The 144179-nt window shown below is 40.0% G+C and overlaps 3 protein-coding genes across 5 annotated transcripts; 1 reads left to right on the top strand and 2 right to left on the bottom strand.

Moving 5' to 3' along the window:
• Positions 1-23388: 23388 nt before the first annotated feature.
• Positions 23389-104801, bottom strand: LOC147179536 (chemokine-like protein TAFA-2). 2 transcript variants are annotated; one of them, XM_086068694.1, is made up of 5 exons: positions 104308-104801; positions 66509-66609; positions 37893-38042; positions 33316-33440; positions 23389-24159 (listed from the first exon to the last, which is right to left on the bottom strand). In XM_086068694.1, exons 2-5 carry the CDS (start codon positions 66606-66608, stop codon positions 24148-24150), a joined length of 387 nt encoding a protein of 128 aa, XP_085924820.1. In that variant the 5' UTR covers position 66609; positions 104308-104801; the 3' UTR covers positions 23389-24147. The 2 variants fall into 2 exon arrangements, with proteins under 2 accessions (XP_085924820.1, XP_085924818.1); XM_086068692.1 differs by lacking the exon at positions 104308-104801 and adding an exon at positions 79357-79482.
• Positions 104802-114109: 9308 nt separating this feature from the next.
• On the top strand, positions 114110-127851 carry LOC147179535 (rho-related GTP-binding protein RhoA-D). The gene is made up of 5 exons (XM_086069482.1): positions 114110-114228; positions 121673-121828; positions 123162-123282; positions 125272-125402; positions 125472-127851. The coding sequence occupies exons 2-5, from the start codon at positions 121673-121675 to the stop codon at positions 125643-125645; spliced, it is 582 nt and encodes a 193-aa protein (XP_085925608.1). The 5' UTR covers positions 114110-114228; the 3' UTR covers positions 125646-127851.
• On the bottom strand, positions 127189-143050 carry LOC147179534 (putative RNA helicase mov-10-B.1). 2 transcript variants are annotated; one of them, XM_086069481.1, is made up of 23 exons: positions 142830-143048; positions 142639-142741; positions 142151-142317; positions 140200-140293; positions 139951-140092; positions 137764-138010; positions 137285-137395; positions 136277-136454; positions 135802-135944; positions 135543-135719; positions 133750-133862; positions 133491-133690; positions 132220-132317; positions 130990-131087; positions 130806-130904; positions 130633-130732; positions 130436-130553; positions 129249-129440; positions 128816-128887; positions 128618-128743; positions 127754-127842; positions 127544-127656; positions 127189-127469 (listed from the first exon to the last, which is right to left on the bottom strand). In XM_086069481.1, exons 1-23 carry the CDS (start codon positions 142967-142969, stop codon positions 127426-127428), a joined length of 2964 nt encoding a protein of 987 aa, XP_085925607.1. In that variant the 5' UTR covers positions 142970-143048; the 3' UTR covers positions 127189-127425. The 2 variants fall into 2 exon arrangements, with proteins under 2 accessions (XP_085925607.1, XP_085925605.1); XM_086069479.1 differs by having other exon boundaries at positions 127189-127656; positions 142830-143050.
• Positions 143051-144179: the final 1129 nt, after the last annotated feature.

The raw sequence follows: 144179 nt of genomic DNA, 5'->3' as shown, positions 1-144179 counted from the left end.
TCTAGCTCTTAGTGTATGTATATTGTATGAAATGTAATGTATGTAATATGGAATGTCCCTTTTTTCCCGGATCTAATGGCATCATGCTGGAATTAACCACGAATGTCCTGATCGACCATCTTGCCCAAAACTTTCCTGGTTACTCTGCAGCTGGGAGTTTCACGGTACTCATAAATCACACACCAAACCTTACACACAAATACTCACGCACACACACTCATGGTTGACATGTGTACAAGCCTTGTCATCATGTTTAAAACACGATGCTGTGATTGATATCCACGCCGTGGACTGAAACACACATTCACAGTGCAGAGTGTCCCACAGGTAGCTAATGCAGAATAACACTGTTTTCAGCAGGCAAGACTATTAATCATGGATGAAGCTCTGCATCACTGACAAATAAACCTAATCTCACCGGGGAGGGTGTATATACTCGCACACACTGGCATGTAAGTGTGTGGACACACTCATACATACATACATGCATTTGATCAGCCTGATCTCATAAGAAAGAGCATGCTCTGACTGGCAAACAGAGCATTAATGCAGAGCAGGGGGCTCTCCTCTGGTCTCAATCTTTACTTATCTGTCTCTCTTATGTCCTTCTCTTCCTCCTTTCTCACCTTCACTCTTTGTATTCCTCCTCATTTCTTTATTTTGTCAACAAACGATAAAACACCTGCAACGCAGACTGAAGGTAGTCTAGAAAAACTGAGTAACAGTCCTTGCATTTTTTATTTAAAAGCACACATCTACCACCAGGGTTTTGCCAATAAACATAGCAGACATGAATTGTGTTCACTGGCCACTAACCTGAATTATGGATTATTATTAGGCCCTCACAAATAGTCATGAGAAAATCTTTTGAGGGATATGATTTGATTTGGACGTGGGGGTGTTTACAAGGTGTAAAGGGAATCTCATTTACTTTCGGTGTTCCATTTGTCAGAATGGTACCATTCAAGTACCGGTAATAAGTTCATATATTGCATGTCTTTGTGGATGGAAATGCATGTATGAATGCATGAAGCAGCCCTTAGACTTCAAAGCCTCTTTTAGCTCCTTGAACATGTGCATATCTCTGAGCCCCGTTGGAACACACAATGCCATTCTGTCACATAAATGCCCACCTCTGTTCATTTCCCTTTTCCCTCGACCCTCTGACTGGCGGCTTTGTGCCCTGACAGATATACACTTCTTGGCTGTCTTGCACACCGGACTCAGGGGAAATGAGATACAAATGCCACACTATCGGAGGTATCACCGTGGAAACCATGCAGCACTCTGACACCACACTTGAAGTTAGGTTGAATACAAACACATCATGCCGTTCCGAAATTGTTTTAATAGTAAAGCAATTTTATGGACACCCTGTACGATATATATATATATATATATATATATATATATATATGCATACATACATACATACATACATACATACATACAGTGCTACCTCAGAGTTTGAACATAATTCGTTCCTGCGAAAGTCCGAATTGTTCAACCTCCGAAAAAAAAATTCCCATAGGATATAATTTAAATGCAATTCATCTGTTCTCAAGCTCCAAAAACAGAAAATTCCCATTTTAATTTCTATTTATGGTTTTTACATTTACAGTACAGTACGGTATTTAAACAATAAAAAATACCTTGCCTTACCTATTGTGGTGTGATGGCTTCAGTGGATGATGAATGCTATGTTAATGCTAGCTTTAGTTCAGTGCTGAGTTTGTGTATTTTACATTGGGCATATTGTTAGACTACTAAGCGGTCCTTGCGTACGTCAGGCACGTTTTTGAACAGCTAAGGGGGTTCCAGTATTTACAATAGTGACAGTAGTTACAAATGCGCGATAATCTCCTTTCCAAATTCCACTGTGGTTCGTAGCACTGTATGATTTTTGTTGTTGCTGCCACTGGCACTGTTGTTTTTCTTTGGGCCCATGGCGAAGAAAATTGTCGTGGAAAAATCCAAATGCACTCACGAGTATGGAGCACCTCCGGCAGTATTCACGATCTGACTGGAAATGAGCAGTGCATCGTCTCAACTACCGCAACGTGAGCCTTCGGCATTACTCGGCTTTGCTCGGCTTCACTCGTTTACCCGTTTTCAAGGTATGTTCAGCTTAGCTTGCTTTGCTTGGGTGTTCAAAAAAATGAGTTCAAACTCCGAGGCAATTTTTCTCAGATTTTGGGTTTAAGTCCGAATTGTATGAGTTCTGAGGTTCCACTGTAATATGTGCCTTTTGAATGGCGAAAAAGCTGGCAGTAAAGCAGCTTATCTAACAATGCGCATGCTCAAAATTGGCTTACTTGACTTGTTCTGTGGTAAACAATCAGTGGTTCAGTATATCGCCAAGTCACAATGAGTGCTGTTTTCTCAGAGAACTTTTGAGGAAAAGATGAATATAATTTCAAGTGGTCGTCCTACTCTTGAAGTAGTCATCACGAAAACGGGGAAGAATTTCGTCCGTCACTTTCAAGCCAGGACGTACGAGAAACATAAATGGCTCGCTGGCTGTCCACAGGTTAGCAAACTGTTGATTGTGTCTCCCTCTGCTGCGATATCATTGTTTCCTCTCCCGGTTTGAGCCCACTTCGTGGGCACGAGCCAGTTTCAAATACTGTCAATTCCAACGTATTGGCAAATTTGTGGGCATGCGATTGTGTCCGCTTTAATTTTATACCGACACAGTGGTATTGTGGTGCTCGTTGACATAATTCCCCCACGTAACCAATGTTTGTTGAGTGTGTTCCAGTTAAGTCGGCGGTAGTCACCACAATATAAAATAATAATTAAATAATATTTCATATTAAAATTAATAATAAAAATGGTCCCTGCTCGTCACAGATTACAAAGGCAGTTGTTCAGATATTTTAACTAGATTCATTTATTTAAAATAATGTTTATAAATTTTTCTTTTAACTTAATTTAATAAACCTCTTTATGGGCACCATTATTTGCACGAAGCACATCAGGACGGTACTCTATTTATTTCTATGTTCGCTGTAAGATCTCAACATCAGTTTCCCATCCATCAACACAGTATCTGAAACTTTTAATGTGAATAAAAACTGATGAAAACAAATCTGGTTAAGATATCTCATCAACTGCCTTTGTAATATATATTTTTTCATTGTAAAGATACTTTATGGACACCCTACACACAAGGGCAACCAGTCCTAGTCTTTATATTTTCACCAGACAAAAGCATTACAGACTGCCTTTATTGCCATCCAGTCTTATAATTTGAAATGACCATACCATAAACATGTGAACAATTGTGGCAATTAATCAAATGAAAATAAGACTTTGTTGTTGTTTTTTCATAAACCTGAAAACTTTTTTTTCTTCAGGGATGTTGTTTTTTGTCTTGCTCATTACAAAGGCTGCATATTTTTCTTTTATATGGAGTAGATGGTATCATATATGGTATTTAATTTTCTCTGCCCTCGGGTTGATTGCTCTGCTTTGCTGTAATAAAGAGGTTAAGCTGCAAAGCATTTTATGATACATGCTGATGATACATCCTATTCACTCCTTTAAGGTTATATAAATTGGCTTTTAATCACTGTTCCAAACATAGAAGAAACATAAATGATATTCTGTGTAGATCACTGTATATTCAACACAGTGGATCCTTGCGCTCTTTAATTTGCTGGTCTAATATGGTACTCTTAACATAGTGATAAGAGAGAGTAATCGTCTTAGGTGTGGCGAAAGCTTAATCAATATTAACATATTCTACAGTTCCCTCCCCATTGAATAATTGATATCCCCACACAGTCTTGCTGAGAATGAAATAAGATGTAGGAGTATTAAAATAACTTCCCAGGGATAAAAGAAAATTGATTAAAAAAAGATGGCTGAAAATTAAAGACAGTGAAAGCGAGCCTAAGGGATTGAGCTTTGCATACAAATGAAGAGGTTGGGGGTGGAGGGGAAAAAAAGAACTTTAATGGAAGTTAGGAGCCCATTTATCCATCTCAAGTCATGGCACACTCGACCCTGTGAGTTTTTTACCAAACCAATCAAAGAACCTAATCTGAGGGATTCACTATAATCTCCAATCTCTCACTCCCTTGTAAAACATGCAGTTATTAATCATTTGCTGCTCATCTGCACTTCACACATAATTACTTTTCATTACAGCATGCAGCGAGTTCACCTCAAAGTCCATCGCTAGGTTCTAAACTCTTAATTATTCTCATGGCATGGCAGACCAGTGATTTCTTGCTCTAAATCATAAATCAAGTTTTTAAAATTTACTTTCGCAAAGTTTGACTGCTGATTAAAGCTATGCCAGCGATACTGAATGACTTTATTTTTCACAATTTGTACTGTATTTAAACCTCTTGGCCTTGGAACTGTCAGTTAAAGCAAAGTTGCAAGGACAAACTGTTTTTTTTTTTTTTTTAAGGTACCGGTAGATGCAATGAGAGGATCAGGATTAAGAGAAATCCTCTATTTGGAGCACCTCAGCGCTAACAAATCACTGCTGACACCTCAACTCACAGACCACAAGTTGAGACGGGAATGCAGACGGATGTTTGTTCCTGCGTGTGAGTGTGTGTTCAACTGATTTCCACATTCATGTTTGTATGATGGGGTGAAACTTCTTTGACCATCTGGAGCGGACACAGCAACATCTCAAGGTTGCTCGTGAGTTCCTGAAAGCTGTTGGAGTTGGTGAGTGGAAAAATGATGAGAAAATGAGATGTCAACATCTTGACGAGTATTGATTGAACATGTAAGACGCCGGCGCTAATATACTCTTGGTGCTTTGACACATGCTGTAAACAGCAATGTTCATAGCTAATTACCTCTTTCATGACTTGAGAGAGACAACTTGATTGATGATTGGGCGTTCATCGTACAGGTAATGAAGAAATATTTGCCTGTATATGCATGCACTGAGCATGTCCTTTGTAATTAGGCACATAACCACACAGTTTACTAATCACTTGCCATACCAACATTCTATTCTTAAGATGAAATTTATTATTTTTTTTGTAATTCCTCCTGAATTCTGATCTTTTTTAAACCTTATTTTAATGTGAGGTTCGTTTAGTGAGGGTACTTGTGCTTAAGACTTCTGACAATTCAATTAAAACAGATTCACATCTTTTATAGCCTGCTTAAGTGTTATGCTCTAAATGGTGTGAATGATTTCGTTAGAATGGTGGGGAGAGAAAATCTCACCTCACCAATTAAACTAAAAACCTGTCAAGTGTTTGCTATAATAATTCACAAGACTCGCTAAAAATACCACTTTGTATAATTGTAAAGTGCTGTTACTCAACTTGTTGGTTCTTATAAAGCAGCGGCTGTGCATGAATCATGATGCGTATTTTATGTTTGATGAAATATCCCTCTGTATTTCTCACTCCTTCGTCATCTTGTTTTCTTTTTTCTTCTTTGGTTCTCTCGGTGCAGCCCTGGGCTCCTGTCACCTGAAACAAATAGACCTTTTCCCAACAGAGCAGCACTGGGCGTCTGTCAGTCAGACTGCAGAGCGTAGATATTGATCATGTTTGGTCTAAAGTCAATACAAACAAAAATAACATTGTTTTTATCTATTTTTATGTCAGCAGACTGTACATACACCCACCTGTTTTGTCTGTGTTGTATATTGACTACATTTGGCCCTCGTCTATCCAATTGTCTTGATGCAGCAATTTCAAATTGACTCAAACTAGCACGACACAATGTAGCACAAGACCCACCAAAACTGTTAGCACCTTCATTTGCTGTTCCACTTTTTTTTTTGTTTGTTGAGAAGGCATAAAATGTTGGAGTAAAATATGTCTGTTATAGTGGAACTTTAGTTTTTGCATCCGCCAGTTTTCATGAGATTGAGTTTGCAACAATTATTTTACCCAAAATTGTGATGCAATTGCTTGGTTTTCTTACAGGTGAAAATCGTCTGTATACCAAACTCCTACCACAAACATTGAAAGTAAAATATCAACATATATGCCAATGATACAAGCTTCCTTCGTTCAAAACCTCACCTTTTATCAAATGTTTTGGATACCTTTAGGGCGCTCGTGCGGTTAAATCTGACTACAGCCAAGATGTTCAAATAGGCACACAGAATAAGCGAAGTGCGCATTACGTTTGCGCATGCGTGGGGAAAAAAAGCGAGGCTACCAACTAACCGTCACTTGAATGGCGGAGATTAGAGTGGTGACAGTCTTTGCGTAACTGTACACCTTAAAGCTTGCAAGTCAACCCCCGAAGTCAGTAAACCACATGCTATGCATGTTTAAAATACATTAAATAAAAAACAGCAACTTTCCAGTGGTTGAAATGTTAGAAATCAGAGCTCATTCCATTAGATCCAATTCATTTTCAATGACCGTATATACCACGCCGCTACCCATAATGCACCATGCAGTCGAGATGCGCACTTCTCTTATAGGTTGAGCTATGGAGCTTCGTGGTGTGAATAATAACAAACAACAGAATCAGTTTTCAAGAATGTAATGCAGATTACATACCATGTGGCATTTACAATAATAATGAATAAATGATTGCAATAATGATAATAACTGACACATAGGTATTTAGAAATATTTGGGATGCATTTTGCTAAAAATAAAAAGATATACAATATGGGGGAAAAAGGGTAGAGAAAAAAAACAGTTCAGAGGTTCGATTCGATCATTGGGTAGCTCACCATCAATTTGGGAAAGAATCCAGGGGGGGAAAACCCCACCTAAAACAAGGCCAAAAATTGCAATCTGTATAAATCATAGATATAAGTAATCAAACCAGTTAGCCATTGGGATTTGATACGTTAAATTAACAACCATGAGTTACACAATAAATGAGGCGAGGGAAAACATCTAACGAAAGCAAACAATTAATGTGAAACACAAGTAAACAATATAAATAGAACAGACATTTCAATGAGCTCATACTAGTTTAGTCTAAGTCTGAAATCTTCAAGAGCAAAGTAAACAATGCATGCCACTTGATTAACTTCCAGTTTTTCTAGAGTAAAGTGCACTTAAAAATCAACCAGTTATCTCAAAGCTACGCTTAGCTCAATGCTAAGCTAAGTGGTAATCAATATTGTTGCGCAACAGGGTTTGAAATCACCCCGGTAAAACAGGCTGGGCCCGACTCACCGATAAGCAGAGCGACGTCAGAAGGACAAAGCAAGAGTCCGGGGAGGGATTATTGGAAGTGAATCTTTGACAGCACACGTATAAATAAGCGACACAAAACAACACTAATCAGTAAACAAATGAGGCTCGAGCAACTCACCCGAGAGCAGAATCAATGTGTAATTGTCTTGACAGTCTCCTCTTGTTAAGTGGTTCAAATTAGGGCTGTGCAGATTGATCCAAGTATCGATAGGATCCATACTAAAGTGAGTATCAGTATCGGATCGATACCAGAGCGCTAGTATCGATATTTTACATTCATTTATTTTGGTTTCTCATGGCTCCCTCCTCCCCTTTGTAGCACACGCGCATGTGCCGACCTGCCAAATATATATATATATATATATATATAGAAACATCCACTTTTAAGACCCTGTAAAGTGAATTCAAAGGTTTGTTTCACACTACATGCAAATTTGAAGATGCTTTCAGAAAACATTTTTAAAAAAAGACCGAGATCTACGCTGGACTGAATTGTGGAGCTGTAGCTTCAAACCATTGTTCGCCATTTCAGTATTAGCTTTTAGCTTGTTGTCGTATACAGTAAACTCGAGCCCATTGATTTTGGAACATCTCCCAGCCGTTGGACAAGGTCTCAACCTGCTTCTCCAGAGGCGAGGCTTCTATCTGGCCAGCCATCTGCTAGCCTGCTAAAGGCTGGGTACGTAGCCTCTGGGCTGACTAGCCAGCAGCCTGTTATCCTTCAGCCTCAGAGCCTGGCTCAGCGCTACCAACCCAACGGTGCACCACACACTCATTGTCTGCGTTTAGAGCCAACCCATTTGGCTTCGAGGTTTAGCTAATGCCAACCCAGATGGTCATTGGATTGCTGGCCAGAAGGTCTCGAGCCAGTGGCCTTTACCTTGCAGATTCATGTTCCGAGCACTTCTTGTCTCTAGAATACAATCTCAAATATCTGGTGTACTCTCCAGAAAATACCTTGACCTACGTACCCCCCCCCCCCCCCCAAACACACACACACACACACACACACACACTTTTTGGGTATTAGACACAAAACTTATGATAGTCGACTTAGACTAATCAATCAGTCCACAGTTCATTTCTCCAATCACATTCAGAATACCTTCATGGCCTCACAGACGGTGAGAACACAACTGCAGTGTTGCGAGAAAATATATATAAACTACCACCGATTGTCACACCCACCTAAGTGGGCGAAATTCGTTCTCCGCATTTGACCCATCCCCTGAAGGAGAGGTGAGCAGCAACCATGTGGTGATCTAACTCCCCAATTCCAACCCTTTTAATGCTGAGTGTCAAGCATTGCGGCAATGGGTCCCATTTTCATAGTCTTTGGTATGACCCGGCCAGGGATTGAACCCCAACCTCCCAGTCTCAGGGCGAACACTCTACCAGTAGGCCATTGAGCTATAATTGGAGGGAATGCTATACAATAATATATTTGAACAGAACTGCAGTTGTGTTACATGGACTGAGTTTTATAAGAGCCTACAGTCTGTGTGGACATGAAGGCGTCACTAATTTGTGATTGGATGATGGAAATGGGTCCAGTGGAAAGGAGCAGAGGATTGCAAGCATGTGTGTGCTAGATGAACGGTTTAGAGAAACGCTCGTTGAATGCCTGCTCTGGTGAGATTACCGTTCATTTTTTTCATTAAAGAGGTCATTGATCAGCAATTGTTTCACCTTCCAAGCAGATGCTGTATTATATTCTGTCTTTTCACAGTTTTTGATCATTTCGATGACAGCTGACCTGAGGTGCCTATTCAGATAAGCGTTTATAGTTCATATTTAGCTTTTGTTATATTTGATATTAGACATGCATATTTTGCAAGTGGCCGTGCTACCGGTCTCATTTTTAGTTAAGTATTGCTGCAATTTTGAGGCACTGCTATTAGTTTACTGCGTAGCTCTACCACCTGCTTTTTTTCCTTTTTTTTTTCTTTTTTTTCTTTTACTTTTTCTTTAAGAGCTCAGTATTGTTCATTTGGTAATGTCATCATCATTGCTCTCTTTTTTAATTAAAAAAAATATATATATATTATTTTGTATGTGGGTGAGTATGTGTATGTGCGTGCGTGTGAGGGTGTGTGTATTCGTTAGTTCACCAAAAACCTATTAAAAAAATCCCATACCGTTCAGCTCTACCACCTGCTGATTTCAGCAATATGTCCATGTTGTTGCCAAAACATGTGATTGGCGGTTAAGCTATTACCGTCTTTGCGGAATGGTAAAGCCAATGCCATGACGAGCCGATTAGTGCAATGATTCCCAACCAGTGTGCAGGGGCACAGTTGTGTACTGGGAGAGATCTTAATGTGTGATTATTGAATTTCACTTAATTGGAATATTTTTTTATGAAATGCCATGAGTAGAGAGAAGAAAAAGAAAAAAAACTCCAAGAGGAATAATTTTATTGTTTTTGCTGTTGTTGATGATCATTTTGTGAATGCTGAAAGCACTTATGTTATTCAGATCTTTAGCATAGTATTCCCGCCGCTTTTATGATGAGCAAAAATTCCCACATTATATATCCGATTTACACTGTTCAAATTTCAACTTGCTCTAAAAATTCACGCCATCTTGGAAATGTATTGTCTGATTCCCCACCATTTACAGTTTTCGCACAATCAAATTTACCCCATTGACTTTCAATGGGACAGATATTCAACTTTTTCTAAGTCCCACTTTCCACGCCCACTTCCATTCATACAACTGATCAGCATTCCCAGCATTCCCATCATTCCGACTATACATTGCAAATATATCAAATGGGAAAATGCATTATGATTTCACTTAAACGATGAAATGCATTTGTATTATATGACAATTTTCAATATAAATTCGGAGTGAACCATGATTTTTAGCAAGTTAGCTAGCTCAGTGCTTAATGCACTTGCCTTCCACCTTCCCGGTTGGCCCAGACTTTAGTCCAAATGCAAATTTTAATAATAATCGCTGCAGATATACTTACCATCCATTATATTTAATGTCATGTCTCATTGTTAATTGATCTATATTTTTACATCCTATATTCAAAATTCAATGCAAGCTTTCCTGTATTAAACTGCATTATTCAATACAATTACATACAATGTCACAGATTTTCCTAAGGCAAGTGGTTATTGGAGAGGATTGGTAAGTGACATATCTGGGTTCAAATCCTGCTTGCACCACATTTTAGTACAACTTCAATTTCAGAAATAGTCACTGTGTAATTAATACCCATTATATTTAATCGATTTAATTTAATTTTCAATGACACGTTCACTATAACATTCAGCAAGACTTCCTTCAATACCATCACACACTATTTTACTTGTTTCCCCAAGTCACGGGAGGGTGTGGTTCGATTGCAGTTGTCTTTTTTTCCATTTATCATTCACCTACAATTGATCATTTGTAATTTTCACACAATTTATCTTTCAATATACTTTGTAAGGATTTCACAAGCATTCCACATGCATTCAAATATTAGCAATCTGCTTTCAGGATTCACACGCAATTTCTCCAGAAATTGCACAGTGTGTAGTGTATAATACTTTACACCTACATTTCGCAATACAAATCAATACATAAATGAATATCGTACAAAATGTAATTTGGACTATTGTTGATGAAGCGCTCTATAAATTTTGTATGGATGTGCTTAACTCATAAATATACATTTACATACATATACGTTTCAGCATTCTACAATGTAATGCAATATTGGTTTGGATGCATTTTATAATACACTGCAATCAGTACACAGCAATAGGCTGCCCATCCCCATGTCGCTTTACATTTTCAAATATATGACCAACTTCTAATAAATTGCCATAGAAATTGTAGTATATTGCCATGTATTTTCATTTCGTAAGGGACATACATCATTGTAAATGCCAAAGCCATGTTTACATCTACTTGTGACCGTTTGTGTTGTATTCCTCTATTGACGTGCATTGGAGCTGACTTCCCGCATTAAGATTGAGAGCAACATGCAACAAGAGCCCTCATCCACGTGCATTCCATCAGAGGAAGAGACGCAGACAGACCTGGCAAGAAATATTTGTACGCACAGGAAACGCAGCTAAAGACTATTTCCATTCCTCGACCCCACACAGCCATCTCAGACGTCACTCCCTGCGCTGCCTGTGCACACTCTAAAACATTCATATGGCCATGCCGGTCTGCCGATGCTTTTTCCTTTGAATTATTTACTGTGGAAATGCAGGAACAATCTAATTGAAATGAAGGGAACGCTGTTGGAGATGAAACTTTTTTTTCCCCCCTATAAGATAAATGCTTTTCCATTGCTGCACTCTTACTTTATTGTCTTGGTCTACATCCATTTTTTATTCATATATTAGTCTGCAGCTGCCCACAAGTACTGCCACGTTAATTAATTCTGTATGGGTTCTGTAATGTATTTTGTGAAGTATGTGTCTGGTGAGGAGTACCACAGCAAAGTGTACACGGCTGCCTATTGAACAACAGTGTGCTTGAAAATATAAAGATTGCGACATGTTGATTTGAATTCCCATCTAAGAGGAAAACATAATTACTGTGAGGAAAAAAGCGGTCCCACTCGTGATTTTATCAGTGTAGAATCTCTGTTGAACCACTCAGTGCCATGCATGGCTTCTTAAGATTAAGATAAAATGAAGATTGCAAAAATAAATCAATAAAAGAACGTCTATATGAAACCTTATTTTATATACGTATCAATTATGTTTAATCATTAAATTTTTGGTTCATAACATTTCTGTGGTGTCTCAAATTTAGACAGTTGTTTTTCAATCAAATCAATATATCACACACATTTGAGCGATTTTAAAGTCCAGATTTTCAAATAGTTGAAGGACATCAAAGATATAAAGAAAACAATTATACATTGTGCAAGCGTACCTGAACACTTTCCTGGTTATGCACACCTGCTGCTCTGCCTCTTTTGGAATACTTTATCTCAGGAATGTCCTGCTGAATAGAAGCTTTAGCGAGGGATAAAAAAGTGGATGACTGGAGGGAAAAATCTGACAGTGAAAAAGATTGGAATTTAAATAACAGTGCCCTTGATTTGCATATGAGAAAGTATGACGGAGCGCCAATGACAATGTATGATGTGTTTGACGTGCAGAGGTACAAAGGTTATTTTTCCATTTTTTAATAAAACCTCAACTTTCTTACCCAACCTATATTCTAAACTATGATCTGTCAAGAACATTTTTGTCTCTCTCACTCCACCGCCCCCAGGTATGCAAATAGACCTAATTATCTGCGGTGACTCCTTGTGTTGTGCACTATAATTAATTAGTTATTATGAAGAACAGTGAGTAGTGTTCATTGTGGGCTGCACAAGTATGTGAAATTTGCCAATGTGTTCCCTTGCTATAGGTGAGCGTGTACAATATGTCCAAAAAGTTGTGTGTGCATACAGTAGCTCTCCTAACATTTTTTGGGCGCTTGAGTGGCCTTTCAAAAACCAGTAAAGTTTGTTAAGAGAGTTGCTTTAAATTAAATTAGGCATGTTTGAAGATAATTGCTGAAAATTCGTGTAGACTGACCTATGCATTAAACAATTTTTCACCATTTCAGTTTTCCTGTTTTTTTGGGGGGTGTGCCAAAGGCCCTGTCTACACGTAGCACGGGTTTTTGCAAACGGGAGGTATTTTTATGTGTTTTGCCCTGTCGGCCACACTTCCCCAGGTTTTTTTTTTCCCTCATCAAAAACTAAGGTTTAAGAAAACTCCGGCCAAAGTGAAGATTTGTGTTTTTCTCCTGATCCGCGTTCACGTGTAACAGTCGCTTTACACACATCATTCACACACACGCTACCTCAAGCAACTCAAGCCATAGTTTACAGCGGGTGTACTGCTCAGCTCACATGGCTCCTCGTAGGACAAGATCGAAGTACTGGGCGAGTGAGCAGAATTGTCCAAGTCGTTTGTTTCTATTCCAGAAGGCATTGTGGTGCGGTCCCGAGAGCAACCGCCGCCGCCCGGGTAAATTCTTGGAAATCCCCCAGTCTCCTGGAGGTCCTCCTGGATGGCGGCAGGAGGCCGAGTGCTGCCTCCTCGTACCAGTGCGGCGAACCAGGGATCCCGGGGAAGCAACTGGCCACTCTCTGTGGTTGTAAGTGCTTCTGCAAGTCATCCATGGAAACGGAAAAGTGCTAGACTTTTACCTGGTGATGAACGCTCCAGCGACAAGCGGGGGGCGTCTACATGCTTGGGGCTCGCTCCGCGGGCCGGAGAATGCTCCAGGGGTCCGTGCCAGCGGGGGAACTGCTTAAGAGCATGCCGGGCACAGAGCACCTCTTCGGGCTGGCTGCAGCGATCCAGCGAAGCCTGGGTGCTGCTTATCCACTGCCAGGTGATTTTAGCTTCTTAAAGCCTTCATTTCTGTATCGTTGGCTCCAGACACCAAATGTTTTGTTGTTGTTGTTGTTGTTTTCTTTTTACGTTTAGTGGAAGGAGAATGTCAGAACAGTAAACCCCAACGACCCCCCCCCCCCTCCCCAGGTCCTAAAAGCTTCCACAATGTGTTTTGTTATTGTAAGTTGCATGAATAAAGTTGTTACAAGACAAGTGAAGCTTTTTAAAAAATATATATATATTTTATTTGTATTTATTTAGTTTTTTATCCTCTGCGCTCCATTATGATGTGCTCACTCTTTGTTTGTTTACATATTTGGTTTAATTAAAAAAAAGAAGAAAAGTAATTTGCGCTAACAGTGTGACGTAATGTGGCAGTGACGTCAAGAGACGCTTAGTATTTATCTAACTACTGCCGCCTAGAGGCTTGGCATGCATGTAAATTTTTCCGTTTGTGTGCATTTTTGTGGCTGTGTTTTATTTTAAACAAATGAGGTAATGTGGACAGACTTTTTTTTCTACTCAGGGACGGGGGAAATATTTGTTTTTAAAATAACCGGCTACGTGTATTTAACTAAATTAACACCTGGTGACTTTGGTGTCTGACATGATGTCGCCCCTCCCCTATGATAAAACAACCTGAGCACCTTCATTCACATCAGCCAGTGCATCCAGTGCAATCGTGACGGTCAGTTAGCAAGCTAGCTATGCCTGCACCCTCAAAATGCATCTTCCTTTGTGCCTCGTTGTCGAGAAGGCAGAAGAGCAAGGCGGGAGAACGAAGTGTGACATGACAGCGAGTATGTTGACAGGGACTTGCGCTTTAGAGCGCCTCATTGTTGTGTGTGGATGATCTGGCGAGACATATTCCAGCCAGGCCATCAGTAGATATATTTTCAGGTCGCTGTAGTGCTGACCATATTATTATTATTATTTCTTACCATTTTCACATCTTTTTTTTTTACATACTTTGTCATTTTTTTAATCATTCAAATTTGGCAGGGTTGTTATCCACACTCTTCTTTGTGGTATGTCAAATTGAGAAGACATCTTTATTTTCATTTGACAGGCGTGTATTTAATGTAGGCCAATTGTTGCTACACTTCCACACAGCTTGCTTTGTGGCAAAAGCAAAACTTGCCAGCAGATGATAACAGCAGAAATAAACACAATAACTGCCACAGCATCTGCAGTCTTATAAAACCCACACCAAAGTTGCATTTTCAGCACAAAATGAAGATAACAGAGTTAAAAGAAAACTCCAGCACGCTATCACAAAGTAGTCACTATGATAAGAATTCCAATCTCAGCTCTGACAATTTTGTCTCAGAGAAGTCTTCAATACACCAAAAAGAACATTTGCTTTTCTTGCATTTCTATAGTTGTGCAACTAAAACATTGCATCCTCATTTGCGATTCCCTCAAAGGCAAATTTGTGTGAATTTGATCTATTTCTGATTTGTCAAGCAGAAAATGAGAATCACGCACCTTGGTGTGAGAGAATGTGGGCATCTTTCTGTGTCCTTGATTAGTCAACTGCACACAACTTTGTTTTTGTGACAAAAACATTCACCGTCTTTCGATGCAACTATGTATAGTGCCGAAAGTCTCCAGAGTGTTGGATTCAGCACAAACTGTATGTGACTGCAATTATGCAAAACAGGTCATTAAACTAATAAAGTTGTCTGTAAACAAGTGCACAAAGGCACAGATTTCCTACACCAAACCCCCCACCCCCCCCCTCCTTTCTTGTCGCCCTCAAAATCTTTCTCCCGCTTATCTGCCACTAACGCTCTCCAAATTTAACACTGGCTTCTTTCACTGCAGCTAAAGTGAGTCTGTATTAGAGAGACTTCTGAAGTTGGGAAAAGAAAACATTCTCGTGGATTCAATAGCGAGATAAACAGCCGCGGATGGCACAGCAATGCGGCTCGATGGGTAGATTTTGGTGGCGTGACCTACATGGAACTTGCTGACTGTCTGTCACTGAGAAGCACAGCAAAATGACAATGGCAATCATCAATGTCTTATTAATTATCGCTTTACCGTCCTTTCACAACATCAACTTAAGACTCGTGTGTAGTTGTAGCCCTAATTTCCTGGAGTTAATGACTCTTGGGAATTGGGTGGTGTGCAAATGAATACACTTGTAGCTTCGGATTATGAGAAAAGGGGTTTAGAGAGCATCTTTTCCTAATCTCTGCCATGTTGTGTAATGCTCTCACTCAAACTTGGCGTCATCCGTCCTCCACCGTCTCCAAGCCGAAATGTCAACAACTGAATATTCATCACAGCATTGACACCCCAGTGCTGTGACGGTCTAAATCTCAGGGCAGACAGATATTTTTTTTCATTTGTTTCACTGCCTCCACAGACCAATTCGGAACACATTCGAAAATTGCCGATGAGAGCAAGAGTTCCCTGCACGAATAAAACAGGAGTACCTGCTGTATTTATTCTTGAAACTGCTAGCATGATTTGAATGTAGACTCACTTAATCCCCCAACCTCTCCTCGTGTCTTTGCCCATTGCCAAAGTCAAGTTTGGGGCATCCATGGCTAAAAACGCGCTCTTATTCTGTTTTTTTAAAAACCCGAATAAGACCACTGGGTTACTCCTTTCATAACCGGCATTCTTGCTCGTATAGTAAGTTAAAAGCGGAAAGGACATTGTTTACGTAATCGCATTGTCCGCACGTCGCGGTCGGAACGGGTTATTCCAATCGAGCACAAATAGCATGTAAACGAGAGTAACTCCGCCACGCATGTAAACGTGTTACCTCGATTGCTTAAGAAACCGGAATTGTGACCTTAACCTGAATATTGACTGCATGTAAACGTAGTCTATGAGTGGCAATGCACTTGCAATTATTGTTGCATCCATCCCTCGGTCACAACTTCTGCCTTTGCAGTCTCTGATTGGTTAGTTTTTTTTAAGGATAACTCAACACTAAATCAACTTTTTTTTTGCTGATAAACTGTACAAACTAGTGTCTACAAATGCTTTCCACATGTCCTGGTCATTACTTTGACATTTTAGTGCATGTTTGTTGAAAGCTTAAATTTGGGGCAAAACCCATGTGTTAGGCGCCATCTTCAGGTAACACACTGGGATTAACTCAATTTGGCTGTCTTTCCTCTCATTACACGAGACGACACATACTACGTCACTTGTTCCGCATGACGTAGTCGCCCTCGCCACCCACCGGCTCATTCTCGTACACGCCTCCTTAAATGGCTTCTTAGCGAGTTGCTGTTGTCAATCACAGCCAGACCACGCCCAACCCTCTCTCCATTCGCAACCCAACGGTCCTCCAGGCAACACCACCTTTGAGCGCCGATTTAAAATTTGAGTGAGGGGTGGAGCAAGAGTCTCACTTCCTGTTGAGTTATCCTTTAATGAATAATAATTCAATTGGAGGCCTAAGATTGGAACAGAAGGGTGATTTCCCTCACAAAATAAATAAATAAATAATAATCAACGCAAACTCCAACCTTATCGCGCGTTTTCTTAACCCATTAAGGCCGGGACCGCATTTCTACCAGTAGAGCCCGGAGCGCTCTAGCGCTATTCTAACTTTAAAGTCGGGAGAACTGATACGCCATTTTGTTTTGTTTTGACCAATTCTTGGTTTCTTAGCCGATGAAATGCATCAGAATCTACACGAGAGCGTTCGTGGCTGACGCAGATTCGCAGGAGTTATGAAATAAATGACGGCGATTGACGACGCCGTGGGAGGACTTTGAATCAGTGTAACCAGCCGAGAGTGACATTTTGTGAACAAATATGTTTGTAGACAATGAGGATGTTGAAAATTTCGATGGCTATGTAACAGAATGGATGACGAATAATTACCACTCGATCCCCGAGGTTCTTACAACTGCGCTCCAGTGTTGAAGGTAAATATACCCGAAGATGCGACAGTTGTTGATTTTAAATATATATATATATATATATTGAAGGTTTATAATATAGTTTTGTGTGAACGCCACAGATGTAAGCTCTGGAATGTTTTTCGAATTATGTTTATATCTGCTTCAAGAGCTTATTTAGTAGGCATTGACAATATTGTTGAATTTCCCAAAAACTTCAGGTTTTCGGGCGCTATTCTAAAGCCACCCATAGGTTTTACAGGCATGTTTTGCAAGGCGCTGTAGGCCTTAATGGATTAAAGGAGTGTATGTTTCTGCTGCCTCAGAATGAAATTAATCAATTGAGTTCTCACAAGACATTTAAAGAAGAAATGCAAGAGTGAGCGAAAGTGGAAAGCGTTCAAAAGTGACAAACAAAGAGTAATGGAGTGGTAATGTTTGTTGTAATAGATTAAAAAAAACATAAACTACTTTTTCGTACATATGGCTCTCAGCATGAGGTGATAAATCACTTCTGCATAGCCCAGCATAGTGAAACATCATCATTTACAACATGAGATGATGGTGCAGGCATGCGCCCACAAAAAAAAAAAAAAAAAACAGTCAACAGCATTTATAGCAATATGAATGCTATTATTTAAAGAGTGCAGTGCCTGATTAAGTTAAATGTTATTATTAGAAAATCAATTGACCACAAGCATAATTTTTGTGTCTTTACATCAAACAGTGCTGATCTTCTAAACATCATTTAGTTGTTTTTTGTGACACTAACAAATCTTGAATCTGAATCTGAAGATGTTTATTAATACACAGGAAATGTTACAAAAATTATAATATACATAACATCCTCACAAAGTCCTTTAGCGTGGACACTATAGAGTGCCTTGTTGTTGGCCATGAGTGTTTGCATTTAACAGGGAAAGTGCCAGAAGGGGATAAAAAGGGATTTAAAAAAAAGAGTGATTTAACAGGCAGCATGTGCACAGGGGATTGCTTTAGAGCGACTTGTGACGACTTAGTGTGTTATATTCTCAATTACTGGAAAATTATATATAGCACAAGGCAATGCACTTGAATCATTTTGTTTGTTACCATAATATCATTTTGACTGATTAATGTCATTTATTTTATGTTGATTATTATGACTATTATTGTTATTTTGTCATTGTTATTTTATTTTATTTTATCAGGGGCAGATACCACAAGTTTTACTTCTTTCTGAAATTGAAAGGTTGAATTTAATTGAATTTTTTTTTGAATAGATTTAATGTTACTTTATTTTCATAAAACTAAAAGAACAAACTTTCTCAGTAAAAGTCATGCTTAACTGAGACCATTGATACTTTACATGGTGTGTCAAGCTCCCCAAAGAACGTCAATCACAGTGGATGAGCAACATTATGACAAAGAAAAAGTGGCCTCCACCTCCTGTGCAGTATGCTTTCAATGACACAAATATCATATTCAACCTCGGGTTGTGTGCCTTTGTGTGAGTGCGAGTGGATAGCAGAAAGTATGTTGTGTAAATGACGTTAAGACTGCCATGTGCAAAACTCCTTGGGCCTATGACGCTTATAACAGTGACACGCACATACACACACACACACTTCTGGCGTGACACACAGTCTCTCTGCTGAATTTTATGTCACTCTGATCAGTTGAGTTCATTTGTAACCTGCTCAGATCAGCTCCCTTCTCCAAGTCTCACGACAGAAGCTGTATTATTTTTAGACCGTCACTTCCCACTAGTGTCACAGGCCTCCCTCCTCCATTATTTCAGCATCTCTGCTTGCCTTTGACTCACCTCTCCACGCTCTCATGTCTTTATGTGTGCGTCAAGAGCAAAAGAATCAGACATGAGAAGGGTTACGGTGCGACGCTAGCACAGCACAAAACCGGACGATGCACTGAATCGTAATGAAGAGTTGGTCAGAAGAGAAAAATAAAAAAAGTTAAAGGAAAGGAAAATTTAGAGCTAGACGAATATTAGTTTTCCTTTATGATTGTCCATGTGTATACGCTGCTAACAAGTCTCCCGGTGTATTAAACATCTTTGTTACCCACCTTCAGTGTCATCTCTCAGACCACCATCTGTTTTCAGATGCAACCACTTTTTATTGCCCCGGCTAACCGCAGAGCGTATTGATTCATCTGAGCAGTACGTGGCGCGTAGTCACGCATGACAAGATTAATACTTTGCTTTCTTGCTGAAGATAAGAGCTGCCAGGCAGATATGAGAAGACTTCGAGTTCCACCTGATGCCTCGCCTCAACAAACGCAAGAAGCATTTTGTGGAACTGTGCAGCAATGAAAAGACAATTTCTCCAAACATCTCAAGGTTGATCCGTTCTTGAATTTAGGCAGAGCTGGAGAAACGGTGAAGAAGAATGTGCTGGAATTAGTCAGATTGTCAGATTGCAGTGTCCTCTGTTATTATAGCAGTTTGTTCTTTGTGAGTTTCTCTTCTTGTGTGATTCATGGTGTGGATTTATTATATGTAATCTTGACATGCACTAAAAGGCATTTCAATTCAATGTGAGCCATGGCCATGTAACTCACAAACAAAATATGAGTGAGGGTCAAGGCAAGGCCACGGCCCCTGAAAGGATCTGCTGGTAGATTAGCCAAATCGGGACAGAAAGCGTTTTAAACAGTTTGGGATTTTGATTTCCCATTCGCACTGCTTAATATGAGTTCTGTATTAATCAAAATCCACATCTAACTCTCATCCTACAAGCCTAGTGACTTTTAATGAGTCTATATTTAACGTGGTCTTACTATGGAAATTCATTCAACAACACTTGGATCACTTAAGTAGAATTTGTTCTTATTCATCGGGTCGGGTCGCGGAGGGAACAGCTTTAGGAGGGCAGCCCAGACTTTCTTCTCCCCAGCCACTTCAACCAGCTCCTCCGGCAGGATCCCAAGGCGTTCCTGGGCCAGCCGAGAGACATAGTCTCTCCAGCGTGTCCTGGGTCGTCCCCGGGGCCTCCCGCCAGTGGGACATGCCCGGAACACCTCTCCAGGGAGGCATCCAGTTGAGGTGGCTCGGGAATCAGATGCTGAGTCCCTCCCCGATGACCGAGCTTCTCACCCTATCTCTAAGGGAGAGCCCGGACACCCTGCGGAGGAAACTCATTTCGGCCGCTTATATCCGGAATCTTGTTTTTCCGGTCACGACCCACAGCTCAAGTCCATAGGTGAGGGTAGGAACGTAAATTAGCCAGTAAATCAAGAGCTTTGCCTTTTGGCTCAGCTCCTTCTTCACCACAACGGACCGATACAGAGTCTGCATCACTACAGGCGCTGCACCTGTCAAGCTCCCACTCCATCCAGCCTTCACTCGTGAACAAGACCACAAGATACTTAAACTCCTCCACTTGGGACATGATCTCATCCCCGAACTGGAGAGGGCATGCCACCCTTTTCCGACTGAAGACCATGGTCTCGGATTTGAAGGTGCTGATCCTCATCCCAACCGCTTCACACTCGGCTGCGAACCGCTCCAGTGAGAGTTAGAGATCACGGCTTGATGAAGCCAACAGCACCACATTATCTGCAAAAAGCAGAGATGCTATACTGAGGCCACCAAACCGGTCCCCCTCAACGCTTTGGCTGCACCTACAAATTCTGTCCATAAAAGTTATGAACAGAATCAGTGATAAAGGGCTGCCTTGGTGTAGTCCAACCATCAGTGGGAACAAATCTGACGTACTGCCGGCAATGCGGAACAAACTCTGCCATCGGTCGTACAGGGATCGAACAGCCCGTATTAGGGGGCTCGATACCTCGTACTCCCGAAGCACCCCCCACAGGACTCCCCGAGGGACACGGTCGAACGCCTTCTCCAAATCCACAAAACACATGTAGACTGATTGGGCGAACTCCCATGCACCCTGGAGAACCCAGCCGAGAGTGTAGAGCTGGTCCACTGTTCCACAGCCGGGACAAAAACCACACTGCTCCTCCTGAATCCGAGATTTGACTTCCCAAAACTCTGGGCGGATCTCATCCACCCCCGGGGCCTTGCCACCAAGGAGCTTTCCAACCACCTCAGTGACTTCGACTCCAGAGATAGGAGAGCCCACCTCAGAGTCCTCAGACTCTGCTTCCTCAAAGAATGACGTGTCGGTGGAATTGAGGAGGTCTTCGAAGTATTCTCCCTACCATCTCACGACGTCCGAGTCCAGGTCAGCAGACAGGCACCGACGACCTTATGGCCACAGCTGCAATCAGCTGCCACAATGGAGACGCGGAACATTGCCCACTTGGACTCAATGTCCCCTACCTCCCCGAGGACAAGAGTGAAGTTCTCCAGCACACCCTCCAAGGATTCCAAAAAGGGTGGGTACTCTGAACTGCTGCTTAAAGCATAGGCACAAACAACAGTCAGGACCCGTCCCCCCACTCGAAGGTGGAGGGAGTCTACCCTCTAGTTTACTGAGGTGAACCCCAACGTACAGGTGCCAAGCCGGGGGGCAATAAGTATACCCACACCTTCTCTGCGCCTTCACCGTGGGCAACTCCAGAGTGGAAGAGAGTCCAGCCCCTCTCGAGAGGATTGGTACCAGAGCCCAAGCCGTGTGGGGAGGAGAGTCCGACTATATCTAGTCGTGAGTCATCACCTTATCGTGGTGGAGGGGTTTGCGTGTCCCAAAGATTCTAGGAGCTATGTTGTCTGAGGCTTTATACCCCTGGCAGGGTCATGCATGGCAAACAGGTCCTAAATGAGGGACTAGACAAAGCATGGCTCACTCAGACCCCTGATGACGAAAAAGAAAAATGGATCTTGGTTTCCCTTGCCCGGACGCTGGTCTGGAGCCAGGCCTGGAGGCGGGGCTTGAAGGCGAGCGTCTGGTAGTCGAGCCTTCACCCATCGGGCCCAGTCGGGCATAGCCCGAAAAGGCAATGTGGGTCCCCCTTCCTATGGGCTCACCACTTGTAGGAGGGGCCAAACGGGTTGGGTGTGTAGCGAGCTGGTTGGCAGCTAAAGGCGGGAACTTTGGCGGTCTGATCCCCGGCTACAGAAGCTAGCTCTTAGGGCGCACTCACACTAGGGCTATTAATTCCGTACTGTACTAAAGCCAGATTGCCCACTCCCCTGTCCTCCTCCAACCCGCACTCACATATTCTAACCAAACCGTGCGCGGGCCCAGTTGCCTCAGAAATATACGTCATCACGTTACACAGTCGTGCTGCCCGAATGGTCGCTTGTTTAATACGTCGCACATGACGTCACAGTTACGTTTCACGCGCTGACAACCGTACCGTTCTATGGCCCACCTCTCCCAATCGTGCTAAACTGGGGATCTAAACCGTACTCAGGCGTGGATCGATTGCGCTCACACTACCTATTGAATCTGGACTTTAGCAGCAAGCCTGCATGGGGCACGGTATAATGGCCGTAGTGTGAGTGCGCCCTTATTCTTATCCACAAATTTGAAGATTTAAACAATCAGTAGCTGTCACATTTAATTGTATAGAACATTTCACACGGCAAGTGTAGAGTACATGGGTGTTTAAATAATAGTATAAAATGACCAAGTAAAATGTGACTGCAGAGGATTAAAAATTGTTTGCGGGATATAATTGAGGCAGAGCTTTATTCATGTTGTAACAATGTGGTGTTTTACTGGAAGCTGCTAACAAGACGCGTGCATGAAGGTAGCAATGGCGTTTTTAAAAACTTTAAATCTTAGTAAAACTAAACATGGAGATTAAACTCGTGGGCAGTAAATGGTGAAATAGCCTTAAATTTGTGAGGTTCATTTTCAATGGTGGACACAAAAAAAAGATCTTAAGAGAAAACTTCATGATTATCATGTCAACATAAGTAGATGGTCTCTGAAGAAACTTCTTTGAAATTAAATAAATGAATAAGTTACAGACTTGTCCTCATTTTTGTTGACTTCTTGTAGAGTTGAATGGACGCCATGTATTTACTTTAGATTGTGAATTCTGCTCTACTGTGAGTTATCAATAAGAAAAATAAAGAGATATATTTTTGAAAGGCTTTATTCATTTCATATAATACTGACACATACTTAATAGCGGCTAACAGGCGTTTAAAAACACAGATATTAAAACCATTTGAGCATCACTTCACATTTAGCCCCACTGAATCCATTGACCTTTTTTTTTTACATGTATACCAATAACACTTACTTGATATCAGTCTAATCTCAACTTTGAACAGAAAAAAAAATGGCCCGTTAAAAAATAAATGTGGAAAACCACAAACTATTCAAGGTAAATTATTTCTACGAAGGTGACATTTTCAGAGCTTTGACGGAGAGGTTCCATTATTGGAAAACATTTTGACAGATTTGAATGTTTCATAATGGGTGTTCAAATTTATGAAAGGTACATAATCCTTTTTTTTGTTTTTTATTAATGTTTTCTTTCTAAAATCCAAAGCCCAATAATTCCCTGTGTATATACGGAACACCACTAAGTCATAGAAGAGGTTTGAATAACATAGCTCGCTGGAGGAAAAATGTCTGTTGCCCAGTAGTTTTCAGTTCATAGTTCACTTTTTGAAACTGCTGTTTCAGAAAGGATGTCGTGTCGCCAAGGCACCGAGACACGAGCTTGGGTCTGTTGGCCGACATAAAAGTCCTGGCTTTTCAGCCGCCATTCCTCTGAGAAATGGAACAAAATCTTCACTCAAGTCCATCAGAGTACATTTGCACTGTGCTTGCAGGTCCATTGTGCTGCAAAAAACATTGTAGCCGCCACAGTTCTTGTCTTCTTGAACTATCGGGTCACCTAACAAACAAAAACAAAAGAAGAGGGTCAAAATCCAGAAATTTCAAGAAAAGCTTTGCGAGTTGCACGATTGGAATTACCGCTGGCACGTATCACTTCACAGCTGTGAATAGTACAGGACCGAGTGGTGCAGCAGTCGTCTCTTTGAAAAGAATGGAAAGTGATGCTTGTTGTATGAGCAACAAGCACGCGGCCAGCATGCTCTCTTCTGGCGCACGACTAAACAAGACGCAGCTGGCGTAATGGCGGCGTCTCGCTCTCAGCACCTGGCGTGCTGCCATGTCATTTAGCGTGTTAGTGGAGACCGCTGCTGCTACAAGTATAATCAGGAGATCTCTTTACAACCTTTACCTCCCCGTCTTCCATTGTGCTTTGTCCGTCCACATGCTTTTAAGCCATTTCCAGCTTTTAGGAGAGTGCCTACCAGCTAATGTCACAAATGATTGTATACGGGGCTGTAACACATCAGGCTTTTCGTGTCATCTTGTCTCAGTTCCCATTCAGGACATTGTTCCCACTGGCTTTCCCTTTTAACACCAACACAGGCTGGCCCTCCTGTACTTCCTCTTGTGGGAGTTAGTCTTTTGTACGCCAGGTGCCAAGCGTCGAAGGCCAGCCATCGCAGAGAGAGCACAGAAAAAGCGTTTTTCTCCCAGCTGCCAGCTGGGATGGGTCTAGTGTATCTGGGCTGGCTCTGTGGCTTCAGGGCTTCCTCACTGCTGGGGCCCGCTCCCATTGACTTCAGACATCTCGTCCCGTGACTGATCAAAGAGTCTACGCGCGCACCACTGTATCTCTCAGCTTGCTATCGTTTTAGGTACCGTGTCCCTTTAGGGGATAATTTATTTGTGTGTAATATGCCTGTAGGTGTTCTGATTATACTGAGCAGCAAGTGTTGGAGGTGTGCAAGTGGACAATTCTGTACTGTTTACAAGCTTTGCATGTTATCTCACAGCGCTTAAAACTAGCCACTTTGCAAGCATAATAAATCATGGATCATTTGCTGTTTTGACTGCAAAATAAATCCAGGTTAACAGAATCAGACATTAAAGCAAAATCTCTATTGTAAATTAGCGACAGACCGATGTTTTTTCGGGGCTGAAACCGATTAGTAGTAGTCAAGGAGGCCAATAATGGATATTTGGAGCTAATATTAACTTTCACTAAAAGGAAAAAATTGGCATCAATATGTTAAAAAATAAAACTTCAACTTCAAGTATATGTTTGTTAACTCTTTGACTGCCAGACGTTTTCAGAAAAGGGATGCCGTCAGTGCCAGCCGATTTAAGCATTTTGACTGATCTTTCAAGGTCCACAGAAAATGTTATGTTTGGACTATGGAAACACACGTACTACCAAATGAAAGATTGGACTTTCATCTTTCATCAGAAAAAAAAAGTTTGTTTCAACCTTATTCCGTTCTTTAGTAATCAACAATAGAAAATGGTTAGTTTGACCCAATTTCGCCTGTTTTGGACCAAAATACGGAGAAATCAAGCTTTTAGTGAAACGATATTATTTCATGCATTCTAGTGAATTTTACACTTCTTTTTGTCCATGAATGATGCCACAAACACCTAAATAGTGCTTTACTTCTATAAAACACTACCACCAAGAATGAAAAAGTGTTTTTTGATAGCAAAATATGTTTATTTACATTCAACAGTGTAACAATTTGGCAAACTATTTACAAATGTGTGCAACTGTGGTGCTATTTACAAATATGTGGATGTTTCAACGACAGTTTTTCTTTTTGTAACACTCTCCTGCGTGCAAGAAGACGCAACAGCATTTGCACAACAGATTGCCTCTTCGCGTGCTCCACTTTCTTGCAGGCCGTTTTTTCCGGGGAATAGCAAGTATATACTGCAGTGTGTCATCAAGTCTAATATCAAGATCATGCTACGGTTTCGTTACGTCTCGCTTCCTCGTGTCCTTCAGTTGCTACACCGGGTTGTAAGAGATGTTTTGATCCATTTTATCCACTCCATTCATGGTGGCATCGTAGTCCAGAAACAGTGTCTTCTCCGTGATCAGACTGTACCCGCTCCTCCGATGAATATGCATTGGACTCGGGGTACTCTTCATTGTCCGATCGAATGTCCGCTTGTGCAGCTCCGGCGTTAGCAGCGGTAGCCGCGCTTAGCCGGTGAGGCTTACTACGTGTCTTAGCAGTCGCGTCAAGGCTTCCAACTTTGGCGTCAAGCTCGGAGTCATCATCATCATCATCATCATCATCAATCTGCATTGGTCGATGCCAACTCTCCATCGCCCGATCGAATGTCCGATTGTGTAGAAGTACCCGGTCGGCTATTGTGCGCGTTTTCCGGCCTTAGCAGCGCTAGCCGCGCTAGCCGCGCTTAGCCGGTGAGGCTTACTACGTGATCATAACAGTCGCGTCAAGGCTTCCAACTTTGGCGTCAAGCTCGGAGTCATCATCATCATCATCATCAATCTGCATTGGTCGATGCCAACTCTCCATCGCCCGATCGAATGTCCGATTGTGTAGAAGTACCCGGTCGGCTATTGTGCGCGTTTTCCGGCCTTAGCAGCGCTAGCCGCGCTTAGCCGGTGAGGCTTACTACGTGATCATAACAGTCGCGTCAAGGCTTCCAACTTTGGCGTCAAGCTCGGAGTCATCATCATCGTCGACATCAATGCGCTTTTTAGTATTGATTGATGCTTTCCGTCTTTGAAAAAAATGCTCAAGCGTGAGCTGCTTGCAACCGGTTGCTTGGTCAGCCATTGTGGCTTTATCAGCCATTGTCTCCTCAACACTCTAGCTCCGCCTCACGTCTTCTACTGACGCCCACGGTGGGCGGCCCATCCAACCTTGTGCAAAGAGAGTCATCGCTGCCCTCTAGGGGCCAAAACGAGTCTTTTACTAATCAGATCTGCCTGATACTTTCAGCACAGCTGCCCAAGGCTTTCCTGCACCCGTTTTCAAAAAAAAAACAAAAAAAACATAGGGGACGTCTTTTAACGTCCTCGGCGCCCTTCCCTAGGTTTATGCTAAACGTTTTATAACGTTTATGGCGGTCAAAGAGTTAAACAACTTTTCAGATTTGCGAATTAGTTTTTTTTTAAATAGTAGAAAATAGACTTTATTTAAAAAATTTAAATAAATGGTATAGGGAGGTCCCAGGGTCATCAACATGTCTTAAAAATTAAATAGTTCCTTAATGTTTCCCAAACTTTGAAAATATCTAAAATGTTAAATTTTTAATTATTATAGTTTTAATTTCAAACAATAAACAGAAGGTGCAGACAGTTCCCTGAGTCAGCAGCATCGCTTATAAAGTTAATTAAAAAGTTTTAAATTGATCTATTATTGGTTGGGGAAAAAAAAGAAAGAAAAAGAAAGCAAATAACGATATTCGTCAAAATTCTGAAAATTCAGCGCTGATAATCGGGCTGTAAATCTGTAATATCAACATAAGGAAACCAATTTGCTCTGACATACCATAAATGTAAAAAAGTATTTACTAGTGTTCTGATACCGGATTCATGAGAAGCCCCAATACTGCATAAAAAAGTGGTATCGGCATCGGCAAGTACTAACAGGTAACATGTCGATACCATTATTTCCTACGCCAATATAGGACTTTGGATGCAACATCTTGTGTCTTGTTTGTGCACGACATTCACTGATGTGTGACATGTCGAGCCAAGATATCCTAATGACCCTTGAATGCTCTGATCCAATGGCACGGCAGCTTTTTCATGTTGAAAAAAAAAACCCACCAACAAAAAACATACAACAACCAGGTATCGGTACGGTATCGACATCGGCCGATACTGCAAAACTGCGTTTCGGAATCAGGAGCTAAAAAAACGGTATCGGAACAACGCTAGTATTTACCACCATAAGACCCTTTTTTTGTCTTCCCAAACTGTTTCCACATATTTGAAAATGGTTCGAATCTTGCTAAGATAAAACATTAGGATTCAAGTAAAACTTCAGGGTCATGACCAGCGAAGGGTTGATGAATTCAGAAGTTGTAGCATCTTGAACTTCTATTTTATTACTCCTAAAAATTCCATATTTATAGGCGTATTTAAAAGCAACAGAGGTTGACCTATGTGGTGCAGAAGAAGAACACCAGAATGTCAGAGAAGAGGAAAAAAAAATGAAACGTCCCGTTTGCTCCACAGCAGCAGAATTGAACAATACAGTCAGGCATGTCCTAATACTTCCGTCCATTTTGTGCATCTTGCGATCTGCATTTTCTCGTTAATGATGCCCACGCAGAATGTGATTTAATTGCATATTGAACAGGCGCCCACACAGTGGTCAATGACAGCTCAGTGGCTTGGCAGCAAAGCAACGTCTGGCTGCTCATCCATATGATATTATTTGGCATTGATCGAGCTGTCTTCTGTCGCCTCCCTTTCTCCTCCCTTTGCCCTCCTCCTCTCCTCCTCGTCCCTGCTCCCAGCCAGGGATGAAGCCAAGGACCGAGAGTGCCAAAACCTCCTTTGTATTCCTGCCTGCGCTGTGATGCAGGGCACAAGCTCAAGCTCCCTGTCAGCTGACCGGGCGCAATGTTCTTGTTTTCAACTGTTTCCTTTACTGCTTTATCTTCCTCCCACCTCTGTCCTCAGTATTCCTCTCGAGTCTCCACTTATTTTTTTCTATTTGGCTCTCTCTTTCCTTTTACAGCTCTCATCATGTCTGCCTCTCATCTCTAGCTCTCTCCAGTCCATCGTCAATTTCAATTTACGAGCAGGTCTTAATGGGAGTATAAGAATGCGTGCGGTGATATCGATCAGGATGCCCGTGTATCGTGACCTCGGCCGAGCGCACAACGAGGAGAAAAAAAACCCAAGGCTTTGCATCATCTGGCAAACGCATCATTTAACACAAAAAGTCCACACAGACATTTAGTGCTTGCACACACAAATCATTGATTAAAGACTTGAATGCAACCAATTGAAAATAATTGTGCTCTTTCCAACGAAGTTAATCAATGATAGAATGTCTGAAACAGACAGTATTGTACAGAACTTTACAAATCAAATCATCTTGTCTGTGACATTTTGTATTGTTCAGAGGTGGGCATTCCGTCAATATTGACGGAAGGTCTGTCGTTTTTGTTGACGATCTGTTGGTCCGTACCAACAGACCATCTCAGTCTGTCAATGAGGGACGCCCACTTCGCTGACGCACCGCAGAGTACTTCCACTTCTTTCCTGGGAATGTGGCCGACCTACTCTTTTTCTCCTGCAGTAAACAAATAAATGTACACTTAGCAAGTATGCTAACTTCCTCGCACACCATTCTCCAAGTCTTCCCTCTTCTGACTCAGCCCGTGTCGTAAAGCTCGGGTGACAACAGACTATGACGATAATGTCTTCCTCCTATTGCTACGTTTATGCAAGCATTAGTTTTGTGCTTGTTGGTTTACTTTGTATCAGGCACATTGTTAGACAGCTATGGGGTCCTTTGGTGCACCATTTTACGTCAGGCAGGTCAATGAACAGCTAAGGGGTCCTGAAAAGGGGAAGTATTGAGTCCGCCGGCCGGGCGCGGTAATATTTGCGGCGACATTAATGAGGGAGACAATAGTTAACAAAAACAATTTCAAGCAGAATATAGTGGTGACAAATTGTAATTTAGCATGACAGAACCGTGGTTAACATGACGTTAAAGGATTGACGATTACAATTTGGTTCGGCTTGAATTATTGACGGATTGACAGGTGTCCTAATTGTTGCCGATTAAAATTAATTGATGTGCCCACCTCTGTGTGCTAAGCTAATGAAACTTCATTAAGGCAAAGCTACGTGGTTGTTTTAATACAAAAGTGTAATTGTCTTTATTTTGTTGAGTTATTAAATGAGAAACAGCTTGAAGCCTCTTTTTTGAAAAATTGTTCATCTGACAAACTGCTGCTTGTCGTGAATTGACTTGACTTGACTTGAGTTCACTGCCACAATCTGCCTAACGATGGCTTTTATTTGCCAGGTCACTTGTGCAGTGCATTGCATTACTGTTTTTGACATCGTCACCAAGAAAAAGCTGCTTTGAAACAACAACTGCAGTTTTATTAAAACAACATAAACATACCCTTAGTTAAATATGAACATGGTTGGTTAAAAAGAGAAGTAGTCTCATCCACTTTGCTACGGGTGACTAGAGTGAAAACACAGGGAGGGAATTTTTAATCAGCCTGATGTCCAAAAGACAGGTCCTCTGAGTGTTTTCGAAAGCGTGAGATGGCTGCAAGTGATGCATCGTGTATTCACTTTTTTTTTTGTTTTTTTTTGTTTTTTATAAACCAAAAAGGAGCACTCTCCCTCCTTCGGCCACGCCTCCAATCAATTATTAAGGTAGAAAACAAAAGTCTGCGCCTCGCCATGAATAATGGAAGATGAATAGGCAGAGAGCAGCATGGAGGTTAGGAACAGAGGTGTGCAGTGACGAGAGGTGAGTTTCACTCAAACGCCTCCGTGTGACGGACGGTTTCAACTCAAGACCAGACGCTGGGCTCAATGCATTATGTACAGGCACTGTTCACGCTCACACAAGGGCCACGCGGGGAAGACGAACACGCACATGCGCAAATTGCACTGAGGGTGTAACATGCAGGTGGGGGCACCCGTGAGGAACACAAGGTGAGCAGTTTATGCATCCAGGTGGAATGCGTGCCAATGAGGTGTGAGGAGAGTCTCGTTCCCGATACCCTTGTTTTTCCTCAATGTTTGATGTTCCAACTAATCGGGATGGAGGGACAAACAGAACTAAACGAGAGAGTAGTCAAGAAATGAGAACATGCGGGGTGCGGGGGAAACGGGGAGGATCGAGACAAATAATGTAGGAAGCTAGAACACAGTCAGTTGTGGAAGAGGGGTGAAGAGTCTTGCTTGTACCAGTTTGGCAGCAAAATGTTAACTGAAGTCCAACATTTGAATGTACGCTTCAGAAATAAACTTGTTCTGGTCATTCATTTTCTATAAGATCTTCCGCATACTTCCATATTGCATAATGGTGAAAAATATAATATAGCATATTACTTTATGAATTATTCTATTTACTGTCTGTTTATGATATTTTAATATTAAGGCCAATAGCCAGAGAAGCGTGTTTGTTTTGCTGATTCAGACACAGGATCTGTTTTTTGAACTGCAACAACCCCTCCACCTTTTTTTATTTTTTTATTTATCTTTTTATTATTTTCTTACATCAGCTCTAAGTACTTTCGTTAGACTGGGTATCATAAGGTGATTTAAAAAAAAAATTGTTTTTTACTCAAATAACTCAAAGCTACTGGACGCAGAAAATGGAATTTCAAATCGCGACTGCCACCTGTGGCCGAAAAATGAAACTGCAGTTTCCCTTCTTCACATACACAATGCACACGACGCCACATCCACAGACAGAGGGCGGGAAATTTGAAGCCCAATTTTGTCTGAAAACTATTGACCAGTGTCTCGCGAGTACCCATTGTGAACTGCTAAGGTGTTAATCTACTAATTAAAAAATGTTTCAGGCTATTGTAAAGATATTTTTGGCCAAATTGTTGCAGAGAGCAGCTTTAATATGCATCATTTAGCCTTAATATTGTACACATAGCTTTAGTACTAAATGCAGCATAGATAGAAAACTGGATGTCATGATCTGTTGTTTATTTTTATTTTTGTTACCACGTTTTGGGTTTTTTGTCTGTTCTGATCTATGTTTTGTTATGTTGTCCTTGTTTGTCTCCCTTTGTCTCGTCAAGCTGTATCATGTCCACCTGTGCTTGTCCGTTCTGTCAGCCACGTGTGCCTTGTCAAGGTGTCTCTCATTGTCTAATTAGTGAGAGTGTATTTAGGCCGCGTCCACACGAAAGCCTGTTTCAGTCCACACAGCGGCGTGCGTTTCGGAGCTTGAAATTGATCTCTTTTGGAACCGGTCTCCAGAATAGAAAGATTTCAAAACGAGCCCTGTCCGTTCCAATGTGGACATTATATGTTCCAGTTTGATGACGTATGCTCCAATTCTTGCGTGATTGCGCACAAACCGCCAGTCTGTCAACAATGGCGCATAGCCGTGTCGTAGTCATTTTGCGCAACCTCCTTAGCTTTTACAGCAATATTTTTGGCGTGATGTTGTTGTACTGGAATCACCCGCCATTGTCACTTCTCCCGTGTTTGTCTCACTGATCTGTATATACTAATGGATAGCCGATAGCCCATACACGCCCGTGCTAGCCGTTGAAGTGAAAGGGCAGCCATCTTACTCCTCCCATCTCGCAAGCAGACTACTGTATAAACGATACGTACAGATTAGACATGTACTGCTCGTAGGCTTATATATTTATATAGATCTATATATTTCGATACTGTAAATGTATAGGATCATATGCCGAGAAACGTTTCTTAGGAGGAGTAATATGGTAATATTTCGTTCAGTCCTACTTCGGCTTGTGTTCTTGGACAAATTTTGTTGTACCTTGTTTACTTTCCCATTTTTGTTGAATTAAACACAATTTTGAGCATTTTTTTTTTTTAACCATTGCCTCCTCGCCCTGCACATGGGTCCACCTTCTCTCAACCCTACCGAACCTGACAAATGTAAAGCTACATAAATTGTCACCTGTGAATTTCATCTGGCAAGGAGATAGTGTTTAGTAGTGATGGCAAAATGAAGCTTCATGAAGCACTTGCGATACTTTTTGACTCCTCAAGATGGCACTCATGATTCAAAGATGCAATGCAAATGTAATCCATTTTTATTGCACTTGCCTTTATCTTTAAACCAAGAGCACCATCTAGAGGAGTCCAAAAGTATCGCAAATGCTTCATGAAGCTTCATTTTGCCATCACTAGTGTTTAACACCTGTTGTAACATTTGTATTTATTTAAAAAAAAAATGTTTTTGCTTTGCAGCACCTATTCTCTGGACCAGCGTGACTGCATCATTTTAGTCCACATACGATATCCCTAGATTTGCATACGAACATATTACAAAGATCATTTTGGGAGGAGAACAAACAATTAGTTATGGTCATGAATGCCAGTCAGCAAACCAAAAGTAGGAGAGAGAGAGAGAGAGAGAGAGAGAGAGAGAGAGAGAGAGAGAGAGAGAGAGAGAGAGAGAGAGAGAGAGAGAGAGAGAGAGAGAGAGAGAGAGAGAGAAAATAATAAATAAATACTGTGTGATATGCTCACCTTGGTAGTCTTGACTTTGTTGCCGGTGCTGCAGCTCCATCCTGTGAGGTCCGGAAGAACCTTACACTCCTCACCTTCCATACATGGCTCCATCTGACACCACCACTTCTGGGCAACAATGGAGGCTGGTGGAAAAGTTATGAAATAGATATATTTTTTACTCTACTTAATATGAATGCAAACGGATTCATTGATGATTTTGCAAGAAATAACGTTTTATAATGGAGAATTACTGTAATACAGTCTGCATATATACAGTGGTGCTTTCACATCTGATTACTCATGCAACGCCCTTAAGCTTTACATGTCTCATTTAAAATTTAAATATGTTCCTCTATGGCAAAAACTAGAGCAGTGTTTTTTTTAATCCTATTTTACTTGGTAGTAAAAGCATTGGTGCATTGTATTATATTGAATTTATATTCAAACAACACGTATAGATTTTTAGCCGCAATTTTGTTATGCTCTGTGTGTGTTTTTTGTTTATGATCCTTGTCTGTGTAGCTTTTATGGGAACTATAGTGCCATGCGAATTTAATCACTACACATGGGATCATTTGCATATTCAATTCAAGTCGAAACGAATCCAAAAGGACAAAACTGGAGGCAAGATACGCATCAGACATCTGAGATGTGTCGTGATCTTTCGAGGTTGCAAGCAGATTTGTGTGCCACACATCACATCAGATAAAAATTAATCTATGCCTTTAGCGAACATCACAAAGAAAATCTCTCAAAAAGACACATCAAGAGCAATGGGTTTTTAAGCTCACGGTCAGTGTGTATAAATATGTCGTCAATAAATGAATAATGGATCCAATTTCAATGAGCGCGTCGCTGGAAATCACAGGTAATTGCGGGATTAGCATTTCACTTGCAAAACAGCTGTTGCTCTCAGTATGTTTCACTAAAAGCAGTGAATCCGCTGGCAACATTCCCAGGAGAGTAGTGACACTTCTGAGAGTTGCTGATTCTTACAGAGCAGCTTTGCATTTGAGAATTCTTGATAATCAGATGTTTCTTTCACGCTACAGCCCATCTCTATCGCCTGGGAAGAGACCGAAGCATTCCAAAACGAGACAGACAGACTTTTATCGGATCTTCATAATTTCGCCTCATTGAGGATGTTACACGCGAGTTCAGTGGTAAATAAAATTGATGGATCCATTACTTTTACATCGCAGTCTTGACAGTTTTGGGCTTTCAGTTTTTTTTTTCCTGATTGGAATTGATTTAACATTGTTATATTTTTACTACCTTTTTATGTATGCTATATATTACTCATTCTTTCTGTATTCATTCTCACTTAATGGCCTCAAGTCATAACATCAGGTCATAAAGTAAGGTATGCTTTTGTATATATACTGTATGTGTAGCAGTGACGTGCGGTCAGGATTGGCAAGGTAGGCACTGCCGACCTCAGGCTGAAATGAAAGTTGAAACCGTTTGCCTTTTTCTCTTTATTTTAATTATTATTAAGAATTATTCGTACTTTTCACAAAGAATGGTGCAAAAGGAAAAATTGGCTTTGTGGATGTGCTTCGATTAACTGGCTGTTTCACTTTACATGGTGTTTGGCATTGCTATTGCTATTGCTATTGCTAGCTTGATTTTGTGAGGAATTAGGCTGTTTTACAGGAAGATATTCACTTTGTTACATTCTTTCCGAGCGGAAGTTGTCCGGTTTTTCGTTGTGCGGCAAATGGGAGGCAGAGTGCACTGCAATGTTTACTATGGCTGGCAGACGGTGGCTCTGAACTTTAGCTGAGTGGCAAGGGTTGAGCTGCCGCACCGGAGGCGATGGGTATGAATCCCACTCTAAGGAAAAAATATATATATATATAAGATTGCGCAGCAAAAAATATAAGACTTCAAAAGAGAGTAATATTTTTTGTTTTATTTTCTACCCATACAGAGGAGGCATATGTTAAAATAAAATTATCTCGAGGTCAGGCTGAGTGTCCTCTTTTTTGGGAAATGAAAATATGGTCACCCTAGGATACGTTGTACACTTGCCTGCCGACACACACATTTGTAATTGGTGTGTGCGTCTCAATTTGCAACTTCCTGCCTACCCAAACCTCGAGCTCACTGCACGTCACCGATGGAGAGGTATTTTCATTCAGGGTTTCAACTTTCATTTAACGGGGAAGTCAACCCAAAATTCCCAAATATTTTCTCCCTGCTGTGGGGGTGTAATAAAAAAATTATTGAAAAGCACTGATTTAATGTTTAACACCTAGTAATGTAAATTCAGATATTTGTTTCGATATAAATTACAAATGCTTCAAGATAATTGCTGAAATGTGCACCGATACGGAACTATGTATCAGTCAATTAAAAAACACCATTGAACTGTTTTTCACCAATTCTGATTTTTTTTTGGTGGGGGGAGGGGGGGGGCTGAAGCAGTGCTCCATGATGCAGTTTGGAGAAAGGCATGAGTAGTTTCATCTGTTTGCATTATTGGTTCTCCAGATTAATTGCGAGTTGAGACAATGTCTTGATTCATTGATTTATTGATTTACATATATATGCTTGGCAATTATTTTAATTATTCAAATTGGGCAAGGCTGTTAACAGTTTTTTCTTTGTGGTGTGTCAATATTTTTTTCCACTTTACAGGTGCATTAAGGCTTTGGGCAGTTGACAGTTGATTTTTTTTCATGAAGAGGTGTTGTGGGTAACTTTGTGGAAATCCTCCGAGCAAGTGAATTCATTTTATATGTATCATAAAGCTTATACTGCTCCATGTCTGCTTCATTTAGAAGTTATATTATTATACTCTAAGCTCTCTTGCCATATTTATGATGCATCATAATAAAATGTAAATGTCTAAAACGGAGCTCAAACCTAAAGTCGGATTGTTTGGATATGTTTATCTGATTCACTCATAAACTTTATTTGCTGCATTCTGAAAGGAGCAACAAACACGCAAGCTCCGAGACTGTGATCTGGAATTTTATCAAGCGCCATCCATAGCTGCGCACGGCGAGAAATATTGATTTTGCAGACACAGGAAAAGGAGAAAGGCAGATTTTTAATGCACTTTACGCAGCATCCCTTGGGATTAGAATTATTAGCACTGCTCTAAAATGCGGAATAAAACAAAAATGATTAAAGTGCACCACTTTCTTTGGCTACCTGTAAGACTGTAAAATAAGGACGAGTAACACTTTTGACCAACCCCAAACAGGCGAGTGGAAAAATTCAACATCATAATGAAGCCTGTGGGGCATTAAGTGTGTCTCTTTTATGAGAACAAAGTTGACTGGTTTGCACAATACAGATTTATTTTGTCCTCACACTAAACCTACTTCTTCATCACATAAATGAACTCCAATTTCAACCAGTATTGGCTTCATGTTTACATAGACTCATTAAGTATCTTCTTCTGTTGTTCATCTATATACGTATTCTAAGTAGTAAGTACTACCAAGTGAATATGCCTAATACTGTAAATGTGCATTCACCCTCAGAATATGTTCAGTCTTTTGTAATCTTTATTCAAGAGATTTAGTAGAAAACACACAATCTAATGCATAATTTAATACGCTGCAAACAGCAACAAGCAAACCTCATTTTTCATGGTGAATGTCACTGATTTATTATTATTACTATTATTATTATTATTATTATTATAGTACAGTCATTTTTGCCACTTTAGAATGTGTACAAAAATAATATCAGTGATGGGGTATCGAATCAGATTCAACATTTTGAAATCTGGAATAGTTTTCATTCAACATAACTCATGTGATTGGCGACTGGTTGAAATGAAAGATTCAGACTTAGACTTTTTCCGAGCCAAAATTGAATTACAGATATCTGCAATGGCATTTTGCTTTGGGAAAATTACATCACTTTTGTTTATTCATGTCGATGGGGTTTCTCTTGCCCGATGCCTGCAATTCAGTTGCAGATAGCCGCTGGAAAATCATGGATATGTAAAATTGAATCATACATATCTGTAACTCCATCTTGAAATATATCTACAACATCATTTTGACTAGTCATAATTTCAATTCCTTCATTTCTCATATTTAAAACTCGATTTAACATATCTGAAAATGCAAATGTATCATGATCTCCGCTTTGTTCTGGTCGTATTTAGTCCATGCCCTCACAGAAACGAAGCTTCTGCTTTGATAATTTAAAAAAAAATCTCGTACACACGGAATCAGTTCAAGAAATGTGCGTGTCCACAAGAAGAGGCTGTAATGTAACCACAGGAAGTCGCCTGAGTATGAAAGAAGAAAATAAATTGTGGATAAAATATTCTTGCTGTTGAATGTGAAAATGCCTCATCACACTGAATGGGCCTGTGACTGTCGGTGTCGGTGAGCCGATCATTTAAATCTAAAGAGTTCCAGTTAGCTAGTAAGCGCCATTGTGTCCTGAGCAGAAACTCTTAATCAATCAGTGTAGCAAAAATGTTTTTACCCATCTCAGATCAGTTACGTTTCAACGCGGAAGATCAACCAATGTTTTGGACCTTCGTGCTTTTTTTGGTAACCTATAGTCTAAACCCTCCAACGCGTACGAAACAGAATATAACTGAACCAATGGGTACGTACCGTCAACACAAGAGGGCATGGCCCGAGTGGTGCCAGCAACCTGTCCGGGGAAGCAGGAACATTTGACGGTTTGAGATCGCTCCTCAATCTTGTTCTTGTTGCAGCAGCGATGGGCGGCGATCACCTCGCACGTCCCTGCCTTCACATGCACTGCAGAACACAGAAAACACTCGGTCGGTCTCACCGCATCTTTAGAGTCGTCGGCGCTACGCATGTAAGCAAAAACTCATATTGCAAACAATGACACAATGTGGCTCGTGGATTGAAAGAAAAGGGGAAAAAAGTCATTGGAAACATTTGTATGGCATTCTTTTGTATTTGGTGGAAGCTTATTAGTTCTTACAAACCCGTTCAATGTATGCGCCCGATGTTGAGTCAGGAACACAAAGTATTACCGTACATTTCAGTACACGACCTTTTCATAGCAGCCTTTTATATACCATGCAGTATGAGAGACGCTACAGCCCCGTCAGCATACAGGTGGAATGTTTTCATCGACACTGTTTTCATATTTAGGATCGCAATGAAGCAATATGAATGAGACAAGGAATCACACTTAGTGTAATTAAATGCAAGGTCGTATGAAGTGAAAGGCTCAATATTAAAATGTCACAGAGTTGAACAGAGATGTGAAAAGTCGCATAATGAGAAATGTGTGTCAAAAGTATTTTGTTCTTCTCGTTTATTCCCTCTTTGAATTTTGCCAGCAGTGCGCTAAAACTTTTGGTTGATTGCGGTGCTGTCCGATAAAAGCAAGTCGAGCATCTGCACTTTATCTACTGTAACCATTTTTTTTTTACCACATTGCTTGCACCTTACAAGCTACAAACAACAAACTATTAACGGTCTGGAATGTTGTTCAAATCAGATGGTGACATTAAATATCCATTGAGGAAGAACCTTCGTGATCGCGGTGACCTTCTCTCTGGATCCACACACTAATGACCCCCACAGGATCACTTTTGTTTACAATGTGACCTTTTATATATTTAATTTAGAGCCAATTAGCATCAATTAATTATGCAAGTCATTAATGCCTTGTTTTTACTGTTCCCAATGCTGCCCTGTGTCTTCTAAAAAATTATGTCCCCATACAAATGAGCTGTTAAAAAAAAAAAAACGATTTTGTAGAGAGATCAATCTAATCCACAAAACTCATCTAAAATGTTCCTGATTACTTCAGACAGCAAAGGAATGATCAAATACAGGATACATTTAACTTAACAGTAAAAAGTGTTACCGTTAAAAACTGAATAAAACATACAGAGAAAAATGTAGTCAAATATACCCGACTGCCGTAGTGACGTCATCAGCCAGCGAAAGTCTCCTGCCCAGAAGAGGAATGATTTGCATTTTCTAGCTAAACAGCCAATCAGAGTGATCTCCATTTTGTACACAGCAATTGATGGCACAAACCAGTGTCAGAAAAGTACAATGACTCTTACTTATTTAAAATGATAAACGCTGCTTTTTACTTTGATTTGTTTCTGCTTGTATTTTTTTATATTTTTAACATTTTATTTCATGACACCGCGACAGTAATTGGTCTCACAAACGAAGACTTGTCAGCCATGCACGACACTTAGCGATAATAGGAAGGGAGCTTCTTCCTTTAACGTAAGGTCAGAGAAGTGAACGCGTTGTGATTTTACGTAAGCGTTTTTCAAAATACATGCGTACGTAAATACGTGAAATACTTTAGTATGTAAGTATTTTAATATGTATGACTAATTTTATTGCATATTTAAATTTACGTTGGGTACGCAGGGTTTCCCCACTCATGAAGACTCTTTGAACTCATTTGTTTATGATTAAATAATTTCATTCTCCTTTATTAATGTGATATTTTTTTTGTCGTCCATCACATCAAATAACTGAACACTAACAAAAGTGATTTGTGTATTTACAAGGTAATGTTGTGCCCCAATGATTGAATTTAGGAGCTTGAATTTAAAACTACACTCGTCACTTTAAACCAATTACAGACTGCCAAATATTTACCAGACCTTAACAAAGTCGTGCTATTGCTATTTTGGGGTTACTCAATATGACTGGGTGTATGTGAGCAATGTTGACAGTAAATAAAACATAATAATAATAATAATATTAAAAAACTGCTGTTCATTGTGAAGTGACCCACCATACAGTGCTCGTATCTCAAATTTTTACTCCCAAGTCAAAGCAAAAAAAATCTGCCGAACCGAACGATGGCTCATCTTGAAAAACTCGAGTTGGCTCACTCGTATCTCAAGACACCGCTGCATATAATTTGATAATTTAAAGAGTATCGAGCCATTAAATTCATCGTCTTTTACCGAACAGTAGGCTGTGCATAATTCACGATATCCTGGATCTTCATTCCCTTCATTGAAACAAGTTAGTGTTGTTTGATACTCGCTCATCCCTGCTACCTTTCTCTTTGTGTTATTCAAATTGGCATCTCATTTGCATTGCATTTTCCTTGCAGGCTTGACAATGCTGTTGGTGCACATGTGGCTCTCCTAAAAATCAAAACAAAGTAAATACCTTGGCCTTGAGCAAGCGTACACTCACAGAGGACCATATTTGGGATCAGTACACGCAGAGATGATTAACGCTATATAATTCACTGGAGGGTGCGCGGGCCCCATTTTGCTGGATAAACGTTAAAGTGAATTGCAGTGGAAATACATTTGCTAATGTGGTGACAGTAAATGTCTTCAATGTGGGACGTATTGTAAAATGATTGCAGTCACATACTCTATAGTCAGATGGCGGAATCAGTTTGACAGTTCCAATTATAAATGATGCCAAATGATTTTAGTTGGTGATATTGTAATCCTCTCAGTCACGTTTCTATTAGTAAACTAATAGAAAGATGTCTTTCCTTTACAGTAAACATTGCTTTGAGTGCATTGAAGCCTGATCCGTCCCTACCAACGGGACCTTGCAATGATCATGTTTCAAAGGCTGAACTTTAAAACATATCCAGCACCTATTCATTAGTTACAGTATGTTGTATTGGCCTTTTTCTACATTAGGCACTTTAAACGCTTTAATACTGTTTCTTCATTTCACCTACGGATGATGCAGCCTCAGGGGGTTCAGTATCTTGCTCAAGGACACTTTGACATGGTCATAATGGCTGTCGATCGAACCCACAGCCGCTGGGTTGGGAGACGACCATTCTACCACTAAGCCATGCCACGCCGAGAATGTTTACAATGCCTCACATTTACCCATTCACACCAGTGGCTATTGTCATGCGGGGGGGCTGCCAGGTTCACTGGGAGCAAATCAGGGTTGAGTGTCTTGCTCAAGGGCACTTCGACACGGTCACCAGGGGTGAGGATCGAACCTACCACCTCACAGATGGGAGACAGCCACTCTACCACTGAGCTGTGCCGCCCACATTTATTTACCATTCACGAAGTTACAGTATAAAACTGCAAAAGTGCATTCAAGCTGTTGGTTGTTGTGTCTGACAAATGATATGTCACATTCTAGTCCTATTACTTTCCTCCAACACCTCATCTTTTTCATCTTGTTGTGCTGCTATTTCATAAATGGGCCTTCCACTTCGACACGATTTCTCCGCCCCAAGCCCCATGTTGCCCCCACTGTGTCCTGCACTTACCCAGCAGGGTAGTGAAAATTATCGTTCATCTCAAACCTGAAATAATCTTTTCATCTCTTTCACACTTTTGATAATGCATGTTTTCCCTTTTTTTTTTTAAATCTTTTTTGTCCGTGGTGCTGTTTCAGGGTACATACGAACAGATTGCTTTTTGCTATCACTGGCGATATATTGTGACTGTTCAGGATTATGTACATACAGTACTTTTGTTGTTTGATGCGTTTTCAAATAAACTACAAATTATATTTTGTTATGGTCCATAATATTTTTCAATGGAATGGAATGGAATGGAAAGGGCTTGTGTATGTAAATGCATGCATGCTACTTTATGATACTTTATGAAAGACACAGCAATAACATAATTGGAATCATACTTAGAATGCCATTGGAATATAAAGAATTAAATAATGTTTGCATCATATTTTATTCAACGTTACTTCTCATTCTTGGTGTGTGTGTGTGACTTGGCCACTAGGAGGCAGTATACTGCGGTCATGAGGGAAACAAAAAGTTAGTTGCAGAACTGTAAAAACAAAGTAATTTGCAGCAAAAATAAATAAATTCACGGGGGATGAAGACAATATGCTTGTTAGGGTTGTTATATTTTCTGTCGACGTGATGCCTAACTGTTTGCGATCAATTATCAGTTCATTAAACACCACCACATGCTATTCATTAGCACTCTATGGCATTTCCCATTATGTGTTAGCATAAAGCTAGCAGAGGCAAAGTTATGTGATGTGGTTGTTTTAAATATAAATGTCCATCCATCCATCCATTTTCCTAACTGCTTATCCTCACAAGGGTCGCGGGGGGCACTGGAGCCTATCCCAGCTGGCTTCGGGCAGTAGGCGGGGTACACCCTCAACTGGTTGCCAGCCAATCGCAGAAATGTAATTCTCTTTAATGTTTAGTTTGATATTAAACTGCAACTGTTGCATTAAACAGCTTGGAGACTTTTTTTTTTGAATATTTGTTCACTTTCTGTCTAAATGTTGCTATCTGCAACTATATGGTGCTTCTCTCTCTCTCTCTCTCTCTCTCTCTCTCTCTCTCTCTCTCTCTCTCTCTCTCTCTCTCTCTCTCTCTCTTTAAATCTCAAGTCAAAGCAAAAAAAAAAGGTTCGAATGACAGCTCGCATCTCAAGCAGCTTGTAGGTTAAGTACCTCGTATCACAAGGTGTAACTGTATAATTAGAAATAATATAATGAGCTATGGACCATACAAGTCAGGTATAGAACAGTACAGGTGCGGCAGATACTGAATTGCCTTGTGGGGGTGCCATCGGTTGGGGGCCGCAGTATAGAGCAGTGCTGCGGTCCCCTGTCCGTGTCCCCGCCCTATCTATTTTTTTTAATGCACCACATACACTCAGTAACATGCTTGGGTGGCGGGTGGATCGGAGCGTGGGAATATCATTTCCATCGGCTCCGGTTCACCTGCTCCTAATTTTAATGCACCACACACACACTTGTATATACACTGGGTGGGGTCACAAAAAAAAAAAAAAAGATACTGAATTGCCTTTATTGTGTGCTATGAGAGGGAGCACAAGTTGAAAACAATTGCTCAGTTAATTAGATTACATCGTACGTATCGCAGTGCCCGCGTGCGTGTGCGTGTGTGTTCCCGTCGGTGCATGTACGTTCATGCGTTTATGCTAATAATTAGATTACATTTCACTGAGAAGGGACCATCCGGTATGAATGGTAAACACCGGGCAAATTATAATTCTGTTATGGTGCCTGCCAAGAAAATTAGCGCAGGGAAAAGCACTCCTTCATTTCCCTAATTTTGGCTCCCTGACAGTTCTAATGCTCTTTAACATGTTCCACTCTACCCTTTGTGTTTTTACATTCCAGTTTATATTCTATACATTATTTCAATTTGAAAAACGGGAACGGGCCACTTAGAACAACAAAAACTCTCTCCCCAATAAATTATTGACGCATATGAGTCGTGCGCATGAATACATTTACCATTTGCAACCCATAAAGGAGACTGTCACACTAATGTCCCTTCGTTAATATAACTCCAGAGAATCCTCATGTGGAAAAGACGAAGACATAAGAGCCGAATAGGCCACTGAACACATGCACATAATCAGGACTAGTTATCATTTTCTTGAAATACTTTCTTGTAATTTCCGAATGAACAATACTGAGCTCTTTATAAAAAAAAAAAAAAGAAGAAGAAAGAAAAGAAGAAAAAAAAAGAAATACTTTCTTGTATTTTGTTAAAAATTTTCGGAGAAATTTGACATTATGCATTCACAGTCCGAGTACATACTAATACAATCACTGTTTCATGTACACGTCACATGCTCAAACGACACCAGTTGGTGTTCCCTTGTCTCCACTCCTCAATAAAGCAACGTTGCCGTCAGCGTCCCATCCCTTCACCGTGGCAGGTATGAGCTCCGACGACAGGACGCATCGGGTGGCACATGGTGTGTCCTGACATATTAGTTAGAAGGCCCACTGCCAGCACCCAGCACACTAGTGTGCGCTAATTTGAACTGCAGGCAAAATGCTAGGGCGGCCAATTGCATATAAAATGTTAATATGCTCAGATGTATTAACACAACATTACCAGTGAGGCATTAACCTTCGTGTGTGTGTGTGGGGGTGTGTGTGTGTGTGTGTGTGGGTGTGTGTGTGTGTGGTCCAGCTCTTCATGTTTGAAACCTTGTGTTAATTGCTAATTCCTGACTGGAGGTGACTTTCTACAAGCGCTCCAGGCATTTCCATCTCTACTCATTTTTCCGCCTCCCTCCTCCTCCTCCTCTCCTCTCCCTCTCGCATGGTTGGAAGATTTTGAAACCTTCCCAGCGTTTCATCCGCTTTATCCTTCAACAGCGCTTTCCATCCAGGCATTAATTTTTTTGGCCATTTGAAGCCGGTATGCTTCTATTCTATACCATCAAGCCTCCATTTTTTGTTCTTGTGTGTCATTCTGGAGACAGCAAATGTAAAATGAATGCCCTCATTGCAAGCGGCCTCTTCTACCTCCTCCGTGTTCTCTTTGCCAGGGCAAGAATGGAGAGGAAAGATCGATAGCACAGCAGGCATGTTGATGAGCATTACATTCTGTGTGGATTCTCTTCCTGTCAAAGGAATAAGGACGGACACTCGTAAACGTCAAGCGGCGTGTATTTCACTCTAGTAGCTGTGTTAGTGTGCATGTGTGTGTATATAAATATATAGACTGCTTGTGTGTGTGTGTGTGTGTGTGTGTGTGTGCGTGTGCGTGCGTGCGTGTGTGTGTGTGAATGTGTGAATGAGTTATTGTTGTTGTTTATGTCACCCTGTTGTGGAGGTGTCATTTTGCAGATCGAGATAAATGGCTTGCTATCATGCTGCTTACGCTGCGTGAAAGATTGGACACTCCCATATGCTACGATGCACACTGCCACTCAACACGGCGCGCACACATTGGCATCCGTAAACAGCTAGAGTGGCTAATGTCAGGGATTATTGAAGATTTTTAAGGTCGACTCGAGGCGGGGAAAAGTTTTGCGCAGTCAGGCTGGGATCGAAAAGGCTCGTCCCCAAATTGTTGGAAGCATATCGTTAGCCTGACAACATCATTGCTAATCGTTTTTTAATGCTTTCGGAAACAAAGTCGAAACGTAAGGGCCCTTATTTTCGTGCTATGCTCAAGTCTAGCACAAAGCGCAATGGGTGGAGTTTTCTTTCTTTTGGTATTTTTTCTAGACTAGTGGGCATTTACAGCATTGTGCGGCATTGTGGGATGGAACGCAGCTGACTCCCGGCCAATTGAAGGCTCCCCTCAGCCCCATTTAAAAAAAGGGTGGTGGAAGCGCACACAGTGCTTGACATTGTAGAAATATAAAGTGACTTGGGCAATTGGAGACCGCCTTGAACTCTCGATCGGTTGTGCCGTGTGGTGGTGGGGGAGTCTTTTTAAGATGATAATGATAACTCGTTTCACAAAATCACAATACACCGCCTGCACCACAAGTTTGACCTGTTTTTGAGTCTGAAAATCTGGTATTTTTATTGTGTGTGTGTATATATATATATCAAGTACATTGGTATATACTACATTTCAATAATATTCTAATGGCTGGAATTATTGAATATCATTTCAAAGCGTCATAAGTCTCCAGTGTCATAAAAAAAGATTTGCTCCTGTTTCAGAGCCTCTCAATTCTCACAACGATAACCCAAGGAAATATAAAATGCAGTTTTTAAATGCCGATTTTATTTATTAAGGCAAGAAAAATCCAAAGTTGTCTGACTACGTGAATAAGTAATTGCGCCATTAACGTAATAAATGCTTGTGCCAACCGTGCAGCAATAACTGAAATGGCAGAAGAGTCGTTTGCCTTGCTCTAAAGGAATCTTGGCACATTCTTCTTTGCGGATTGTTTTAACTCAGTCATATTGGAGGGTTTTCGAGCATGAACTGTGTTTAAGGTCATACCAGAAACGTATCACTCCAATACATTTTGGGGTGTTTTTGTCAATCAAGGTGCAGTACTTGCTGGTGCAGTAATCAAAAATTAGAATTGGGGCAGATACTTTTTCATGGCACTGTTTAGTGGCACTGAATTCAGAAAACATCAAATACCGAAAAAAAACCTTCTTTGCTGAGGTGGAATATGAAGGAAATATTTTCAAACAAGAACCTCCATAAGAATGTGGCCTCATGTCAAACAAGGCAAGGAAAGGCAAAAGATCATTAGTAAAGTTAGTCCATGTCAATGCAGGCATTACTTTGTTTTTGGGAGAGGAAGATTACATTTCACAATTAGTTAAGTACAACACCTCCAGTTAAACTTAATTCAGCCCTTCAGAATCATTAAGCTGCTGGGGTGGCATGATGCTGACTCAGCACTGTTCACAATTTGGATAATGTTATGGCCTCCCTTGACAAAAGCGCATGGAATGGAATGAGCTGTTCTGGTTCGTGCACACACAGTGCGGTTACTGCAGCCATCACCTTCCATCTCTTTGGAGTTTACACAAAATAACGAATACACAGGAAAACAAGCATGTTTCCTTTATGCCTGTATCCAAGCTGAGCAAACAAATGGCAACCTCAACTGGTAAGACTGACAGCAATATAATTGTCTTAATGTTTGATATAGCATGTCTAATTAATGCATTTCCAAATATGCTACAAAAGCTTATCTCGTCCTAAGTCATCTCACACGCCCTCATTGGCCACTGAACATTGACTAATGATGTGATGAGCTCTGTAATTGGTGCATTAAGCCCATCAATTTGTAAAGGCGTGATTCCCTCGCATCAGCACTTTCCCTCACACTGCTTCATCAGGACAGATCATTACGTTCTTCCACTCATCTCCTCCTGTGCCTTTCCCGTTCTCTCGCGCCATCGCTCAAATGAAAGAGAAGCCCTGGCGTGTTTGCCGGCCGGCCAGCCGGCTGGAGAGCCAGAGGTGGAAAGATGAGAAGGGGAAAGGAGGAGGAGAGATGAAGGCGGCGTTGGCTGATTAGTCGCCATTACGACTCTGTGGGAAGGAAACGGAAGAACCAGCACAGTCCTCCCGCAGCATGTTCTACGTGATCTACTTTATGTATCATCACTCCAAATAGACCAGACCAAGGCAATGGTGTTCACCATGCAGGTTCTACCAAGCCCACACACATCAGTGCCTAAAAAAGAAAGAAGAAAAAAAGTATACTAGAACTTGTGACATTTATTATAATGTTAATCAAAGGCCCGTTAAAAGGTGGCTGGTATGCGCTTGTGCTGACTCATGTTTAACACGGTTGGTTAGTTCCAAACGCAGCCGCGTCATACTTGTGTCTACGCATTATCAATTAGGCGGTACAAATAATGGTGGAAGGTGTGCGCGTGTGCCACAGATCAGTGACAATTATCCCAAAAGTCTCAAATAAATGCCTGTCAGATATCAAAATCCATTAAGAGTATTTGATGACAGAGGGCGTCATTTTTCTTTTTTTTAACGACAGGGAAATTATAGGGAATTACAAGTCAAAATGGCAGTTGCTTCAGCTCCACCTGAGGCATATGTGTGCAAATGCCTGATTAGGAAATTACCAGGAAAACACTTGCTTTGTCCCTTCCGGCAGCTGGAGCAAGGCAGGGGTTTACTTGTTCAAGGTTCCGTTTGAAATGTTTATTTATTTTCTTTTATGAACACTTTAATGTTGCTTTTATTTTACTAGCAATGCTGATTGTATTATCTGTAAAGTAGCAGGCCACAAAGCCTCAGAACACAAGCCTCTAAAAAGATGTGGGCTTTGGCCATAATAGGCTATTATTATATTATTGCCTGCTACTCTTCTGTTGACGAGACTGATTGGCCCCATATCGGCCAAGGAACGATCATTGTACACTGTAACATATTTCTGTAAACTCTACAGCAAAACTCTTGCTTTTTAATTTTACAGTATTTAACTGTATACAGCAATGCATTGTGGGTTTAAAAAAAAAGTTTGTTATAGGTAAAACAAAACAAAAAAAAAGAACAGTAATTTGCTGTATATTTTACAGCAACTATGTTTTGGCGTATATATCTGGATTACAGGTAATACTGTAAAGATTGTTGTATTTTGGGGGGTATCTCTATTGGAGAAGAAGCAAATCGCGGGCCCTGTATTGTCACCGGAGCAAGGACAAGAGTAATATTTTAGCGCGAGGGCAGTCTGCATCGTCTTCACATCGCATTTCTCCGATAAACAGGCAACATTACAGCTAGCATTCATTCATGCGCTCGGCTGCAGAACGAGTGAGTGTGGATGGTTGTTTGTCTCTGTGTGTCCTGCAGTTCAGGGTGTACCCCGCCCACTCCCCAAAGCCAGCTGGGATAGGCTCGAGCGACCCTTTTGAGGAATAAGCAGTTACGAAAACGGATGGATGGATTTTAAAAAGAAATGCTGTTTTACGTAGAATAGAAGAAACGGTTGTAAACTAGATGACAGTGAATTGCTGTAAAAGTAAATACAGTAACTAACTGTAATTTATTAACAATAAATATTTGTTTTTAAAAAATACAGTAATGTACTGAGATTTTACAAGAATTAGCTTGCAACTTTTTCGCCAGTTATTACCTGTAAATTCTACAGTCAATTCATTACAGTGTAAGCTATGTTGCCGTTGAACACGAAAGCCTCGCTCATGAGACAGTAGATCTGATTTGCTAAAGTCAAATAATGGTGTACATGTAAAATGAAAAAAAAAAAGGCATTTTAACGAAATTGTACAGTATAGATGACTTAATAATAGATGATCCAATGTTAGTGCAACTTTGCACAGCACAGTGTTTTGCTGTGTGGAGGTTTAATGTTTTTCTATTGTTTTCACGTGCTGCTGCCTCCTCCCACATTCTGAAAAACGCACAAGTCTTGACGACTTTAAATGTATCCACAGATGTCAATCTAAGAGTGAATGTTTATCGACATGTGACCTGTGATTGACTGGTAAACAGTCCAGGGTGCAAAGTCATCTGGGCTAAGCTCCAGCTCATGACCCATGACCCTGATAAAGACAAGCAGTGTAGAAAATGGACGACTTTTACAATCTTAAGAAGAAATGTCTGACATCATTGTTTTAGGTTGAAATGTTGAATTTTACAGCATACTGCTGTCAAGCTCTTTTGGTTTGTTTAAGAAAGACATCTTGGATATTTCCCGCATTAGCAGGACAGTTAAACCATAGAAATTGTATATAAATATTTAGACAGTTTGGCATAAAGCAAGCACACACTCCAGAAGGAAGAAAAGTTATTTGTGGAAGGTTTTTCTCTTATTCAAAAAAAAAAAAAGAGCAAAATTTCAATTAATCAGAGCCAAAATAAGCATAAAACACTCAGTGAGGGATTGAGTGATTTGTGCTTTAATGCAACCCACAGAGTATTTACAGTGGTGTTCTGCGAGGATTAGTTGTGTGTGAGAGGATTAGTAAAGCTGCATTACTGCTGTTTTATTTAACTCACAACGGCAAAAGACTAAAAATAAAAGCCTCTTAACCACATTTAGGCAACATGAGAGGCTGGGCCTGACAGCGAGACAAACATGATGTTTGTGTCCTTTTAAAGACATGAGCTGGAAAAGGATGTGCATGAATACACACGCATCCACACACTGATGCTCTCACACGCAAAACTTTCTGTATTTAATCTCTAATCTAGTAATCTGCTGAAAGTTGCCCTTGCGAAGCATATGCTCGGCATGGAAACACTGTGTCATATTAGTTAAGGCCAGAGCAAGATTGCAGCATATGCGGGCAGATCCGAGTCGCTTCAGCAGGCAGGCTGGGGAAGCTGATGTAGAGCGGAGAGGATTAAATCAAAAAAAGAGCAGAGGAGAGAGAGAGAGAGCTGGGGAGAAAATGAGAGCGATCTGCAGAGGCAGCACATTACATCTCCTTCCCTCGCTGTCCATCTCCTTCCTCGCATCAGCATTGATCACAGCACATCAGTAAAGTAAAGAGCGCTGCATCCATCAGCCTGTGACTCCCAGAGCTGCTCTTAAGAATTTCTGAGGATCATTGCCATAGTGCACAAAAAACACCGAAAAGCACCATCATTGTTTACCACACAGTGTCCGGTATCCAGGCAATGTTACGACAATAAATTAGGGGGTTTCCACCCGTAGATTTGAAATTTATTTGGTAGCTGTAGTGACAATGCGCAAAACAAATATGTGACGTGTGCTCTTTTCCATTCATTAGGTTACAAATATATTTTTTAAATACTTTATTTAACAATTTGAGCCAAACAAGCCAAACATCAAGCAAGCAAACATCATCACAGTACACAACAATCTCACAATAACAATAAAGGGGGAAAAAAATTATAATAATAAAAAATGAAAAAATTAAGTAAAATAAAAAATATGCCAGGGGTCTTAAACTAAGAAATATTAAAAACACCAAAATGAGAACAAAAATGTATGGTCTTGAAAGCCTTCTTATTTTTGGAAGTAGAGATGGACCGTGAATATACATCCATCTCTTTCAAAAACAGGAAAAAAAATAGGTTTCGACTTTACATTAGGTTACAAATATTGAGAGGAGACTGCGCCATGAGATGACATCATATGTGGGCGTCTCTCTGCCACAAGACACTCGGCTAACTGTCAACAAAAGATTATTGTTCGCTTCTTTTATTAATTTCAGAAATAGTTATTTTTTCCCCAATACATTTACTTTAACGTTCGCCACCATTTGTGACTACAATACGTACGTGTGCCATAATATCCGGTCAAAACGCGAGACGTAGTATCTGGTCTGTCATCATTTATTCGCAAAACTTGTTTCTGTTTTTTATGAATAAATTGAAAAATCCAACGCATCCGAATTTTAGGCCTTTTTTCACATTTCTCGAATTTCCATTCAAATTGATTTTTTTTACAATTTTTTTCAAAATTGAATAAAAATAGGTAGATGAAAACCGATCTGACGAACATGTGACTCAACTTAACTTTCAGACAATTTTTCACTTTCAATTGCAAACAAAAATCTGAGATACGAGGACAGGTAACAACCAATCACGGTTCAGCTTCAGCAAACAGGAGAGCCGTGATTTGGTCATTGCCTGAGCCCTGAGCAACTGTGATGCCATTTCCAGTTGACAGCAAGTCCCCTAAGATGGATACAAACAGGTGGATTTTGCTGCGTAACACTTTCGACTATTACGACTGCATAGAACAGCACTTGAAATTTGAGATCAAGCGTGGTCATGGAACAAATCTTCTTCTTTTCCTTTCGACTTTTCCCTTCAGGGGTCGCCACAGCGAATCAGTTGCCTCCATCTAACCTTGTCCTCTGCGTCCTCTGCTCTCACACCGACTACCTTCATGTCCTCTTTAACTACATCCATAAACCTCCTCTTTAGTCTTCCTTTAGTCGAGACCTACTGCCTGGCATTTGGAAACTCAGCATCCTTCCGCCAATATACCGACTATCTCTCCTCTGGACATGTCCAAAGCATCTCAGTCTGGCCTCTCTGACTTTATCTCAAAAGCCTACAACATGTGCGGACCCTCTGATGAACTCATTCCTGATTCTATCCATCCCGGTCACTCCCAAAGAGAACCTCAGCATCTTCATCTCTTCCACCTCCAGCTCTGCCTCCTGTCTTTTCCTCAGGCTACGGCTAGCCTTCATTCCCCCTCCTTTCCAGGGCAAACCTCCACGCCTCTAGCTTCTCCTCCACCTGTTCCCCGCTCTCACTACAGATCACAATGTCATCAGCAAACATCACAGTCCATGCGGATTCCTGTCTAACCTCGTCTGTTATTTTGTCCATTAACATAGAACAAGAAGGGGCTCAGAGCTGATCCCTGATGTAGCCCCACTTCCACTTTGAACTCCTCCGTCACACCTACAGCACACCTCACCACCGTCTTACAGTCCTCATACACGTTCTGCACCACTTGAACATACTTCTCTGCCACTCCAGACTTCCTTATACAAAACCACAGTTCCTCTCTGGGCACCCTGTCATAAGCTTTCTCCAGATCTCCAAAGACACAATGCAGCTCCTTCTGACCCTCTGTGTACTTCTCTATCAACATCCTCAAAGCAAATACTGCATCTGTGGTACTCATACTGTTGCTCACAAATGTTCACCTCTGCCCTCAGTCTAGCTTCAACTACTCTTTCCCATCGAGGAGGGAACAAATGAAATTCGAATTTAAAGGCACCACCGAATTGTCTTTATTGCCGCAATACGGGCCACGTGCAACATCTGTCATCTTGCATAAACTCCTGAGCTCATGACCTGCTTCATTGTGTTTCAAAGTGCCTCCGGGATGGACCTATCCGTTTTCTGAATGTTTGCAGCAGTGGTGACTATTTTGGAACAGGGGTGCTTCGTTAAAGCTGCATGAGCACAATGGAGAGACATTTGTAAAAGGTCTAATGGGTAGCGCTTGTGTGGCTACATGTTTTCAACTCACACATTTTGAGCTTTAATATAGGAAAAGTATGTGTCCCATTCATTATTCACAGCGTCAAGCACTTCTGGGATAACGACAGAGAAAAAGGATTCACAATCTCGTCGAGGCTACTCGAAGGATTCATAAACATAATTAAAGAGGCTATAGGTAGTCATGGGGAGTTTTTGTTGTACATGTACTGCACTCGAAGGTCATTCCTGGAATGCACGATTATGAAGATATTTAGATGGATTCCAAGGCAAGCAGAGCTTATTTTCCAAACATCCGGTCATTTGCAGCATCTCATGAGGCGGCGTAACAAAGAGAACATGCATGGGAGAAAAGCACACAGAAGGGAAGTGGCTCCTGCTGTGATATGCTTCCAGCTTGGCTGCATAAAAACAATGTCACTCAAGATAATGTTTTGATGTTGAATACAGTCATTCAACAAGTCATCGTAAAAGGTTTCAGAATGATTACCTTGTATGAAAGCAATAACTGTTAAGAGGTTCATTTGTACCTGTGAACGTTTAGGTTAGCGATAAGCCTTCGATGGGTAATTTTCTCAATCTTAGGGATTCAGTTGTGAAATGTTTCTTTGTGTGTGATTCTGTGTTTGTATCATACTGACCCTAAGTGGCTATTGTGTGCCCAGCAGAGGGAGCAGCTTGATGTTCATTGAATTGAAGCAACAGCACAAAAAACTTTATCATATAAATTTTTGGGTTTTAGAAATTACAGAATGTAGAGTGTTGTTTTTCTTATTTAAAAAACCCACTACAAATATTTTGGGGTGTTTGGGGCGCTGTAATGGATTAAGACTAGTTCTATTTATTTCAATGAGGAAAGACTATTTGAGATATGAATATTATTTCAAGGCAAGGTCTCTGTTTCTGAACACATTTTAAAAGTCATATTGATCATTTCTATTAACTCCCAAAAAACGTATAAATGTGTTCTATTTTAAATATTACCATGCTCCCAAATACGTATTTATAAATTTTTTATTAGTGATGCACCGAATATTCGGCCACCGAAAACTTTCGGCCGAAAATGGCTATTTTTGCCATTTTCGGCACATTGGGTGACTACAGATCTGTCATGTCTGTATTGGACTGTGTGACTTTGCACCGATTAACTGGTGTGAACAAATGTATTTATTTATTTTTAAACGTTGGTGAATATGTGAATGTGAATTTAGGTGCACCGCACCTTGTCCCGCCTCACGCATCCGTGCCCGCCTGTGCGAACTACATTGACAATCTGACATATAAAGTGCAATCGCACCGCCAGAAAATGCTCAACTCTCATTTAGTGTTTAATGTACCTTTGGTCAACATGTCTGCGGTGTGGCCACATTTAAATTTATATTGTGCTTGGTTAAAATGCCAGTGCTAAATAAATATTTTATAATAGTATTTAAATTTTAATTCATTCTAATAAATGCAATGATAGTAAAAATTGGCCTAATTTTTTTCCCGCCGTTTCGGTTTTCGGCCAAGCATTTTTCGTTTTCGGTTTCGGCTAAACATTTTCATTTCGGTGCATCCCTATTTTTTATGATGCTGCTTTGATGCAGCCTCTGAACTGAAGAGAATGCTTGAAGCAATGGTAGTTATTACAAAAACGGCCAACAGGTAGCAGCAGAGTATAAGAGATCAACTAGGACCATGTAGCAAAAAGCTCATTTACCCACAGTTTTAAACAGATCTGTGAATAATGATGAAACAGTTGGGTCAAAAGTAACCCAGTCATTGATAAAAAAATGGACCGATCCACTTTATGGGTCAGTATGACCCACATTTCTGGGTTGTTTTATACAAAATGACCCAATTTTTTGACCCAAGTAAAGGATCTGACCAGTATTTATGAGTTGTTTTACACTAAAAGATAAATTTATTGATTCAAAGTTGGGTCAACTTGACCCAAGTAGGGGATCGGTCCATTTTTTAAGCCATAGTTGGGTTATTTCTGACCCAACTGTTTTTAGAGTGTAGCTATATTCTAAGAAATAGAAATATCGAAATATTTTTTTTCTGATAAAAGAAGAGACTCTAATCTTTCTTTTGGGTAGGATCCATGTTTTTATAGCAATAGAACACAATATTCTGTGAGTGGACGAGTAATCAATTTCCATCATAGGTTTCTGATTTTTTTTTATGAGCTAAAAGCAGGAACGCTTCAGCTTTTCATATAATATTTAGATTGAGATGTTAATTCTTATGTCAAAGGTCAAATTTTGGTTAATACGACACTGCTGAATATATAATATAATTATTATTCAGTACAGTTTGCCATTGACTTTTGCATAAACAGGTATTGTGTTTATCAGACTCAATTTGTATTTCTTGGTAACTTTTGTAACTGTTTCGGAGGTGAGATCATCCAAAAACCATTATATAAAAAAAATCAAAAGAATCTTCATCTCTAAATCTTACAGTGATTTTCATATAAAACACTGAGCTAGTAAAGCCAAACTGCAAATTGAAATGCATATAATGTGGCCCAGCGAAGACCAAAAGGTGAGCAATGAACAAAGACATAAGAAGAAAACAGCGCTGCGCCACCCACCAGGCAAACACCTCTGGAGGACGAAATAGGAATGGACTCATAAACAACAAAGCTGCAAGGTTGAGTTTGGGTGGGAAGAAAGGACAGATGATATGGAGGAGGAGAGGAGAAAAGAAAAGATTGCTGCATTAAAAAAAAAAACTTCACTCTGTATCCCTGCCCTTGCAAAACTTCATGCTGTGCAACCTGATTGAAATTTCCTGGTTTAATAGCTGTGAAATAAAGCAAAAGTTGGCGAGAGAAGGGTAGAAGTACTGTGAATTAGGGGGCACAAGTGAAGAAATCGAGTAGGACTGAAAAGATAAGTCTGAGAAAAGGGCAGATTTGGAAAGTCGGAAACAACTGAATTGAATATGTAAGATTACATATTTTCAAGCTTGTTTTAGCAATTGTTACCATGTGATGAAAGCTGTGAAACAATTGTCTCCGGGTTCAACACAACAACAAAAAAAGGTTCACATGACTGCAGCATATTAGCACTCTCAAAAGCAGCAAAAAGATGAGGTTGTTTTTATCTCCATGAAGCAAGCAAGTAGACTCCATGGTACTCCAATGAGAATGTCTTGCTGAGTCCAAGTATCAAGGGAGGGTTCGAAAGCAACATCTGGCTGATGAGTGGACTGATTCAAGAGGTGCGTCATCGTCGCACTTTTGCTCATATAGTACACTCATATGCATAACAACAAGCCAGCCTTGTGAGTCAGCTCCTGACGGGCTGCTTTGGTTCTGTCAGCTTAGTTGTTCAAGTACAAGCCATGAATCACAAAGCCTGTAAGCAAAGTTCGCCACCTTTCCACATTCATAGATTATTGTTTTCACCATGTGTAAAAAAAAAAAACATAACACATTTTCCTTCTGCAGAAAAAAATCCATTTTGGCTGATTTCAGATGTACCGGTTTATTAATTTAGCAAGCAGGCAGTCTGCCTCGCAGATGTGAGAAAATATATTAATCATCGTGCCACGTCCCTTGAAAGTACGGCTGAGACTATACTGTAATGGAACACAGACATGCTGTCTGACGAAGGTGAAGCGATGCAGATATGCCTCTGGAATTTGTCAATAACACCAACTGAAGTGGAGCAGGAGATTACAAGACAAGCATCGTGTTTTCAGGTGGTACTGAAAATGATATTTCATAGTAAACAACAATATGTCCAAATATAAGTAGGGATGGGCGAGTACCCAGCCTGATTTCACATCATCGGTACTTGTGACGGCAGCCGATACCAGCATCAGATGCCCTCTAGTGGCCATTTTACGATCAGGAACTAGAAATTAAAAGAACCGAAAATTTGCCATTAATTTAATGAAATTTTAAGGACAAATGCCATATATAGGTCTTTCTTTATCTGTCGGTGTTTTTTTTTTTTTATATCAAAAGTAGTGGTATCGGTACTTGGTATCTATCAGTGACTACTTAAGGGTTGCGTACTCTAGTACCAAACTGGTCTGAAAAAGTTTGCATCAGATTTTCGTCATTGTCGACACATTAAACTTTTACAATTCTTACATTTTCATAGGATTAAATATGTACACAGGAAAAAAATGTGAGGATTGTGGGAAAAATATTCTATTCTATCGGTCACTAAAAACACATTAGCATTTTTATACATTCTTTTAATTATTGTTGTAACAATGTAAATCAGTGTAATACAATTGTATGTCATTACTTTCTTATGTGTACAGTATTTATAGTGGCTCTTAACCTGGGTTCGAGCAAACCTCAGGGGTTGGATGAATCAGTTTTAGGGTTTCAGAGGAGGTCAAGAAACACACCCGACTCACATTACATTACATTGCTTGGCCTGTCTGTGCTGTAAGGAATTTAGTGTGCTCAGTAGTCGACTTGTGACTTGTGATGGTACGTTGTGTGATTTATTTATCTATTTTAATTTCTTAATATTATGTCAAGCAAAAAAAGAAAGTGGGTGGTTGAATACAGTATGTGCGCTATGAAATCAAGTATAAAATGGGACGTACGGTGTTCCATTGGGTTCCCTGGGTTCTGTTGGCCAAATAGAAAGCTGCGTTAAAAACAAAAATTAAGATAAAAAGTGACAGATGACTGTATGGCCTATACAGTCATCATTTGGAACAGTCTACCATTGCATGCAGTACCACAAAACCGGATGCTTGATTGCTGCCTGCATAATCAATATTTTATTTCAAGTCCTGGGGGAAACGGCAAAAAGCCAACGTTCTGTTGAAATGAGTCTGTCTGATGGTCTTCCTGACAGCCATCAGAAGCCACAAGCCTTCACTCTGCATTGTATCCGCTTCATTTGCTCTTTGCTGCATCATTGTTCCACCGGTGTCACCGAATGAGTGCTTTTAGCTGTTTTGCTTTTGTTCACGTCAAGCGCATTCCATGTGTGCTAAATTGCGCTTTTAGCTGTTTTGCTTTTGTTCGTGTCGAAGTTCTCATGCGATAACTCCCCAATGCTTCTCAGGCTGCCTGTCTCGCTTGAAGCAGCCACCGGTCTTACCTGCTTCATCTGCCTTGTTTGTCCTGCTGGGCTCCATTACATCTGTAAGCACAGTAATGAATTAAGCTGTTCTTCCTTCATTCACTGCTGCTCGAAGAGAGGAAGATTCCTGGTGAGCCTGATGGCTTATTTTTGAGCTACAAAAGCTGGTGGCGATAGTCGGTAAATAATTAAAAGAGATGACGTCGAATCGCAAAAAAAAAAAAAAAAAACATGAACTTCAACTGAACTTCACTTGCCGCAGCCAAGTGCAAGTGCTGTGAGGAGTTGGCAAACCGAGACATAGTTGGAATTCTAAGTATCAATGTGAATATAAAAGAGTCTTATACCAAGTGCTCTTAATGAACACTTCTGAAAGGCATCCACGCAAACCCATCTTACAATATTACCCTTAAATGAAATTGAATGTACAGTAAATAATTTAAAAAATGTTTGCCACATTTATTTGTTTCAATCCAATGAATATTGTTCAGCTCCTTCTTTGTTGCCCACCTTGGCCACAGGGTGGCAGTATAATACAGCCATACAAATAGAGATGGAATTGAAGGAGACAGTCACAACTCCTCAGTAAGCTGCAGTAATGTTAGTAGTTTTCAGAAATGAATAGAGGATGACATTTTTTTCAGTAATCCAGTGAGATTTCCACGGGATGGAAGTCTATTTTAGCAGCAATTACGGGATTGGGATGGTACAGGATTTTGCTCCCAAAAACGTATAAATATGTCAATTTAAAATGTTTTAAGTGTCCCAAAGATGTATTTATATGTTTTTTTTTTAATGCTAGAGCATACAGAAGGCTTTTGATGCAGCCTCTGAACTGCAGAGAACGGATGAAGCAATGGTAGTTATTACAAAAATGGCCAGCAGGTGGCAGCAGAGTATAATAGATCAACCAGGGCCATGTTGCAAACAAGCTGATTTACCCACAGTTCTAAACAGATTTGTGAATAATGATGAACCTTAGCTATATTCTAATGCTAATTGCATTGCTACCAGATAGAAATATGCTTTTTCTCCTGATGAAAGAAGACTCTAAATCTTTCTTTTGGTAGGTTCCATGTTTTTTATAGCAATAGAACACAATATATTCTGTAGGCCTTGCAAAATCTGCAAAATTGAGTAAAACAACCGGGGGTAAAGGGTGTTGCTTCAGTGAGAATGTCTGGGAGTAAATTAGTTAATATGATCTAGGACTGGGACGGGAAGGAAAATTCACTCCTGTGTAATCATCTAGACTAGATGAAGTATATAAACTAGTGTGCCTGCACGTGAGTATCGTTATAGTTATATACTGCAGTCTATTTATTTTCATACATCCACTGCAGAATTGGAATGTGAAGAACATAAAAAATAATATTTTTCTCCTCGTAATATTCTGCTTTGGTTTAAAAAGAAAAAATGTAGGCTTTTGTTCAGTTGTGTGCTTTGCTTATTTTATGGCGTTCCTCTCCTCCTTACAGACTGTTGATGCTGATGTCATAAAATTTATTGGCATTCCATCAGACTGAAAACACCACTGAGACGAGGGTCTACTGTTCCGAAGCATATCACGGTGAGCTGAACATAACTGCACCGCTTGGAGGCTAAACATTAGCAAACGCTCCTGAGGAAGTGCCTCTTCTTGTTTGGACCAGCAGCTCTAGTGCAAATCTTAGTAAGTGCTTGTACGTTTGTCAGCATGAAACTTTCACAATTCTAATTTTCTGTTTGAATTTTTTATCAAGCCATATGGACTCATGTTGTAGGAGAAGCTTAAGTGTGCAGCAGCTTCTAGAGAGGGCAGACAGCCTGTCTCCAAACATCACATTAGAGAGCCCGTGTGTTGACTGGATGCATGTGCGCCTGTGTGCATGCGTGAGTTCTTCCATGTGCACTTGCCAGAAAGAAACCTTGTCTACATTCTGGACTGACTGAGCTCACGTGAGAGTAGTTTCTGTGTCCATCTTCACGGAAACTGCATTGCAACTTTGTAGTTCACTGCAAGTGCAGACAAGGGTGCCTTTCAGAGCAAATGAACTTCTTTGTGGCCCCTAATTATATGGAGATCGCCATTGATAGATTTTGGAATCAATGAGTCGACACGGTGTGGTAAAGTGAGCAGCATAATCACTATTCCGCATTTCCTTAAAGCCCAAGCCAAGCTGTTTGTACGAGAGTGATGTCACTGCCACCGAGCCGAGGCACAAATTTAACCTCATTAGAGGACATCTGTAGGATATCTGAGATCTATAGCCCTGAAGAAAAGTCTCTTCATCTGCTTCAAGCCTCGGCCGCATGGTGTGCTAATGGTCTGAGATCCGACGCATAGCGAAGAGGTTCTAGGTTTGAATATCTACCCTCATGTGAGATGTTTATGTTCTCCCCATGCTTCTGTGGGTTTTCTCCAGGATCTCTAGCTCGCTCCCACGTTCAAAGAATCAAGCCCGTTTGGTTCATTAAAGTCTCTGAAGCTGGCATCTCCAAAGCCTGTGGCAAAAATGTGAGTAATTTTGTATTAAACAACCCAGAAAGTGGGTCATTATGTATAAAACAACCCCCAAAAATGGGATCGTTTTATAACAACCCAAAAAGAGAGCAATTTTGTTAAAATAAATAAATAAATGAATAGGTTATTTTGTCAAAACAAAAACAAAAAAGTGGGTAGTTTTGTATAACACAATCCAAAAAAAGTGAGTCATTTTGGAAAAAAAACAATACAATATGTTGGGTCGTTCTGTATAAAACAGCTCAATAAAGTGGGTAATTTTCTATAAAGTAGCACTAAGAAACTTTTCAACCTGAAAATATTCAACTATTTTCATAACTCTTCTGATGAAACATTAACCAGGCAAGAAAACAGGTCAGGGTTGAAAAAGGTGAGAAGGACTAGGACCAAAACCGGGGGAGGATAAGGGATGGCGAGTTTTAATGTTCAAGATTTTTTGGCGTCAAGAAAAACTGTTTGCTACATTTATCGGACCGTGGATGGATGTTGAAAAAACAGCAAGTGTGTTGCATTCAATTAGGATGGGTACCTTTTGTATTTGAACCGGATCGGTTCCAATTGTCGGAGCTGGGGTATCGATTCCGGTACTGAACAATTCCAATTTTCGGTACTTTTGTTCTGTTGTTTGTGGTAATAAATGTTAATTGATTTAACAACAAAATAATAATTTTTGAAAAATAACATTCACTTAACAGTCATTTTTCATTAAATAAAAGCAAGTCAGATTCATGATGTTTTACTATATGTCAGATGCTCTGACAAATAATAAAACATAATGAATATAAAACACATGAGACAGAAAGGATGGAGTAAAAAAATATCAAGATATAACATTAATAAAATATAAATAATACCATAAATTAATATTAGAAATAAATTGAGAAGCAAAGTTATTTTCAATGAACAACTTAAAGAAACAAAATTAAGTAGTAATACAAGAACAGATAATAAATAATTGTATTAGTGTTATTTTGGTTCCTTGTGCAGTTTTTCAAAAACGTGCAAGCGAGATTATTTCGATCTCAACTTGGAGTGAAATCTCGCAAAAATATGACAGTTGGAAGAGGACATGCATGACAAAAAGAATAATTGGGACTCGGGAGCAAACTTAATGTAGACTGTATCCAACGCGGTACGTAATGTTTGCTAGTGCTGCAGGTTGGCCACGATATTTATCGTTACCCATGAAATTATAAATATGGTATAAGTAATATATTGTAACGATGGTAAAGCTTATAAAATGATTCAAATCGCTAAGCAAGCTTCACTCTGGTTTGGCTTGCTTATTAACCCAAATCCCAAACCCGGAAATGCGTTTTAGCGTAGGAGTGAATGAAATCTAGCGCGAGTGGGTGACGTCAGTACACTGGTTGTGCGTACACTGCTACGTTTTAGAAAATTACCAACACATCTACTCCCGGATAGTCACAATTTAAGGTGCGCTTCAGAACATGGCACCGTCTGATTTAACGTGAATCGGTGCCATCTTGGCGCACTGACTCTCTGGTTATCCACAACCCCAACCCCCCAGCACCCCCAAAAAAAATTAGCATCGGATATGCACAATTCACGTAGGTGACCTATTTTGGATTAAAAACGGCGAATTTCACTGAAAAATGGTGGAACTTAAAACTAGTTGAATGGTACCTTTGCCATAGCCTGAGAGGGTCTGTATCATTTTTACTGGCACTAAGCAATTTTGAGGAGGATGGTAGGAACACTGCCACACAACAAAAAAACTACAAATGTGCTGACTGCTTAATGGCATAAGTCACTTTTTCCTTTCCCCATTCATTACAAAGACGGGAGTCAATTTGAGCCCAAAAAAACGATGCAATGTGCTTGTCTTCATGGGAAATGTGATCTTCCTTCAGGCATATGGTGCCATAATCAACATTAGTGTTGCTTTAAAACAACTCAAAAAATGGAGTCATTATTTTGTACAAAACAACCCAGAAAGTTGGGTAAAATCGACCCAGGTAGTGGATCGATCCATTTTTTTTAAATGTAGAAGAGCTTCCTCAAAATCCTGCCTCACGAAGATTAAACATGAATACAAATAAATGTTCAGTTTTGAGCGACACTGCCCGCAGCAATGTGAGTGTTGTTGTGGTTGCACATTGCATCATACTAAAGTGTTTAAAAAAAAAAAAAACACATTCACGCATCTGTGTTGCTCACTGTCTATGAAAAATGCAAGATCACATTAAACATGTTAATGATGTGTGCAAGAGACAATGTATTCACATTCTACAGCATCAACCTTGGAGTGACCTAAGGGACGCTCGTCAGTAATGATCTGATTACATGTTTGTTCCCACCCATGCGACAAGCCGCAAATGGATGCTGTAAATCCCTGATGGCAACTTGCTCTGCAATCAATCATTAATTAAAAAGAACACAGCGACTCGACACACCTTCTGTGTTCAACTAGGATACTGACATCAGCGTTATCGCCGCTATTTATTGCGCCCGTCAAGGAAGCGTGAGCTATATCAGACAAAAACAAAACGGCAAACATCAGTGTTAAAGAGAACATTTCCGTCCTCTGCCCAAGTAGATAACAATGCCTGGCAGCTGGGGAACATTGCATGTCATCTTTTGTGCTATAGAAACTCATAAAGTCACGTTTATAGCCATTTTTGCACGCTTGCTCACGTAAACTCCCAGAAAAAGCGTCTGGTAATAACAATAACAATCTGTCCCCGGTCTCACTCACCCACTGTCGACATGAAACACTAACTTGAGTTGAGAAACAAAAGTATTGAGCGGTTGTGACAATTAAACACAACAAAGACAAGCAGTTCAGATGAAGGGCACCCTGTGCAAAGCCTTATCAACGCACGGAAGCCAAAGGCGAAGCTTAACATTTTCAAGTCATCACTCTCTATCATCTAAGGTCAACCCGAACATACAGTAAAGCCCACTTTAATAACTTTCTGCTTTTCTCCTCAGGTGATGGTGTCATTGTTTATCAGTCATTTTGGCCAGATGTTGTTTTGGGTCTGCTTTGGTTCTTGGGTTTGTTGCACAGGAAGGGAAATCGTAAATGCCATTTTCTGGCTAAGTGGTAGTGGTTCAAACCTGCTGCATGTCGCACCGATTGACAGTAAAAGTGAGCAAGTGTGACAGCACTGCAGTGCAGCACGCTTTTGTCTGCAGGTACCATTTAGGCCCCTTTCTTGAGGTTTTATAAAAAAAAAGGCAATTTTTAATCATCCAGCCTAATTAACAGGATGTAGATGGACAAGATGTAAGATTGGTTTTACTTTTTGACCTGACAACCAATTTCATTCAGACTCAAGTATTAAATAAACATCAATAAGAATTTGTGGTAACTCGAATTGAGATGTGGATTTGCCGTTACAAACAAATACCGTATCAGAATGTTTGGGTTTGAGTGAGAATGAATCATATTGTTCGGAAATGTGTGTGCAAGTATGAAAATGTTAGCTAATCAGCATTATATTAACCTGTTAAAGGGACAGCAACATGAAAAATCAACTTTTTGGAGCTTTTCCTCCATTCGCCCCTCTATGAGAAATGATCGGTCATTCTGCTCTTCAAGCACCAGCCCCTCCCAACCTGAGAAAACGAGCTCTTGGCACTTTTTGACGTCATTAGGAGCGGATCCATCCCCCCGCACCGCCTGCGCGGAATAAACGCACGCCCACTTTCTCTGAGACCTCCCTCCATGGGACAATGACAAAAGTAGCCTTTGTCAGTAAACATTCTGTCCAAATGAATTTAAAGCAATCAATTATCCTTGACATTTGCGATGAAATTCTGGCTGATACTTGTTTAAATTACAAGTAAAACTTTTGCGCTGTTGAACCTAACTGAACGAATCGTGTAGTAGTTACTGCACTCGCCCTGTAAGCAACAGGTTGCCCGTTCGCAACTCCCCCTTGTGTTTTTTTCTCCTTCTTCTTTCCTCTCTTCTTCCCTCTCCTCCCCTCCTCCTCCACGATTTGTTTCAAATGTTTAATGAAGAATTGATGGCTTTTATCTTTCCTTTAAAGTAGAATGTGCCGACCCTCACATTCCACAGTTTCTTTGGGGTGGGGAGGGGCGGAGTTTTTCTTACCTCATTTGAAGCCATGCCTTCGTTTGTCAACTGTGGCTGTCGCTTTAAGATCGTGAATGTACTTGCACATGCACCGATTCCGACACAGATGCTACAGTTATGCTTTGGGCCAGAGGTGGCAGTTGCGAGTAAAATAGTGACAAACTGCACCGAGATCCTTTCATCTCTATATGCCTATAATTAACTATGGAAGGGCTTAAAATACGGTGGTGTAATCCCTTTTAACCAATCAGTCAATAAAGCCCATATGTAGCCTTTGTTGTAGCTGTTGGCCTCTGCCGTCCTAGCACGAAGGGAGTTTGCAATGACGAACCTTCGCAGGTTAGCTTAGCGCTATCTAACTGCCGTAAGACAGAACACGGAGGGATTTACAACTTTACCAAAAGTGAAAAAAAAACACCCTGGGTTCTACCATCAGCCAGCGTACGGCAAGGAACTTTAGAGGTTGAAGAAAGTTATTTTAAAATAAAAAGGAAAATCTCGGCTGTGTTAGCGTTGTCAAGCCGCAGCATGCACGCTATTCAACTGATAATGGGTTAAAAAAAAAAAAAGTAGCAAACCAGTGATAGTGTATAGCTACATTAATTTTTAAGCGTTTTTAAATGATACTCTAACAACAATAAATCAATGAACCAATAATACACAGAATTCATATCATTCAGACATGAGTAGCAGAAACAATAGCGCAAAGCCATTTTCAGCACCACACAGGTGATCACAATGGACCCGAGGGCGGAAGATATCCAGCCCTCACATGAGAAATAAAGTGTTGAGGAGTAATAGGCCTCTGGGCTCAATTATACTTGTGACTCAGCCACTTGGCTCACACGGGAGTGATATCATGCAACAGAGGATTTCAAAAGTATAAGGCTCATTGCTCAGTCTGAGTCGCAACCTGCAGGCATTTTGGAGAGTCATCCTTCCCTGATGGGACTACCACAATGAGAAAGGCCCTTACTCGAAGACCCTGGTTTGTTGGGGTTACTCAGATCTCTCCTTCCAGTTTATTAGACAATTTTAAGAAGGTGCTTCCCGGAAAGATGCCCCAGAGGTCTCACACATCATTCTGAATGCCGACAGGTATTATGTGTGCTTTACTGGTTCAATTTTTAAATATATAAAAGAGGTTACATAGTGATAGTATACTATAAATGCCATCTGTTGTATAGAAGAGAAGAAACATATAAAAAAAAATCATTTTGCTTGCAGGCGCCCTTCATTTGTCATGTATTGAAATTTTTGACAAACTATGTTATAATTTGAAGCAAAATTAGTTACCAGTTACTGTAAATGCTAAACACTTACACAACTTTTCTGTTACAACACTTATGTCCTGAAATATATAAAAATGACCATTTTTGAGTGCTGCAAACTCTTAGAAGTAACAGCATAGAAAATGTGAGAGGTTTTCTAGCTCCAGCTGATCCAATTTAGCACTGCAGGTGATCTTTAGTGTATTATTTATTTATTGGTTTGCTTGTTTGTTTGTTTATTTATGTATTTATTTATTTTTGCTACACGACCTTCAGCCATGAAAGAAAGAGACTCTGAGACAAAAAATTTAGATATTGCCGCTGTCGGCTGGAAACCCCACATGTCCAGATATGGTCAATTTCACTGTTTATAGTCTGCTATTTTTACACATTATCAACAATTTCAAAGTGTTGAAAATAGCTTAAGAACAAATATATGATGGCTTTTTTAATGCCCAATTGTCTGAGAAGTGTAAAACTGCCTCTTCCATTATATCGCCTTAAGATTGCACGTTTGGATTTTTTTTAACTCAAGTGAAATCAAGTCATCTTTATTTATATAGTGCTTTCAAAACAGCCGCAGCAGACGATACCAAGTGAACATAGTGACGTACATTTGCGGAAGTCTGTTTTGTAAAAAAAATTTATTGATGCAATGCTGTGGTACAGAAGGAACTAGTCAGCCACAAAGAAGTGTGTGCAAATTAATTTCTGCTTATCACACTGCTTAGTCCGCTCAATGTTTCACATATTGCATTGCATCTTGGGAAGATGATGTAACCATTTACCACAGTCATTTGCTTTTGTAAAGTATTAAAGGCTTTTTGTCTAGTCAGGGTATTTGTAGTGGATGGCTGGTGCTGGTGACTTGTCCTACCATATAAATCAGTGACTGCATAATAAATTAGCTTCTTTTTTTTTCTTTTTTTACATGTTAAATGATTTAACATGATTTTGGTGTGGTGCTGTGCTGATGTGGGTGCACAACAGCACATGATGCACTATGATAGCAAATTAAGGCATCATACCAACTTGAATGATGCAGCGTGTGGTAGAAAGATGGGAACAAAAAAATCATGACTTCAAATGCCATAAAGGACTTGTAAAAAGTGTTTATATCGTTGACAAATGTATTAGACTCCTCGTTAAAAGCCAATGCTGGCATTTTCTGTTGACAGTTATTATCGAGAATGCTTTTAAAAACATTTCATCCTACCTGTGTGACTCCTGTGTGCATGAGTGAGGGAGGCCAGACAAAGTGACAGCAGTAGACTCCACACACCGACTCCACACATACAAGGGCCCCGCTCCCGCATTCTGCCAGAAAAGAGGGAAGGCGAAATACATGCATACTTTATCAGAGAACACCATACAAATCCTGTGACATCAAATTGTCATAAATGCCGGTTAACTTGCTTCCCCTTTTATGCCCGTGTAAAGCAAACATGCATAAAACATGAAGAGCTCGAAGAAAACGGTAAAGCGTACCAGCCCAACAGGCTCGCAAACACTCGGCACCGCCTCATCATCTCAGCAAAATGAAATAAAAACATTTACGCATGGGGAAATATTGTTTTCTGCCTTAAATGTTCACACGGTAGAGACGTTTGACAATGTCGAGATGAGGAGAGGGAAACAATAAGATAAAGGGTGAAGGGCACGGGATGTTGGCAAAATCATTCTTTCATTTCCCGTCTTTTGCACCCAACTGGAACATGGTGTCAACATCAGAAACGGAGATGAGCCAGGTTCTCTTGTGTTAATACAGTCACTGTGTCTGTGTGTGCGTAAATGCGGATGGCTGCAAATAGCTGGCATCTGTTAAATGAAGAGCAGCAGCATCTCAAACGAGCCGATTTCAAAGCCTTCCCAGGTCTGCTGAGAGAACACAAGCAGTCAAAATCCACATGATTAAAAACAACATGAACTAATCGTATTTTATTTATAACAAAGGTTTGATTAATAATGAATCACTTTGCTTTTTATTTTAGGAGAGGACGCGTTTCTCCCGTTATGTACTGTACTCTAAATAGCATGTAGAGTGAAATAACAGCAGGTGTTTACATAGGGTTGAGTAGTAATGAAGAGGATTAACAAGTTCTAACAAGTGCAAAGAAATAGGAACAAACTTCTTTCATCAACCAGGGGAAAAAAACTTTGCTTTCCTTGTAAGCTTGTTTTAATTGCAAACTCTGCTATATTCATTATACATAATTACTGGAGGTTGACATGTATGTATGTATGAAATGTATAAATGCATGATAAAAATAACTGTAAACTGTTTTTAAAGGCAATTTGCCCTGCACATTGATCTTATTGCATACACATTTAATACAATTAAAAAATAGCCATATTTGAAATAGGCAGTGGGCCATATTAGATTGTGACGATATGATAGCCACAAGCAAAAATCTCACGGTATTAAAACTACTGCTCTAAAATGCTTGTAATAAATATATATATATGTAAATAAAAAAACTTTTGCATTGAATACAAGCTATTTTATTTTTAGACAAAATATAGAACATTTAATACAGAAGAAACGTGTTAAGTTTATATAAATAAATGAGAGTTGACATTCTTCTTCTGTTTTAATTCTTCTTCTGGGGGGGGGGGTTCTTAAAAGGAACCCCGACTCTCATGACGAGTTTGCTCTATAGTATTTATTTGGTTGTTACTAACACAACAATGAGAATTATTTTCCAAAAATCATTTCCAGTTTAATACATTTTATAGAAATTGTATTTGTTATATGTCGCAATGCATTCCGTGCGTAGCGATGTAGAAGGGCGGCTGGCTCTCTACCGAGCAATGTGAAACACCAATAAAGAAAGCAAGGTAACCCTCGTAGCGTTCCTAAAGAAACAACACGCAATCGGGAGAGTCACCCTCCTCCACGCCATGCTTTTGTCATTCAACAGACACATTTAAGAGTTTTGATCGTTCCTATAGGAACGTAACGGAGCCTCACCTTGCTTTCTTTATAGGCGTTTCACATTGCTCGGCAGAAAGTCGCCGCCATTTTACATCACTACGCACGGAATGCGTTGCGACGTAAATAACCCGCGTAAATAGTCCGCGTACGTCCAAATAAAGTTTCTACAAAATGTATTAAACTGGAAATGATTTTTGAAAATGGATCTCATAGTTATGTTAGTAACAACCAAATAAAACATAAAGAGCAAACTTGTCATGACAGTCAGGGTTGCTTTTAAGGCTAATGTACAATCAGTACAAAAAGGAATCTGTGTTTCTGTTTCTGTTATCTACAGTATAAAGGGGGAAATATTATTATGTAAATATTATTTGTTTACCATGAACTATCATTTATATAAATTAGAATAGTTATATCTTTACATATTTGTGTTACTCAGTACTTATGCTAACTATATTTTCTTTTTCTTTTCTTTTTTAAGTCGGTGTTCATTCAGTCCTGCTACCCTAACACATTACCCCCCATGAAAGATTTTGAATAGTCCACAAGCCACACAGTCCACCGAAAGTTGCATATATTTGATATTTCAACTATAACCTGTGATTCATTCATTTATTTATGTATCTATTTATTTGCTGAATCACTGCATTGTGCTTAGTGTCAACTTGCTCAGCGCATAAGTGGCTATATTTGATGTATTTGCAAATGTATGCTAAAAAAACTCACTCTGTACTTTCAGTCTTGTTTATAAAATGAGGGGTTTCACTACAACAAAACATGACATAAAAAAAACAATATTGCCTGAGATGGGCCAATACCTACAGGTAAACATTTTGAGTCTATGACCATATTTTGAATTGAAAAAAGACAGAAATGTACGTTTATTTTGATAGTGCTGCAACAAACAAATGTCACAAATTTGCTGGAATGCACCAAATATATCTGTAAATCCCTTGCTTGCTTGTTTCTCTACTGTTTTAAACAATCATATATTAATGTAGAATATCCTGAAGATTTCATTCAACATTTGAATACTGCACAACAGAGACAAAGTGCAGGAAAAACAAAATGCTAGGATATAATTGCAGCCCTGTAATGGGATTTGACCCCCAGTCCACACCAATATCTTGTCAGCATTCTATCAGTGTACTTTAAACATTTGGGCAAGCAAGATTAATTTATTTATATGATTCTACTGGTCTCTATTGTCAACCAATCTTGAGGCTTTCCGAGACTACATGTGTGAGTCATGTTATGAGGGATTGTGTATGTGTGTTAAGCCTTGGCTTGACTTTTAAGCAGCATGTGTGAGTCATCTAGAGCTGAGGGAAGCTGCAAAGCCAGACAGGCTGAGCCAAGACTTTTTTCAGGCTAGAGGGCATCACACACGGAATCATACACATGTATGCTTTCTTGCCGCATTTGTTGCCTTTTTTTTTTTTCGTCATTCATCTCCACCCACACTTTCCTCATGTCCTCACTTCAGCTCTTCTCGTCAACAATCGTACCTGCTCCCTCTCCGGTTCATTTGCACACACGGAGAGTCTGTGATAACGCAGCGCCATTTCATCATGACTACTTTGTTTGGTCTGTCTGCCGCAGAGCAGAGAGAGGCTGTGTGTGATGTGTGATGGCCACAGAACAGCACAGGAAAGAGAGAGCATAAGAGAAAGGAAGGCGGAAGGGGGGGGGGGGGGGGGGGCGACCATTGACTCCATTAGTGTCATGATCAGAATCACACACAAACTAGCATACAGTCACTTAAATTCAGGGATACACAGAATATTAAACTGACTGCATGCAAACAACACGATTCTTTCAGTATTGTTTACATCAGCATGTGTTGAAAACGTTTTGTGCGGCTTCCTCAGGTATTTCTGAGAGACGTCACGTAGAGAAGTCTACACCGCTTGACGATATCTGCCAGGCAAAATGGTGGCAATAAAGCAGCAGTGGATCTTACAACCCTGCATGATGTTGCTTTCATTAATCGAACTCAGAGGAGTAAAAGAGAAAGGAAGAGCGGGAGATAGTTGGAGAAAAAGTGGTTGTCTCTGATGAGTTGTGCAGTCTGTTCCATTCCTTTAATTAGTCCCGTTGGAATGCACTCCCCGCTACACACGCCTCATCAGCCTCCTCTTTATAACTCCGCTCTGTTTCTGAGCGTGTGCATGTCGTGGGCATGCATGTTTGTATGCATTCTTGCTAAAACTGGACCGACATCCCGCGGGCATCTTTTGCGTTCAGAGGTGTGAGAGAAAATGTAATGGAAATATATTAACTTTCAAGGTGTATCCATTGCTGGAGATTTGGAGAATATCCCACAACATCACTCATAGCAGGAATTAAAAGCAAGTCGTTTTTGGAACAAACACAAAAACACATTTTGGGAAAAAAACTATAAATTGAGTTTTGGTTAAAGAAATGATATGCATTCATTTTGAACATAAAATAACCTGATAAAGCTTGTATCTAAATACAGCATCCAAGTTTGAAGAAAATTGCTGAAAACATATAGCTGAGATGGAGAACTATGACGTGATTTATGGCGATACAACTGTTATCAAAACTGTCACCATTTCAGTTTCCTGATTATTTGGACATGGCTAAAATGGTGCCCAGTGGCGCACTTTGGAGTCTGGCATAAGTCATCACTTCCCCAATACATAAAAACTTGAGCACCTTCATTCACGTGAGTGACTATAAACGGCGCAATTGTGAGTTGTTATTGCTCGGCCCTTAAAATAATTGCCTAAGTCTTTTTTTTGGGGGGGGGGGGGCAAAAAAAAATATATTTTTTGTCTAAAACATCTCCTTGTGATCCAAATGGCTATTTTTTTTGTTTCCTGAAAAATCTAAAAAAAATTAAAATAAAAAAATGTAATGACTTAGGCGATTATTTAAAAAAAAAAATTAATTATTATCATTATTGCCATTTTGACTTGTGACGCAATCGTGACGTAAACTCGTAATTGTCAGTAGGCTAATATAAAATTGTGTGGGTGCATCTTGTGAGAGCATGTTTCTGTTTTATCTGGTATTTTTTTCTATTAGTGAAGCAAAACAAAAAGCTGAAATCTAAATAGAAAATTCAATTGTCAGAACACTCTGTATATTCTTCTGACTTATTGGAAGGCTCTCTTCTGTTGCCGCAGTCTATCCAAACTAATTGCAACCTCAAGAAATTTCAGCTGGACAAAGGGTCCCCAAGTACAGCCAGGAGGCATGTGTCTGCGTGTGCGTGTGTGTCTTTTTGCATGCTTTTGTTGTGTGGTCCGTGTGTGTTTCACCAAATGAAATCCTCAATTTAGCCTTTTTAATGCACTCCATGTGGCTTGTCGAAGACGCCAGTGGCTCTAAATTAAGCCTCCAATTTAACATGAATTCGGGGAAAAAATCACGTTCTCATTAAGACCGTTTTTTTCCAACTCCAGCAAAATGCACATCACAGACATTGACATTCACATCTTTCAAATCAGCTTTTGCCTCTTCCTGCCATATTTGCATGTCCTCAACATGTCCGCCACACACATCCCGAAAGCTTGATTCAACCCAAGGGTGTCACACTCCATCCGTCTCCCCCTCCCGATCTCCGTTTTTTATTGCTCTGTCTCTCACTATGCTAAGCTGCAGAGCTTGCTTCACCTCGAGGTACAATCCCGATGTCACTACAAATCCGTCGTCTACAAGGCTCCACAGCCGCCCCTAAAGCATCTTGAGGTCAAACAGACGTGCACACGTGCAAACGATGAGCGCGGCTGCTGACAGTGCAGATCCAGGTGGTAAAGGCAATTATGTTGACTGAGCCCAACATCATCAAAACCCTTCACATGCTGACTCCTGCTACTCACGACAATAATATGTGTGATTTTTATTGCATCTTATGCCTGATTCTGAAACAATAACCGAGACTTTAAACCAAAAAACAAACCACCACTAGCTAAAGGAGTTGAGAAATATGAAAGTAATGAAGAGGATAGAGTCAGGCATGGGAGAATACGAAAACAAAAAAATAACCTATGGGGGGACAGAATGTTTTAATTCAATCGCTTTCCAGGTTTCTGGACTTTTTTTTAGCTTAGATGTACTATTTACTCAGCCGTTAACTGATCATTCGAAAAGTTAAAGGTGTATTCAAGGATCGATTGTCGCTGCGTCTTCCTGGTGGATCATCTTAGGGAATACAAGAAAAACTAACTAGCTATTCTGTAAAATGGTTAATTTTGTTTTTTTGTTTTGTTTTTATTTGCTCACTTTTCCTTTCAGACAATCTTAGAGACAATTTGCAACATTCACATTTCACATATAATTATACCCGAAAAACAAAAGGGTTGACGGGATGAAGCCGAAGCTTATTAATTCCCGTTCCCAGAATGCAATAGGACGCAGAAAATCAAAGTGGTAATTTGTCACATATCAAATTGTGTGGATAATCAAGTTGATTGATGCAAAAGTTCGTCTTCGTTGATCAAAACGTTGATTCAACTCTTCCCTGAAAAAAATGTCAATTTATGTTGAGTGATTATGATTTTATAGCATTTTTTATGAATAGTTTTGCATTAAGTACATTATCGGACATTTTGGACAGTCACGTGATCACCGTGATGTATCGCGTGCTATAAACACGCATTGAATAACATAGCTGCCAATGACTACAAAGAGACTCACCAGGAATTGTGAATTGCGTCCCACGGCGGACATCAAAGGTGGAATTACGCCCTATAGCAAAAAATCACTTCTTCAAAAGCAGTACAGCCACGGAGGACTCGCCAAAGGTATGTGTCTCAACCGAAAGTGGCCGATAAGGAGGACTCATTCAGCCGGCCGGCTCATAGCGAGTCGAAGTTAGGGACCGTCTGCAAGTTGCGGGTTACAGAGGCTCAAATTACCAATCAAGTCACCATTGACATTGTTCAATCTGGAAATGTAAGTTGTGGACGGTCCCTAACCTGGACGCTAAGCATCCGGGTGACTTTTACACTGCCAGACCAGCTCTGTTGTGTGCTGAGCACGCTTTAGCCCACATTGGGAGAGGCCACCCACCACCGCCCCACCCCCACACGGAATGAGGATTTTGCTCTGATCAGAATTGGCGCAGTATTTGGGATAGAAGACGGCCTTTTTCTTGCCCATTACGTCAGCAAACTCGCATTCAAATGGACGTAGGCGGCTGCCATTTACGCACCGCATGTGTCATCACAATCACATGATCAGGATTATGGCGTTGACAACGATATCTTCTTGTTTTGATACTTTATCTGTTTAAAAGAAAATTCAGGGAATACGATGGAAAATTATAATATTGGAAAATGAGTTATTAGTGGTGTGTTCTTTTGAGGATTTGTTCTCGATCCCGTCAATCAAGCGCACTTCGAGTGTTTGTAGCATGTAGAGCCGCAAGAGGACATCCGTCTATGAAGTGAGGCCGGCTGCAGTTACTGATGAAGATGAAGATGAGGCTTGCACGTTCCCGGCGGGATTTACTTGAAAACATTTTGCAAAGTTTCTAATTAAACTTCTAGTGCATCAGCCTTTACTAGGTTTTTTCAAGTAAATATCACTCCATTTTTACAGTGTAGGCGTTTCCCTCGGACGAGCAGGAGAGTTAGTAGGATGGTCTTCCGCATGCGCATTTTTAAAAAAGTGAAAAACTGACATTTGGTTTCTACTATTCAAGAAGATCCTTGAATACACCTTTAAGTGACCATTTTAAAGAGTCAGTGCCTCAATATCAGCAACCCTGAAGTTTGGATCATATCGAGCAAATATTAGCGAACGTCTGGGCAGTAAGGGTCTTTAAATGATGAACAGCTCAACGTTGGAGTCTAGAAGCCTGTTTTTTTTTTTTTGGTTTGACTGTTTGACAGAAGAATTCTCCAAGGAGGATGATTTGCCTACAGTACTGGACTGAAAAAAATATCAATGACATCAGCAGCAGTTAGATGACATCAACTTCCAGATCACTTCCTACCACTGAAGTTTCAAACTTGCTATGTTCCAAGTCAATTGTCTGTACTACAGTTGGACATCCCAGCAGAACAGCACTCTGAAAGCAACACCTCCCTGTGAGTGGCATGCACGCACACTTAATAGCAAGCACTCCCACATAAAGTGGCATGCAATCTGAATAAAAAAATAAAAAATACATCTGCAACCTTCCGTGTGTGCTTGTGCAGGAGGCCTGTCAGTGTCTCTGCCTGTGCTTCATGGAGATTTAAAAAATAGGATAAAAGAGATGGAAAGGGATAAAGGTAAAAAGTTATTTTTTTTTTAATGGGATGAATACTGAGAATAGGTGAAATGGCACCGGCTCATCATCTTTGCATTTCTCCTTTTATTCCCTCATTTTCGCTCTGGCAGGATTATCGAAGGACCAACATAGACGCACTAATAACTGTGGCCCTTTTCTGATCTTGCAAGTTGTCCTAACTCCCCCGGTTAAGACCTATTTCCCTGCCCTAAATGCCTGATTTCATAAATGAAGCATCTGCTTGGGTGGTCTCAGTAGGCCCCTGTGTGTGTGTCTGGCTAAGGCTCCCACACGTGCAAATATGCACGCCATCATTTAAAAAATAGTTTGACTCTGCATTGCTTTCAGTTGGAGGGGAAATTGCAACTTTCATTGAAAAAGAAAAAATCTAAATTCCTGCTGCAGTATGATCTTTCGTAAATGCATACATTATTATTATTATTATTATTATTGTTATTATTATTATCATTATTATTATTATTATTATTATTGTTATTATTATTATTATTATTATTACGTTTCAAGCCACCTGCAATAGGTGAATTCACGCGAAGTAGGAGTAGACTTTTCTTAAATTATTTGTATTTTATTTAGTTTTATTTTGGGGAGGGGGGATTTACGCCTATAATAAAGCTTTATTACACCCCTCTCCCCACCACACACCTTTCTGTTACACCTCATAGATGGAATATTTAAAATGCAAAATGTAGAATAAATATTGAGCTGCTGAATCTAGGTTTCGTTCATAAATGTGAGCGGACTTTTTCGTCGACGTCTTTTTCCTCTACGTCTTCTTTGACATCTTCTTCCATGTCTTCTTCAACATCTTCTTTTCTTGTCTTTTAGCGGTTGGCAAAATTTTTTGGTGCATTTATCACCATTATCCAGACCCACATGTATTTCAGAAGGTGGTGGTAAAGCACACAAAGTTGTTTGCCAACCACCTAATGACAGAAGAAGAAGAAGAAAAATATTTCAAGCTGGTGGCCCCCTGGTGGCCGGTGTATGTAGTAATGCAGAACTCTATGGTGGTCAGCTTTGCACGGTGCACAATTCCATTTCCACTCTATTCATTCTTCTCTATCTTCACAAGTGACAGTGGCTTCCTTTTTATTTATGCTTGCACATTGAGTCACCAGCTGCTTCTTAGTCAGTGTGGAAGTAGGTCTCCTACTGATCCACAGGTCCCACATATGCACTTTATATAACCCATCTCCTGGGGTCTGCTCTTAAAGTAGCACTCCATCAACTCAAGGTCCCCGACCTGTTAGTTGGCTTGTACAAAGGGACCACACGTGATGTCAGGGGAGGCCGGATTTAGAGGCGTAGAGAAATAGACGGCAACAATGAATGGTGCAAAAATAAAATAAACAGCAAACAGGCTATATGACAAGTAAAGCAATTATATTTTTTTGCAGAGGTTGTTTTATTCGCATTCCTCTGCGACACATTGATACTTTTTGGAGGTCAGCCAACAGCCGGAGGAAACGGGCTGATAAATGGATACGTGATCACCAGCTGTAATTACAGTGTCAAATGAATTGCTATCTATCTACTATATGCACAGTGTGTGCGTGCGTGTGTGTGTGTGTGTGTGTATGTCCTTCGTAGCTTCCCGGGGGTGCACTTGCAATTTCAGTACACATAACAACAGATGGACTCCAGTGACACACATATGCATGCAAATGCACACACAAGCAAGTAGCCTCAATTATTATATTCCCAAAAAAGCAATGTGTGATATTATTTATAACTATTTGCATTCCTGTGTGCTGCGATAGGGGTATGGACGTACCGTGATCGTGGAAAGCCATTGCTATGAAATCTCACGGCGGGCCAGGTAGGTTAGCAGCCACAAATGTGGTTTGTCACATTAGAATACAGTTTACAGAGCCAGAGTCTGTCTGCTAAACTGGAGCATTTGGCACATGGACACACAAACTAATACTGCAGTCACAAGCTACAAATCACAATGAGCCATTTAAGTTTACACTCGTTGCACCTCCTCGACCAGGTTACGGAGAACTGAAGCCGCCAGGGCAGGCAAACTAGGCTGACAATTAGTCGATTGAAAAATATAAAAAAAAAATTCTTTGTTTGCTTTACCGCTGCAGACGGCAAATAACGAATGTAGGTTAATGAAGCATGGGTCTATATCACAAAAGATGAAACGTTCCATATTTGGGGTTTAAATGCTGATCGGTCAAGTGTAAGTAAAACAAGAAAACAATGCTTTTTCACCACAGGATGCTCAGATTGTAAACATAAAGGTCCAACTTCGATGTGAATCCCTGCAGAGATAAGTGTGCATTAATGTCTATAGTTATAGAATTGTGCTGAAGGCTGAAATCTTCCAGGTTGGGAGGAGGCGGGGAAATGCAAGGTATGAAAATGATTCAAAATACCTTCTAGGAGGGCTTTGGTTAGTTCATTATCATTATTATTATTATTATTATTATTATCATTATGATCTCTTTTATCACAGTCTTTGCTGGTGTTCCTTTTGTGCATCAGCCGGGTGCAAACCGTGCAGCTCGGGCGTCAGTCACTCGAGTCATTTTTTCCGTTCATATCGTAAGCACCCTTTCTGAGGATTCGCGCAGATCCCAGCATGCAGATCTTTTGAATCTTTGCCATAGTAGCTATCTCTGATACTTTCATGATGTTTTCCACCATACCCTTTTTCACCGTACCAAGCGCACCAACAACCACAGGGATCATTGGGATTTTCATATGCCACATTCTCTGTATTTTTGGTTCTAGGTCTCTGTACTTGCTTTTCCCCCCTATGTCCTTCCTTATTATTATTATTATTATTATTATTATTATTATTATTATTATTATACAGTATTCAAACTGACAGTTTGTTGGAAATCCTGCCAATACCCTGGCTTGTAAAAATAGGAACGGTGTCTCTGTCATTCCCATGGCAACCCCATATTACCCACTTTGGTGGTCTATGATAAATACATTACACATATATATAATTACTAGACTTGCACAAACAACTCTCATGCGGTGTTAGCACTTACATTTGAGCAGAAAGGTCGCATGGTATCCTTTCTCTTGCATCATCCATTTTGCCAGCACAATATTGGCATCTGGAGCGTTACTGTGACCTTTTGTGGTTCTGTATATCCGCTAAATCTGGGCAGATGTTACCCACACTCTCTGTAATTTGAGTTCATAATACTTGGCCCCGCGCACCCGGACGCCCGCAAGACACACACTGACATTGTGGATGTGTTTACAAAGCATGACTGACTGAAATCTGATGATGAGGACATCCATCCATCTGTTTTGTATATTGCTTATCCTCGCTCGGGTCGGTGATCTCGAGCCTGATTGTTTCCAATTGTTGCTATTTAAACAAAAAAGCTGAAGTGTGCTCTCTGAAGCAGCAGTACCCAACTGTTTTTGTGCCATGGACCGGTTTCACGTAAAGACACGTTTTGACAAATCAAGTTATTAAGCACCGTGCCCCTCTTCGGCCTGCTGTTGTGCAACGAGATCAAGACTCTCATTCTGACCATATCACCCCCCACGCAGGCCGTTGGTTGAAAACCCCAGTTCTAAAGGTCAAATGACTTATAAATAGATGTGAAGATCCTTGTGCTTGCTTTAATTGCTATACTATGAGCTTGAATTAAATATGTAGGATATGGGAAAATGAAAATCCTCTATTTTTTAAGTGGGGCAGTTCTACAAAGTAAAACCACAATGATAAGCATAAGACGATAAAGAAACATCTCTTTGACTGAGCCAATCAAAACTGAGCAGTGCTATCTTTGTGAAGGCAGACTTGTGTCGGCTATTCCAGAATGGCTTGTAAGTGTGTTTTTTTCTGGGTTAACAGTGATTCTTTATCAGAGTTGTGATCACGTAAATGTGGTCACCTCATCCCTTTTGTCACACTATCCGGACCACACAGGCACACACACAATGACACAGTCATCGCTGGGCTCACTTTAGAACCTGATGCAGTGAAAAAAGTGCTTCGTTCGACAACGTTAATCCACACTCTGGGCTCTGGGCTCTGCCTCGTTTGCTCCGTTTGCAAAGACATATTTAATTAAATCTATCTTTCTTTTTAAGTACTTGTCCATGATGTTCTTTGTTCGGGTTCATCTTTGACTACTACGACTTCGACTACATTTTTATATACAGGTAAATACAACTCTGACGCCTTATCCCCAACTAGTGACAGGAAGCAGCAACAGCTCTGAGGCCCTGGTTACACGACGTCACACAAATTGTTAAAACGAGATAAGTGAAGCTTTTTTTTTTTTTTTTTCGGATTTAACCTCCTTGTTTTCTTCTATGCTCCATTTATGATGTACTCACTCTGGTTGACTGTTTACATGTGTGTTTTTTCAATAAAAATAAAAATAAACATGTGTGGGCTGACAGTCCGTGCTCGTGTGACGTATGGCGGAAGCGGTGTCAAAGTCGAGCAATATTTGGCTAATTACTGCTGCCTAGAAGCTTGGCTTGCATCTCAATGAGTTTAAAAACGCACTTCTCCATTTTTTGCGTGCATGTGGATCTTTTTTTGTAAACAAACGAGGCAGACGGATTTTTTTTCTACACGGGGAGGGTGGAAATATGCGGTTTTAAAAAATACCCTGCTACATGTGTACAAAGCCTCAATTGAAAGCTGCCTGCGGCCCACAGTTGCAGAGCTGAAACGACTTTGCGGCCCACTAGATGGCGCTCGGGGCCCAACCTGGCCCAACGGTTAAGGAACACTGATCTAAGGTGTGTGATTGTGTATAATGAAAATAGTATAAGCATGCATCTGTTGGATGTGAGGTTTTGAACAGTGAGTGGATTTTTGGCAGAAAAATAAAAAGTACAAATAGAATGAACTAGAATTTACTTGTTTTCTGTCAATTGCATTGTCACCTTCCATCATGAAAACGATCAAGCCAGTGAGATTCTCAGCAGGTAGATCTTCTGTGCATCTCAAAGACGTTCATGAAAATACAAGACAAATGATAAAATGTTAAGAAAATTCTTAGATAAGAAGAACCTTTTGCAAGACACTGTGGGAAATGTATCCTAGTTAGCACCCTGTTGCTATTATATACTCACAAACCTCAATTCTTGCATTTCCTTGGTTTGATTGCTCTTGCGCAAAAAAAAATTCCGCTATCACTGCCCCAAATTTTTATTTGTAGGGTAGACAATGCCAAACCTTACATTACTCTTACTGTGCTGTGAGCGCACACTCAAATGCACACAGAATGCCAAAGAAATGCACCCCTGATAGAACATCCTATTTGTTGCACATACGTGTCCTCACGCAAGCCTATCTGACACCTCTTGCGATATTTTTGCATCTGCAAATTGGGTGAACAAATACATCTCTAATGCTCAGCTATGTGAAATGCATAAATCATCCTGATCAGTAATGCATTCATATTATTCATTTTCACGCCTGGCACGAGCCTACTTAGTCTGCTTTCCATATTCTTTTAATGAAATTTGCATGGATTAACTTCCAAAATGCTTCCCGCTTAACTCTTGAGCCCACGGATGTTTCTGTAAGGGTTTAAAGTAGTACTGTCATACAATTACATCTTTTTAACTAACTAATCACGCAATATTCTGTCATTCATCGCGATTTAATCACAATTTTTTACTACTATGTTCTACAAAGCTTTTAACAGATATTTTCTTGAGTAAAATACTGGAATTGACACGAAATCATTTGTTCTTAGATGCCCGAACCCAAGACACGCCTGCGACCCTCGTGAGGATGAGCGGTTCAGATAATGGAGGGATGGATGGATGATCCCAAAGACTGAATTTGGCTATACAAAGTGTGCAAATTATTTTTAGAATTATCCAACAAGCAGCAAGCAAGTAAAAGAGAAAGTTTATCAATCTTCCCGCCAGTGACTCCAAAATGAGCAGGGGCTAAAGGCTGCCACAGGAAGTAAATACAACTGAGTTAATTATTTATATATAATTTAAATTAATCTCCAGAGTTAACGTTTTAATTTTGACAGCCCGAGTTTTAAGACGAGGTCATGTCCATTCCATGAGAACACACAATATATGTTGTTCACCTTGCAGGTCACAGAGTTCAGATGAATCATTTAAAAAAACGTAAACCAAGATAGGGTCAAAGAAAGTGTGGTGAATCTGTTATCATAGTAGTGTGTTTTTTTTGTATTGAAGGCCTGACTTTAAACAGGGTGCGACGTCGACACTGCCAAGTGTTGCCGGGCAGGCTGAGAGGCTTGTAATTGCCTCGAGTTATTAAAAACTTTGCATTATGGAATACTCCTGGCCATCTGCTTAACACTTTTTACACAATATGAAAACCATTTGAAAAATAAGACGGCGCATTAGGGCCACGTATATATACAATTTTTCATAGGGGGGGTAATATTCTCAAAAGATTGCCCCCACACGCTAAAAAATATATATATTTGTACGGGGCCCTAATACGCTGTCATGGATGAAAAAGGAAAGAAACACTAACTATTTGTTTTTACTTTTTTTTTTTTACCCTTCACATGCAGGGGAAGGGCCAGCAGGGGGCAGCACTGCCGCACTTGCCTACCTAAATGCACGTCGCTGATTTCAAGTTGTGATGCAAAACTAAAGTATACTGTGCAGAATTTATTGTATAGGCCTCCTCCAGCTGTATTTATAGGTCACTGCGCTAATTTTGTTCAAGTAAAAGTACAACATTTTTAGCAACATCTGTTAAATTTGTGAAGCAGCACATATGAATCCAAATTAAGCAATCTGCTAAAGGAAGTGTAGTCTGTAAATGATGGTGTTGCTTTCGCCCCTTGCTGGTTTTACTATCAAGCAGCTGCAGTTAGCTGTGGGGTGCTATCTCACAGAAGCACAACAGAGTACAAACAATTAAGTGGACAACAGATATCTAAAAAAAAAAAAAAAAAAAGGAGTCAGCTCTTGTGTATTTCTTACACAGCTGTGACAAGATGGGTTCACAATCGCACCTGATTCCTGCTGAGCGTCTCCGGAGACGAACACACATGCATGTGCAGCCAGGCATGCCACCTCATTATGTCTCATTACGGGATGTTGTCTACAAGGCGTGGCATGATACACACACACACACACACACACACACACACACACACACACACCCCAACCAAGATACAGGGTCCCATCGTCCCTGACAGCACATTGCCAAAATAAACAGCATCAGCCTTGTCGACACAGATGTCTCTCTGCAAGACTGACTTCAACACACCGCTGGTTGTCTCACACACAAACACACCTACACACGCATGCCCACACACGCACACAAATGTAAATCTGTCTACACGTCATACAAACACATCTGGCAGACAGACGCGCTAAAACGCACACACAACAGGGAGAAGAGGATCAGCATGATATTGATATTACACATAAATGAAATGAGAGGGAGGACAAGTGTTTTGGGGGGCGGGGGGGTTTATCACTGCTGTGTTTTAGTCGGGTGTTGTTGACATCTCACTTGTGTATTTTCCTCTCATATTTGACCTGCGGCACAGCTGCAAGGAGCAGATAAAGCTCAGGTGCCAAACTGTGCAGATGACAGCAAAGCCATGCAGGAAAAACTCCTGATGGAAGTTTCTCACATCTGACTGTCGAAATTCGGGTTACATCGCCAGCGTATGAACGGAACTCGTCCGTAACGCGAGGACTTTCTGTACATGGAATGCTATCATATTTATTTTTACTTTTATTGCTGAAATGCTGCCGATAGATTTCTTTGACTTCACTCCTCCACTAGATTTTTCTAAATTAACTCATTCACTGCCATTGACAGCTATAGACGTCAAAATTTTATTTTAACTATTTTTATTAGTTTAACATTTTTTTTCCATTTTTGTTTACAAGAGTATGAAAAAACAGATTTCTTTGGTACATGCAGAACAGATATAAAATGTGTGATTAATCGTGAGTTAACTAGTGAAGTCATGCGATTAATTACGATTACAAATTTTAATTGCCTGATGCCCCTAATTTTGAATAATCTTTTCTTTTTTTTTATTTAAAAAAAATATATAAAAATTAATAATGTTTTTTTCTTTTTTTTGATAAAAATATAAAAAATTAGGGGCATCGGGCGATTACAATTTTTAAACGTAATTAATCACATGACTTCACTAGTTAACTCCCGATTTAAAAATATATATAATTAAAAAAAATGTATAATGTTTTTTTTAAAGACATTTTTTTTTTAATTAGGAGCGTTGGGCGATTACAATTTTTAAATGTAATTAATCGCATGACTTCACTAGTTAACTCACGATTAATCACTAATTTTATATCTGTTCTAATACAAAAAAAAACTCGGTTTGCATACTTTTGTTAACAAAAGTGGGAAAAAACTAATAGAAATAGTTCAAATGAATTTTTGACGTCTATAGCCGTCAATGGCAGAGAATGAGTTAAGATCAGTGTCCCTCCATAATGTTGCTGATTTACCTGATTAATGCTGGGAAATCCACTAGTTTAGTCATTCTTTTGATTGATGTTACCAATCTTTTTTATAGTAGTGATAATTATCATGAGCTCTTAACTACTATGAACCACGAACTATGCATATTGAAAAAATGGATGGACATAAATAAATGATCCTTAAATATAAGCAAAACTAAAGTGATGCTGTTTGGTAATAAAAAAATGAATCCTGGATTACAAATAAATATTGATGGTGCGTTAATTGAAATTGTGGTTGAAAATAAATTCTTGGGAGTAATAATTGATAGTAAATTGTCTTGGAAACCCCACGTCAGACATGTAACATCAAAAATCTCTAAAACCCTAGCAATTTTAAATAAAGCAAAGCATTATCATGATGAGTATGCACTTTGTATTTTATACTGCACCTTGGTTCTTCCATACCTCACATATTGTATTGAAGTTTGGGGAAACACATACCAGAATACAATTAATCCGTTAGTCACTATACAGAAACGTGCTTTGCGCATCATTCATAAGGTTGGTTTTCTGGAGCACACGCATAATTTGTTCATTCAATCTAAGTTGTTAAAATTTCACGATCTTGTGAAATATTTGACATCATCTAATTTTATACAAAGCCTTTAACAAAACATTACCGGCCAGTGTACAAACGTTTTTTCGCAATTAGAGTGTGTGGTCATACACTGAGAGGATATGGAGATTTCACGCTAGCAAAAATCTGAACTACTCGAAAAGTTTTTTGTGTGTCTGTATGTGGTATTAAAATATGGAATAATTTTTGTTTACAATATAAACCCACAGTGTGATTTGGAACCGTAAACTCTTATCCGACTTGTTTCCACCAGAAAGCGGAACGTGTGATAGTTGGTCATACTTATCTCAGCTTTGTAAATAGTGTGACATCATGCATGCTGTTAACAAGTAACAGCAAACGTAAAAAAAAAATTGAATCTATTTTTCACCCAGTGCTTCCATTCCTTTATCAAGCCAAGGCACATACTGTATTTTACATTATAGCCAAATCTCCTGGGCACAGCACCAAACAAATGTAGATACAGTACAGTATATAGATTTATTGCCATCTGAAATTGTTAGTTGGATGAACAGAGCGATATTATTGGCAGTTGAAAAAAAAAAAGAATAATAATTTTTCAGACAAATTAAGTCAAATTGCATAATTTCCCGCGGCACATCTGATAATCTCTCACGGCCCTCTAATCACTATTTTAGATCATGATCAGCATTCAGCATCACTGCAAGTTGGGTGCCGAAATTTTATGAAATGGATGATTCCAATGACTGAACAATTTCTGACAAGGGAAATGTCAATTATTCTATTCCCATAAAAATGTTTGTTAGCTAAAGAAGCCCAATACCTCCTGAACATACACAGTGGAGATGACGTAGCCCCATCTGTAGCGTTCGCAGAGCCAGCAATAGAGGATTTTCAATCTTCTTTAAGAAAGGCAGGTTTGATACACTTGTGTGCTCAGTCCATGCTGCCGTTTCCAGCTGAGTGCCTGTTGAACCCTTTTGCAACATGATGGCAAGGGTTGCCAGATTGAGTGCTGTGGGGCCTGGTGTGATGCCAGCAGGGCCAGGTGGTGGGAATCTGTTGGAGATTAAAGTGCTTGGTGGCTGGCTAACCAGCTCACCCTTGCCCTGACGGTCATGCCACCTCTGGCTGAATGACTTGTGTGGCAGGTGGCATGGAGGGCGGGTCAATGCCTGTCCTTTTCTTCCCGTGGCTGGGGAGGAAGGTGAATGCAAAAGAGCATTTTGTTAGCTTATTAGTGTAATTGCCAAAGTAATTTGGGAACTTTTTTCAAATAATTTAACCAACAAAAAGAGTCCAGTTGCCTTGAATAAACCTTTACAGATTACCGTAACCTGGATAATCCACACAAACAAACAAAAAATAGCAATCATGTTGGTATTTTTTTTAATTGCTATTGTGCCAGTAAATTTAAAAAAGACTTTGGCAATTAAGCTATTAGGCTAACAATTTGCTGCCCCTAATTTCACGATGCAGCCCTCCCTGGAGCAAGTGTAGCGATTTGTGATTTGAATATTCATCTTCAATGCTAAAACCATCAAGCAATAATAATATTAACAATAATAATAATAATAATAATAATGTTTTTTTTTAACTCATTCACTGCCATTGACGGCTATAGACGCCAAAAATTAATTTGAACTATTTCTATTAGTTTCAAATTGTTTTGAGTGTGACAATCTAGAATTTTTTTATTGTACATTTAGAACAGATATAAAATTTGTGATTAATCACGAGTTAACTATTGAAGTCATGCGATTAATTACAATTAAAACATTTAATTGTCTGACGCCCCTAAATTTTACTAATCTTTCCTTTTCTTTTTTTTATTAGGGGCATCAGGTGATTATTATTTTTTAATTATAATTAATCACATAACTTCACTAGTTAACTCAAGATTAATCTGGTTTTTTTTTCTAGGTTTTCATACTCTTGTTAACAAAAGTGGAAAAAAATGTTAAACTAACAGAAATAGTTCAAATAAATTTTTGACGTCTATAGCCGTCAATGGCATTCAAAACGGTTTAATGCAAATCCTAGTCAAAATTTACTGTCAAGCACAACTAAAAGGTAGATTGTTGTGCAGAGCAATTTTGTTCTCACAAGATTATTATTTTTTTTAAACATATCTCTTCAATCACACAAAATTCAGACATAATCATTCTAAATAAGATCATGTAGCTTGGCGGAGCTGTGACATTATAGATGAAAATTGTGGCACCTGTGTTGATGCTTAGGATTACCGTTGATTGCAAAAGGTGTACTGTAAAGTTTTCACTGGATTGTATAACCAGGGTAAATCTGTGATAAAGCTTCACTCATCTCTCATATCCCTCGCTCTGCATATTATCAGCCTATGTACACACACACACACAAACACACACACCCAGGTTTGTTTTACTATCTTTGTGGGGCCATCGCATTGACATAATGCATTTCTTAGCCCCTTCCCCTAACCCCCAACCATCAAAAATGATTGCCTACCCCTATTCCTTACCCTTCCCTCAACCATAACCCAATTCAAACGTAAACTCTAAAAGTCTTGACCCTCAAAAAGAGGTCTAAAATGGCCCCACATGGACGGGTGGGCCCCACAACTCTGTGAAATCCTGAAATGTTGGCCCCACTATGTTACAAAAACAAGACCACACACACACACACACACACACACACACACACACACACACACACACACACAAAAACAACACACCATCCACACTTGCAAAAAGGTTGAACTGGATAATATCTCTATTTGAGAGATACAGTTTGTGTGACTACATTTATATATGCCCGGTGCCCACCCTCCCCACATTTTTCTTGCTTACAAAGTTTCACATGGAAATAAAAAGATAAGAATTCCTAAAATAGGCTGCATGTATTTCTGTGGGTTTCTGTGTCCTCACTCGACCCAGTAGACCTGTGACTAATTAATGAAGATGCCTATGTTTAATATTAATCTAGTTGTGATTTTTGCCAAGGATTCCTGGCCTCTTTTACAGTGTACAGATTGCAGAGTCTAATCTGGATGGTACTGCACCAACTTCGGTGTGGGGGGAAACGGCAAGATAATGATCATCTAAATGTTCACATTGTTCACATTTAGATGATACCAATTACAATTACAAATTAAAATGAATTTAAGTCACATAGGAATCCATAGGTATGGTAGAGTGTGAATGAGACTGGGCATGGATCTGTATCAGATTCTGACAGTAAAACAGGAGCAAAAATATACCAAGGTTTCACAGTGTCACTGTATTAAAATTATAGCTCTAAAATGTAAAATGTATTATTTTGAAATGTTTGGGAAAATAACAATATTCCACTCTTAGGTGCATTAGTAAACATTAAACGTTAAAATAATTGAATTTTTCTGAACAAAATATGAATCTACTCAAATGTATTAACTTATTTCTATTTACTAACTTATTTCTGACCAAATGAGTAGCTACTTCTTTGATCTTCTCCACTTTAAGCAAACTAATGCTAGCCATGCTAGTTAGCTAATCTTACTTGGTAGCAAGTCAACTGTATTTGTTTTACCAACTGTTGACACGTTATCTTTCGTAGCTAATTGCAAACCTTCAGTTGAAGATAACACTACAGTAATGTATTATTAGCATTACTTAGCTCTCGTAAATGCGCTCTTGTAAATGTAATATTGGAAGTATATAGCCACTCTTAGTACGCACGATTTGCATATCCTTAATCTACCAATCTACGGTACCTGACAAATTGTCAAAAGAAACAACTTTTTGACAAGATGGATTAGTCGACGAGCTCACTGACTGCTCACACTAACAACGGGAGGGGAAGGGGTCATGCCATTTTGACTGCACTGACGAAACAAAAAAAGAAGAAGATAAAAACAGCCCATACCACTGACTTAGGCTAAGTGAGACATTACCATTTGCCTTTTGCCTACAAATGATTATTAAATCCACATTTTTATTTCATTTACAGTCAGCCAAGCACATGTGCATATCCACAAAGTCTCATGGATGTCCGTGACAGATTTTGCATAGACCTGCTAATTAACACGCAAACCAACCAACTTTTGCACTTACATGTAGTTATTAATATTGAAATGAGTGTTCATGACAAAGAAGAGTCATTTAATTTAAGCGAAGCAAACACATTTGAATCGATATGCAGTCAGGCAGGCAGGTAATGCATCGAATACATAATAGGATGCAATTACAAAGTCACACCTGCTTTCCAACTGAATCATAATAACGTATATTACCCCAATCTTATTGGGCAGAGACAGTTTACAGACACACACAGAACCGAAGAAACCGTCATGACTCAATGTTATTACACCGCGAAACAAGGCAAAATGTTGTATTTGCACTGCTCATCTCATCCAGCACTCGAGAGCAGGGGGCAGGATTTGCAGAAATGGAGAAGCCAGACTGGAAGCAGGTAAGTGTCAGACAAGCCAAGCCAAGAGGCAGCAGAAAGTGGTGATAGAGACACAATGGGAGAGAGGAACAGTTTGTAGGTGGCAGCGAGACAAGCTTTTTGTTTAGGGAACACAGGTGGCTCACCAGGAAGCTCTTGGCAAGTGGTTCAAAGCAACATAGTCGAAATCAATCTTTCACAGCGTGCCCAAACACACTCTCTCAGACCTGGACCGGTGTTCACTCAATAGCAAACACAAACAGCTCCACAAGACTAACGAAAAGCAACATTTTACTGTGTGTGACCATGTGTTTCTTTCGTGAGCTAAATTTATACACTCAGTTAATTGGTGGCCACTGCTAAGAACCGTACAAGACCAGCCAACCAAACACACACACACATGCGCACAGTCTATCTCTTTTTCTCTGATCTTATATATTCATGCATTGCTAGTTTGTTCCACTAGGTTGACTTTCAGACTGCCTTAGTAATTGCCACTATATTCTCGGCATTGATTTCCCCTCCTCTACTACACACTGAAATGCATGCATCAACACTAGAGCACTACTTAGAAATGCCTCTTGCCTATAAATCTGTCTTCAGAATAAGCCGTAAGTGATTTGCTTATACGCTATACAACTACAGTGGTGCCTTACAATACGAGTGACCCAAGTTTTTCCAGTTGTTTTGTTGTTTCAAATATGAGCACTGTACGGCGGCATTGAAATCAATTTAACAAATGTTGGCAGTGAACTATTCTTCAAGCTGTTTTATGTAAAGACAATTACTCACTGTTAAAATAACCACTCTTTGCCTTCTGCTAGCTTGATGCTAACACGTAATGCCAAACACCATAGACATGCTAACGATTAGCATCAATTGTTGCAGTGTTATAAACCTTTAGCAACTGTCTATTTGAACATAAACAATGCAGTGACACGTAAGTAGATCATATAACAATACTCAAAGGCATATATTGTCTATCCTTTGCAAAAACAACTAATATTACCACAATTTATTGAGTCACCTAGAGTAGTTGTGAAAGTCTTCTTTTGTGTCCTCATGACTGAAAGTTGCACAGACCAGCAAAAGTTGCAAATTAATAAATTAATCCTTCATGCACAAACGTATTATTTATATCTGAATTACTAGAATGTTGATAAAGTGTGATATTATAAAGTACTATTTTCTTTTAAAAACATTATGAAAATGTTTGTTGTTGTTGTTTTAAGGATGCTGAATTACACTTGTGACTACAATGGCATTTATGATCATTTCATTGGGGAAGGTTGAGCGTATGGCCACGAAACAAATTGTACTCAAATCTCAAGGCTTATTCCATAGTCCATGTGTTCTTTCATTGATGATATAAAATTAAGGTAAGACAGCATGTATTCTAAATCAAGTAGTGAGATTGTTCCTATCAACACATCCACCATTCCACTAGTTGTAAAAATAACAACTCCTGCACAGTCTCAGGCAATGTTGTGTTCGCTTGCTGCTTTGGGTGATTTGAAGGAGATTGACAACATTGGGACCACCTGGTGCACGTGTGTGAGTCATGCATGCTAAACCTGATTACATGATGTGAACAGTGTTTGTGTGTGTATCCGTTGATGTCGCGTGTGTGTGTATGTAGATATGTGGGCCGGCAGGATGGGGGGTCTGCAGAGAGAGATAACCGCTCAAATCTGTCCTCTCCTTCTACTCACACCCATCTTTTCAGACCTCTGAAGGCTTACCTCTAGGTTTATCCTGCTCAGCGCACGGACAATCTCACACACATACACGCACGTGCGCACACACACACACACACACACACACACACACACTTGAATCCTCACTTCAACCCTGAGCCCAACTTTCAAGATATAGGGCTGGAAAATGAGTCATTTACATTCACCTGTCACAGCATTAGTTGGCGTTTCTTTGCTGTTTTCCATCTAAAATAGCATTAATATTCACTTCTTTCATTAATTCAAAAAAGATTTCTGTTTCGTCGCCCCCCCAAACATACCTTACTTTATCGTCCGACATTGCTTTGGGACTACAAATGTACGTGTGACATAATATCCAGTCAAAACGTGCAACGGTCTTGCTAGCGTTTATTCGCAAAACCTGTTTCCATCGCCAAAATTTGCATTTTCCTTTTTTTTTATACGCTTCAAAATCCACCTCCTCGAAGCGGAAAAAAGTTTTTGTGAATTTTTTTTATATCTGTTCTAATACAAAAAAAACTCGGTTTGCATACTTTTGTTAACAAAAGTGGGAAAAAACTAATAGAAATAGTTCAAATGAATTTTTGACGTCTATAGCCGTCAATGGCAGAGAATGAGTTAAGATCAGTGTCCCTCCAAAATGTTGCTGATTTACCTGATTAATGCTGGGAAATCCACTAGTTTAGTCATTCTTTTTGCTGATGATACCAATCTTTTTTATAGTAGTGATAATTATCATGAGCTCAGTGAGTTTAGCGAATTTCTAGCGTTTCCATTCAATTGTAACTTCACATTTCTTGAAAATTCTAATAAAAATGGGCGGATGTAAACCCAACTTGTGTGTATGCCTTTTTGAAAGTTTGAGTCTGCTTTGTTGAGTTGCGTGGAAGAGACTCATGTGGACGTGCTATTGGTCAGCTATTTCCTGGCTATATTATTAGTAACTGTTCTCAACAGTATAGTTAAGGCTATGGCTAGTTCTCTAAGAATGTGCTTTTGATTACTGTATTTTGTTACTGTTTGTTGAATAACGCAATTGGAAGTTCATCAGCAGCTGTTTCCATATTCCCTACGTCTAGATATAGGTGCCGAACGCAAGTGGCCGAGTTTTTGAAGATTAGGTTTGCATGACACATCACTCCATCGGCTTACGGAAGCAGTGTCAGCGCTGACGTCCCAAATTAGCATTCTTACCACCCATGTTGATGAGTTGTCCTTCCACGAGGCGTCTGGCATGTCAACAGCTACTATCGGCACTTTCGATGGAAAGGAGCCAAACTTGCCACACCCGTAGCACTATTCAGGTGAGATCGGCCAATGTGGAGAATTTCTACACCAATGCAGCCTTATTTTTGATCACCAGCCTCATAAAAAATGTTCAGACAGCTCTAAGATTGGGAACATTATGAACCTCTTGACGAGTCGGGCCGCCTCATGGGCGTTCGCAGCAAGCAAAATCGACCCCGCATTGCGCACAACATTGTCAGAGTTTGTAGCTGAGTTTCGCAATGTTTTTGACCACCCCGTCAAGGGCAAGGAAGCAGGCTGCCGTCTGCCGTCGTTTAAGCAAGGGAGTATGTCAGCAGCCGACTACTCCATTTCCTTTCGTATATTGGCGACAGAGAGCCTTTTTGACAAGACAGCGCTGTGCAGTATTTTTCGCTTGGGGCTCAGTCCTACCCTGAAGGACGAGTTGGCGGCTCGGGACGAGACCTCAAGCCTGGAGGAGCTCATCAGATTGACCATACGGCTGAACAACCAGATCCAGGAGTGACGTCGGGAGAAGACCCAGGAGGAATGTTCACCATCAGGTTTCTTCATCCGTGTGTGGGGGCCGGCGCCGTTCCAGTTACGGCTCATCCTCCACCCAGGGATGCAGCTGGCGGGAGGGCGTCTCACACCACTAGAGAGAAAACGGCGGGTCGCCGCCCGTCTGTGCTTCTCCTGTGGTATGCTAGGTGTGCCCATGCCAGCCGGACAAGAGGGACCACAACGCATTCACTAAGGTCCATCCCGGCAATCAGAACTGTAAGAACCAGCCGGCAGACACAGGGGGCGCCCGGTCACTCAAAAGCAAACGACTGCAACTACAGGGGGAGGTGTCGGGTTATGGAGCCAGGGCTGAGATTTCGGCTCTGGTGAATTCGGGGGCAGATGACTGACTGTTTTGTGGACATCAAAGTTGTGAACAAACTGAAATGCCCAGTGTTCGCACTAGACAAACCACGTATAGTCCATGACCTCGATGGTCGTCTACTCACCGTGGCCACACACACACCACCGACACCCTTCGTCTTTGCGTTTTGGGGAACCACGTGGAGGATCGTAAATTCTTTGTAGCTAAAATGCAACGGGCTCTCGTCGTGTTGGTTAAAACTACACAACCCGGACATTGATTGGAGTAAACCTGAGATCACAAACTGGAGCCTGTTCTGCCACGCTAACTGCCTCAGGTCACATGCACATTCCACCCTCACTAGGGAAATCAAGCCTCCAAATCTAGAAAATGTACCTACTGAATAATGACTTACACCTTGTATTTTGTAAAGATCGTGCACAGTCTCTACTCCCCACCGGCCGTACAATTGCGCAATTGACTTGGTACCAAACGCACCACTCCCCAACGCTCGGGTGTACCAAATTTCCAAGGCTGAGCAGCAGGCCCTGCACAATTACATTATTTCCTCTCTAGCTTCAGGATTAATTCGTCCATCCACCTCTCCAGTGGGGGCCGGTTTCTTCTTTACTGATAAGAAAGACAAAGCACTGAGGCCCTGCCGTAGACTACCAGGGATTGAACAAGATCACGGTTAAAAACTAATACCCACTCCCGTTGTTGGACTCAGCTTTTGCTCCATTACAGTCTGCCACCGTGTTCTCGAAGCTAGACCTACGTAACGCTTATTATCTGGTTAGAATACGAGAGGGGGATGAGTGGAAGACGGCATTCAATACTCCTATGAGCCACTACGGGTATCTAGTCATGCCTCGGCGGTTTTCCAAAACTTAGTTAACGATGTTCTGCGTGAAATGCTCAATCAGTTTTGCTTTGTGTATCTTGAAAATATTTTGATATTTTCTAGAAATCTCCAGGCACACCGACAACACGTCCGGCTGGTCTTGCGACGTCTGCTAGAAAATTCCACACTACCACGTTCCGTTCTTGGGGTTTTCGCCTGATGTGCATAAAGTGCTGTATAAGTGCACTCCATTTACTATTTTGATCAAAATTGGATTTTTCATTTGTTGGATTATGATTTTTTTTCAGGAAAAGTACGAAAAGTAACCGATTCAAGTTAATTCAGTGTTCGCTTGTTAACATGAACGGGAATAGTGAACGCAGATTTTGGGTGTGAGTCCGAGCTCCAATTACAATAATGTTTGGATTTGCCACTATGACTGTTCAGTAATTGTACTGTAAAGTACTCTGATGTGCTGCAAACTACAGTACAACCGCAACAATTGGCATCGTTCAATATTTAAGTAGCACGCTTTAAAGCTGGAAAAAAAAAAAGAAGGAAACTGGCAATGGAAATTACTTCTGCCAATTCAAAACGCACACACACACCATACTTTGCTTCAAAGAAAATGAGCTCTAACTTTATTCTGATTTGCTCCCTTTTACGCATTTTTTTCCTCAGGAGTGATACAGAGTTGACCTCACCTTTCTTCGCTCAACCCACATTCAAAACCACTCTGCATCAAATGGATTTTCTCTACCTTGTGCATTATTTCCTCTTTTCCAAACACCTTTTGGGGGTCAGACAGACCAGGCTATGTCAAGGAGATTCTTAAGATGTCCAAGCTGTACTGACAATTCCTTAAAGCTGCTCAGCACCACTGCCCCGCCTCTCCAGCAGCGATGCCATCATTGGCGTGCGGGTCGCTAGAAGTCTGACTGATGCTTCCCCAGTGAGAAATGCTTTTGTTCTGATCTACGACTGCCATGCATGCCAAGTGGTTTACAGTGGCCGCAGAAAAGGTCTTTATTTCCTCAGAGAGTTTCCTCAAAGGAGGATTTGTACGCTTGCTGCACTGGTCAGCACATGCAGACAGCTCCACCCTGCATGAGATGCACAACGCAGCAATTTCAAAGAGATGGTCAAAAACCTTCAGGGTTTCCATTAACATTGTCATGGATATGCAGATTTTGCATAAAAAATACTCGCAGCTCAGTTTGACACTTGAGCCTCCAGCACACAAGACTGATCGTTAATCTTACCTGATGTTTCACCTTTTAAAAACACCAGCCGCTCTGCTTTTACCACCATTCTACTTGAGGGGATTTGGGGACGATTAATGAGTCTATCAAACTGGATTAAGACAGGACACGAGCACACTGTAAATTCTGTGTTGTCACATGGCATCTTCAAAAGTGATGGGATTTTGTTGTTTTACCCTCAACTCGGATTCACCATCAAATCCCCTGAAATAATCTCTTTCATGTGGAACAAACATCACTGTCAGAACGGTACGGGTAGGATCGTCATCCAAATATTGACAGCTGATGAACAAGGATATATTTTCTGGTGAAAAAAATGGCAAAAGCAAATGATATGGTAAAACTTGGGGATTAAAGGCCCAAAAGCAACATGCAACCTGAATTAATCACCTGTTTGTGCACACCTCCGCCACAGGTGCAGCCTCCAGGAGGACACGAGGCCAGACTCGGCCTCGACAAAGAATGGCGGCCGGAATGCTAATAAAGTTGGATTCAATCAGATTGGAAGTAGTCTTTTGGCAATTCATGGCTTTAAAATTAGAATTCTTGTTGTGCATTCAGAGGCTCACACCAAGTCTCTCACACAGCCGGAGCCTTATTTCGGCTAGAACTGAGACACCTTTGTGTTATCTTCTGATGGAAGGAAATATTCTAAATCCTTTTGCAATCGCACAGTCTATTAAAAAAGTATATTTTATCATCACTACCATTGAACAGAATCATCACATCTTCAAAACCATCCACCAACCATGTTTTTGTGTCCCATTGACATTGCATTGTCAAGAGAGTATGCCAGTTTCTACACTTAAGATTGGTAATTTTCACACCACTGCAAACTACACACAATAATAAGCAATCAATCCATTGTGTTCCAATTTAAACTGAGCAAAAATATATTTGCGAAGCAAGATTCTTAATACACCTCTTGTATTGGTTCCAATAACTTAACTTGACATATTGGGGCATATTTTTGAGGGTATAACAGTATATATTGTACAAACATGATTGCCAGCCTATTTCCTTGCACTTCCAACTATACATAGATGTATGTGAGCTTTTCACCACCCCCCCTCCCACACCACACCTGTGTGTGGCCTCTCTGCACTGTGGCAAACAGCTGTATTATGTCATTAGTCATATTAGGAGGGGATTAGTAAGAGAAACCGTTTTAAGGACGTGATCCCGGGGAGGGGGTGCCACATACTGCTTGTATTACTGTCAGCTCGGCCTCCTGAGTAGACTGAGAGTTTCTTTTCCGGCATCTCTCAATAGGATCTGTAAAGTAACTTGACACACAGAGGTGCACCCCCTGCTGGAGTTCAGTCTCCTTCCAGTGTGCATTTCTCATCTTTGAAAGTGCTTGTATTGGAGAGTCAATGTCACCAAGGTGCCTTTGGGACTTGCCCATTTCATTTAAAAAAAAAAAAAAAAAATTTGGATTTTCAATTGAACTTCATTCATTGAATATGATATTCAGTGTTTTAAGTTGATATTATGCTGTTAGAAATGTTCACCATCAGGTTTCTTCTGTTAGAAATGCATATTGCGGCCACACTTTGTCTTTTAATCAATTACCTGCAAAATTGCAATGTAAATAAAAAAGCTAATTAGTATTTCATGAAGACATGGTGAACCTTCATGAAGAAATAGTCAGTGAGCACGTAATTTTTTTTACTGCTTCATATTATGTTCCATTTTCATTTCACTGTTTCGTTTTCATCAGCGCCATAGTAACAATATGTATTTTCCACCATAATTCACAAATAGATTATTTTAAGAAATTTAAATGTGATTCCCAGGATTTGTTTTCATGTTTTGTCTGTATCACAGAGCCTCAGTTTTCATTTTAAACTTGCACAATCGGTGGCTAAGTACTTGTTTGTTCTGCTGTAGTTACAGTTTTACATAATATGTTACATTGCATCTTGCAAATGGTGAATAAAAGGTTAGCAAGCTAAAAAAATTATTTAAAAAAAGTGCAGTGATCATTTGCTGTATCTGCTATTGGAATGAATTAAGTGACTATTATTTGCTGCAGGATGAACCAAAAGTAGTATCGACTTTAAGAAGGGAGGGGTTAACTAAACTGCTGGAATGGAGAGTGTGAGCGGTAGTATGCACAATAAGCAAAAAATGAAGATAAGGTTGGGTCTTACCAATAAATAGTTTATCGATAAACATGGTATTTGTCTGCGGGAGTGAAGAGGGAGTACAGTTCACAGTGGTGCGTGATAAACCATTTTCACACTGCACTCACTCAGTGTGAATTGGTCGCACGGCAGCACGGAAAGACGACTGTGTCCCGATTGCCTCTGTGCCCATTTTTTGGAAGTGCTGACGCAGAAGCCTATCAGCTAGCAAAAACGGAGTCTTTTGCTGCTGGTTTAGGTAAGAAATAGACAACATCTCTATTTTATTGTTGCAAACGAAAGACTTGGCTATGCTGATTTTAAGAAGGAAAAGATGAGCATCGAGATGGGGGTAGAGGCTCGCTGGTTGGGGTAGCTTAGTGACGGTTTGTTGGTGTTCCTGAAGGAAATACATTTGCGTTGTCTGCTTATAAATGGGCAAGAGGTTTACTGATAACATGGTTTATATAGTTGATGTAAATACTAAAGTGTGCTGGACCACGTATAGAACCCTGCGGGACACCACTGAGAATTGCTAACGGGTCTAAGAGAAGGCTTACCATGTTCACAGCTCACTAACTGCATGTGCTGTAAAACCAACATTCCATAATTTTAATGTAACAATTGACAGAATCAAATATCTTTGCCAGATCCACAAAAACAGCGGCACATAAAAATCTTTGGGTACTCTGGCCTCCTCCCAAATTCCAAAAACATACATGCTAGATTCATTAAAAACTGTAAATTGGTCAGTGAATGTGAGTGTACCCTTCTTTTATCCAAAGCTCACTCGTGACCCTGAACAGGATAAGTGGTGGAAAATGAAAAAATGCTTGGATGGCTGATCAATGAGAGTGAGCGGCCGACCGCCCCCAAAATAAAGCTGTGCTCGTTGCTGACACATAAAGCATATTAGTGAATGAAAAATTGCATGAGTAGATGTAGTAATTGCATATGCTGAGGCCTTGCCTGACAACAAGATGGAGGCAGACATAAAAACGAGCGGTTCCACTTAAAAGAACATAATCAAAGACAAAAAGATAAAAGTGCATACACAAACACGGCAAGCAGCAGGACAGGCTTCAAGCTAAACAAGCAAAAGGAGAAAAAATTACCATATGTGTGTGCGTGCGTGTGTGTGTGCGTGCGTGAGTGCGTGTGTGCGTGTTCTCATTATAATCTGTCAACAGAGGCTTTATTCTGTCATTTCGCAGCCTTTGGGACATCATTTGCTCTTCACCTTTCCTTCCTATTCACTACTAGCCACACAAACAGGTCTCCCAAAAAAAGCAGAGAAAGAACACACACACACACAACAGAACCTAATTATTTCGGGCCAATGGTCACCGTGATTACTGTAGTGTTGTTGCTGAAGAAGACAGCTGCAATGTGGTGTCGACTCTATTGAGCTGTCACACGTAATGAGTAAGCCATGACATGGCTGGAGTGCCATTATCTCAATTGGTCCTATTTCATAACTCTTGCTGCTAGTAAGACCACCTTCCGGCCCCCACATGGCGGAAAGTCAAGTCACCACAGACTCATTAGCCAACGGCAGCGAGGGAAAAAAGAAAATTGTCAAAATTTAATTGTGGTTTGGAGTAACGATCTTGAACACCAAGTCAGAAATCTGGTTGCAATTGAGTTTAAGTGACATATTCATGACAAGCAGACACGAGTAGCCACAATTGTACTCGAGTAAGAGTACTGAGTAAGAGTAAATAAAAAAAGAACTACTCAGGAACTTAGTAACTGTTGACTTTGTATGCAGTCATGTCACTGCCAGGCTCTGTTTAATTGGTCAACTAGAGTCCAATGTCACTTGTAGTCCCGTTGGATTTGTGAAACAGTCGTGATGATGTGACAGCACCCACGGCGGAAGTCTCTCTGACTTCAAGCAATAATAGATGAATACAAAGAAAAGTAACGAGCAGAATGTACAGAGAAACTGTAATGTTCCTTCAAAACAAAAATACTCACATAACATTTAAAGGTATGTTTTATTAAAACTACTCTGACATGTGCACTTAATCCTAAAAATCCTTTTGGTAAATGTGAAGGAGTAAATGCATCGTATTGCTACCCACCTCTGACTACATGACATCTGTACATGCATTTGGAAACGTCTCAAACAGTATTAAGTTGACTCACTACTTACGATGTAGAGCGCACTACCTCATTCTCAAAAGAGAAACTATTACTTTAGCGCGTTAACTAACGACAACCTTGACTAATAAATGTAATGAGCTAAGATAGGGAAAGCCTTAAATGAATACAGATTGAATGATGCACGCAAATTAGCCCTCAGTTTATAAATGAGGCAGTGTTTAATGTAAAAGCGCAACGTGTGATTATATTGTGCTATTTCTTGTTACAAGCTAGATAACGCCTATAGGAGACACACAATGCATACTCGTATTTCCATCAGTCAACACATTTTCTAGAGACTATCATAGGTGACTTTGGGTGAGGGGTGGGGTGCAGGAAATAGTAGCCCAAAATAATTTTGACTAGGTCAACCACAAAAAGAAAAAAAAATAATAGAAGTATTTTTTTAAAGTCTGATAGATTTACTGTTTAAAAGAAAGACAGTTTGCTAAACATGCAAGTATATGGACATTATCTGCGCAAATGAAGGGAAACCGATAATGACAGCACGCCACAGTCACTCATAAGGGAGATGGATGGCTTTCAGCTCACATACACGCGGTTCATCACTCATGTCACAGACAAACAAACACACATGCATGTCCTTAGAGTGCATATTCACACCTCCCTCATGTTCTCTAATATTTGGCCCTTATTAACCTTCTGTAAGTGCCACTTGCGCTTCATGTGGTAGACTGCAGTGTCAACAATGGCCATGGAAAACACTTGTGATCACTGGCACACGCACACACACACAGAAAATGTATTTCTGCATAACCTCATTTGTTAACGAGATAGCCCACTGTCCGTGTAGCCATATTGTTCCATTTATCTTTCTGATATTAGCATCTTCCTAGTAATGCTGTACATTTACAGTTGTTTGCTACCATGTTCCCAATACAGACGTGATAACGAGACTATTTCAGAGTGATACAAGCACTCTTCAAAGTAATGTTAGCAATGAAGCTAATGCTAACACGTGTGGTTCAGGCTTATCCACTGATAGTACAAACCACTTAAAAAGGTGATTCGGGTACAAGCAAAATGATTATGAAGCCGTTATTTGATGACAAAGTGACTGATTACATCAAACCATTTCAAATCCTTACAGTATGTCTGCCAAATATTTTATTGTGATATTATACAATTGTATTCCATCAACTCCTTACAGTCATGCTGCTTTTCTACCGCACACATTTCTTCCTCATTTTGCATATCTCTACTCGATGTTAATCTGTTTTCATTGGCAGGAAATCCGGGATTCGATACGTATGCTAGCATAAGTAGCATTATCGTAATTGTTATGCCTTAAGTCTGGGCACTGCACATACCGGTACAATACTCCAGTCTCCACTTTGCTGCAGCGGTCTGTTTGGTGGAGTCAGAGATGAGTGAAAACATATGCAAAGTCTGAGAACTGTGTAGCGTAGTTTTACGCTGACACACTAACTTGAGCAGCTTCATTCACATCAACAGTTATCTGGCGCTATTGTAACATAGCCTATAGTTAGCTAGCTAGTTTTAAGCCTACCTATATTCCCTGAAAACTGTATTCTCCCTTCAGATGGTTCTCTGGTGAGGTTGCATAAGTGTGCCTCGTTGTTGACTGTGAGTGTGCGCGTCACACTGAGAAAAGTGAGAAGGGCAACTTGAAAAAGTGTTCGGGCTTGTATGACCACTTTGGAGTGCCTTTTTGTTGCCCCGACAAGACCCGGTGGGATATTTTCCAGCCCCCAGTGATTTCAAGTGGATATCTTTTGCAATTAGTTAGGTAAGTGTCGGCATAAGACAGATGCTAAAAGTAGCATCCATTTTTCAGGTCATACTTGTAATAATGGTGTTAGATTGAATGTTGAGCAGTTTAAGCACATTCAGGGGATATGTTCACAGCGTTCGAAATAAAACGTGTCAAGTTTGTTAACAAGACTCTTCTGTGGTCTGTCAAATTTATTAGACATTTATTTTCACTTTACAAGGACTTTAATCTCTAACAGCCACATAGAATGAATCAGACCCCTGTTCTCCTCTATTGTTGTTTGTTGGTATGCCTCATTTGGGCTGTTTTCAGTACAGCGCAAGTGAGCCAGTACTTGTCAGTGGGAAAGTAACATAATAACCTAAGATGGTAGATGTTCACTCACAGTGCAGATGACAAGCGATGTCAAAGAATTGAAACGCTCAATACCACTGAGACTGACTATCAGCAGCTTCATTAATTTGTTAATAACTGCAACACTAATCATTATTTAATCTCACTTAGGTGATCCAGCTGTCAGCAACTCCCACTCTACTCGGCAGACTATCGTTCTTGAGGCTCACTTGCATCAGATTTCTCACTGTAGTCCTAAACTCGTCTCCGTTGTGTAGTCAAGGGAGAGAGTAAGAGGCTCGGTAAACAGTGGTTGTGCAAAAATGTTTTGCTCTGTATACCTAGGTAATGGTGGCAGTAATGGAGTTTGTTCATGCTCACGTAATCTGCCCAGCTGCTGTTGCTATTCTTCTTTGACACGCTGCTCCGTTCCACAGCAGGTGCTCCTGTTGTTGGAGCCGTCGCCCATGCTGTCCCGCGCAAGTCATTCGGGAGTAGAGCAACGTACTGTATGTTTGTGTGTGCCTATTTCCAGAAAGAAGTGTGTCTCGAAAAAAAAGAGGAAAAAAATCTGTGCCTATTTGTGTGCACACAGAGTGAGGTGTGTAGTAGGGGGACTGGTAAAAAAAATAAAAAATATATAGATGTGTTTGCATGTTTTAGCTCACCTTTGAGAGGTGGAATAAGGAAGACCAGGAATGGCGGCTAGGAAGGAATTTACAGGACCCGATCTTCCAGAAACAATTTATTTATGTGGGTTACACACATTTTGAGTGGCTACTCGCTCCCTCTGGGCCTCAGCATACAACACACGGCGACTGGAGATAACCAATCAAATGCACAACACTGTTTTATAGGACACCTGCTTTTTATTTATTATCATCTATCTGCTGTTAAAGTCCCTCCATCCATTCCCACCCACCCACACCCTTTTTCTATCCACTCTGGCAAGGTCTCCTTGTCATTCAATCACATTTTCATTCTTGTCCTTTGTTCAGTCTGCACTTTTTTCTTCCCATCAGGCACAGCTGCAGCATAAAGCAAATGAAAAAGAAATCGCCTTTTATAGGACACAATTCTTCTGGTGGCTCTATTTGTCTCATTTCTCGGTCTCGCTTTCGCTCTTTTGTTCACTGGACAGGAGCTTTGACATTATCCCCATGGCCCAGAGGGCTTATTGCTAGAAGAGTAAGATAGAAGTTAGAGAAAAAGATGAAGGCAGTGTTTTAAATGTCTATACTGTTATGTGAACACTGTATTTTGAGTGCATTTTGGGTCGTGTGTGTCTGTATTTAAATGTTTCATGCATACATAAGTACTTTCCTCACCAACCATCAATATAATATACATATATATATATATGTGTGTGTGAACCACAGATATTCTTTTGTCCACATGACGACACCATGTACACATTATAAACCAGAAGAACTCTGACTGTAGTCGGGTTTCCATCTAATTGTTAAAAAAAATGTAAGCAAATTTTATGAAAATGCGACTTATGCCTGTTTCCATCTGTTCTTCTTTTGCGAATATTGAGAGGGGACTCCGCCGCTGTAGGTGGTGGTATACACCATAGAGATGTGATCCACCAGTAATTTAAAAGAAGAAGAAGAACAATAACAGGAAGCGACTGCGCCGTGCGATGACCTCGTATGAGTTTGCTTTTGTAATTCTTAATAAACCGTTTAGCGTTTCTTTGCTGTTTTCCATCTAAAATAGCATTAATATTCACTTCTTTCATTAATTCAAAAAATATTTCTGTCCCCCCCCCCCCCCAACATACCTTACTTTATCGTCCGACATTGCTTTGGGACTACAAATGTACGTGTGACATAATATCCAGTCAAAATGTGCAACGGTCTTGCTAGCATTTATTCGCAAAACCTGTTTCCATCGGCAAAATTGGCATTTTCCTTTTTTTTGATACGCTTCAAAATCCACCTCCTCAAAGCGTAAAAACGTTTTTGCGAATTTTGGGTCCTTTTTCAAATTTCTAGTGTTTCCATTCAATTGTATTGTATAATTCTAATAAAAATGGGTGGATGGAAACCCAACTTGTGTGTGCGTGCATGCCTTTTTGAAAGTTTGAGTCTGCTTTGTTGAGTTGCGTGGAAGAGAGTCAGCTATTTCCTGGCTATATTATTAGTAACTGTTGTCATCAGTATAGTTAAGGCTATGGCTAGTTCTCTAAGAATGTGCTTTTGATTACTGTATTTTGTTACCGTTTGTTGAATAACGCAATTGGAAGTTCATCAGCAGCTGTTTCCATATTCCCTACGTCGAGATATTTCATCTGTTATGGATTACAATTCATTCTAATTAACAGAGGTAAAATACTCTCTTTAATGTAGACCAAAAAATTAGTACTTTATTCATACACAGTACCAAATTTTATACTAAAGAAGCAACACAAAGTGCTTCATAGAAAGGAATTAAATCCCAACTATACCTTTGATGTCTCAGTATCGGTTTAGTGTTAGCTATATTACAGAAAATTCCATAACCAATTTACACATAACAAGTAAAGACAATTGCTGCATTTTTCAGCAATTTCCTTAATTTCACACTAAGAGCATTGAGAAAAAAAATCTGAAAATGCAAATCCTGGGCACAAATAAAGGTGTACAAGTGTGCCATTCTAGTTACATACTGGTGTTTTCCTTGGCATCCTATCAGTCAACAACTTCATCCCACCCTCTCCCCATCACTCCCTGCTGTCAGTCATTTCTCTCTGCAGCTTCTCGATCTCATTAAATTGCAACTTCTCACTCATACTCTTCAGTGGGTCTTGTAGTGAAGTGGGAGCAGGAACAGCTGGATGCCAAAATATAGCTGCAGTTGGAATAACCTTGTTTGTTGCAATTAAAAAACACTTTGCATTCACATGGTGATGCTTTGAGGTTGTAAAAAAAATTATAAAATGAAAGCAATTTGAGAGCCTCAAGGATCAGAAGACGGATGGATGTCACTTGTTACTACCTCTGCATAAACAGATTAGGCCAAAACATTAAAAAAAAAAAAACTCTACTGCACATGATTTTGCCATAACCAGAGAAGTATTGGTATAGGACTATAGAGGTTTGTCTGCACCCCTTCTTTACCATGTATCCATTTATTTTATATACACGTCCTTATTCAGGTTGCAGGTGAGCTGCAGCCTATCCTATAGCTGACTTTGTGTGGGCCACCAGCCAATCACAGGACATATTCTATAACAAACAACCATTCACACTCACATTCACATCTAATACAGACCATTTTAAATCTTCCGTGAACCTTAAGTGCATCTTTTTGGAACGTCGGAGTAACCTACAGGAGCGGAGATTCAAATCCATAATCTCAAACTGTGAAGCACCATGCTGCCCACCCTACTAATGTTATTTTCCTCTCACCGACACTTTTTGAGTGTAGCTTTTCTGTTGGAGCAAGCACCATAAAGGCAAGGTGGCATGGTTCTGTAATAAAGAAACACAAAGCTCTGACTTCATTCCTACCAACCATTTGGGATGAATTTGAAGACCTTGCGCCACACAGATGTTCTTATAAAGAATGAATAAAATTTCCCGTAGACTCAAACATCTAAAAGAGGGTCTTTCCAGAGGTTGAGGGAGGATCGATTCCACACTCTAAATTAATTTTCAATTAATCTCATGGGTATGTGTTCAAATATTAACTCATATATTTTAAATGGTAATTAGGAGAAATTAAAATGGAACACATGTTGAAATATCAACAACGCAAACGCCAACTTTTTGTAGAATAAAAAAAAACTGAATGTGGTCCCACATGTAAGCTAAAAGCAGTATAGTGTGCGCGTGCGTGTGTTGTGAACTCGTACACCCGCAATCATTAGTCTTCGCAATATAATGGCAAGCATAATCATAGCAGATGAGCAGGCAGTTTGACACATTGTTTTGCCCTTTTACAAAATGACACCAGCTTGATGCTTCTCAAATGAAATCTAATTCATTATTATTATTTTTCAATACAATTAAAATAAGCGAGAGTGTTCGTGAACTTTGTTGTCACTTTATCCTCGAAGATGTGCAGGAATCAAACCCAGTTCCATTACCAAGTGTGTGGCATGATCCATACCTGTTGGCGTGGTGTGGTCTGGTTCTGTTATCCCTGAGAGCAGACTTCTATCCTCATTGCCGCTCCGCTAGCCGCGAGAGAAGGGTTCTCATCCCCTCTCCGGTAAAAATTTTCACGGCTTCTGGGACTCGATTGGCGTGGGAAAGTTGCACCATAAACATCCGCCTCCACAGCCGCGCTGCAGAGACAAGACCGCGGCACCAGACAGGTTTTCCTGGTTGCCCTCTCCGGTAAAAGGTCCACTGAAAGTTCCGTGCCCGTCTCCCCTTTTTTGGCACAGGGATGACAGCGAGAGAAACTTAGTTGTGGAGCCCGGCGGCAAACATGGCACAAAAATCCAAGTTAAAGCCGTTCATCAGGCTTTGCTGCGTCCAGAATCCTTCTTTATCCGGTGTGGTGCAAACGAGGAGAACGTGTCGGGACAGATGTGTGCTGCTGTTAGAATAAGACAGGCTGTTGGTTGGTGCCCTCCTGCAGGATGAGATTCTGTGCGTGACAGTCTGTACTCGGGTCACCTGGAAGTGGAGCAGCGCCCTCTAGCGGTCTGATGGGGTGACCGCTGACCAGAGTCAAGAGTCAGAGACTGGGTCCGTGAGTTATTACCAATCAACTTTCAAACTTGAAATTAACAAAAAAAAAATTTGGGAGGGTTTTAGTTGTTAATAGGTGTGGGAACTGGTCTGTCTAGGTATTTAGTCGTGTGCAGTGGTGGACAATCTTTTTTTTTTCTCAAGGGCCACACCTCACATTTTTTTAAACAAACCAACCTAATTTATTTTTAATGAACAAAACTGAATAAAATATATTGTAGCCACTTTTAGGGGGAAAAAACTGCTAAAGGAAGGCAACAAATATTAGAGGACTGTTTACGATGGGCTGGATTAAAGAATCGGGCGAGCTGTATGTGGTCCCAGGGTCATACTTCTGCATACAAGTATTTTAGACACTTGGGATATTTTTGCCCCACCCTTTGTTTTTCCTAATGTACAGTAAAACTGCTGCACCATGAAGTGAAGTATGTGCTTCTATTATGTTGCCTCTTATATGAAAGCAAACAATTTAGTAGAAAATTGCATGGAATCTAGTCACGTCTTCCTCCCACAATACAAAAAAAACATGCTTATTAGTTTAATTGGAGACTCTAAATAGACTGTAGGTGTGATTAAGTATAATTGTATGCCATTCAATGTCAAAGCTACTTGACAATATCACATATCAACGCCTTCTTAAAAATCACCTAAGTAATGTTTCAGATTTTTCAGGAGACACAAAAGATTGAACCATTTGCATCATGAGGAGATGATTTAGGCAAATAAAAAAAAAATTGCAAAAAAAATGACTTAGATAATTATTTTAAGAGGGTGACGATATACTTTGTCCATCATCCACCCACTTGGTCTAAATCTAAACCATCACAACTTTGGATATAAACCTCTTTATCCCATCCTAAATCTCATTCTGTAGCTGGAACGTTCCGTTTTAGCTCTTAAAATTTCATTTTATGATGCAGAAATGTTCCTTACTGTCTTGGTTGTGAGAAGTTCAAATTAAATGTAATGCACTTTGCCCAATTATAAACCAGTACAATTCACAGGGGATAGGGAACGAGCTAGCCACGAATACCTAAAATCTGTGTGTTGTATATTTACCGGTCAAATAGACGGAGCATTTGAAGGTGTGTGTGCTCGTGCTAACTGAGGTGATGATGAATAGTTGCACACATGGATGGCAGTGTAAGTGATCCATATTGGGGGTGTGATTGTGAGTGTGTGTACGTAAGGAGGTCTGGTACCACTCATATATCATTGCAACCAGTGAGCTAATCTGTTACTCTGTCAGAGAGTTCACATTACTGATCTCTCCTTTTCCGACCTCCTTAGCAACACTCTTCTGTTCTCTGTTTTCACCTCGCTGTCTTTGCGCTTCGCTATCTCTGATCCCACCATGTTATCTTCCTATTACTCCTCCATCATTGCTTGCTATTTCAAGTAGCATTAGTGGATACCGCACCCATGGGATTTGTCTTGGGCTCTGTTAACTGGCAGAACACTTCAAGTCGACATGTGGACCTCAAGATAACAAACCCATGCTTGGAAGAAGTCATTTCTGCTTGGAAGCCCTCAAAAATCCTCCCTACTCCTTTGGGATGAGTGGCATTTGCACGCATACACCCTCACGCAGTCATTTGTAAATACACTCCAGTTGGTGGCCTCCCAGTGACACAAACAGGGATTTAGACGAGCCAAGCACAGACCTTTGTGGATTTCTGTGTCCGAAAAGATAGACCGTTTCCCTAGAGAGGAGCTTTGCAGACCGCATGACCATATCAGTCGACTGAGCATAAACATGTAGGCTACAACATCAACAAGGCTCAGAGTAGGTCAGAGTCGTCTGATCACTTTTGTTTGTCAAACATTTCCTTCAGTTGCGGAAATGAACTGAAAAGCAGCTGGAAGATATGCACTACATGCAGCAAAATCCTGCTGGTCCCTGAGATAATCCTTCCAAACATTTGCCACATGGCACCCATTCATGATCAGAGCTGTTTAAGATCCTTTAGAGATTTGTTTCTACATACATTACATTATACATGTCTTAAGATAATTGCTGAAAACGTGCGAAGACTGCCAACTACTGTATGTCGTACTTAATTGTGGTGATACTGCGTTAAACTCTTTTTCACCATATCAGTTGTTCAGATTTTCTTTTTTAGCTAAAATTGTGCTGTGTGACCCTCTACCACAATTGCAATGTGCAGTTAGCCAGTTAGCTATACAACTTCCCGTCACATAGTCTGCTGGCTTGGGCGCTTTAGAGCGCCTCGTTGTTGGCAGTGAGTGCATGCTCGTCATGCAGAGAAAAGCAGAATAGCCAGGAAGGGAGAGGGAGAACAAAACAGCCAGCAAGAAGCCTGACTTGTCAGCTAGCGTAGTGGATGTAACAGGCAGTGTGTGGACAAGAACTTTGCACTGTTGTGGCTGCTTTTGAGCACCTCTTTGTCACGACAACCTTGCGGGATATTCCAGTCACTGTCTGGAGGCTTTATAAGCAGATTTCTTTATTATTATTTTTTGTCAGGGTTTTTGACAACACTCTTCTCTGTGTTGTGTCAAAATCTTTCACTTTACGAGGACTTTAATTTATGTTGACTTTATGAATTTATGTTGAGCAAAAAGGTATTCAGTTGTTTTCACAATTAAGTCTCTGAGACCCAGAAAAAGACCGCCCAATTATTTTTTTTTAAGTAACACAAATCAATTGCTTGGGAGGGTCGACAGTTACATACACATACATATATATTTTTTTTTTTAATAAATGAGTGTTATGAAACTATGCACAAACAAACACCGTGTAACACAAAATGGCTGCCACCTGAAATGGATTTTAAAAAACGGGTGGATTTTGTTGTTTAATTCATTTTAATTTCCCACAAACACAATATAATCAGAATATCGCGCATGGAACATGTAATTAGAAAGACACATTTTTACCTGACTTCTCCTTTAAATGGCATATGTAGCTACGTATCACCTCACTGGAAATACACGTGTGCGCACACACACCTTGTACACGCAGACTTTAGTTTTTGCCCTGGCAGGCAGTCACACCGACATTAGCATATGAAAGACAGCAGCTGGAACGTGTAGCTGTCAGTGTTGTTGTTGTTGTTGTTGTTGCTTGTTGTGTTATCCATTCGAATGGCAGCTCCTCTGTTCTTGCTGAACCAAAGCGCCCACTTGCATTTCCTCCGGTCTTTCCGTGAGTCTCGCTCCGCCCGTCAATCACACTTTGTCTTTGCCTCTCACACTGCGTGTGGCTAATCATCCCCCTCGGGAAATGTAAGGGACATGTAAGCAAGATGTATGGACACTACAAGGAGTGTTGAGAAATTATGTAAAATGTGTCATTTCTCAAATAAAATCCAAACATACGCTGTCATATTCAGCAAATGTTCAATTCGGTCTTGTCCATTTGTTGGTTTCTGTGCTGTTTTGGGCATATGGTATTTTAAACTAAGACTGGTCGCCAGCAAATTGCAAGGCACATAGATTAAAACAACCATTCACACTGACGTGCAAAAGTACAGATCATTTAGTATCTTCTTCATTATCTTCTTTAGTATTTTTGGAATGTAGGAGGAAGTCCGAGTACCTGCATGGGAAATTGCACACCACCGTGAATGGACGCCATACTAGGAGGCTGGATTTGGATCCCCAACCTCATTACTGTAAATGTGCAAACCACTCATACTGTGCCGCTATAATTGTATTGTTTTAAATCAACGGAATGTCCTTTTTTTGAGACATGCTTAAAAGAACTTTCAACACTGCAAGTTCTGGAGTTTAAAAAAAAAAGTTACATTGGATAATTTATACCAGGCTGTAAGAAGTTGAAAAGCAGAGCTGCCCTCGGCAACGAAGGCTTTATATCAGATAACAGCGGGGTGCAACCTACCATCTCAACTTTCTCCTCTTGTCTGTTTCCCCCCCTTCCCTTTTTCACTCAGAGATGTAAATGTTCAAACGGACTAATTCCTTCAAAGCTGCAATGAGCATGAAAGGCCAGTCTCCTCCCGCATTGCTAATTGGTGGCCTCACATCTCTGCATGAAAGCCCAGTGAGCCTTGCTCGAGACTCTCATTAGTGGCAGCGACAGCGCAGTTACAGTAGCTGCATTAAATTTACATTACAGACATTCTAGACACACCTTCACTGGCCTTCTCAGTCAAATTCAAATGTTGGATGTCGTTTACGCAGGCAGTGTTATATTTCTACTAATGGCTAGACTGCCTTGAGAGTCTGTCTGTCTGTCTGCCTGTCTGCCTGTCTGTCTGTCTATCTATCTATCTATCTATCGACAAAAAAAAAAGTTGGTTTCTTTAAGTCATGGTGGAGATTGTGTCTGACTTCCAAGTCTTTCGTTCTATTCATATGACTGTTTATTGACTGAGTCACCTGTTGTCTCATTTGGGGGGGGGGGGGGGTGATGATGCTCTAACTTATCAGATGTCCATGTGTGAAGTGTTATCCTATACGTGCACCGTGATATGCACACCAGCTGGAAAGCTGGGAGCAAGTGCAAGGAGAGAGGCTGCAATAAGACTCGTTGCCATGGCTTTTTAAAACATTCAGTAGTGAAGGTGAAGATAGGTACAGGTTTGTCTTGCATCCTGACTTGGTGGCAGGCACTATGCCAGGTTTTTTTCCCCCTCTCTTGAACAATACGAGTCTGAGAAAATAATTGATATACCCATTTTAGAATGTCAAATAAATTGATGGAGGGGAATTACTGGGGCTACACAGATTTCTGATGGTGATATAGCACCCCATAGCCCTGGTGGTGGGAGAAAATTGTATTTCTTGATGGTTCACTTTCACATCCAAGAAATGTTATTAGGTGCCAATAAAGCAAATGGCTGACTATATACAATGGACATAAAAAGGCTGCACAGACCTGTTCAAATGCCAGCTTTTTGTGATGTAAAAAAATGAGACCAAGACAAATCATTTCATAACTTTTACCACCATTAATGTGACCTATGACCTCTAAAACTTAATTCATTACCATGGAATCCAGAGAAAACAGTCATCATCAAGTGGGTAAAATAAGGCACAAAAATAACAATACATTAAGAACTGGACATCTCACCTAAACTGATGAAAAGACAAGAAGAAATATGGTCAGAGAGACTCTTGAGGCTGACAGCAACATTGAATGAGATGCAGGAATTACCGGCAAGTATTGGCTGTTTAGTATAAGTGACAACAATCGCTCATCTTCTTTATATTTCTGCACTAAGGTGTGGGGTAGCATGATGGAAATGTTATCTTACAAAGAAAAACTACCACAATTAACTCTCCCAAAGACATGTGGAAAAATATGTTTATAGCCCGATTATGCCAACGTTGAATACACCCCCCCCCCCCCCCCCTTAAATTATTTTCTTTATTTCAAATGAGTTGTGCATGTTTTATGTCGCTTTAATGGTGGGGGAAAAAAATGTCATCATATAAACCTCACATCTGATCTGGGGTGTGTATACTTCTTATAACTGCAATGTATGTAAAGTTATTCCTATATTTTTTATGTGTGCCTATCCACTCAATCCTTGGCTGATGGTGTGACCTCTCATCTCATTTTTAGCAACACAGTTATGGGGTCAAAACCTGCTGAACACAGGCGCTATACGACTACAGGCTGTCACTATACCGGATTTTGCTAGGGAAAACAACACCAGTATAAATCTGGGATTTAGTTCTTCCGGAGTACTGATTCATAGACAGGAATATCTGTTGCTCCTTCTGTATTTTTAATCCTCTCCCACTCTCAGATTTCCCCCTGCATTTCTGCCTTACAACCTCCCTCACCCTCTCCACCCTTCTCCAAATCTCGTAAACAGCTTTAGCTCTTATCAGGAGGGGATCAGACAGAAAAGGCTCTGTTTGGAAGTTGAAGAGAGATGTTTCTGCAGAGGCATTTGTCTGATTTATATTTTACTATATTATCATGCTAGAGTGACGATAGGGAGAGAAATATTGCAGCATGCAGCCTTCAGAGGTTTAAAGGCTTCTCTTTGACTTGCTTGGAAAATTATTTGTATTAACTGTTTTCCCAACCCCTTCCTGCCTAATATGCTGTCTCACTTTGGCCCAGTGAACATAAAACTGCATTAGAGAAGGAACTGGAACATAAATGCACGCCTTTTGCTGTATGTATGACAGTGGCCACAAGATAAGGGTAATTAATTCCTTGACTAACACTATCTTATTATTTTTCAAGGGTTGGGTGATCTTTGTGAAGCCTGACACGGCTGAGGCTATTGTTTTCAAATGTCCTTGTGGACACAGTCTGACAAAGAAAAGTGTCTCTACCGAGCATCATAGAGGGTTAAATTGCCTGATAGTTCCATGCCACTGTGCTCATGGAGATGTGCGTCGATAACCCATAGAGACATCAGTGTGCAAAGGGAGGCCACTGAAATCAATTCAGTCCATTTGCCAGTGGGGCCACACTGCATTCATTCATCCATCTCATCCCTCGTTCCCCACCTGCTACTCCCTTTCCACTCTTGTTTTTCTTCAAACTCCTCAATTTCCCCAATGACGACACCCACACATGAATAATGATAATCCATGCAGGCCATTGGCAACAGTTTGGAAGTATTTTATGGGAGGCAGCAGGGGGAATTTCACCCCATCTTTCTTAGTTCCCAGTAGTGTCTTTAGCGCAACTGACTTACTGAGGAAAAAGACACCAGGGGGAGTCAAGATGAAAGGCATTTTGCAGGAAGGAAATCCACCGGCCTACGTTTTGTGCTACTGATAGCTCTGTTTTGGAAGAAAAATCAGCTGAGAGCACGAGTAGGAGGCGTGAAATGATGGTGGCCATAAATGTCATCTTATGAAGAAATATGAGTCTTTTTATTTCCTTTAGGTCTAGGTTAAAAATCTTCTAAGTATTCTCTGGAGAAGTAGGGAAGCATGAACAATACTTTTCAGTAGTTCATAGGGTGTCAACTAATTTTAAATGAGTCCTCATAAAACACATTCTAAACTGAAATAAATCATGGTTGGTTGCAAGAAGTGTTTCGTGATGTGTGGAACGTTACCTTGTATAAGAGCTCCCTCCTCTGGTGAGATTTACGATTACAAGAGGTAGAACGTTGACGTTGTTGATGGCAAGTGCACTAAATCTACTGAAACTCCACTACTTTGTCTTCTACTTCTTGTGTGAATTGCTTGCTCCGTATCTGTATTTCAGAGAGTATGACCTAGATGTCATTTCCTTCGTTTAATATGCACATAGATCAAATATGATTATCTACTCTGGTTGTCTGTTGACAATATGCAGATGACAGTAGATCACTGCATTATAGAACAAATTAAGATGCAACAGTGAGGTGTTTTCGGGCCACAGGAGTAGATGGAACACCTGAACCACCTGCGTTCACCTTGAGGTGGTTGTACACACAAGCTACCACCAATAGGCGCCGCTGTGTACTTACACTTTCAAATGTGTTATGTGGTGTCCTTCGTGATAATATTACAAAAGTGTGAATAAACAGTAGGCTATTTTTATTTATTTATTTATTTAGGTAGAAGAACATTTAAATGTTCTGCCTGTCACTATACGTTGCTGGCATAGATAAAAGATCAGAGATATATTTGTAATTATTGGACAAATTAGGCAAAAGTGGGATATTTGTTTTTATTTTTCCTGATACAGTAAAAATGCTAGTTCTTTGTTTTAGCTGTTTTTCCTTAGCTAAAATGTCCAGAATGTAAGTGATTTGCTAATAAATAAATAAATAAAGTATTTCAGGTTAAATGAACGAACACGATTGCAGCTGACAAACCCAGCAATGCCAAAACACATTATATATACACAAAAATTGCTTCTCGACATTAAAGACTACAGACATACAAACAGATACTTATGGGCCACTCTCATAGCTGTGTAAAAGATTAGATGTTCACATTGGATCTGTCCATCATGTTGAAAATGTGCACGCTCAATCTTTTTAAGTTCGTACTTAATTGGACAGAAATACTGCTCTCAGTAACATGTATACTGCGGATACATTCTTGATTTAGAAAATATTCATAGTTAATACCACAGGTGTTTATTGATACATGTTTGTTTTTATTTGTTGCATATGTGACTATATTCTTGCTGCAGTGCTGATTATGTTAACTTCGGTATTCACAGTTTACTTACAGTTGCCATACACTTGTGCTCCTCAATATGTTCAGTCTCATTGGCTTGTGAGATTTTTTTATTTTTTATTCCTTGACATTCTTGTGTGTGTGTGGGGGGGGGGGGGGGGGGTGCGCTGATGTCGACTTTGCTGCTCTAAAATTTTTATTTGGATTATTACAGAAAAAATAAAGGATTATTGTATTAAATTCTTTTTTTATGATGTTGGATGAGCTGATGTGAATTTGCCAGTTCATTCATAGGTGCACAAACAAAATTAAAATCATGTACAGTTTGCCATGGTGTCAAAAAGCAGTAGATATGCTGCTGAAAGAACACAACTTCAGGCAGGGTTGGGATTTTCTAAATGTGTTTCCTCTTTAAATACTTGATTCCATACAACATTCCCTCTCAGACGGCTCACCAAAATAGCATCATAGCGCTCTATACGTTTATCATTTCTTTTGGTAGAATAATTCTCTTCGCTGTGAATTACAACATTTCAAGTTTCCTTTGTTGGCTCTCTCACGAAAAAGTCAAATAATTTAAATGGATATGTTCTTGAAAATCTAAATGATACATATAATGAGTATTTTCTCTGACTCAAACAATATTAAAAACGTTTAAGCATTGCATTAAAAATGCATAGCCTAAAGTAAACTTTGCATGTAAAAAACAGCTTGGGCCTTAGGAGGTTAAAAAAATACTCATAGGAAATTTGTTGGACGGCAAAAAAAGTATTATTTGTTCCCCCTACGGCTAAAAAGTGTAACTAATTTAAAGCCTAAGAAGTGACGTCATCCGCTAACCGTAAATGGGTGTGGAAATTGGAACAGTTAAATCGTTTTAGCCAATAGTGTCACGACGTTGTGGATCGTCACTGAGTTGCATTCACAATCACCCGACTTGTTCAAATTTTTAGAACTATCGTGGCAATGGAATCCTTCATCTGGGCTAAGTTGTTTCAAAAATTCCACTGTAATCCAAAAACGTGAAATAAAATCCAGGAAGAAAGAATTTTGAGGTTAACCACCCAAACTGCTGTCTCCCGAACGAACATGCGGGCCTAATTTGTAGGTTTTACAAGGAGCACTTGAACGCAACAGTCTGGGAGGGGATGCGTCTGATTTCTTCTCAGCTGGTTCACTTCATATACTGCTGCAACTTCGACTGTGGGAAGGCTACACGGAGGCCCTCAAAATTTGAAAGTCTTCTCCGGCCGAGGTAGGCGAACAAACCCCCTCTCACTATAGCCATTACAAAGCGTCACTGGTTTCTTGAAGCAAGAAAGTGAGTTTGGCATTAAACTTGACCACCACTGCTCTTTTAGCTAGCTAGCTAGCAACAGCTCGGTGACTTGTTGAAACATGTTACTTTCCCCGAAGTTTTCCCTCTAAACATTCCAAACGTATTTCTAGGTTTCTGGGTGGTAAATCACCTGGAGAACAACTAAGATAACCTTAGACGTTGAACCCGATTTCTTTAGAACCTTGAACCGAGCAACCCATCCCTCTTAACCCCTTACACTTTGTACTTCTTTTGATGACGTCACCTGGTTTTGAAGTTCAAGTTTGCGCTTTTAAAATACCTGTACGTCCCTAACCTCAGCATTTCACAGGAGTGTGTGATTGTTGCATTGTGGTGAATTGTCTGATGGCGAACAAATGAAATTAAGACTAGTGGTTGAGTGTGGCCAGTTTGAAATGTTGCTGAAATGTTTCTCCGGAGGAATCTGAGCCACCACACCCTTGTTGTGCTGCTCGGCTCCAGTTGAGCAGACCCTCGTGTTTCCCAGAGGCTTGTATCCGTGCCTCGGCATGTTTTCCAATGTAAATGAGGAAAAAAAAGTAATGCTACCGTAAGACACACACACGTGCAGCAAATGACAATCTGGCGTTGCACATCGACCAGGTAGCCCCAAAGGACAAGACGAGTAGCCCGCAGGCCTGTTCTAAAAATTGTCCACCGGTGACGTGATCATTTAAAAATTTTAACATTTTCAGAGTTTTATAGGAATAAAGTGTATCATATTGATATTTAAGTTTCCTACCATGTTAAGTCATTCATAATTATTCTGTCGGCTCATTAATGTGATCAGTGTCTTCGCTATGTATAACATATATTGTACTGTAATTCAAGGTAATGTTAGCAACTGTATTTCAGAAGTGTGTATGAAACTGGTAGCCCTTATCATAAATCAGTCCGGGATGGTGGTGGGGGGTTTCCAAACTAATCGAGCGGAACCCGTGGGAGAGGACTCTGAGTCAAGTGGATGTTGTAAGTAGTTTTACAGAGTGGCTTGCATGACTGTATAGGTATAACAGAAAAATCAATGAATTAATTGATCCCTAAATAATCTTGTTAACATTTCCTGGATTGTAAATTGTAACCATGGTGATGGAAGGAGTGAGATGAGGGGGAATTATTGTACTTGCATTACTTGCAGACAATAATTGTTGCAATGTGACGGTTTCTTAAATATGGTAGTTTGTCAAAATGCTGAGTCAGCTTGCAAGTTGAAAATCGAAATTGAAATTGGAGAAATAGATTTTTTTGGTGGTATTACCCACAGGAATTGTTTTTAAGCCACCTTCAAATTAGAGTAAGATAGTATAACATCATTATTTCTTAACCTATCTCCTTGACCCTCTTGTTACTAACCAGGGAATCCCTTCTTTGATTGACTGACAAGTTTCAGTTAAAAATATCCACCAATTGTATCGTATGGGCCGTGATTTCCAAGGGGTTCTCCAAGTTGATGTTTGAAAATGATTGTGATGATGTTTGAAACGGCATAACTAGCCCTAAAATCTTGACTTTAATGGCACAAATGAAACATTATTTATGAGAAGAGCAGTGAGTGCAATGGCATAGGTCATGTACTTTAGTAAGCAATTGTTTTTTCCCTGAATGTAATTTTTAATTGTCTTGGAAGATATTTGGAGCCATTTGAAGTGCTCTGACTGTTGTTTTGTTGTTGTTGTTTTTTTTTAAAGAAAATTCCACAAAGATAACAGCCACTTGTCAAGTTGCTAATCATTTGTAAAAAGGGAAACAGCGTATATTACTGTAGGTAATTTATCCCCGAATGTAAGTAATGGAAGCTTGGTAGTTGCACTTTGAAAGGGTTGTGTGAAAGCTTTCATTGCTTATGTAATGAGATTGTTTAATTCAAGAGAATGCAAAATTGCTAGCCAAGTGAGAATTCAACTCTTGTTACAGAACAGTTGATTCATCAAGAGGATACAATTTTAAGTAAAGCATCAGAATTTTAGTGTAGCCCAAAGACATTATAATAGATGATTTAAGCAAATGGCGGCTCTTTGTTTCAGTAGACATTTGCTGATGGAAACATGTCTGGTCTTGGCTCACTGCCGGCACGATACCCACCTATTGACATTTCCCATGTGTGAGGTCCACATGTAGAACAGCTAGTCCAGACTAGAGTAACGTCATGGGTTGGGTAAAACTGCAACGATGCCACTTCACCTAACCATTGTGCTTCACCTTAATATGATCTTCACTTCATTCAAGCAGAATGTGCCTGCATGTTCTCAATCGGCGAAACAAAACTTCAGGAAGTCCAGCGTGGGCCGCGGGGGATTGTTTGGTGCTTATCAGAGGAGGTTTCCGAGCTCAATGCCCCGGTAGCTGATGTCAGACGAGTCGCAGTAACTTTCCGCCCGCTGCGTTCTCAAAGTAAGCCCAGTGTTCTTCTGAAAACTGAACACATTGATTTAAAAAATAAAATAAAAATGGTGACATACGTAGACTCAATCACTCACTTGCTTCTATGTCAGTACTTGTCGAGCATTTGGAAAAATGTCAGTCATGTAGATGAGTAGAATCCTCTTCCTGTTTGTACAGTACTTTTAGTGGCAGGAAGTCCTGAAAAGGACATTTTGGAAAGCTCGACATTCTGTTGATATACATTTGAGAGGACAGCTGAAACTATGAGAGAGGTGGCGGTATTTTGTGTACTTGACATACAAGCGGATTAGAATGTGGAACATTATTTTCTTTATAGTGAAATGACACGGGAGCACAAAAACAGACACCAACCCTCTGAAGCAGGACAGCGCAGTGTACAACATAGTAAATAGGGCTATCCTACTCCTGATAACACTTTTTTTTTTTTTTTATACGAATACAATTGATAATACGTTCACGTCTTGCATTTGGGATGAAAAGGTGTTTTATTTCAAACACAGCTCCCCAGCTCAACTGTGATATAAAACTCAATTGAAATGGTATGGATTATGAAATTGAACACATTACTGAAACAAAAGTTTTGCAAGTGCTTATTGATAATAAACTGTTGGAAACCACGATTCAGCATTAAATGTACATTATTTGTTCATATTTTTAACACGTATTAGGAATCAAAGACAAAGTTAATCTTCTCGGCATGTGTTTGACTTGCGACAATGCACCTTAGACCCCTTAGGCGTTTGTTTTTTGTGAGTGCAGTAAATAATCAAACGTGGACAGAGGGCTGGTTTTGTGGTTCGGAGTTGTTCACTCACTGCGCCGTGGTGATAAATTGGGCTGAGTCTCAGTAGTGCTGTCCCATTTGGGCTCCAGCCCAGTTCTCTGACTCGCTTCTGGACTGGCCCAGATCCTCAACAGCCAGTACTGTACTGCTTGTAGTTGATGCTTAAATTCTTGTCTAATTTAAACTAATGGAGTCATTTGTTTATGAATCACACGGCAAAACTATTTTGGTGGCATTTACCATTGCTGGGTTCCAATAAGAACTTCGTTTCGAACCATTTTCACTTTCATATTAAGAAAAATATAATTATGAAACTGCAACGCAAAGTTCATTCATCTGATGTAATCATCTTAGTCGCTGTTGGATGACTGTTGTGGATTAGGGCTGGCTGGTTGGAAGGGTATGACCAGGCTTGGGGAGTAACGGAATACATGTACCGCGGTCACGTAGTCAGATAAAAAAAATAAATTTAAAGCTGTATTCCGTTAGTTACAGGTACATTTATAAAAAATGGGGATTATTTTGAGGGATTACAAATCCTACGATGAAATCAAGCGAGAAAGAGAGGACGAGTGTGTGAGAGAGCAAGCAAGAGAGAGAGAGACTTGTTGACGTGTCAGGCACGCGGCCTGTTTAAAAGGGTTCACGGACGAAAGGAGGAAGTAAGTGGCCACCGGTATTTACGGTTTGGAACAAACTTGTCTTGCTGAAGGACCGAGTTATCTTTAACAAAGGAAACGTTTCAGCTGAGAGTCGATCCTGCGGCATGCTACGCTGAACTTCTTGCTAGCTGCCGCTACAACATAATGTGAGTTACATCTTCTGAACAAATATCCCTCCTACCAATTCACCATACCCAATATGGCTTAACTCTTGACCGGGATAAAAAGTTTATTTGATTGTTAATGTCACGCGTGGTCATCCTCATAGCATTATTGGTGCGTGGGTGAAATGACCATAGAAATGTGCTTTTAAAAGCATGATTTGTTCCTTTTCTCCCTATTCATGGGATATGTATCTGTCTGTTTTTGGCCTTCAATCAATCAATCAATCAATCAATCAATCAATATATCTATACTGTACATGCATTTCAATGGTTGCCAATTATACAAGGATTTTTGCTATTGTTAGGCTGGCCGGGTCCCTATCACCTGCAAATAGCAGGGGCGCACTGTATAGAAATATAAATGGTGGTGATATTTTTTTTAAATTTTGACTTCATGAGCATACTTGGTATTGGAGTAATCCAAAGTAAAAATTACATTACTTTAATAGTATGGTACTTGGATTACTTTATTAACTACATATTTTTAGCAGGTAACTTGTAATGGAATACATTTTAAAAGTAACCCAACCCCGGAACAACATTGTTGTCTTCCAAATTAAACCGATTTAGTGAACTTTGCAATCCTTAATGTGGCTATGATTCCCTCCTCTGGTTCTGGAGCAATATTCCTGCTGACGTCAATTACAGTAAGTACAAGTTTGTAATCAGCCATGGACTCACAACTACTTGTCACCATGTGAACCAGGAGAAAGAGAAGAAGTAACTGTGGCGGGGAAGAGAGTGAGGGATGTGTGTTAACGTGGGTTAGACATTCCTAGCTTGTCGTCTCGCATTTTTACACAGTGCTGCGTGTGTGAGTAGTCAGTGACCCATTATTAATAACTGAGGAATGTAGTTTGTTGCTTTCAACTCGCCACTATTAACAACGTTATCAGTTTGTTTTTTTCCCCCCTCTTTCCATCTGAAAAATTGTGAGGATAAAACTACTGTAACCTTTTGGTCAGGTGTGAAACTGCAGTAGGCAATTGCTCCCATTCTCGTTCAGTAACTTTTGGCAATCTAAAGTAAATTTTGACAAAAGTTTTTGCAACTGTTGTGGACCTCATGGATCAGAGTCTCGCCCTCTGGGCCGGGATCAGACTGAACTGAACTCGCTTTAGTCATTCAAATTACGAAGAGGAGATGCTCTTCTTTCACCGGGAGGGGGAAAAAAGTTTTTCAAGCTTTTTTTCAGTTATTGCGTAAACATTTGCAGACCATGGGTTGGTTTCACAAAAATATACCAGTTTCAAACCAAAAAAGCTGAGAAAATGAGCTACTTGTGAAAAGAAACATGTCAAGTAGAACTGTGACTTTGATGCTGTTTTATTTCCTTTTTTTTTTTGGGTGCTTTTTTGACACCTCAAACTGGGAAGAGGTACAAATGAAAATGTCATGTGTACACACTGCATGTGATAGTACAAGAACTTTGTACTTTTGTACTTTTAACATGGCGTCAGAGTTAAATATTATGCAAGATGTGAGATCATTTAACTTGAGACGCAAGTCTCGTGACCATTATGACTCATCTCTTGTGGTCAGCACGGCAACGCTGTATGTTTAACTACAATTTTTTTTAACAGTGCTTGTAATATCCTTTTGCCCCTGAGGTTGCTGCGGCTGTGCAACCATGTAATTGATGTTGCTCCTTGTACAGCCGTATTATTGTACGTACAATAGTGCTTTTTTTTTATAAAATATTTTTTGTCAGATTTTTGAAGTGCTTGAACGTAATGGCATTTGCATTGATTTTTGTGGGGAAAGGTGATTTGAGTTGCAAGTGTGGTCAGAGAGCAAATCAGATTTGTAAGTTGAGGCACCATTTGTACTTACATGACTTGTAACCGATTAAAGTTTTTAGGGTCAATATTTCTTGTTGTTGAACTTGTTGTCGCGTGCATTTCCTCTGTTTTGCCTATATCAATATTTACGTGATTTAAAAAAAATACACATCTACTTGCTCAAGAAAATGTATTCCAAGGCTCTAAAGCAGAGGTGGGCAACGAGGGCCGTAGTCCTGCAGGTTTTGCATGTTGCCCTTCTCCAACACAGCTGATGTATGATCAGCTCATCAGCGAGCTCTGCATGGGCCTGATAACGATCCTGTTGATTGGAATCAGCTTGTGTTGGACATGAGAAACCTCCAAAACCTGCAGGACTCCGGCCCTCGAGGACCGAGATTGCCCACCTCTGCTCTAAAGTATGTGCTAAATCAAAAGGTGACTAGAAACCCCGTAAGTAAAGCAAATGCCAGAAGAAAAAAAATCCAGAATAGACACCTTTTAACTTGAAGATGTGACACAAGAGACTGTAGACTGTAGGGGTGTTTAAAAAAATAATAATAATGTTTCGGCGGTATATCGCAATATTACCGTGCACAATTCTGGTATCGATTCAATATGCGGCCAAATCAATTGCTAAACATCAATTTTTGATGGAAATATTCAACAAAACATCTTACTTGAGGTTAGCTTTTAAACCAAGAGTGCCACCTAAAGGAGTCAAACAATATCACAAGTGTTTGATGAAGCTTAATTTGTCTATCACTACTGATTAGTATTTTCAAAATCTTGAATAAAAAAAAAATCGCAATCGACTTATAGATTTGTATCATGATTAATCGGTATCTAATGGAATCGTGACCTATGGATCGAATCGCCAGGTACGAGGCAATTCACCCCCCCTGGTAGACTGGAAGACTTTGCAGACAAAGTATGCATGCTGATTGCTATCACGTGTTACACACGCTACAGTAATACTAACAGTGCTCCAGGTATGATTCAGTTCAAATAAAATGGTCGGAAAATTCACAAATCATGTTTGTTTCTGTTATGTGCAGTATTGTATTTGGCGGCGGTAGCAATATATTGATTCTCATATAAAAATAGTTTGATGTCTATCAGGTTATTTGATTTGCAATTCCCGATTACTGCAACATGTCCACTTCGACACAAGCACAAAAATGAGACGATTTCGACGGGCCGTAATTTAAATGAAGGTGGAGACGCGCGCACACACAGCAAGTCATGAATGCTTTTTCTTTTTTTTCCAATAGTGAACTGTAAGCCACTTGGAACTGCTAATCAGAAGGATTATCTACAAAAATGAGACCCGGTTTCAGTTGCATAATGGACAAGAAATCTTAATGGGGGGGGGATATGTAATCCCACCGAAGGTGACTTGTGTGCGTGTGGTATTGACAATGCCAGACGTCCCCTTGTTCCTTTCCCACCCACTACTTTTCCATGTGGGACACAACCCAGGAAGAGGGTGTCGGCCGTTACTCTCCAACCGCCTCCTTTTGGTGTCGGGAGGCGCCGCTAAGCAAAAGTGTCTTGCGCTTGCAGATGGCAGCCATCAGGAAGAAGTTGGTCATTGTGGGAGATGGCGCGTGCGGGAAGACCTGCCTGCTCATCGTCTTCAGTAAGGACCAGTTCCCCGAGGTCTACGTCCCCACGGTGTTTGAGAACTACATCGCTGACATCGAAGTGGATAGCAAACAGGTACACGATGAAGCACGTGCGCGAGCAAATGTGTCATACAAGCGAGAGCTCGGTGCTTTTCTTTGCAAGTGTGGAGCTCAATAACAGGAAATGGATCAGTGCCACCTTCCTGTGCAGGCGTGGAAATCCCCCCCCCCCCCCCCTTGTGCGTAATGACTCATGTCCTATTTCCTGCTCCTACTTCCTGCTCCTCAAATTTAGGCGTCAGTCCACTGGGAGTGGGATGCAAATGAAGGCGCTCACAGTTTACATGCAGGCGATATTCGGGTTGTGGTCAGAATTTGGGTTTCTGGAACAATCGGAAAAACACAAATGCGCAAGTTGACAGTTACTTACCCCCGTATACATGGCATTTGGAATAACCCGATGCAAGGGGGTGAAAGACGGACACCATCATGGCAGAAATAGACATCATTTCTGCTTTTAACTTTAAACGGTCAATGAAATATATGTTATATTCATGTCATTCACCACGCTAAATAAAGGTTTCCTACTCGCTCCACAAGTGCGGTTCTTGTCACGCCTTTGGATAAAGCGGAACTATGTGCGTGTGTGTGTGTCATCTAACGTTCCTACACGGCCGTGTATTGTTGAACACTGCAAGCTGGAGATAAACATTGTTTAAGCATTACGAGTGATGTCGCGTCTGTCTCACATGAATAGTTAGTGTGGCACAATCTGTGGCATTTTCGCCATGGAGGCTCAACATAACGTGAAAACGCCGCGGAGAAATCAATGTATTTAAGCAGGGCCCGTGTAGGACGGCGCCGCGCATACAAGTCGTTGCTACAAAGACCGAGATTCCTTGCGAGTGCAAATAAGCGAAGAAGAGGTAAAGGAGACGAAGAAGAGGTTGTGAGCATGCGCATAAGAGCATATTCGGGTTATTGTGTGTGTTTACATGGCCTTTCAAAACCCGAATATTGCCGATATTCTGGTTTTAAAAGGGTCACTGCCTGCATGTAAACGTAGTCATTGAAATGAGCGTGTCTGCCTCCGACCGGCGTGACGTCATTGCGTCAACTGAGGGCTTTTGGCTTCACGGAAGTGATGGACATTTGATTGATCCTTCAAGACCTTAAGCATATTGTTCTGACAATATAAGCCCCAAATATACCAGAAGTGTAGACTATTCTTTCACCACGAAAGTATCACACCAGTTTCTGACCAATAAGCGTTTGATGGTAAAATAATCATTTATTTGCACGCATACAACTAAGAAACAGGCCGGACTCGCCGTATCCACTCCATGAACTACTGGTGGGGTGTTTTTGGAGCCCCCTCCCATTTCCATTTCAAGTGCGCTAACCTATTTCTGTCACCGCCCCGGCAGGTGGAACTAGCACTGTGGGACACGGCAGGTCAGGAAGACTACGACAGATTGAGGCCTCTCTCCTACCCTGACACAGATGTTATCCTCATGTGCTTCTCCATAGACAGCCCCGACAGTCTTGGTAAGCCAAAGTGTGCCAACTCTCACTCACAATGTTTTTTCTTAGGCTGTTACACAAGACACTCTTGTCAGCACGGTGGAATTTGGCAATATTTGGATCGTTTGTAAAAATTGGTTTGAGAGTGGGATTGAAATGAATTGGCTTGTCAGCGAAAACAACAGAAAATATGTTGCTCATGCTACGTTAGTATTCTTTCCATCCTACTTTCACTGAATACATTGCAACCTAAAGTTTGAAAACCGCTTCATTTTTGTTGTTGTTGAATGTTATGAACGAGAAGCATATCAAGTGTGTTCTTTCCCACGCTGTGTTGGTATTCCTTCTTTGCGCACTTTAGCAGAGGGCCCGTGACCTCTCTGTTTATATTTGCACAGACTACTGTAAGGACGAAACACCACCGTTTGCCTTTTAAGGGAAAATGCTGCAATTCTGTGCCGTACCTTGTGCAGCGGTCCTCAATCTATATTTCCAGCCTTCTCTATAATTTGCTTTTGATCACCATCGTTATAGAAAATCCATGTCCATGAAAGATGGCTTGTTGGAAATGGAAGTAAGGCTGTCACTATCGAATCACCCCCATACAATTTGATTGATTTATTTTTGTCATTCCACTAAGGTTGAACGTGAGTTGAATTGAGTGGCTATAACTATTCATTATTTATCTTCTGTACATGTGTATTAGGGGCATGCCAAAAAATCGATTCTGATAAGAATCGAGATTCTCATTTAGTACAATTCTGAATCGATTTTAAATGTCCCAAAATCAATTTGATTTAAATTATTTTATACTGTCTTGCCTTTGTTTGAGTGTGCCTTTATTGGGAGCGCTGTTCATGTTGTACTCAATTTGGCCACTTAGGGGCTGTGGGGTTCCACGCGGTCTGGTTAAGTTGTAGCCACTTTAGAGAGTAGAAGGAAAAAGTCACGATCGAGTTATTCCAATAAAAGTAGTTTTTTTTGCAGCATGGAGCTGTTCTTTTGAGTGATAAATGTGCCGCAAGTAGCGCGCTAATTAGCATTAGCGAGTCAGACTGGAGTAAAGCAAAAATCATTGTCAATCAAATAATTTTGAATCAAAAATCATTAACCGAAAATCGATTCTGAATTTAATCGCAGACCCAAAAATTGGAATTGAATCGTGAGACATTCAAAGATTCCCACCCCTAATGTGTATTATTAAACACCAACAACATTTGCTGATGGTAACGGTAAGCAATCGTGATGAACATTAGCGCGCTAGCGATTACATTTCAGCTAAACAAACACTAACTACCATTTAGTTCACACACATATCATAGCTACATGTAATAATGTCTTAAAAGTCACTTACAGACGATGCTTCAACAATAGTCCGTGGGCAAATGACTGGCGTTGCCTGTTAGCTACAATGAGCTCAATAATATTCTTTCTGTCCACTGCATGCGTTTGCAAAAAAGGTCCGTGTAGAAACATGGACAAACATGTTTCCGGCGCAGCTTCAAGGCAGACGTTTTTAGTCGACCTGTTTTTTAAGTTGACTTATCAGACCTGGTCAACTTTTTTTCCCCCAGCCCTAAATGGAAGAACAGTATTTAGTGCTTTTTGGGGGCAGTTTATCATCTAATACTAAACATCACGTGTAGCGATTAACTGTAGTAGGACAGGTAAATGTCTCTTCAATGTACAGTTTTCTTTTTCTGGTAAGATTGTAGTCTGTATACTAACAGGTACAGTCTTTAATAGTCGTTTTTTTCACGAAGGATAGTGTAGTATTGTCCCTTAATTATATTTGTGTTATATTAGCACGATGGTGTTCATCTTGTCTACAAGGTAAGATTTTTTTCAGGGGGTAAAATTACAGTAACTTTAAACTTTGTGTTATATTGCCCTCTGCTGGCCATGGAGTGCACATAAAGAATGGCATTTCTATTCATTTCAATGGTGAAAGTTGAGTAGATATACACCTTTTTGAAGGGACCGCTATATTATTCTATTTTTTCCTTCTCGTAGAGAACATTCCGGAGAAATGGACACCTGAAGTGAAGCACTTTTGTCCCAACGTCCCCATCATCCTGGTGGGCAACAAGAAGGACCTCAGGAACGACGACAACACGCGCAGAGAGCTGGCTAAAATGAAGCAGGTGCGTCCTGACCAATCGCTAAAACCACACCACGCAATTTTTATTTATGAGTCATGTTCACACCCGCAGGAGCCAGTCAAGTCTGACGAAGGCAGAGACATGGCCAACCGCATCAGCGCCTTCGGATACCTGGAGTGCTCGGCCAAGACCAAGGACGGCGTGCGGGAGGTGTTTGAGATGGCCACCCGGGCCGCCCTGCAGGTCCGCAAGCGCAAGAAGAGGAACGGCTGCCAGCTCCTGTGAAGGGACAGCTCACATGCCAGACGGCCCCTGAGGAAGGGCTCGGGTGTGGAGGGCCAAATGTGGAGAAACCTTAAAGGCAATGGCTTCCGCGGACCGGGCACGTACGCCACTGGCAAATATGAAAGACTGACACGCCTGTAACAGCAAAAGATCAGCCTTTGTAGGACTTCTCCTCTGCTTCTCACACTTTTTTGTCTTCCATCTGTTGATGCCAAGAATCTGCGACTTTCTCTTTTCAATGTTTGTTTGTATTTATGTGCATTAACTTTACAAATACATCACATCTGCATCTGCAATAAGTTGCTTGCTTTCTTAATTGTGTTGAAGTAACTCCTGCATTCCCATCTGAGTTTGTCACAACGCAGATGCCATCATTCATTATTTCCACAAAGAATATTCCAGTGTGTTTAATGATCACAATTTGTTTACTTAGCACTTTCTCCATTATGAATCTAAACTACAGCATAACACTAACAGACTGGAGACGGCCCATATTTAAAATATGGTCGGACAAGATCAATATTGATCTAAAATGTCCCTCTGTACCGTTTACAAATGCACTAGTTAGGCACAGCATACAAACATGGACAAAATGGTTGGTACACTTGTTGAGGAAAGAAAAACACATAATGGTCACTGGAATCACTTGAAATTTACCCAAGTAACAATGAATAAAACAGAAATTTTTTTAATTATACTTTCAAAATCAGTTATTGTCTTTGAACTGTTGTTCAACAGGATTACCAAAAAATAATAATGAAACAGGCCTGGACAAGAATGATGGTACCCATAACTTCAAATTTAGTTGCACACCCGTTTGAGGTCATAGTTTCTGAAACCGTCATGAGACTTACATGCATTTTGGTCCACTTTTTGTGAACAAACTGCTCCACCTTGTCACAGGTTTGAAAGGTTCTCAGATTTTCATTTGGATCTGGACTCATAGGACACTTAATAGTCCAATGCTTTGTTGGAAGACCCGTGACAGACCAAACTTTCCGACATTAGGCAGCACATGCCTTGATATGTCATTGTACCTTGCACAAATCTAAGAAACCATGTGTGAGCTGAAGCAAAGCAGCCCAAGAACATAAGTCTCCATTTCACCGTAGGGACAGTGTTGAACACTGAGTGCTCTCTTGGTTTACTTCATGTTTGAATCTATGAATAGATTTGTGTCCAAAAAGCTTGTTTTCCCTCATCTGTCCAAGGACATTCTCCCAGAAGCATTATGGTTTGTTAATAAGCATTTTGACAAATTGATCTCATTTTGTCCACTTTGTCTCAAACAGTATGGGGGGGATCTGACACTGAATTATTTGCCAAGGTACTATAATCTTTGTCCAGGCCTGTTGTCTTCAATACAAAATTTACAATAGATTCAAATCTTAAGCGTTAAGTGATTTTGGTGACCATTTTGGGTTTTTGCTTCATTAACAGAAAGGTAGCAACAATTTTGTCTGTGCGTATCCACTCATGAATTTCATTTATACCCCCACTCAGGTGAGCCACCGCTTAACTTATTTCATGACAAGCCTCAGCATTAGTAAATACATCTTTATTTGACATGAGAAAAATTATTATACCACAATATTGAATAACTACAAAATGTGCTGTAATTAAAAACCCCTTAAAGATACTTTCTTTTTCTTTCTTTTTTTTAAAGTCGCATGTGCAGTAATCTGAATTATTTTCAGTTGTGATTTGTCATTTCTTAAATCATGTTTTGTTTGGTCCTTTGTGCAGACGTAGAAACATTCTGGACACTTAACCTCACAGGTCACTCCTCTGTTCGGTAGTGCAGTTCGTCCGCATCGTCCTCCACTGAAGACAGCAAAAAATGGCTTTAACGTCCGTTTCAAAACATTTACTAAGTGACAAGTTGAAGTACGCCTCACCCTGAGAATGCATTTTGTGGAAGAGATGGGAATGTCTTTCAGTCACAGCTTCTTCGTCCTCCACGGGCTTGTAGCCGCGGTCGGCCTTTGAATCTTGACAATACTTGATGAAGCTGCACACGGCGGCAAGAAGATGAAAACATGAGACGAGGTTAGCTTCATTTTTCCATATGCATGCATAGAAAGTGATAGACAAAACGGGGCACATACCACTTCCATACGTCGTCAGTGCTGAGCACCACGGGGTTTCCCACCACAATTAACAGGGCTTGAGCTCGAGTCATTGCCACGTTGAACCTCTGCCCCCCCCCCCAAAAAAAAAAAAGTGTTAGTTGCATTTTGTGCACTTGTTGGGCAAGCTGCTCATATTGAAATGAATAGCGATGCCATTAATCCATCTCAGCCTAAATTTTTTTTATTTTATTTTGGTAGGTAAGCCACAGTAATAATAGTCAATCTTCATGGAGGGGAAAGAACATGTACTGTATATCTACGTGTTGTTCCACATTTTGTACAAATGACGGTTGCTTAAAAAAGGTTATAAAGTTGCAACACTGATGCTATTCATTAGCTTCTCTATGCCAATTTGCATTCTTTATTAGCATGAACCTTTACTAAAGCTATGCGGTTGTAAATTCACTATGTTAAGTTTGACAGTAGATTTCATTTGAGAGTGGAAATAAACATTTTTAAAACTTCTGTTTCTGAAGCAAATGTTCATTATCTGCTAAACCACAGCATGTTGTAAAGTGCGTTACGAGTTCACTGCCACCATACGGTATATACCAAAACGAAACATCTGTCAAATGATAGTTTGCATCTGGAAAAACTCGTAAGTTGTGTCACTCATATCTCAAGGCATTAGCATTCTGAAATGATCATCTGTATAATTAATGCTAACAAATAGCCTGTATGTGAACGCAAAATAAAAAGTTGTGCAAAGGGTCGCGGTCATGCTTGAACTAACGAAGGGTTTTCCCCCAAACTCAAATCATACAATTGTCCATAATGTCTTGACTTAGCGATACGTCCCAAAACTTTTGTGCATTTAGTGTGCATGTGAACGTGGCGTACCTTCTTGTTGGCAACAAAGCCGAGGTTGAACTGTTTGTCGTAATCTGTGAAGTTGCGGCTGCTGCGGACTGTAGACACCAAGATCACTCTCTTCTCCTGACCTTGGAACTCCTCCACTGAACCAACCTGATACACGTGGAGATGAAGTCACTCTATAGCAGGCTACATAAAGAAAATGATAGCTTTGTTGCTTTTTACCTTCAGGGCACGCATGTTCTTCGATTTGAATTCTTTCTCAACCTTGTTAAGGGCTTGGCGGATTTTCTGCACCTGTTGAAGAAAATGTGCATTTATTTACTTCACATTTAACAAATCAGATCAAGTCAAGTCAGGCCAAGTCAATTAACTTTCATCCAGAGATACAACATTGGAATACGCAAACAATTGGTTATGTGATTTTCAGGAAAACTAATATTTGTACGCTACTCCTTTGCATATGTGGTTTAGGGTTGAGTTCTCAAACATTATTGGATCAGGGACCCCATAAACAATTCAGTCGTTAAATTAAAACAAATAAAACACACTCTCACGTCACTCAAATGCTATAAAACCATTTACTGTACACACAAGGATAAATAAAATAAATATCTGCTAACAAGTTTGAACACAAAGTAACAAGAGTAATTCTTACTTGTTTCCTGTAGGGGGCGATGATGCCTATGTCTCCAGGCGAGATGGTTCCCAGGCCCTTTTTGCCACCCGTCTGCAGCAGCTTCTTCACATAGTCCACGAGAACGAGCACCTCTGCCCTGTTGAAGAACGACGGGCTGGTGGACTCGCGCTCGTCGATGCCAGTCACGCCGTGGAAAATCACTGGGAACTCCTAACACAAATGATACAGAGTTGTTATTTGATAAGACCTTTAACTCATTCACTCCCAATGATGGCTAGAGATGTCCAAAAAATCATTTAAACTATTTCTATTGGTTTAACTTTTTTTTTTCCCACTTTTGTTTGAATTTTTTTGTGTGTACATTTAGAACAGGCATGCGATTAAAAAGTTGAATCGCCTGACGTCCCTAATTTTTTAATCTTTTCTATTAATCTTTTCTTTAAAAAATAATTATAGATTATTACAAATTAGGGGCATCAGGCGATTAAATGTTTTAATTGGAATTAACCGCATTACTGCACAAGTTTTTTTCTTTTTTTAAATAAAAGATTATTAAAAAATTAGGGGCGTCAGGCGATTAATTTTTTAAAACTGTAATTAACAACATGACTTCACTAGTTAAAATGTTTTGTTTTTTAAAGAAAAAAAGATTATTAAAAATTAGGGGCGTCAGGCGATTAAAATTTGTAATTGTAATTAATCGCATGACTTCACTACTTAACTCACCATTAATCAAATTTTTTTATATCTTATCTAAATGAACAATATTTTTTTTCTGGGTTTCATACTCTTGTTAACAAAAGTGGATTTTTTTTAAACTAATAGAAATAATTCAATAGAATTTTACGTCTAGAGTTAATGAGTTGATAACAACCTGCATCGGGTCACAAGTATATTGTTTTTTTATATTGATATTATCAATATACAAGTGTGACTTATTTGACTTATTTAATTTGTTACGTGAACAACTGATTTGTATGTCAAAACCGTGTTCCCCATTCAAATTGATAGAAATGCTAATGATCCGTCCAGCCTTTGAAAAATAGTTTTTTTGGTCATTACATTATCTTTACATTCCCGTAGCTCGTAACAAAAAATGTGGCTGAGTTACTTCTTTCTTTTATTTTTTTACTCAGTTTTTGTACAAAATATAAAGCCCCACTATACTTTTGTTGGCCTGACTTTTATGAACTCGGAAACATTACCTGTTTTTCAAGGTATTCCCATTTGCAGAAGGAGTTGCATTTCATTTGATCAGCGCAGGCCTGGAGCTCTCCGTCATAGAAGAGTTCATTAGGAACCTTCAGAATGGCAGGATGGGACCTTTTGTAAGAGAACAAAATGTTTTAAAGCAAACTGGAGGGTGCGTCCAGGAAAATCAAAATGGCGTCTGATAGAACACCTGTAATTGCGCAGCAGTTTTGTGACAAAGAGGTCATTAAACCCGTCCTCCTTCTCGTACACTGAGGAAATGGTCATCATTCTCTCCAAGAGGGAAATGCCTACAAACAGCAGAGATACTGTAAGCTTTCATGTAGTGCATACACAAATGGCTAGTATATGGACTCGACTTACCCAATCCATATCTAAGAGCAAGAGGGGATGCGACAATGGGTCCCAGCTGCTTGTGGTCTCCAGCCAAAACCAACTGGCCAGACTCTGGGTTGAGCAGCCCTTCAACCCAAACACATTCAATAAATACTTTAGACAACAATTTGGTCTCTTTTTGTTGTTGTTGTTTTTTTGTTTATTTTTTTACCAGCCAGTGGGATGATACATTCCGTCTCTGTAGCATGTCCGGCCTCATCCACAAAAATGTGAGTAAAATGACCCATGGGGAGGTTTCCTGTGACCAACCTGCAGCGGTGACAGAAGAATACAACTCGCTGGCTTCACCATCGCTAATGCGATCTCAGATTTCCAACAGTAAGAAGATAATAGTTTGACTATAATTAATGTGATAAGTTCATTATTTTTCATGATCAATTAATACCTTTAAAAAATAATTTTGCCACTTACATCGACTGAAGATGACATCACCTGTACTGAGGAAACCAGTAACGACTCGGGGTGTGCCCCCCAAAAAAAGTTATTCTCATTTAGTACGATTCAGAATCGATTTTAAATGTCCCAAAATCAATTTGATTGAAATAATTTTATACTGTCTTGCCTTTGTCTGTGTGTGCCTTTATTTGGCGCGCTGTTCATGTTGTACCCGATTTGGCCACTGAGGGGCAGTGTGGTTCCACGCGGTCTAATACACTGTTAAATTGTAGCCACATTAGAGAGAAAAAAAAATCACCATCAAGTTATTCCAATAAAAGGTTGGGTTTTTTTCAGCGTGGCGCCGTTCTTGAGTGATAAAAATGCTAATGCTCAGACTGGAGTAGATCATTATAATTCCTTGCACATCTATAGATTGAAGCAAAAATAATTGTCAATCAAATCATTTTGAATCAAAAATCTATTCTAAATGGAATCAAATCGTGAGACATTCAAGGATTCCCACCCCTAGTAACGACCAATCATGCCTCAGTTTGCTGAGCAAGCCCAGAAAACAGGTGAGCCGTGATTGGTTGTTAACCATTTCCTCAGCACAGATCATCTTCAGTCAACAGCAAGTGGATAAATGTGTTTTGAAAAATAATTAAGTTATCAAATTAATTCTGGACAAAATATTACATTGTTACTGCTGAAAATAGCTCAATGAGTCAAGTATCATTTTAAATGAGACATAAATAGTAACTTTTTAATTAATTTTATACGAACAGCTGATTCTTCAGATTTACTCTATTTTCACCTAAGAATGTCAGACACTTTTCAAGATAGCTAGGAACTGATTTTGAATATAGTTTTCATCTTTACATAAATCTATACAAAGCGTATGCTGCAACGATGACAACCCGCCCGGTGAAGTGTCCAGTGCAGGCTTACATAAACACAATACACATACGACATAATGTACATCAACAAATGGGTCTGACGCTACCTTCCAGCAGTGACAAGAGTGGTGACCAGAATTCGATAATCCATCAGTTTCTCTTTGGAAGGAAACACGAAATAGTCGCCAACCAGGTTAGAGTAGGGCTGTGAAGTCATCACAAACAACATGCACACAAAGGTCATACATGCAAAAACGTTAGTACAGTATATTTTGCTGCAATGTGTGTTACTACATTTGAATGTCCACCAGAGGCCACCAAGATTTATATCCTCTGCATTTAAACTGATTACAATTCTTAAATTGTACATTTAAATGAACGCACACAAAAATGTGCAAGCATCTTGGCCTCACTCGGGCCAACAAAAACGTGTACATTCACCTTCCGAACTTGTCTGCATTGCGGCAGGCCGAAACATGCGTGTGGGAGTGTGTGCGGCATCTAACCTGGTCTATAATTTTTTTATTTTATTTTTTAAAACGTTCGCTCTGACCCTTTCAACAGAATTCCTACAATAGAAAATTATATATCATCACCTTCCTATAATCATGGCCTAAGACATATTTTGGCACCATTATATATTTTTGCCTTAAACATTCTCATGATGTTGGTCACCTCTGGTAAAACCCGCAACCTCCTTAGTTAAATCGATTAATTCAATCCTACCCATGCAATGAAATTATTAAATCACTGTTCAGTTATTTGTTGTCTGGGGGGAAAAAATAGACCTGGGCCATTATTTTAGTTGGGTGACAATGTTAGATATGAATGTTGTTTTAACAGAAAAATCTGTAATATAGCAGGATCGCGATAGGAAAACTGCCATATAGTGGGGGATTATAAAACACTGGAATCTTAACTTGAGTTAAATTCGTTAGTAGCCAATGTCGTTGCTTAATCGAATTGTATGTCAAATACGTTATCGCCAATAAAATGAACTGAAAAAACAAAATGGATTCCAACCCCCGATAAGCCACAACAAACACTTTATTTAATTTGTTATTTTTTTTATAAAGAAAATCTAAACTGGTTTTCTAGTGTAATTTCATAACTACGATACTGAATGTGAGCATTTGTGTGTTTGACTGTTCATCCTATTCAATAAAACTGTAACTGGCAATTTGACTTCACTTGAGTGGCGGCGTATCTGAAGCTCGCTTGGAACTCAAATATTGGTTCGCAAAAAGCAAAAATATTGACCCAGCGATGACAAAAAAAAACATTAAGTTAGCGCACTGATAAGTCAAGTCAAAGCTCCACGGTACTTGGGCATCAAAAACTTGAAACAAAATGCGCCTTACTATTACTCGCTACTAACCTTGATGTCCTCAGGGACACACTGCGGCTCACGGCTGCTGGCATACATGCGGTACACCTTGCTCTTATTGCCGTGGCCCTGGAGAATCCTTGAGCAGAGGATATCTGCAGCACTGTTGGAGGGAGCGCAGGCGAGAATGTGGCAGTCTTTGTGGAGCTTGTCGATCTGTTTGATGGCCTCCACCAAAGTGATGGTTTTGCCTAAAAAGGATAAAGAATGATGTGTGTGGACTTCACATAAGCAGCACCGTGATATTTACCTGTGCCGGGTGGACCGAAAACCAAGTACGGAGCAGGTTTGGAGGTGCCGGCTACAATATGGCAAACGGCTTTTTTCTGCTCTGTGTTGGCCTCCAGCTGTCTGTCGTAGAAACTGACACACACACACACACGAAGTTGAAGAAAATCAAGTCCAAACTAATATTCAGTACTAAAATCTAAGTACCCTAATACTTTTTGAACATACATTATTTTTCTATTCTTCTTATGTTCAGAATGATGGGGAGTAACAACAGTCACTGAATGGAAACTGAACCCATGCTGCTTGAACACAAGTCAGGCAACGAATGAATGAATTGTAATGGGCAAACTGCTAAAACAAGAGAACCATGTGATTTTGTTGACACAAAATAATCACGTAATGGCGGAAAAAAAGTTGTTCAAACATGATAACCGCAATCCCTGGGTGACCTTGGGGTGTTTGGAGGTAGCTGACAGCTGCAATAACCAACCTCAGTGAACTGGTCTGTTCGTGGTTCTTGACTTTCCAAGAACCCTTCTTTTTTTTTTTTTGCGTACTACAAGACTGAGCCGGCTGAGCAAATGCAAGCTGTCGCTTTGCAAAACATGTCCTGTGTCATCTAACTTTTCTGAGTAGAGGGGACTTTCTCTTTTGGGCTGGGTATACGATGACTGAATGTAATAAGAGGCAGAAACAAGGACAAGAGATCCTCTTTTGACTTTTTTCTTTGCTAGTACCTATAAATATTCCTGAAAGACAAGATTCTTCTTCATTGCATGTAGGGCTTGGGGGAAAAATGTCGACCAAGTGAGATAAGTCGGCTTTAAAAATAGGTTGACTGGTGTTTTCTAACCCTAACCCGGAAACATGTTTGGGCCGTCCATGTTTTATACACTGACTTTTTTTTTCTTTTTTTTCAGAATTACGAATTATGTGATCTGTTATGTTGTGCACCATATTTTGACCGAATAGCGGACGTTATTTGTCTGCTTACTGACTTGTTTTTAAGACAATATATAGCACATTGAGCTTCCCCAAAACACTGGAAAGTAAGTTCCGTGCGATCGAAAAAGCACTTGGGCTGTAATTATTATTTCAAAATAAAACCTGCCAACTTGGTTTTAGGTGTTCATCACTTAACCAGTAGAGGAGACTCATCGACTCATGCACTAAACGTTCCCATAGAAGAAGACAAGAACAGGAAGATATTGTAGCTAACACAGGCAGCTCCACTCGTTTACCCATAGATTCTTGTTGAAACGCCATCTGTAAGTGACTTTTAAGATACCATTACAGGCGTAATGTAGATATGATGTGTGTGAACTAAATGGTAGTTAGTGTTTAGTTTGTTTACCTTAAGGGGTAACCGTTAGCGTGCTAATGCTAATCGCAATTGCTAACCTTTTGGCCAATACCCTTGTTAATCATGGAATAATGTTGAAGCATTGTCTGTAAGAGACTTTTTCAAAGACACTATTGTATTTGTAATGTATATATAATGGTTTATGTGTGAACTAAATGGTGGTTACTACTAGTTAGCGTTTGCCTTAATAGTAGTAATAGCTAGCGCGCTAAAGCTAATCGCGATTGCCAACTGTTTAGCATAGGCCAAGTTTGTTGGTGTTTAATAATGCACATGTATAGAAGATAATCAAATAGGAGTACTTATATCCACTCAATTCAATTTATATCCAACCTTAGTGGATTACTAAATCGATAGGTTAATCAGATTTTTAAAAGGTTTGATAGTGACAGCACTAATTGCCTGTGGACAAACTGGAAATTATTTTAAGTATTCATTGAGTTACTCACCTGAGTTCGGGGACATCAGCTACTTTCTTTGAAGAGAGGCTGGCTGGCGGGAACAACACCGTTTCCAGTTTGAACTTTGTTGCAAAGTCTACTGCTCTGTGCTGCACACGCAGAATCAGCCGGTTGAAGGTGAACTCCACATTGAACTTCATGCCATCAATAAAAATATTCAACAATCTGTAGGCACATTCAAAAACCACGTGATCCTCTAACACTGGCCTCGCTTCCGGGCTAAGAGTTAAGTGAAGACGACGCTTACTGTGAACTGAAGCCGAGTTTGACATAGTCCCGCTCTACTTTGTGGACATAACCGCAATACTTGTGTTTTGTTTCCCCTTGAGGGTAAACCAGCAGCCTATCTCCACGTAGCACAGACGGGCGGTTCTCAGAAAGACCAGGTACCTGAAAGGTGAATATCACACACACATAATTTTGTCACGCACTGATCTTGTGTTAAAGACACTGAAGTGACTGCATAGATTTATTGTTAAATAAATTATGTATGAAGGTAATTGCTGAAAATGTGCAAAGATTAACAACTACAGTATGTAGTACACAATTGTGTAGCTAGCTAACGTTAATTTTTTATTTGTCAATGTGTTTTTAGGGTTAAAGTTGAACTCTACACCAAGCAAAGTTTTAACAATGTGTAATTTTATTTTAATCCAACACCAAAAGAAGCATCAATAATCTGTGAAAAGTAGGCCAAAAATAACATGAATAAATAAGTTAACCTTCAGAATGAGTAGCTTCTTGTTGCTCGGATCTCTTTCCATGCAGGCGTATTCCATGTCACTGTTGGGTATGAAGTATCGCCTGATGTCCATTTGCATCTGATGCTCTTCCAAATACAACAACTCATGGAGCTTCTGAGAGTATTTGTTAAAGCTCAAAGGACTGTCCAGCACCCGACTTGAAAAAAATAAAAGCAAAATATGTGGAACTTAAGCAATGGATAGCAAGTATACAGACCAATGTCAGTTTTTATGATATTAAAATAAATGAATAGCTAAATTTCACTTTCTCTACTATTGGGACTTTTATCCATCTCAGTTGAATGAAAAAAGTTATGTCAACAAAAAACAACTGAGATCATGTGGTTGCAAAAGTGTACACACCCTCTAACTGGGGATGTGGCTGTGCTGATATTACCCAACAGCACACAACTGCCACCAATTAAATTGCCTCCGGTTAAATAAAGTTCAGATATCCGAGTAGGCTTCTGTCAGTCAGGGCAGTAATAGATTTTAATGATCAATGAACATTCCATTGCGGGGAGGAAAACTGTTTCTGGTTGTAAAAGAAAGTGGGGGTCTGAGTGTCTGTTAGTGGGCCGGATGTGTTTGTTTGCAGTAGCAGAGGTTTACAAGCCATTTGTGCCCCAGTCACAGAATGTGATGAGGATGATGATATCACCAGTGGAAATGCAAGGACACAAAAAATAAAGAAATGCACAAATTAGACAATCTAAAGCAGTTAATTTTTATTTGGTATTAATCAGAGGGACAGGTGTGTGTTGACTCATTAAAATAAGTTTGAATGGGATTGGTTCTGAACACAGTTACAGTATGGGAGTATGCACTTTTTTATGGGGTTTTGCAGGTTATGAGTGACAATGGTGGAAAAAGTTTTGAAGGGATTTTTCATGGTCTCTGGTTTATCATTTGAACAGTGGGGTGTAGATGATTTTTAAATAAAAAAATTTAAATGCACTGGATGCTACTATCAAGCATTCAACCAACCTTTTATCAACGGGAGGGTCCATTTTCAGGAAGTTGATGCGCTCACCTAAATAGCTTGGAATCTGGTAAGAATACAGCGGGGTCACATTTTTCAGCTCCATCTGTGACAACCTGAGACAAGGAAAGCATATTACCGTGAGACAATATCACAATCTGTGCAAGTTGTATAATATGCACAATAGGGGTAAAGAGTTTTACAGTAATCAACAATGAATTTTATAATGAAATGATTTAGTTTTGTAGTAAGCAGATAAAGCCATGCCATAAAGTAATGCTTACTATTCTAAACTTGAAAATGTACATTAGCGACTGATTATGAATATGGTATAGAAAATAGAAGTAGAGAAATTTATTATACTGGGAAATATAGTAAATAAAATGTGGTCTCAGTATCAGTTAAAGACCAAGTTTGTAGATTTATAGTTAATTCCTAAAAATGTCCATATGCTTGATAAATGTTTCTGAAGTTTTTAACTTACCCATCAGGCGGCACTCCATCCACAACTTGGCAGTCCGGGTTGCTTTCTTGAGCAACAGGACGGGAGCGTTTGAAAGGAGCAATAGGTTTCAGCTCCATTCCCAGCGCATTCAAATAATGAACTTGTATATAGCGCACTATATAGAATAAGGCTTTGGGAGATTTCTGCTTAAATTCAAAGGCCAACGTCACTGGATAGTTCCCAGCATGCTCAAGATGGTAGTGAATCTGGACTGCATAGCTATCACCTGGAAACAAAATGACACTTAGTCATACAGGGAAATAACTAGGGTTGTAAAAAATAAAAATTGTTTCGGCAATATTACAGTGCACAATTCTCGTATTGATTTAATATGCAGCCAAATCGATTTTTTTTTAAGATCAATATTCAACAAAATGTTTTAATTAGAATTAGGGTTCACACTTTAATCATGGAAGTATATTATATTAATGGAACATTAAGCCTTAAAATTGGATTTCAATGCTGTTCAAACATGAAACAAAAATTGCAACCTGTTTGTTAAATACAGTGGCTCACAGTTATAAGCCTGAAGTACATTTTCATACAAATCTTACAGTGTACATGTACAAATTTACTGATTACTATTTGAGTTTAAAAAAAATATATATATATATATTTTTTAATATCGCTATAATTGACTAATAGATTTGTATCGTGATTAATCAGTATCGAATTGAATCGTGACACAGATCGACTCACAAGCTACTAGGAAATTCACACCCCGAGAAATAACAGTCCAAGTGTAAAAACGTAATCACGGTGCAGTTGTTAACACTGCAACAGGGGGCCAATCTAGCAGTTTTTTTTGTTTTGTTTTTTACAAATAGGACCTAATGTCATCATGGGTATATCTTCACAGGGCGCCCAATTTCACAGGGCATTTTCCCGCCCTCACATGCGGCGCTGTCCCAGACGGTGTACTCACTACCCTGCTATAGTCGGCACGACTGCGGCGCTTGTTGTAGGATTACGTGGCTATAATGAGCCAATCAAACGGTTTGTTCACTGGAAGAAATTTGCGGTATGAAAAGACATGCGGCATAGCTTGCTCAAAAGCTGTAAAAATCGTAAATCAGGAAAGAAGAGATTTTCAAAATAAATTGATAGAACAGCAACCTGTTGGGTTTCATGTGTCTTTGCAATAGCCTTTTTGACCATTTATGACTGAAAGGTCTCCTAATGAGTGGATTAACACATTAGCTGTTCACAATGGCCTATAGTTTTCAGGCTGCATTCGGGTTTGAATTTCCCGCCCTCTGTCTGTGGATGTGACGTCAAGTACGCGTCGTGCATGTGAAGAAGGACGTGCGCAGTAGCGATTTGAAATGGCATTTTCAGCATTCAGTAGCTTTGATTAAACAGCATTTCCAAACCAAAGACATCACATCCTTTGACCAGAACTTATAACAATAGGTTAACCGAGTGCTGCACAACTGAAGAGCAAACGAATGTTCCCTTCCCTCGATATAGCTTAGATTTGGGGGGGGGCAACGTAATTGAGCATTTCTGCAACGTTTCGGTTGTAGAAGAATATTTCAATGCAGCTGCTGACACATTATTGAAATGTGCAATTATTTACCAGTTGCGATTTTTTATTATAGGCTTAAGTCGCCTTCGTGTCAGCAGAAACCGTTTAAGTGGGCTGAAGTGTTCCCCGCCCCGGCGAGGTTAGTGAATGAGGAGGTCCTCGTCCCGTACTCAGCAGCAGACACGTTGGTTGCTAAAAATTTGCTTATTAAATAAAATAAAAATCACTATGTCTTAGCAAAAAAATAAAAAATAAATAAAATCAAGGCTGGCGGCAAAGAGATTTTGAATAACAGTGAGTAGAACACGGACTTTTATGCAGTATTCTGGAAGTCCCTTCTCTCCGATTGGTCAGGAACTGTGCATTAGAATCTTCCCACGATAATTTACTGTGCACTCTCACAAATCTCTTGTGTATATTTGAAGCTTCAAATATAGAAACCCAAAAGACATTTTATTTTCAACACTGATTTATTGATCTCGCCTAACTATTGAAAATGTCACAACAGAGTAAATGTGATAAAGAGAAGACATTAAGATCAAAACATAACGCTACGTGTCAAATGAAAGTTGGATTCACAGAATTCAGATAGAGCAGGTGCAGCTAATATATTCAAAAAGAAAAGCCTTCTTTCTGACCTGGTTTGAGTGAAAGTTGATTTTTTCGGGTCACTTTGTGCTCATCCTTCAGAGTGAAACAGCTCAGCTTGTGCAATGCAGTGTAGTAGGTAAAATGCACCGTTTGAGTTCCAGTGTTTTCCACTTTTAGATTCACAACATACTGTAAAAAAAGAAAAAAAAGGTCAACATGAGCAAAAACACATTTGAAAGTACGTTATTTTCTTCTGTTACAAACATTTATACAAATTAATGACAAAAAATATATACCTTATCCGTTTCCACCTCTAAGCAAAGTAATCCATCAATGAACTCATGGTCTGACGTGATGCCAATGCCATTTTTATCAGAAATGAACTGAGACCTTCGAGATGAGAAATAAAAGGGTACAGTACTGCATCATAGGGGAACAAAGTGGGAGGAATCGGAACTTCAATTCTCATCTTTAGTCAACTTATCCTCCCAAAATTGAGCTCTTGAATTGATATAGGACAAACAAAATGACACTTGCTGGAGCATAAATATGAGCAAAGGCGAAACAATATTCATTTTGGTCAACACAGAACTGAGAAGGAAATCAATCTGTGAATTAGCAATGGAGTCTTTCCGTCTGAATGTCTGTTTGTTTATTTTTTGACTTGAAGCAAGTGTCATACCCCGTACATCGAACATCAAAATCATCTTAAGCATCTGACTCAATATCCTGTTTCTACTCAGACAATCTGCTTTACATGAATTACTTACCAAGACGCACACATGTCGGAAAAAAAAAAATCATACAATTTCCACTCTAGGTGAACTACAATTACACAATAAATCACATGAAATCATTCAGCTCTAGTCTCCACAGTAATATCATAGGGGAAAAAAACATTTGCAATGCATTTCATAAAATCTACCGGTAATTCTAATCTTCAATATCATCTCAAGAATTTGAATAAATAATTAATTAAAAGCACTGCTAGCCATTTTCAAAGGGTAGGGGTGGGAACCTCTAAGTACATCACGATACGATACAAGGCTCACGATAACGATTATCTCACGATACCACGATTATCGATATATTGGCCAGGTAATAAATCCACGATAAAACTACTCAAGGCATAAATTGATGTTTTTTCAATGAGAAAATTGTTTCTTTTTGTACCATCACTGAAACACTATTTAAACAGGTGTCTTCTTCACAGTGAGTATTTGAGTGTATTTTTTTTTTAAACAAATACAAATGTCTTCTTAACAGAGACCACTTTCTGTGAACAAATTTGTGTCTTTCTTAAACACTATTGTCATGCAACATGTCAGTCAGTTACATAGTGAATTGTTTCATTTTATAAACTGTGACGATTTTTTTGTGTAACATTGCAAAAGTAAATAAATAAAATTACTTAAATATTAAATCCAATTAAATCAATATTAATATTATTCAAAAAGTCGAACCATAAAATATGTTTTAAAATGTTACGTATGCAAAAAAAAGTTGCTGGACAGATAATAAATGTCTTACAAGTAAAATTAAGCTCATGGTCTTTTTCACCTGAAGACTTTAATAAATTCCCCGCCACTTTATGAGGCGCTCCCCCTAGCGGCCTGCCAAGTAATTGCGCAATAAGTAATGAACAATGGAGCCGTTATAGTGGCTGTATATTATCTACAAATATCGCGATACTTGCATAGGCGTATCGATAATCTATCAGGAGACAAAGTATCACGATATCGATATATCGTCGCACTCCTATTTCAAAGCACAGCATTGCGCAAACACGCCGTGACATGAGTGTGGCTTGTGTACATGCATGCGTGGCTTGTCCGACTTCCTACGTTTTGGCAGTCTAAAGTCTAAAAAGTCAAATCTTTCCCTCATAATCGACGTGACAAGATGAGAAAACACCCTAATCTTTCATCTTCATCTCAAAGGATGGCGGTGGTTCGGTAGATACGTACATAGAAATTATGAGCAAGGAACGTTCTTTTTCCAATTAATTTGTTCAGTTATATTATCATTACAGTATGTGTTATTATCCCGTGGACAGATGTTGAGAATTAGTGGAGTTAAAATACTAGAGCAATGAATCTGGTTTGTCCAATGTTTTTGAGGTGTGACGTCCATAACAAACAAATTCTATCAACACATGGAACGTGCTTATTAAGGCAACATGAAAAACCTTCTCACACCTTACAGCAAGCATACACTTCAAGTACATTACTTGTTGGGTCCTTTTACCTTTCATTCTTGAGCTTTTCTGTAAGACACCTGGCAATCTTCTTATTTTCTTCTATTGCAGAAAGCGGCGGTTGACCTGGAGAAGGCTGTGCGTCGACAACATTCAGGACCATCGCTGGTTTGGGTCTCCTAGGTATGTACCACTGGTCCACTAATAGCTCTGTGATCTGTGCACAGCATCACTGTTTTTGTACTGGCAACGAAGGAACGTCACGTGATCTCTACTCAACACAGTTTTTTTATATTCCTGAGCTCACTGGTAATCATTTTATCAAAACTTGTACTATTATATATTTTCAAAAATGTTAAACTTTTCTGTTTCAGTGTATTTTCTCAATCAAACACCTTTGCTGTCAACTCAATGTTATAGACGAAACCATGACAATATGTATAACTATTATTTACACATAAATATTTGTGAAATTAGAAAAACATGAAAACTATTCAAGTTTAGGCTTGAAATAAGGTAAGATTGTGCATATCCATACCGCAGACTTGACGCGAACTTTATCTTTGCGCACGTTTATTTTATTCGATCGTTTCAGGGCGTACAGGACCGAACTGAAGTTTGGCACAGCGATCTCTTGATTTCTAAAAAAGTAAAAGAAGAAAACAAATAGGCAGTTAAATAACACTTGGACGAGTACACTAGTATAGACACAGAGACCGTTACGCTTACCTTGCTTTGAACTCGGTGTTGTAAATTACTTTCAGTTCGGATCGAGCGCTAATGGATGCTCGATCGCTTTCCCCTAGAAACACAAAAAAATCGAGGCCAGCTTTAAAGCTTGATTTCTTCTTGTCTGGCATCCTGTCCATGTGAAGCTCCTCGCTCGCTTAAATACGGAAGTCCAAACGAAACAAGACGAGACGCTTCCACCGAAGTCGCCGCCCTGTCGCTATTGTTATGCATACAGCCCGGGGAGGCGGTGCTTCCGCTGTCAAACTCTGACACCAAGCCACAATGATTGGCGGTGCAGCCAAGGTAGTAAAACACGCGCACCCACTCTAAATCAGAAGAAACGAAACTTATACCACGGAATCTAACATAATAACACAGTAAAAAAAAAAAGAGGAAAAAAACATTAGGGCGGTTGAAAACTACCACTCTTTAACATATTTAGCTGATTTTGCCATGCTTAAAACACCACTGAGTAATTAATCAACTGCTATTCCTGGAGTGTCGTCGGAAAGTGAAAGTAAAACGGAGGAACATCATCGGAAACAAAAGTAAAAGTTAAGATGGTCATGAGACTGCTGTTCCATTGGTCAACATTACAATGCCAGATAGTTGAGCATGCATTTCATAATACTGTACTACTAATTTGACTACTGAATTTAACTACTATAAATACAGCTAAAGCAGTGAGCACAATGCTCGAAAAGGGTCTCAAATGTTTTTGTTGCTGCTGTTTTGTTTACACCCATGATAATGAATGAAATAAAAAAAAGTCAGGAGAGACACACTCCTTTAATAATTAATAAAATAATACATCAATCGCAGAATGTCTCCTCTTCCAGCATAGTTGCCCCCAAGCACACATACAAGGTCTGTGAAAAGTGCAAAAAAAAACCTCATAAATCCTTCCTTATCCTCACATGGGTTATGTGATGGTTTCTATCCTAGCCCACTTGGGATGAGAAGCAGGGTAAACCCTGGCAGGCCACATATAGACACACACACACACACACACGCGCACACAAACCCATGACCTTTGAACTGTAAGGCAGCTATGATATATATGCCACTGGGGGAAATTTTGACATTAAAATGAACCCACTCCACTCTTTAACTGGTTGTATTTTACGGCATAAAGACGGATGGAAATCACAGACCAACCCTCACTATAACTGTCAGGTTTACCTGCAGACATTTGTAGAAATCATCACTCAACCAAAGGAGGCAAAGACACTGGAAGTTTTGTTGCTAGCAAGAAAACAAGGTACGGGGGCATGGTAATCTCACCAGATGCTCTCCCCTTCCTCCCGTTCAGCTTGGTCTTTATTGAACACAGCAAAAGCTCATCCC

The sequence above is a fragment of the Leptonotus elevatus genome, chromosome 2, assembly GCF_054856555.1.
Source record: "Leptonotus elevatus isolate MCC_2025b chromosome 2, RoL_Lele_1.0, whole genome shotgun sequence".
Classification (NCBI taxonomy): domain Eukaryota; kingdom Metazoa; phylum Chordata; class Actinopteri; order Syngnathiformes; family Syngnathidae; genus Leptonotus; species Leptonotus elevatus.
This window is presented reverse-complemented; position numbering and strand designations above follow the sequence as displayed.

Bases quoted from the DNA above. Each gene is read 5' to 3' on its own strand.
- LOC147179536 (XM_086068692.1), bottom strand. From the start codon at position 79,376: ATGCAATTGACAGAAAACAA. The intron at 66,610-79,356 runs GTAAATTCTAGT...CTTTTCTGGCAG, and splicing joins ATGCAATTGACAGAAAACAA to AATGCGGGAGCGGGGCCCTT. The intron at 33,441-37,892 runs GTACGTACCCAT...CTTTTCCACCAG, and splicing joins CATGCCCTCTTGTGTTGACG to CCTCCATTGTTGCCCAGAAG.
- LOC147179535 (XM_086069482.1), top strand. From the start codon at position 121,673: ATGGCAGCCATCAGGAAGAAGTTGGTCATTGTGGGAGATGGCGCGTGC. The intron at 123,283-125,271 runs GTAAGCCAAAGT...TCCTTCTCGTAG, and splicing joins AGACAGCCCCGACAGTCTTG to AGAACATTCCGGAGAAATGG. The intron at 125,403-125,471 runs GTGCGTCCTGAC...TCACACCCGCAG, and splicing joins AGCTGGCTAAAATGAAGCAG to GAGCCAGTCAAGTCTGACGA.
- LOC147179534 (XM_086069479.1), bottom strand. From the start codon at position 142,969: ATGGACAGGATGCCAGACAAGAAGAAATCAAGCTTTAAAGCTGGCCTC. The intron at 133,691-133,749 runs GTAAATATCACG...TATCCTTTTTAG, and splicing joins TTTCGGTCCACCCGGCACAG to GCAAAACCATCACTTTGGTG. The intron at 130,733-130,805 runs GTAAGTCGAGTC...TGCTGTTTGTAG, and splicing joins TGCTCTTAGATATGGATTGG to GCATTTCCCTCTTGGAGAGA.